At 42.7% G+C, this 114,117-nt stretch overlaps 3 protein-coding genes and 1 pseudogene across 7 annotated transcripts; all 4 read left to right on the forward strand.

The window, feature by feature from the left end:
• The first annotated feature begins 16,660 nt into the window (after positions 1-16,660).
• On the forward strand, positions 16,661-17,646 carry LOC100615939 (alpha-1,3-mannosyl-glycoprotein 4-beta-N-acetylglucosaminyltransferase-like protein MGAT4E; annotated as a pseudogene). Its single transcript, XR_010151068.1, has one exon. The product of XR_010151068.1 is annotated as an alpha-1,3-mannosyl-glycoprotein 4-beta-N-acetylglucosaminyltransferase-like protein MGAT4E (transcript).
• Positions 17,647-36,821: 19,175 nt separating this feature from the next.
• On the forward strand, positions 36,822-42,246 carry CYB5R1 (cytochrome b5 reductase 1). The gene is made up of 9 exons (XM_016936123.3): positions 36,822-36,920; positions 37,213-37,362; positions 37,511-37,583; positions 38,118-38,224; positions 38,618-38,747; positions 39,427-39,510; positions 40,396-40,481; positions 40,954-41,053; positions 41,420-42,246. The coding sequence occupies exons 1-9, from the start codon at positions 36,906-36,908 to the stop codon at positions 41,590-41,592; spliced, it is 918 nt and encodes a 305-aa protein (XP_016791612.2). The 5' UTR covers positions 36,822-36,905; the 3' UTR covers positions 41,593-42,246.
• Positions 42,247-45,691: 3,445 nt separating this feature from the next.
• ADIPOR1 (adiponectin receptor 1) lies at positions 45,692-63,282 on the forward strand. 3 transcript variants are annotated; one of them, XM_009440916.4, is made up of 9 exons: positions 45,728-45,939; positions 49,828-49,894; positions 52,946-53,180; positions 55,685-55,801; positions 57,499-57,670; positions 58,938-59,124; positions 60,162-60,349; positions 61,892-62,085; positions 62,409-63,282. In XM_009440916.4, the coding sequence occupies exons 3-9, from the start codon at positions 53,040-53,042 to the stop codon at positions 62,535-62,537; spliced, it is 1,128 nt and encodes a 375-aa protein (XP_009439191.1). In that variant the 5' UTR covers positions 45,728-45,939; positions 49,828-49,894; positions 52,946-53,039; the 3' UTR covers positions 62,538-63,282. The 3 variants fall into 3 exon arrangements, with proteins under 3 accessions (XP_514107.1, XP_009439191.1, XP_009439197.1); XM_514107.7 differs by lacking the exon at positions 49,828-49,894 and having other exon boundaries at positions 45,692-45,939; XM_009440922.5 differs by lacking the exon at positions 49,828-49,894 and having other exon boundaries at positions 45,821-46,216.
• A 12,214-nt stretch (positions 63,283-75,496) lies between these two features.
• Positions 75,497-112,914, forward strand: KLHL12 (kelch like family member 12). 2 transcript variants are annotated; one of them, XM_063793224.1, is made up of 12 exons: positions 75,497-75,580; positions 78,867-79,106; positions 84,174-84,327; positions 85,695-85,912; positions 92,885-93,034; positions 94,963-95,077; positions 107,063-107,169; positions 108,306-108,501; positions 109,280-109,438; positions 109,747-109,845; positions 110,604-110,790; positions 111,370-112,914. In XM_063793224.1, exons 1-12 carry the CDS (start codon positions 75,512-75,514, stop codon positions 111,494-111,496), a joined length of 1,821 nt encoding a protein of 606 aa, XP_063649294.1. In that variant the 5' UTR covers positions 75,497-75,511; the 3' UTR covers positions 111,497-112,914. The 2 variants fall into 2 exon arrangements, with proteins under 2 accessions (XP_063649294.1, XP_001151522.1); XM_001151522.8 differs by lacking the exon at positions 75,497-75,580 and adding an exon at positions 76,752-76,986.
• Positions 112,915-114,117: the final 1,203 nt, after the last annotated feature.

Here is a 114,117-nt window from a genome sequence, read left to right on the forward strand (position 1 = left end):
TCCTACTCTTTCATTCCACCTTTTATTAAAAAGCAACAATTTTTAATTAATAGCACTGTTAATCTCCAGACCAGAAGATACAAGTTCTTGCTAGGAAGACAAGTAAAAGTTACTAAAATTGTTATTATGTTTAAATGCAAGTGGCTTAACCTAGCTATTAGGAAGAAAGTGAAAGGAAAATGTTGTTTTCAAATATTTTCCTCAGAAAAGTGGGAAATTCAAGGACAGCAGATAAATATATACAGCATTCGAATGCTATATTTCTAGATTATGTCCACCCTACTTTTTTGGTATTAAGCTGTCCTTTAGACCCGGCACGGTGGCACACACCTGTACTCCCAGCACTTTGGGAGGCCGAGGCGGGTGCATTACAAGGGCAGGAGTTCAAGATCAGCCTGGCCAACATGGTAAAACCCCGTTTCTACTAAAAAACAAACAAACAAAAACAAAAATTAGCCGGGCATGGTGGCGGGCAACTGTAGTCCCAACTACTTGGGAGGCTGAGGCAGGAGAATAGCTTGAACCCAGGAGGCGAAGGTTGCAGTGAGCCGAGATCGCACCACTGCACTCCAGCCTGGGCAACAGAGCAAGACTCCATCTCAAAAAAAAAAAAAGTTGTTATTTATTTTGCACTAATAGTAAATGCTCACAGGAGGTGTTTGCTTTTTAAGGTTCCTTTATCTTGAAAACTTAAAGATGGCAAATCTATGTTGGTTGTCATAATTTTCTTTCAAATTTTAATAGCCTGTGAAACCCTAAAGCCTGGGAATCGTTGCTTTGGAGGTATTGGAAAAGTATCCCTTCGGTTTGAATAAATAAATACATGACAGTGGGATTTCCTACTGAAGGCAGTTTAGTATAAAAAAGCAATATTTTGAAAGTAGTCAAGAGTGCAGCTTGTGAAGTCAGACTTGCTTGCATTCAAAACTTCCCTCTGCCATTTATTATCTGTGTGACCTTGGAAAAGTTACTTAACCTCTCTGAACCTCAGTTTCCTTGCCTGTAAATTTCAGATAATAAAAACACCTGCTTCACTGGGTTGTTGAAATAATTAATTGAATTAACCCATAAAAAGCATTAAAAATAGCACATAGTAAGCCTCTCAGCTGTTATTATAGTGGTGAAAAAGTTGTGGTAGTTGTTATTTGAAAACATCTTAGGTGACTGATTCCTTTTTGCTTCTACTGCATGAGGACAGAATACATAGAGTCAGAAGGAAGGCAACCCATTCCAGTTTATTAAAATGCTAAGACTAGTTAGTACCTAACATACAAGTGGCAGGGTTAGAATTCAGACTATCTCCAAAGTTCATATATTAAAAAAACACTGTTCACTTTGGGAGGCCGAGGCAGGTGGATGACTTGAGGTCAGTAGTTCGAGACCACCCTGGCCAACATGGTAAAACCCCATCTCTACTAAAAGTACGGAAAAAAAAATTAGGCATGATGGGACATGTCTGTAGTCCCAGCCACTCGGGAGGCTGAGGCAGGAAAAAACACTGTCTTGGCCAGGTGCAGTGGCTCCCAGCACTTTGGGTGGTAGAGATGGGAGGATCACTTGATGCCAGGAGTTCGATACCAGCCTGGTCACCATAGTGAGACACCATCTCTGTTAAATAAATAAATAAGAATAAGAAATAAAAATAAAAACCACTGTCTTATATTGCCTCTAAGATTAAAAGAGTCATACTGAACTTTTGCCTTTGATTAATATTAGTAGTCTAAGTGTAAGTTCCTCTGAGCTGGCCGCACCATGGTCAAGCCATTGTGACATTCCCCCACCCTTGTGATAATGTACTTTGTGATATTCCCTATCCTTGTGAATGTGCTTTGTAACATTCCTCCCCGCCCTTGTGACAATACAGTCTCCCACTCCGCCTTGTGAACGTACTTTGTAACATTCCTCCCTGCCCTTGTGACAATGCGTCCTCTCTGCCCTTGTGAATGTACTTTGTAACATCCTCCCCGCCCTTGAGAATGTACTTTGTAACATCCATCCTTTGCCCACAAAAATTGCTCCTAACTCCACGGCCTATCCCAGACTTATAAGAACCAATGATAATCCCACCACACTTTGCTGACTCCTTTCTCGGACTCAGCCCACTTGCACCCAAGTGAATAAACAGCCTTGTTGCTCACACTAAGCCTGCTCAGGTGGTCTCTTATACAGATGCGTGTAACAGTTAGTACACGTGGAGTCAAACTAAGAGAAAACCTGTAACAGAAAACAAACTGAAAGTGTACTTAAACAATGAATTTCTATGATGTGCTAAAGCTGTGGAAAAGATCTGAGAAGAATCTGATTCATAAGAAGAATGCAGTGAGCCAAGATCGCGCCACTGCACTCCAGCCTGGTGACAGAGTGAGACTCCATCTCAAAAAAAAGAAAAAAAAAAAAAAGCTGTGGCACTAGAAAAACTGCATTTATTGCATTTATTAAATCTAGGGAAAATTGCTTGTGATTAACTTTACCCGCCTTATTTAAAATATAGTATATTGGTGCCGAGCGCGGTGGCTCACGCCTGTAATCCCGGCACTCTGGGAGGCCTAGGCCGGCAGATCACCTGAGGTCAGGAGTTCAAGACCGGCCTGGCCATCATGGTGAAACCCCGTCTCTACTAAAAATACAAAAATCAGCCAGGCATTATAGCGGGCATCTGTAGTCCCAGCCACTTGGGAGGCTGAGGCATGAGAATCACTTGAGCCCAGGAGATCACACCACTGCACCCCAGCCTGGGTGACAGACTGAGACTGTCTCAAAAGCAAAAAATAAAATACAATATAATATATGGCCAGGTGTGGTGGCTTACACCTGTAATCCCAATACTTTGGGAGGCCGAGGCAAGAGGATTGCTTGAGGCCAGGAATTTGAGACCAGCCTGGTCAACATAGTGAGACCCCATCTCTATTTTATAAAATAAATTTTAAAAATAAAATATAGTATATGATACAAATAGTTCAATTCACATAGTTCTCAGTGGTTTTCAGTTAAAAATAATAGTAACAAATAGAGTAGCCTAGCGATGGGAAGCTCAGGCTCTAGAGGCAGATGTTCTCAGTTTCAATCACTGTTCTTCTCTTAATAGCTACATAACCTTGAGCAGATTACTTAATCTCACAAAAATTCAGTTTCCTTATCTATAAGATGAGCTTCATAATGGTTCCCAATTCATAGAGTTGCTTTAAGGATTAAATGAGATAATACAATATATGGAAAGCTCTTAGCTCAGCACCTGGCACATAATAAGCACTCAATAAAGGTGGGCTGCACTTAAAACTAGAAGCATATTCATTTGAATCAGTAGCTCTCAGCCGTGACTGCACAATGGACTCCCTCCCTGGTGGTGGCATTTTATAAAGTACTAGTGACCTGGCCCTACACCCAAAGTTTCATATTCAATCAGTCTGAGGTGTAGCCTGGGCACTCACATTATTTTAAAACAATCCCTAGAGGGCCAGGCTGGTGGGCCACACCTGTAGTTCCAGCTACTCTGGAGGCTGAGGAGGGAGGACCCTTCAAGACCAGGAGTTATTCTCTTAAAAACAAAGCAAACAAAAATAATCCCCAGATAACTTTAATGTTCCGTCCAAATATTGAGAACACAGGTTTAGATCAAGGGCCAGCAAACCAGAGGCTGCAGGCCAAATCTGACCCCTACATATTTTTTGTAAATAAAGTTTTATTGAAATACTCCTACCTATTTATGTATTATCTGTGGCTACTTTTTTTCTTTTTTAACCAACTGATAATCACTTAAAGAAAATTGATTAATCCTGTGCAGAGGTGACTTCAACACCTGGCTCGATACTGATGAAAGTAATCAATTTAGCAATTCAGAAGTTCTGTGTCAGTCAGTGAGTCGCTTGTGGATTCTTATGGGGATTTATCTTGGATTCTTACAAGTCTTAAACAACCTTCACCACAGGAGTTTTTCCCTTAGTGATTCTTAGAATCTTGGTAGGGATCTAAAATGGTCCTTTCACTTTGAGATTATTTTCCTTTGCACTTTTGATCAAGTCAGCACACATCTTCGCCAGGGATGTTAGGTTGCAGCTAGTTAGGGTAATTTTATTTTCAGAGATAGGGTCTCGCTCTGTCGCCCAGGCTGGAGTTCAGTGGCGCGATATCAGCTCACTGCAGCCTCGACCTCCTGGGCTCAAGAGATCCTCCCACCTCAGCCCCCCAAGTAGCTGGGACCACAGGTGCGCACCACCACGCCCGAATAAATTTTGTATTTTTTGTAGAGAAAGAGTCTCTCTATATTGTCCAGGCTAGTCTTGAACATGGGCTCAAGTGATCCACCACCTGCCTTGGCCTTCCGAAATGCTGGGACTACAAACGTGAGCCACCGCGCCTGGCCGGTTAGGGTAATTCTAATTCAGTGAATTAACTTGTGGTTCCAGGGATGTCTTTCTCATGTTGTTAAAAGCTGCGTCTGTGGCATGATTTCCTCTGGAGAGTGAACAGCGGCGAGTCAGTTGCAGGAGCGGGTGGACCAGAGTTCCGGTACAGCTGGGACCAGGTCTTCCTCAAAGAGCTGTCTGTGGCTCCTTTCACTCTACAAGGCGTAATAATGACAAAGATCGAATGATCCTCAAAGTCTAAAATATTTGCCGTCTGGCCCTTTACAGCAAGTTTGCAGACTTCTAATTTAGAATAAAGTTTCTGGGCACTCTGCACCACAAGAGGGCAGTATAGCCTCAGTACGTGATAATTGAGTCTACAAAAATTTGCACATCAGGAATTACAGAAATGAACATTTTTTCCCACCTATAGGCTCCTTTCTCTAATTTACAAACATGCACAAGTCTACTCTGTCCTGAAAACCTCCATGACAAACACTGTTCCCTCCTCTATCTACCATGACTAATAAGAACAGCTTTTGCCCATTGTCTTTGTTTCTTCAGCACCTAGACAATTCTTGTGTCACCAGACTTGGGCTTCAAAATTCACCTGTCCATTGAAACTACTCTTAAGGTAGCCAGTGACCTCTTCATTGCATTTTCTACATTCTCTTTCTTATATTTCTATGAGATCTCATCCTTCTTGAAATCATCTTTACGATGATACTCCATTTTTTTAGCTCTCTTCATTATCTCTCTGGCTACTCTCACGGTGACAATGCTCTTTTTTCTCCTTCTGTAACCTGTGTTCCCTATTCCACTCTGTTTAAGATGGGCATCAGTCCAGATAAATGCTGTTTTTGCTTTTGCAAATTATTAGCCTTACAAAGTTTTGGGCCGGGTATGGTGGCTCATGCCTGTAATCCCAGCACTTTGGGAGTCCGAGGCGGGTGGATCACGAGGTCAGGGGTTTGAGACCAGCCTGACCAACACGGTGAAACCCCGTCTCTACTAAAAATACAAAAATTAGCTGGGCATGGTGGCGGGTGCCTGTAATCCCAGCTACTCAGGAGGCTGAGGCAGGAGAATCGCTTGAACCCGGGAGGAGGAGGTTGCAGTGAGCCGAGATCGCGCCACTGCACTCCAGCCTGGGCGACAGAGCGAGACTCGTCTCAAAAAACAAAAACAAAACAAAACAAAACAAAGTTTGGGAATCAGATTGCTAATTTATAAGGGGCATGGCCAGGACTTAGTATGCAATGGGGCCAGGTAAGAAGGAATTGCTATTAACTGAAGAGGTTTGTTAAAGTACCACGTCCCAAGGGCAGACCAGAATGAGTTGGAGGGTGAACACAATCTTCCTCAGCTTCATAATTCCACACTTCATGATCCAGTCAATTTTGGGGGCCAGACCCAAGTCTAATCCTTAGGATCTTTATACTGTTTCCTCTATCAGGGAATACCTGTTCCATTCCTTTCTCCTGGGTAACATAGGAGCTCCATAGGATTAAAAAAAAAATGGAGTTCCATGCTAGCTATAAACACTCTACTTGCAGTTACTATAATTAGCTGAGAGCTCTGGGAATTCTCGAGCTTCATTCACGCTGTATTATGAATCAGAACTTCATCTCTTTTTCTTGCTAAATAGTGTTCCATTTTATGTATGCACCACATTGGGTTTTTCCGTTCATCTGTTGAGGGACATTTGAGTTGCTAATGTGAATAATGCTGCTATAAATATGGGTCCACAAATATTATTTCAAGACCCTGCTTTCAATTCTTTTGGTATATATCCAGCAGTGGAATTACTGGATCATGTGGCAATTCTATTTCTAATTTTTTGAGGAACCACCATACAGTTTTCCACAGCAGCTGCACCATTTTACATTTCCACAAACAGTGCACAAGGATTTCAACTTTTGTTCATCCTAGCCAACACTTGTTATTTCCTGTTTCTTTTTAATAGTAGTCATCCTAATATGTGTGGGATGGAATCTCATTGTGGTTTTGATTTGCACTCCCCTGATGATCAGTGATATTGAGCATCTTTTCATGTGCTTATTGGCCATTTATATATCTTCTTTGGAGAAATGTCTATTCAACTCCTTTTGCCCATTTTTGAATCAGGTTTTTTTGTTGTTGTTGCTGCTGCTGAGTGTTTGGAGTTCTCTATATAAACTGGATACTAATCCCTTATAAGATACATGATTTGGGCTGGATGTGGGGGCTCATGCCAGTAATCCCAGCACTTTGGGAGACTGAGGCAAGAGGATTACTTGAGCCCAGGAGTTTGAGATCAGCCTGGACAACATAGCAAGACCCTGTCTTTACAAAAAATTTAAAAATTAACCAGATGTGGTGGTGCAGACCTGTGGTCCCAGCTACTCAGGAGGCTGAGGTGAGGATTACTTGAGCCCGGTAGGTTGAGGCTGCAGTGAGCTGTGATTGTGCCACTGCACTTCAGCCTGGGTGGCACAGAAAGATCCTGTCTCAAAAAAAAAAAAAAAAGATGTAGGATTTTCAAATATTTTTTCCAACTTTGTGGGTTGCCGTTTTACTCTGTTGATAGTGTTTTTGATGCACAAAAGCTTTTAATTTTCATAAAGTCTAAATTGTCTATTCTTTCTTTTGTTGCCAGTCCCTTTGGTGTCATATCCAAAAATTCATTGCCACATCCAATACTGTGAAGCTTTTGCCTATGTTTTCTTCTAAGAGTTTTATAGTTTTAGCTCTCAAGTTTGTCTTTCATCCATATCAATTTAATTTTTGTATGTGATGTAAGGTAAGGATCCAACTTCATTCTTATGTGTGTGCATATCCAGCTTTCAGAGCACCATTTGTTGAAAAGACTGTCCTTTTCCCATTGAATGGTCTTGGCTCCCTTATCAAAAATCATTTGACTGTATGTTAGAGTTTATTTCTGGGCTTCTTTTGCATTCCATTAGTCTATATGTCTTCCTTTATGCCAATACCACACGTTTTGATTACTGTAGCTTTGTAGTGAGTTTTGAAATAAGGAAGTGTGAGTCCTCCAACTTTGCTCTTCTTTTTCAAGACTGTTTTGCCTACTCAAGGCAAATTCCATATGAATTTTAGGAAGGATTTTTCTATTTCTGCAAAAGACATCATTGGGATTTTGATGGGTATTGCACTGAATCTGTAGATGACTTTGAAAGTATTAACATGTTAACAATATTAAGTGTTCCAATCAATGAACATAGGATGGCTTTCCATTTATTTATGCTTTCTTTAATTTCTTTGGCAATATTTTGTAGTTTTCATTGTACAAGTCACATCCTTGGCTAAGTGAATTCCTAAGGACTTTGTTCTCTTTGATGGTATTAGAAATAGATTTCTTTTTCATTAATTTCATTTTCAGAGTGTTTATTCTGTTTATTACTGCATAGAAATTCAACTGATGTTTTTGTGTTGATTTTGTATCCTGCTAATTTGCTGAATTAGTTTAATAGTTCTAACAGGTTTTTTTGGTAGAATCTTTAGGACTTTGTACATATAAGATCATATCATCTTCAAACAGAGAAAATTTTGCTCTTCTTTTCAAATTTGGAATTTTTTTCTATCTTTCTTTGTGCCTAATTGCTCTGGCTAGAATTTCCAGTACTATGTTGAGTAGAAGTAGCAAAAGCGGGCATCCTTGCCTTTTACCTGATCTTACAGGAAAAGTTTTTAGTCTTTTACTATTCAGTATGACGTTCACTGTGAATTCTTTATATATGATTTTATTATGTTCTGGTAATTTTCTTCTATTCCCAGGTTGTGGAATGTTTTTATAATGAAAGTGTGTTGAATTTTGTCAAATGCTTTTTCTGCATCAATTGAGATAATGACGTGGTTTTCTTCCCCTTCGTTATGTTAATGTGGTGTATTACATTGGTTTTCATATGTTAATCCATTATTACATCCAGGAATAAATCCCCCTTGATCACGGTATATAATCCTTAAGATGCTGCTTAATTCTTTTGGCTAGTATTTTATTGAGGATTTTTATATGAATGTTCAAAAGGGATATTGATCTGTAGTTTCCTTGTTGTATCTTTGCTAGCTTTGGTATCAGGGCAAAACCAGCCTCACAGGATGAACTAGGGAGTGTTTCCTCCTCTTAAATTTTTTGGAACAGCTTGAGGATTCATGTTAGCTCTTTAAATGTTTGGTAGAATTCACCACAGAAGCCATCAGATCCAGGGCTTTCTTTGTCAGGAGATTTTTTTTATTACCGATTAGATCTTACTAATTATGAGTCAACTCATAGTTTCTATTTTTTAACGATTCAGTCTTGGTAGGTTTTGTGTTTCTAGGAATTTGTCCGTTTAATCTGGGATATCCAATTTGTTGGCATACAATTGTTCATAATACTCTCTTATAATCCTTTTTATTTCTGTGAATCAATAGTAATGTCCCACTTTCTGATTTTAGTATTTTAGTCTTCTCTCCTTTTATTCTTACTCAGTCTAGCTAAAGATTTATCCATTTTGTTCGTCTCTTCAAAGAACAACTTTTGGATTAGTTTCTTTTCTTTTTCTTTGAGACAGAGTCTCGCTCTGTCACCCAGGCTGGAATGCAGTGGTGCAATCTCAGCTCACTGCAAACTCTGCCTCCCGGGTTCAAGTGATCCCCTCACCTCAGCCTCCCAAGTAGCTGGGATTACAGATGTGCACCACCACACCTAGCTAATTTTTGCATTTTTTGTGGAGACAGAGTTTCACCACATTGGCCAGGCTGGTCTTGACCTCCTGGCCTCAAGTGATCCACCCACCTCGGCCTCCCAAAGTGCTGGGATTACAGGTGTGAGTCATCGTATTTTCTTCATTATTTTTCTGTTCTCTATTTTGTTTATCTCTGCTTTTATCTTTATTAGTTCCTTCCTTCTGCTAGCTTTGAACTTTGTTATCTTTTTCTAGTTCTTGAAACTGTAAGTTAGGTTGTTGATTTGAGATCTTTCTTCTTTCTAAATATGAGAATTTATAGCTATAAATTAACCCCTCCACATGGCTTTTGTTGCATCCTCTAAGTTTTGGTATGTTGTATTTTAATTTTCATTTATCTCTAAGTATTTTCCAATTTCCCTCTGTGATTTCTTCTTCCTCTTCTAAAGGGAGGTCCTAGAATATAGTTCCTTGATAAGCTATGACAAAATTTTGGTATGTCGAGTGGGGTACCTCAGTAGTCACTCTCATAGAAATAGACTATAATAGGCCGGGCACAGTGGCTCACGCCTGTAATCCCAGCACTTTGGGAGGCCGAGGCGAGCGGATCACGAGGTCAGGAAATCGAGACCATCCTGGCTAGCACGGTGAAACCCCATCTCTACTAAAAATACAAAAAAATTAGCCGGGCGTGGTGGCGAGTGCCTGTAGTCCCAGCTACTCGGGAGGCTGAAGCAGGAGAATGGCGTGAACCTGGGAGGCGGAGCTTGCAGTGAGCCGAGATCACGCCACGGCACTCCAGCCTGGGGGACAGAGCGAGACTCCATCTCAAAAAAAAAAAAAAAGAAAAAAGAAAAGAAGTAGACTAGAATAGTGGTTACCACAGGATGGGGAGAGTAGTTGGGGAGCAAGCATCATGAGAGATTGTTCAGTGAGTACAAAGCTGTAGTTAGATAGGGGGAATAAGTTCTGGTGGTCTATTGTATACTAGGATGACTAGAGTTAACAATAATGTCTGTTTCAAAAGAGCTAGAGGAGAGGTTTGTTAATGTTATCCTCACAAATAAATAAATGTTCAAGGTGATGGGTATGCTAATTACCCTAATTTTGTCATTGCACAATTTATACAGGTATTGAAACATCACATTACACTCCATAAATATGTACAATTATTATGTGCTAGTCACAGAATTTTTTTAATGTACATAGGATAATGGTCCAATGATCAAGAATGTCAGGATAGCTAACAAATACTTTGAATAAAATATAATACAGTAGGATGATTAAAAAAAAAAAACTCGGGGTAAGAAAGAATATTTTGCCGGGCACAATGGCTCACACCTGTAATCTCAGCACTTTGGGAGGCCGAGGTGGGCAAATGGTTTGGACTCAGGAGTTCAAGACCAGCCTGAGCAACATGGCAAAAACCTGTCTCCACTAAAAATACAGAAAATTAGCTGGGTGTGGTGGTGCACACCTGTAGTCTCAGCTACTTGGGAGGCTGAGGCAGGAGGATTGCCTGAACCAGGGAAGTTGTCTGCAGTGAACCATGATTGCACCACTGCACTCCAGCCTGGGCAACAGGAGTAAAAAAACACTGCCTCAAAACAAAGAAGAAAGAATATTTGTAGAATATATAAACGTTCTCTAAAAGCATCAACAGTGGGTAATAGGAAAGAATCACTATTGTAATACTCAGAATTGTCAAGTTATAAAATGTAAAGGAAGGACAGCTGAATACGAGAAAACTATATTTTGAAAAATAACAATGTGGGCCAATTTTTAAATAAACCATATAAATACCAGGGCTATGTAGGAAAATCTCACACAGGTTTTGCTATTGTTTTGCTATATGCCTTATAACTCTGGTTCCTCGTTCCTGCATTACTGTCTTCTTTTGTGTTTAGCTGGGGTTTTTTGTAGTGTAATGTTTTACTTTTCTTCTCATTCCCTTTTGTGTATATTCTATAACCATTTTATTTAAGGTTGCCATGGGGATTACACTTCACATCCTGAAGTTATGACACTCTAATTTGAATTTATACCAACTTAACTTCAATAGATACAAAAACTCTGCTCCTATACTGCTGACTCCCCACCCCTTTCAGCTATTGATATCATAAAATATCTTTATACATTGTGTGTCCAAAAACATAGACTAATAGTTGTTTTTTAAAATGTATTCGTCTCTAAAATGATGTAGAAAACAAAATGCGGAGTCTCAAACTGAAGTTACAATAATACTAGCTCTTAGACTAATAATTGTATTTTATACCGGAAATTTTATGCTCATTTTTACTTCTACATAAATTTTTTTAAAGAAGCATTTTGGTTGAGAGAGAAGAAAGAAGATGAGGAAGCTTTTTTTAAAGACTAAGAAGAAAAAGTAGAAAGGGGTAGGAGAAGGAAAAGGAAAAAGATGCTTATTTAGTCTCAAGTGAGTCATGACCTATAGCATAATGCTATAGTTTTATACATGTGCCTTTAGCAAAATAATACTATCACTAAGTAAAGCTCATCTATAATTGTAGATGTTTTTAGATTTAAAAGTTGAATTTAGGATCTTTATGGAGTAATTAGAACTGGTATTAAATTCCTATTATAAACAACTAGAAAATTGGATAAAATATAAGAAAAAAAATGCCTTCGGACATTGAACAACAAGTAACCCAGGAGAGAAAGCACAGACACAAAGTAAGCCTTACAGTTTCCCTGGCTTTCTGCATTGAGGTAATTTCTGAACCACAGACATTACAGAGCAGAATTCCAGGAAGGAGAGAACTATGCAGGAAAAAGAGCTCCAGAAATCTGCATGGGAGTTTCCTCAAGTCAAGACTACTGGGCCATGCACACATACAGTAAAATTCCACAAGGCCAGGGGAAAAGTGGGATGATGTCAATGATAAAACTGAAGCAGAGCAGAGGAAGAATATGGAAATTTCTTGGGTCAAACATTAACATCAGGGGGTCTAGGAAAGAATAGAGGTTTAATGACCTATTTGTGGTAACTAACAGATCTACTTACCCATTGGGCCTGATCTTAGCCTGGAAAGGGGATGTGGAATGAGAGTAATGAAGAAAGACTCAACAGCTCACTGTAGCTCTTCTTTACAATTCTCCATGAGGGCTTTGTAAGTTGTTGAAGGTATTATTCAAAACCTGCCAATTTAATTCAAAGTGGTGGAATTGCATTCTGAATGATTTCTAAAATACTGGGTCAAATCAGGATAGCTAAGTTATGCTGTGGTAACAAACAACCCCAAATCTCAGTGGTTAAAGACAATAAAAGTTTATTTCTCCCCCAAATTATATGTCTCATCCAGGTGTTGACTCTGCTCCATATGGTCACTCAGGGAACTAGGCTGACAGATGCTCCATTGTCTTGCAGCTATGCCATCTGGAATGCATAGCCAACTTAGTCACCAGAGTAAGGGAAGAGAAAAAATGGAGAATTTCATGTTGGGTTTTTACTGTCTTACCCCAGAAAGGACACATACTAATTTCCACTCATTTTTCATTGGCTAGAGTTAGTATTGTGGCCTCACTTAACTGCAAGGGGGCCAGGAATAGAGGAGCAAATGGAATATTTAGAGAGACTTACTGTGTTTACCACAGCTAGAAAGCTGGTGTTAACATTTCTCACCACTCAAATCTAACCTTCACTTACAAGTGATGGGGGAGATGGTGAGCTGCCTGCTCCCCATTCAGAAAGAACAATGGTTGCTAGGTAGTGTCTCCTGAGAGTGTTGACCAGGCTTGGCTGGTCTTATAGGAGACATTCAGTGGCTTCAACCTACTCTGTGCAGTCAGAGCCCTGCCCTTCAGACACTAAGGCTGTTTTATTTTTAGTTTCAGAAAAAACCCTGCTTTCAGAGGAACTTCAAATTATATTTGTCTGTGTGTGATCCAAGAGCCAAAGACAGATTAAATGATTCCAGTGGACATACTGCTCTGATTATGGTAAGAATTTTCACATGGTTAGAAACTTCCAGTTAGTTTCCATTTTCCTTGCTACCTCAATATTTCCCTTGGAAATGTGGCACATGCAATGAAGGGCTTATATTCAAATATCGATTTTTTACTTGACTCTGAGGTAGAAACTCCTACAAAAATTCTACCGCCCCAACCAAACATGAGTTTGGAAGGGTAAGCCTTGAGGAATCAGTCAGCATAATGGCTGAGAGACAGGAGGGGGGAGGTTTAGTGGAGATGTGGGATTTGAAAGGATCATACTCGGACCCTTTACCTTCTATTTTGGTTTCCTTTCCTTGGTACAACACCTCTTCTGGTTGCATCCCTTCTCCAAGAGGGTTTTTCCCTTCTATTGCATGATCCTCCTAAGACGTATCCTTGGCTTAAGCAGGTGAATAAATGTATCTTTAGTTAACTTCCTGTCATAAAAAAACTAGAAAATAAGAATACATCTGAAAACCCATGAGGAAGGTACAGAATGTAAAGAATAAATAGAATCAAGCTCCTCGGCCTTTTAAAAGGCCATTTAGATGGCAATTTTTGCCGTTTTTAGATAGCAAAAATTTGGGGTGAGAGGTGTTAGTATGCAGAGGGAGAGAGCTCAGGAAAGAATAAGCCAGTGATACCTTGAAGTAGGAACAGAAAGGGAAAGGGTAAGAAAATGGCGCCTGTGTGCTCCTCTACGAGGAGGTACTTAAAATCCATGTGCTGCCCACATTTCTCTGCAGAGCTACATCCAACCCCTGGCAGCATGCATCATTGCCTTGGAAAATATGTCACAGCAATTATATCCTTATTCCTCCTGAGCTTCTTTCTCCGTGAGAAAATCCAAAATGCTGAATATAAACTTCTGTTGGTGAGTACCAGAACCTGATAGTGGAACCCGTTTTCAATTATTAAGTAGGAAAATAGCTAAATAAAAGTCAACATTTAGGCCCCATCTATGTGGGAAACTCTAGAATTGCTGTAAATGTTCTCAGAAAAGAGAAGTAAAGACAGAATACTTTTTTTAATAAACATAAAGGAAGTGAAATAATTTTGTTTTGTTTTTCTTAAGAAAAGATGGCTGGGCGCAGTTGCTCATGCCTGTAATTCCAGGAATTTGGGAGACCGAGGTAGTCAGATCAGGAGTTTGAGACCAGCCTGGCTAACATGGTGAAACCCCATCTCTACCAAAAATACAAAAAATTAGCCAGGCCTGGTGGTGCACACCTGTAGTCCCAGCTACTTGGGAGGCTGTGGTGGGAGGATGGCTTTAGCTCAGGAGGGAAAGGTTGCAGTGAGCCAAGATCACACCAGTGCACTCCAGCCTGGGCAACAGAGTGAAACCCTGTCTCAAAAAAAAAAAAAGGCAATTTACTTTCTGTAAATTGCTAACCCATGAAAGAAATACATGAGTAATTTGTTATAACCATCAATGGTGACAGTGGAGAAGTATAGATAAAGAAAACAGACATTTCCAGGGGAAAACAGAGTAGTACCAGACATAGGAGACAACTGACAATGAGATGCCTAATTTGTGGTTACTAGGAGACTTGCTTGCCAGAAGGGTATGGAATAGGAGTGATAGAGACTTCCTGTAGCTTTCCTTCAAAAACTCTGCAAAGGACTTGTGTATTATTGAAAAAATCATTCAAAACCAACACTACCAGCTTGATTCACAGTTACTTTCTAAATCCCTGAATTTAAAACAGCCACTTTCCACTATCCCTTCATATATCAGTGGGATTTGACTAGGAGCAAGGAGGAAGAAAGGGGACTCCAGGTGTGGAGAGGGCAGTGCACACCCACCTCTAAAGTACCAGGCTGACTGGCAGGACTAGCAGGCAATGAGGACCTGGGTGCTGGCCACTTCCCAATCAGGACCTAGCATGGAGATGTGATTTTTCCCATTTCTCACATGAAAGATTGGAAATAGCTTCCCTAAGTGGACAACATCTGCAAGTGAGAAGACCAAACCCCACACAGTTCCTGGCCAGGCTTTGAAATTCACATTTTTGCTAAAACATCTCAGACCAGCTGGAGCTAAGCACAGGGCAGGTGTGGGGAGTGGTTCAGAAATGTGTGCACGGTCAGATGTGAGCAAAAGAAAGGACTCTAGAATTGAGGCACTGGGGCCTATGTTCCTTGAGGACAGGGCCAGGCACTGGGTGCCAGCACATCTCACAGAACCTAGCCCAGGCCTAAGCCAAGGTAGACGACACTGGCCAGCCTGACAACGGTGAGGGCAGGCAAGTGCTTACTCCGCACAAGACTTAACCCTTCCCGCAGGCACTCCACACAAACCAGGGAGCCCCACTTCCCAACCTAGGACCCATGGCCTCTGCTGGAAAGCCCTGTGCGGTTTCATGATGAGGTGGGGAAAGCGGTTCCCTGAGCCCCACACTCGGCTTCCCTGGGCACAGGAAACTGAGGCTTGCCCAGCCTGTCCTCAAAGGCTGCTCCTCAATTGTCTCCAGAGAATCTGGGGGTGAACCTCAGGACTGACATATCTTATCCTCAGAAGGAAAAGGAGGACATAGCTTGGAAATAGCTGTCAAACAAATCAACTCTGAAAGCAAGAACCATCTGCGAACCTTCAAGGAGATGCAGAGAGACTCCCAACTTCTCCAGCAGGCTAGCTACCAATCCCTGGCTGGAGCCCGTCCCCAGGAAAAGAGTGAGTACCTGGGAGGGAGTGGCCTGACTGGGGGAAGATCAGCCAGGGTATTTTGGCCAGAAAAAGGAAGGAGGGTTGAAAAGGGAACTGACTGGCCAGTGGCGAGGAAAGAGTGTGTGTGCTCTGAGGCAGGGCCATGCTGTGGAATTTGATCCATGTTATGATCCTGAGTGTGTTTTCCTCCCACCTGGTCACCCCTTGAATGACCAACAGGACAGAAGGGCCATAGTGACCCTGGGAAGGAGCTGTCCCATAGTGAAGCTCAGTCATGGTTGGCCCCCAGGGAGGGGAAAACAGGAAGGGGGAGGAGCCGGAGGGAGCGCGGGAAAAGGCATTGGGTAGAGGGTAGGCAAAGAGGGCCATGGGGACTTCAGATCTCAGTGCAGTAGACTATTGGACCCTTGGGTTTACATAGATTTCCAGAGATCCTCTAATCCAGGTCTGGTTGACCTGTGGTAGCTGAGATAACTCTGAAGGTCAAGGCCAGGCTAAGATATTTTGCCAAGCCAGCAATTTGCCTTTGGTACCCGGCAGTCTTGCCCATGAGAGAGAGCCTTGCCCTTCATAAAGCTTCCCCAAGAGCCTTCCAAATATTGACCAAAATACTTTGACCAAAGAAAATCACATCACAATTTCTGATCAGATATTAACCTCCTATCTGGACTGCATGTCCCAGGAAAAGGAATGTGAATTGTCACTGGGATCAACCTAAGGAGAAGACCTGGGAGGAGAGTCCTAGGAATGCTTCACCATCCTGAAGTGCTCATGTGCCTCATGTCTCCCCCAGGACTGCTGACCGTGGGGATTGCCTCAATGCAGCATCCTCGTGGGAGCTACCTCTTGGACAACCTGCAGTCCATGTTCCAAGCTTCCTCATAACGTGAGCTGGAGTATATCGTGGTGCTGGTCCACCTGTCAGGTCCTGACCCTGAATGGCTTGGCCAAACAGCTGCCACTATTTCAGGTCTCTTCACACCACAGATTAGGGCCGGGAAGCTGCTGGTGATCAATCATAGCTCCCCTCTCCCAGGAGATCTGAGTGACATTAATCACTCATCACTCTGTGAAGCCCTCTATTCCAGACAGAAAGTAGATCATGCCCTCCTCATGAACTTTGCTAGCAACCTCTCTGATTACTTTCTTTTGTTGGAAGATCATATTCATTGCACCCCCAAATTCGCTGCTGCCATCTCTTCGGCCTTATCAGCCTTATCAACCTGGAAAGAACTACCTTGGGTGATCCTGGAGTTCTCCCACCTGAGCATCTCTGGGAAAGTTTTCTGCACCAGTGACCTCTCCCGCCTGAACACTTTTTTCCTCCTCTTCCATAAGGACACTCCTACTCACTTGCTTCTCTCTGAATTTCGTCTTCTCTTGGCCCAGAATGTTCCTATTCATTTCAGTCCCTCTGTCTTCCACCACACAGGCAACTATTCTGTGTTTGATGACATGTGCTTTTCTGTGGAGAAGGACAGGGTCTTTGGTGAACCAGACAACCCTGTTGCTACTGTCCTTACTGACATGGTATCAATGTTGGCTGTGATTCTACAATACACTTATACACTGAACAAGGAGGGCTACTCTACCTTAAATCCTTTAAAAGGAAACTACTTGACAGTGATTCTGGACAGGCCACAAAAGACACCCAGATAGCAGTGCTGACAGGCTCCGACAAAGACGGGAGGTACCGACTGCAGCAGGGGCAAGTGGAACTGGGCTATGACCCCCAGGAGGATCCCAAAAGCTGTGCTCGCTATGCCCTGCTAGGGCCACTGGTGGGAGGAAATTTGGACCAGGTAGTATTTTCTGAAGAAGAGTCTGTGGAACAGTTGAATTGTATCCGGCTGCTGGTGTTGGCATCTCAAGAGTCTTGACTCCTGATCAAGCAGATCAAAGTCTGGACTGAGCCTGAGGAAGAGGAGAGATAGAGGGCACAATGGGGATTCTCGAAGAAGTGGGTCTGAGAATGGAATCTACATGGTTGGGAAGAAATAAACCCAGGCACCGATCAAAGGCTACTCATTTTAGTAGAGAGGTCATACAATTTATTGCTCAAACTAGAACACTTTTTCTCTTTCTGTTTTTTTTTTTTTTTTTTTTTTGAGAAGAGTTTTGCTCTTGTTGCCCAGCTGGAGTGCAATGGCGCAATCTCGGCTCACCGCAACCTCCGCCTCCCAGGTTCAAGCGATTCTCCTGTCTCAGTCTCCTGAGTAGCTGGGATTACAGGCATGCACCACCACGCCTGGCTAATTTTTTTTGTATTTTCAGTAGAGATGGAGTTTCTCCATGTTTGTCAGGCTGGTCTCAAACTCCCGACCTCAGATGATCCACCCGCCTCGGCCTCCCAAAGGGCTGGGATTACAGGCGTGAACCACTGCGCCCAGCCCAAACTAGGACACTTTTGAAAGTGAAAGGAAAGGAAGCACTCTTAAAAACTGCACTAGAACAAGAGATATAAACCAGGACTGTCCCGGGCAAGATAAGATGTAATGTCCCCCTAATGATGAGTTTTAAGATAGATGACACAGTCTGATGAGGGGTGAAGCCAAGACAATATCCTTCTGGCTTCCAAGCACCAGGGAGAGGGAAGGTGTCACCATGAACTGCCTTGTTCTTGTCTATATACAGGTATAACGCCCTCGGATCTCTCTTTGAGGGAATTATTGCTCTATTTAGAGTAGGCAATAGTCTTAATAGTATATTCACGAGGGTGGAACTGACTTTAGTTCACATCTGTAGACCCAAACCTCCAATGTACCAAGGTTGAGACCTTTCCAGAGCAAAGTTTGCTGAGCTGGGTTTCAGATGGATGCTTCAAGTATCCGTTAATTTCCTAGAACTATGTGCAAAATTTGTTGTAGGCTCATATGTGCATTTTTTCTAAGGAGAAGATACTTTACTTTCATTCAAGCATTGATATGTTCCATATCTTCTCCTAAAAAGTTAAGAATAGGGCCGGGCGCGGTGGCTCACGCCTGTAATCCCAGCACTTTGGGAGGCAGAGGCGGGCGGATCATGAGATCAGGAGATCGAGACCATCCTGCCTAACACGGTGAAACCCTGTGTCTACTAAAAATACAAAAACATTAGCCAGGCATGGTGGCGGGCGCCTGTAGTCTCAGCTACTTGGGAGGCTGAGGCAGGAGAATGGTGTGAACCCAGGAGGCAGAGCTTGCAGTGAGCTGAGATCGCGCCACTGCACTCCAGCCTGGGTGACAGAGCGAGACTCTGTCTCAAAAAAAAAAAAAATGAGTTAAGAATAGCTAAACCAGCAGCTGTAACCTTCTTGAGGGAAGAAACAATATGTCACTTACAGCAGAATCTTTCTATTTCCACTGGAAAATAAGAAGTTAGGCTCACACATTCTTTCATGTATCTAATCAGCAAATATCTGGATGCATACATAGTGTTGGATGCTTTTAAAGATGTATGAATAATAAGATGAACCAAATATTGATGACAGCAGTAAGGGACTTAACAGCAAAAATCAGTAATCACACCTGTAATCCCAGCACTTTGGGAGGCCAAGGCTGGTGGATCACCTGAGATCAGGAGTTTGAGACCAGCCTGGCCAACATAGTGAAACCCCGTCTCTACTAAAAATACAAAAATTAGCCAGGCATGGTGGCATGTGCCTGTAATCCCAACTACCCAGGAGGTTTAGGCAGGAGAATCGCTGGAACTTGGGAGGCAGAAGCTGCAGTAAGCCAAGATCACGCCACTGCACTCCAGTCTGGGCCACAGAGCAAGACTCAAAAAAAAAAAAAAAAAAAAAGAAAAAAGAAAAAGAAAAGAAAAGAAAAGAAAGAAAAGAAATTAGTAAATGTTAAGGCCGGGCGTGGTCGCTCACACCTGTAATCTCAGCAGTTTGGGAGGCCGAGGTGGGTGGATCACAAGGTCAGGAGTTTGAGACCAGCCTGACCAACATGGTGAAACCCCATCTCTATAAAAAAAAATACAGAACTTAGCCGTGTGTGGTGGTGCGCACCTGCAATCCCAGCTACTCGGGAGGCTGAGGCAGGAGAATTGCTTGAACCCAGGAGGCGGAGGTTGCAGTGAGCAGAGATTGTGCCACTGCACTCCAGCCTGGGCGACAAAGTGAGACTCCATCTCAAAAAAAAAAAAAAAGAAAGAAAGAAATTAGTAAATGTTGGCTGGGCACGGTGGCTCATGTCTGTAATCCCAGCACTTCAGGAGGCCAAGGTGGGTGGATCACCTGAGGTCAGGAGTTCAAGACCAACCTGGCCAACATGGTGAAACCCCATCTCTACCGAAAATACAAAAATTAGCCAGGTGCCATGGCAGGCACCTGTAGTCCCAGCTACTCGGGAGGCTGAGGCAGGAGAATCGCTTGAACCAGGGAGACAGAGGATGGAACTGACTTGGCAGTGCCAAGATAGTGTCACTGAACTCCAGCCCGGGCAACAGAGTGAGACTCCCTCTCAAAAAAAAAAAAAAGGAAGAAAGAAAGAAAGAGAAAGAAAGAGAGAGAGAGAAAGAAAGAAAGAGAAATTAGTAAATGTACAGGGAGCTAAAATTGTTTTAACTTACACTGAAACAGTAATTTCTCATTTGTGTATAGATTTCTAAATATATAACTATATACTGAAGTGTTCGTTTTTAAATATATTTAATATGTGTGTATACATGTTTATATATTGAGAAAGAGGGATGCTAATCAGGGTTAAAGTATTCTAAGTTTCTAGTTCAACGGAAGAGTAATCATATTAACTATAAACATTAAGTAAAAACATTTGTGTTAAATTTTTAGGATAATTCCAAATGCTAGAAATAGTGTTTAATGCCCAAACTAGAGAGAAAAAGAAATGTAATGGGGAAAAAAAGAAAAACTCAACCAATCCCAATCTTTTTAGGCAATAAAAGAGGGAATAAAAATAAAAGTAAAAGGTATGTGCTGTGATATAAATCACATTGGAGATAAACAAATCCATAAATATAAATATAATCTATTAAAAACAGAAATTAACTACATTTTGGCATTAGCCAAAAACAGACTGTCTTACTCAGTTGGAAAACAAATACAGCTTTTCCTGTCAATAAGAGGCTCACCTGAATCTAATAACTTTAAAAAAGTTGGAGGTAACAGCATGGAAAATTATACAGGTATATCTTGCTTTACTGCGTTTCACTTTAAAATGTGCTTTGCAGATATTGTGTGTTTTACAAATTGAAGGTCTGTGGCAACCCTGCATTGAGCAAGACTATCAGTACCATTTCCCCAATAGCCTGTGTCACTTCATGTCTCTGTGTCACATTTTGGTAATTCTCAAAATATTTCAAACTTTTTCATCATTATTATTATATCTGTCATGGTGATCTGTGGTCAGTGATCTTTGATGTTACTAATGTTATTTGGGGGTGCCATGAACTAACCCTTAAAAGACAGCAAAGTTGATCAATAAATGTTGTGTGTGTTCTGACTGCTCCACCAATCAGCCAGCCACTCCCCATCCCTCTCCTTCTCCTTGGGCCTCTCTATTCCCTGAGACACAATGTTGAAATTATGCCAACTGGCCGGGCGCAGTGACTCACGTCTGTAATCCTAGCACTTTGGGAGGCCGAGGTGGGCAGATCACGTGAGGTCAGGGGTTTGAGACCAGCCTGGCCAACATAGTGAAACCCTGTCTCTACTAAAAATATAAAAATTAGCCAGGCACGGTGGCACATGCCTGTAATCCCAGCTACTCAGAAGGCTGAGGAGGGAGAATCATTTGAACCTGGGAGGCAGAGGTTGCAGTGAGCCGAGATCGTGTCACTGACTGCACTCCAGCCTGGGCAACAGAGCAAAACTCCATCTCAAAAAAAAAAAAAAAAAAAAAAAGAGGCCGAGCACAGTGGCTCACACCTATAATCCCAGCTCTTTGGGAGGCTGAGGCAGGCAGATCACCTGAGGTAAGGAGTTCGAGATCAGCCTGACCAACATGGAGAAACCCCATCTCTACTAAAAATACATAATTAGCCGGGCGTGGTGGCACATGCCTGTAATCCCAGCTACTCGAGAGGCTGAGGCAGGAGAATCACTTGCACCAGGGAGGCGGACGTTGTGGTGAGCCGAGATGGTGCCATTGCACTCCAGCCTGGGCAACAAGAGTGAAACTTGGTCTCAAAAAAAAAAAAAAAAGAGAAAGAAAGAAAAGAAATTATGCCAATTAATAACCCTACATTGGCCTCTAGGTGTTAAAGTAAAAAGAAGAATCACGTCTCTCTCTTTAAATCAAAAACCAGAAATGATGAAGCTTAGTGAGGACGGCATGTTGAAAACCAAGACAGGCTGAAAGCTAGGCCTCTTGTGTCAAACAGTTAGCTAAGCTGTGAATGTAGATAAAAAGTTTCTGAAGGAAATTTAAAGTGCTACTCCAGTGAACATACGAATGATAAGAAAGTGAAACAGACTTATTGTTGACAGGGAGAAAGTTTGAGTGGTCTGGTTAGATCAAACCAGCCAAAACATTCCCTTAAGCCAAAGCCTAATCCAGAGCAAGGCCCTAACTCTCTTCAATTCTATGAAGGCTAAGAGAGGTGAGGAAGCTGCAGAATACAAGTTTGAAGCTAGCAGAGATTGGTTCATAAGTTTAAGGAAAGAAGCCCTCCCCATAATATAAAAGTGCAAGGTAAAGCAGCAAGAGCTGAAGTGTAGCAAGTTATCCAGAAGATCTAGCTAAGATTATTAATGAAAGTGGCTACACTAAACAACAGATTGTCAATGTGAATGAAACAGTCTTCTAATGGAAGAAGATGCCATCTAGGACTTTCATAGCTAGAGAGGAGAAGTCAATGCCTGGCTTCAAAGCGTCAAAGGACAGGCTCACTCTCCTGTTTGGGGCTAATGCAGCTGGTTGCTTTAAGTTGAAGCCAATGCTCATTTACCATTCCAAAAATCCTAGGGCCCTAAAGAAATAGCTAAATCTACTCTACCTGTGCTCTAGAAATGGAATAACAAAGCCTGGATGACAGCACATCTGTTGATAGCATGGTTTGCTGAATATTTTAAGTCCACTGTTGAGAAGTATTGCTCAAAAAAAAAAGATTACTTTTAAAATATTATTGCTCATTGGCAATGTACCTGATCACCCAAGAACTCTGATGGAGATGTACAAGAAGATTAATATTGTTTTTATGCCTGCCAACACAACATCCTTTCTGCCATCTATGGATGGATCGAGGAGTAATTTTGACTTTCAAGTCTTATGATTTAAGAAATACTTTTAGTAAGGCTATAGTTTTTTTGGTTTTGTTTGTTTTTGAGACGGAGCTCGTTCTGTCACCCAGGCTGGAGTGCAGTGGCACAATCTTGGCTCACGCCACCTCCACCTTCCAGTTTCAAGTGATTCTCCTGCCTCTGCCTCCTCAGTAGCTAAAGCTACAGGCACCCGCCACCATGCATGGCTAATTTTTCTATTTTTAGTAGAGACGGGGTTTCACCATGTTGCCCAGGCAGGTCTGGAATTCCTGACCTCAAGTGATCTGCTGGCCTCAGTCTCCCAAAGTGCTGGGATTACAGGCATGAGCCACTGCACCCGGCCTAGTGAAGTGACAGTTGCATGATTCCTCTGATGGATCTGGGAAAAATAAGTTGAAAAACCTCTGAAAGCATTTACCATTTCAGATCCATTAAGAACATTTCTTATTCATGAGAGGAGTTCAAAATATCAACATTGACAAGAGTCTGGAAGAAGTCAATTCCAGCCTTCCTGAATGACTTTGAAGGGTTCAAGACTTCAGTGGAGGAAGTACCTGCAAAGGTGGTACTTCTGGTTCAAGAGAACTAGAATTAGAAATGAAGCCTGAAGATGTGACTGAATTGCTGCAATCTCATGATAAAACTTAAACCGGTAAGGAGTTACTTCTTATGGATGATCAAAGAAGAGGCTTTCTTGAAATGGAATCCACTGCTAGTGAAGATGCTATGAACATGGAAATGACAACAAATGATTTAGAATGTTATATAAACAATTGATGAAGCAGCAGCAGGATGTGAGAGGACTGACTTCAATTTTGAAAGAAGTTCTACTACGGGTAAAATGCTATCCAGCAGTGTCACCCGCCACAGAGAAATCTTTTGGGAAAGGAAAAGTCAGTCAATGTAGCAAACTTGATTGCCATGAAGGAAGGAAGCCAATAAATAAATCACTGGTAATTTATTTATAGGAGAATTGTATAGCAGTGTTCTTCATTAGAGGAAGAGAGATGAGATCCAGTGCTTGAGCAGAGGGAGTGATTTTAAATTAACTAATGGAAACAGGTGGAGAAGGCAGAGTATATGGGTGCTAAAGCTGGTGGCTGGGTAGATATGGTGGAGGGAGTCTGTAGAAGTTCTCTTCTGATTACTTTAATTTCTCAGTGAAAAAAAAAGAGGCAAAGTCATGAATTGAGAGTGAGGATGGAGAAAAGGTATGGGAGGCTTAGAGGACAGAGAAGGTGGGAAATTGTCTGTGAGATTATGAGAGAGAATGGATTAGGGAAGCATTACAGACAACATTAAGGGCCTACTCAAGGCTCTTGATTATGAATTCAACATGACGCCAGCCAGCACGGTTGTGTGTTTCCCCCAGCCATGGTGAGCTAAATAGGTGCAGGCTCAGAATAAATAAAGAAGATTGACCATTGGATTTAAACTGTGTTGTGGATTTTCCAATCTTATACAATGAATTCAGAAGCAAAGAAGTTAAAAATATATGCAAGGCAATGACTATAGGGATGCACCACTGAGTTAAATCTGTGTAAGCATGGGAGAAAAGATATCAGGGAGATGAGGTGTAGTAAGAGATGGAAGCAGTTCAATGTCTGGGTCAGTACTTGGTGTCAGTTGTATCTTATCAAGACATGAGGAGCCCTGATGACCTCTCATGCTTGTCAGAAACCTTGTCCCAGTACCTGAAGAAATCTCCCCACTGAAAACAATCCAGCGACTACAGATATTACTAAAGGCAAAACAAAACCAACAAAAATCTAACAAAGCATCCCCAACTTCCATAGGAACCTTGTTCAATGTCACTGGCATTTTCTAGAGTGACCATGTGGTAGATAAATATCATTGGCCTTAAGAATGAGGATTTGAAGGCAGAGTGCATGAATAAAAAACATAGCTCTGCCTCCTGAGCAAGTTCTTTTGATCCCTCTGGGCATTTTTCTCATCTCTAATACAGGAATAAAAATAGCTCCTACTAATGAGGTTGTGAAAATTAAATGATTTAATTAATGAAACACACTTAAAACAGTAGCAGGCATGTACTAAGGGCTTGTTTATATTAGCTAATACCATCAGTATCATCATTTAAAGGGTTAACTCCTAATTCTTCACAAGAATACCATCTAGCCACGGCCTACGTCTGCCAGCTCATTGCTACTGGCCACCCTACACTCTACTCACTTCCTGGAATACCATTTTTCCCTTTATTCTTTGACAAATTACAAGGCTCAAAGAGGCATGGAGAACTTGGACTTGATTCAGACCACGTCCTTAGCAAAGACTGATCAAGGCACAGCACCACTCACAATAAGGGGTAGTGGGCAGGAAAACAAAGATTAAAGAAACAATTAGAAAAAAGAAAGAAAGAAACAATCAATCTCAGTTATTTCCAGGGCTCTTTCTGTGCCCATGGAAGGCACTAATTCTCTCCAGATATTGGCTCCTCACCCCAGCCTCTACCATGGCAAGAAAGCAGATGCTGAAAAACAGATGCTGAAACTTGGGCTGTTTTAAACAACAAAGAGTGGCAAAGAACAGAGCAAAAGCAAAAATAAAATGAGACCATAAAGAAGTGTTTGAGTTGGCTTCCCCACTCCACTCTACCCTCGCCCTACATATACCTTCTTCCAAGCCTCCCTGCATTCCATTGTTCCAGGGTCCTTTTTTCAACCGTGGTTCTCAATCAGGAGCAATTTCCCCCCCGGGGGACATTTGGCAATGTCTGGAGATATTTTTGGTTGTCACAGCTAGAGGATACTATTGACATCTAGTGCAACAGCTGGGGATGCTGCTGTGAACAGAGAATAAATCTCAGGACCCCAAAATCACTAAGCCAAAGGGAAAAGTCAAGCGGGGAACTGTGTCAATCAGACAAACCTGTCTCCCTCCCTTTTTTTTTTTTTTTTTTTTTTTTGACCGAGTTTTTCCTCTTGTTGCCCAGGCTGGAGTGCAGTGGCACAATCTCGGCTCACTGCAACCTCTGCCCCCCAGGTTCAAGCAATTCTCCTGTTTCAGCCTCCCAGGTAGCTGGGATTACGGGTCCCCACCACCAGGCCCAGCTAATTTTTGTATTTTCAGTAGAGACAGAGTTTCACCATGTTGGCCAGGCTGGTCTTGAACCCCTGACCCCAGGCAATCCACCTGCCTCAGCCTCCCTAAGTGCTGGGACTATAGGCAGGAGCCACCGCGCCCAGCCCTGCCTCCCATTTTATTCCTAAATAAGATAGCTACAAAGATTTTTGTTTTTTAAAGCTACATACCTTCCTCACAATTTGCCTGCAAGGAAATTCCTTGTGGGCCTCAGGATCTTTACCCTAAAACAGTTCTGTTGAATTTCACCTTGGCAAAGTAAATTGATAGCTTCTCTTCACAGGTGCGGGACAAAGAACTCAAACTCATCCTGCTCACCTGAGACAAATGCGCATCTGATGGCTCCCTCTGCCTTCTTGTTTATGTAAAAATGCAGATTCATTGAGCCAAATTAAGGCATAAGTGATCCTCTACCCCCACCTCACATGTAAATTGCATATTCAGTGAAAAGCTGATCGAAGACTCAAAATAATGCAACCATTTGTCTCTTATCTACCTATGACTTGGAAGCCCCTGCTTCAAGTTGTCCTGCCTTTCCAGACCAAACCAAAGTACATCTTACATGTATTGATTGATGTCTCATGTCTCCCTAAAATGTATAAAACCAAGCTGTGTTCTGACCACCTTGGGACATGTAGTCAGGACCTCCTGAGGCTGTGTCACAGGTGCATCCCTAACCTTGGCAAAATAAACTTTCTAAGTTGATCGAGACCTGTCTTGGATACTTTTGGTTCATACTGCTAAGCAAACTATAATGGGCAGAACAGCCCTTGACAACAAAGAATTGACCAGCCCAAAATGTCAGTAGCACCAAGGTTGAGAAACCCTGCTCTTTGATAAATCAGCAACAGCTTTCGTGACAGGGTGAGACCACATTTAAACAATTGTACTACAAGCAGAGAGTGTTCAAATGATGCAAGGAGAGAATAGATTTTTCAAACAGCAGATAGGTCAAAAGAAATTATTTCTACCACAAAAGGCAAAACCACTAGTTCGACGAATAAGTCATGGTACATAAAACATGTCTGGAGAAATATCTATAAGGGACAGAATTCATGAATGTAAAGTCTTTACATTTAGATTTGTGTTTGGTCAATAATATAAGGTTTTACTTGGGATTTATAGTGTAAAAATAATCTGAATCCTTGAAAGGATTATACCTATATTTTATAAATCTATGAACTTCTCTCTTAGACTCCCTCCAACCAAGATTTTACCTCTACCACTCAACCAAACTTGTTCTTGTCACGATTTCTAATGACTTGCTGGTTGCACAATTTGCAATTTGTCACCATATAAAGCCATGAGATTAGCAAGGACGGAGCCCTGGATCATTTCAACATTAAGAGGTAGAGCAGATGAAGGGGGACCAAGAAAAGAGAGTGGGAAAGGGTAGATACAGAGGTAGGAGGAAAACCATTGAGTGTGCTGTGAAGACAGTGCTTCAAAAGCAGGTAATAATTAGCTGGATCAAAGGCTGCTGATCGGTCAGGTTCAGTGAGGCATGATCACAGATCACTGGAGATTAAAAAAAAAATAGCAACAAAAGGATTATAATGAAAAACTGCCTCAGCTGGGCACGGTGGCTCATGCCTGTAATCCCAGCACTTTGGGAGGCCGAGGCAGGCGGATCACCTGAGTTCGGGGGTTAGAGACCAGCCTGACCAGCATGGAGAAACCCTATCTCTACTAAAAATACAAAATTAGCCGGGCGTGGTGGCACATGCCTGTAATCCCAGCTACTCAGGAGGCTGAGGCAGGAGAATCGCTTGAACCTGGGAGGCGGAGGCTGCAGTGAGCCGACATCACGCCACTGCACTCCAGCCTGGGCGACAAGAGCGAAACTCTGTAGAAAGACAGAAAAGAAAGAAAGAAAGAAAAAAAAAAGGAAGGAAGGGAGGGAGAAAGGAAGAGAGAAAGAGAGAAAGGAAGGGAGGAAGGAAGGAAGGAGGGAGGGAGGGAAGGAAGGAAGGAAGGAAAGAGGAAAAGAGGGAAGGAGGGAAGGAGGGAAGGAAGGGAGGAAGGGAGGAAGGGAGGAAGGGGAGAGAAAGAGAAAAACAGCCCCACCTCCCTTGGCCCTAGTTCTGTTCCCTAAACATAACTATAAGGCTCTCTACTATTTCTTCTAGTGTTGCATCCATCTTTCTAAATAACATACTTAAACTGCCATTTTAAAATGTTTGTTTTATAGACAATTCCTTGTCATGTTAGGACATGTCCTTTTATCCAAGTCAACAAATATCCATTTATCTTTCTCCTATTCTTTCTTTTCTTTTCTTTTCTTTTTTTTTTTTTTTTTTTTTTTTTTTTTTTTTTTTTTTTTGAGACAGAGTTTCACTCTGTCACCCAGGCTGGAGGGCAGTGGCACAATCTCAGCTCACTGCAACCTCCACCTCCTGGGTTCAAGCGATTCTTGTGCCTCAGCCTCCCGAGTAGCTGGGATTACAGGCACCCACCACTATGCCTGGCTAATTTTTGTACTTTTAGTAGAGACGAGGTTTTACCATGTTGGCCAGGCTGGTCTCAAACTCCTGGCCTCAAGTGATCCACCTGCCTTGGCCTCCCAACGTGTTGGGATTACAGGTGTAAGCCACCTCACCCAGCCCCATTCTTTCAATATAGTTAAATCAATGATTACATTATGATGCTTTTGTAAAATATTCACTGCTGAACAAGTAGTTGTGGGACAATTCTCCAAAGAATTTGTACATCTCAGACTATCTTTTCCAGGATGTTTGGGCAGCAAACAGCCTTAGAAGCTAAAGGTAGTGTCTTCCTTTTGCAGAGGGCAGATTTGTTTATTAAGACAGTGACTCCCTCTGGGAGAAATTTAGAGGCATGGTCCTCCAGCCATATTAAGGAATACTAAGATCTCCCCACTTCTCCCTCCCCAGAGATTTCTTTGCTAACCAGAAAAATAAAGATAATGTCTCCCTGTGGGGCAAAGATTGGGTAGGCTTGCTAGTGGTCCCCTTATAAGACTGGGGGTTTCCTAAGCATAGCATTTCTCAACTATGAGACAGATCCACTGTGCGCTCAGCATCCACCCAGGCCCACTCAACATTGCTACCACTCACCAAGTTCCCTCTTGGAACTTTCAGGGAAAGGGGAACTGTTAAGCCCATGCTGCCTGCTGTGTCATGGTTGCTAAAGGGCCCACTGTTTCCTTACCGACTGGATTTATGGAGATGTGGCAAGTCAGTCTAGAAGCTTCACTGTGTTTGGGAATTGTTTGACCTCTTGATTAAGCAGTAGTGATCTGTGATTATATTTTATGTGTAATATTTTTCCTAGAGCAAATAAATGCCTCTTTTATTATTTGCATTATCCTAGCCACTTGAGGTTCATCGGTAAACAGACCAAGTTTGCAACCCTCATGGAGCTTACATACTAAAGCGGGAGACAGACAATGAAGATAAACAAGTGTGAAGCAGAAGAATTGCAGGGTTTCGAGTGAAGGGTTTGGCATGATCCGGCTGAAGTTATAAAAGTAATATTCTGCCTACTATGTAGAGACTAGATTACAGAGGAACAAGGATGGAAACAGGGCCAATGAGGATGCTTCTGCAGGAATCCAGGCAAGAAAAGATGATGGTTTAGACCAGAGTGGTGGCAATGGAAGTGGTGAAAACAGCCAAATGTTGAATATATTTTGAAGACGGAACCAAAAGAATTTTCCGAAAATTGGTTGTAAGCATTGAGAAAAGGAGTAAGGATAACTGCAAAGTTTTTGTCCAAACTACTGGAAGGATGGAGGTGCCATCCACTGAAATGGGAAGGCTTCTTTGTATGTCATTTAAGGAAATTTGATAATTTTCTCATAAGAGTTCTGTACCTCCTTTGTTATTTTTATTTCCTGGGTACTTTGTATTTTCTGTTGATATTAAACTATCAATGTATATTTAATAATTATGGTGAAATGGACTTCATTCTATTTTAGCTTCATCTTATATCTAGCAATTTTCTTCAAGTTTCTTATTGTTTATAACTAAATGTTGTGCCAAAACTTAAGTATAAGTCTAACAAAACATCTACAGAATGTGTATGTTGAAAATTATTAGATACTAATGAAAGAAATTTTAAAAGACCTAAAGAAATGGAAACATTACATTCATGGATCTGAAAGCTTAACATAATAAAGATCTCATTCTCTTCCATATTGATGTATAGATTTAACACAGTTCCAATTGAAATCCCAGCAGAATTCTTTTGGAATTGAGATTAGACAAGCTAATCTCAATTTATATAGAAAGGCAAAGAACCAGAATAGTTAAAACAATGTTGGAAAAGAAGAATAAAGTTGGAGTAATCACACTATCTAATTTCAAGACCTACTATAAAGCTACAGGAATCAAGACAGTATGGTATTCATGAAGGGACAGACACATAGTTCAATATAACAGAATACAGAAATCATAAATAGACCCACAAAAATATACCAACTGATTTTTGAGGAGAGTGCAAAAGCAGCTCAGTGGAGAAAGGATAGTCTTTTCTACAAAAGAAGCTGGAACAAAAGAACATCTGTATACAAAAATAAACAAACCATAACCTAAACCTTATACTTCATGCAAAATAAAATTTAAAATAGATCATGGATAGAAATGTAAACCACAAAGCTATACAACTTTTAGAAGAAAATATAGGATAAAATCTTTATAACTTGGGGTTAGGCAAAGTGTTCTCCGATGTGACGCTTTAAATGTGCAGCATGCTGCATTTAAAGAATTGATAGATTGGACCAGCCTGGCCAACATAGTGAAACCCTGTCTCTACTAAAAATACAAAAATTAGCTGGGCATAGTGGCGCATGCCTGTAGTCCCAGCTACTCGGGAGGCTGAGGAAGGAGAATCACTTGAACCCGGGAGGCGGAGGTTGCAGTGAGCCAAGATCGTGCCACTGCACTCCAGCTTGGGCAACAGAGAGAGACTTCCAGCTTGGGCAACAGAGAGAGACTTCATCTAAAAAAAAAAAAATTTTGATAAATTGGACTTCAACAAAACTGAAAACCTTCTCAGTGCAAAAGACACTTTAAGACAATGGAAAGACAAGCTACAGGCTGAAATAAAATATTTGCAATATCCAACAAGGAGTTTTGTATTCAGAATATATAAAGAACTCTCAGCCGGGCGTGGTGGCTCATGTCTATAATCCTGGCACTTTGGGAGGCCGAAGCGGGCGGATCACTTCGGGTCAGGAGTTTGAGACTGGCCTGGCCAGCATGGTGAAACCCCATCTCTACTAAAAATACAAAAATTAGCTGGGCATGGTGGCGGGCACCTGTAATTCCAGCTAACTTGGGAGGCTGAGGCCAGAGAATCACTTGAACCCTGGAGGCAGAGGTTGCAGCAAGCTGAGACTGTGCCATTGCACTCCAGCCTGGGCGACAAGAACGAAACTCCATCTCAAGAGAAAAAAAAAAGAGCTCTCACAACTCAAGTGGAAGAAAACAATCCAATTAAAACTGGGCAAAATACTTGAACAGACACTTCACCAAGGATAATATATAGATGGCAAATAAGAACATGTTTATTATTATCAACCATTAGATAAACGCAAATTAAAATCATAATGAGGATAGCATGGTGGCTCATGTCTGTAATCCCAACACTCTAGGAGGCCAAGGCGGGAGGATCACTTGAGCCCAGGAGTTCAAGATCAGCCTGGGCAATAAAGTGAAAGCTCGTATTTACAAAACTTTTTTAAAAATTAGCCAGGAGTGGTGGCACATGCTTGTGGTCTCAGCTACTCAGGGAGGTTCAGGTAGGAGAATCGCTGGAGCCTGGGAGGTTGAGGCTGCAGTGAGCTGTGAGCATACCACTGCACTCCAGCCTGGTGACAGAGGAGACTCTATCTCAAAAAAACAAAAAAAAAAGTAAAATCACAATGAGATACCTCTTCATGCCTATTAGAATGGCCAAAATCAAAAGTGCTGACAATACCAAGTGCTAATGAAAACGCCACAGCAATTGGAATTCTCATCCATTGCTAGTGGGAAGGCAAAATGGTATAATCACCTTGAAAAACAGTTTGGCAGCTTTTTATATAAAGTTAAATATACACCTTCCGTGTGATCCAGAAATCACACTTGTGGATATTTCAGAGAAATAAAAACTAGGTTCACATGGAAATCTGCACATGAATGTTTAAAGCAATTTCAGTCATCACCAAAAATTGGAAATAACTCAAATGTCCTTCAGCTGATGAATAGATAAACAAACTATGATACAGCCATACAACAGAATACTACTAGCAATAAAAAGAATGAACCATAAATACACATGATAACTTGGATGAATCTCAAACTATGCTGAGTGAAAGAAATCCACTCAAAAGCTTACATATTGTATAGACTTTATTTATGTGACATTCATAAAGAGGCAAAAGTGTATTGACAGGGAACACATCAGTGATAACCAGGAGTTAAAGGTAAGGGGAGGATGTGGCCATAAAGGGATAGCATATGGGAGTTTTGCAGGGTGATCAAACTGGTCTATGTCCTGATTATAGTGGTGACACAAATCTATACATATTCTAGAATTCACAGAACTGTATGCCCAAGAGTCTATTTTAATGTATGACAATTACAAATTTAAAAGGAGACAGCTGGGGCCAGGCGCAGTGGCTCATGCCTGTAATTCCAGCACTTTGGGAGGCCAAGGCGGGTAGATCACAATGTCAGGAGTTCAAGACCAGTCTGGCCAAGATGGTGAAACCCCGTCTCTACTAAAAATACAAAAATTAGCCAGGCGCCGTGGTGGGCGCTGTGGAAGTCACCTATAATCCCAGCTACTCAGGAGGCTGAGGCAGGAGAATCTCTTGAACCCGGGAGGCAGAGGTTCCAGTGAGCCGAGATTGCGCCACTGCACTCCAGCCTGGGTGACAGAGTGAGACTCCATCTCAAAAAAAAAAAAAAAAAGGCCGGGCACGGTGGCTCATCCCTGTAATCCCAGAACTTTGGGAGGCCGAGGAGGATGGATCACAAGGTCACGAGATTGAGACTATCCTGGCTAACACAGTGAAACCCCGTCTCTACTAAAAATACAAAAAATTAGCCAGGCGTGGTGGCGGGCGCCTGTAGTCCCAGCTACTCGGGAGGCTGAGGCAGGAGAATGGCGTGAACCTGGGAGGTGGAGCTGGTAGTGAGCCAAGATCATGCCACTGCACTCCAGCCTAGGCGACAGAGTGAAACTCCAACTCAAAAAAAAAAAAAAAAAAAAAGAGAGACAGCTGGAACTTTGAACACTGACTAGCTATCTGATGAAACTAAGTAATTGTTGTTAATTATTTTTACATGTGATAATGGTATTATGGCTATTTTTAAGTCCTTAGCTTTTAAAGATACACACTAAAATATTTAAGGACAAAGTTATAAAAAGTATGGGATTTGCTTAAAAATAATACTGGAGGAAGGAACGGACTGGGGAAGAAATGAAAGAAAGCTGACCATGATTTAATAATTGTTGAAGAGGGTGATGGGTACGTCGGGCTTTATTATACTGTTCTGTCTACTTTTGTATATGTTTGATAGTTTCCATACTAAAAAGTTCAGCCAGGCACGGTGGCTTATGCCTGTAATCCCAGCACTTTGGGAGGCTGAGGCAGGCGGATCACGAAGTTAGGAGTTTGAGACCAGCCTGGCCAACATGGTGAAACCCCGTCTCTACTAAAATTACAAAAATTAGCTGGGCGTGGTGGCGCATGCCTGTAATCCCAGCTACTCAGGAGGCTGAGGCAGAAGAATCACTTGAACCTGGGAGGCAGAGGTTGCAGTGAGTCGAGATTACGCCACTGCACTCCAGCCTGGGTGACAGAGCAAGACTCCGTCTCAAAAAAAAAAAAAAGTTCAAAAAGGGTGTGAGGTTGTTAGTTTTCAACATCAAGCTGCCTGGTATGCAGAGTTTGCCATTTAGTAGGTGATCTTGGGCAAGTGACTTACTTGTCCTAAACTTCAGTTTCCCCCCACTCCATAAAATGAGACTACTAATGATAATATCTATCTCACAGTTGTTGTCAGGATTAAATGGATGTTGTCAGAATACGTGAAAAGCAATTTACCTAGTTCTTGCTATATTGCACATGCTCAATAAATGTTAATTTTTTTGTCATTATTACATCTCCTGGTCTGATTCCTCCATGCCATCTCCTCTGTATGAGCAAGTCTTCCTCCAAGCTTCTTTCTGGATATCTTATCTAAAAAGGGCCACTGTGTTTTACATCCTAATTCAGAATTATAAAACACAGGTTTGAAATTCTACTTCCCCCTCACACTACATTATATTCTTTTTTTTTTTTTTTTTGAAACAGGGTCTTGCTCTATTGCCCAGGCTGGAGTGCAGTGGCGCAATCATGGCTCACTGCAGCGTTGATCTCCCAGGCTCAAGCGATCCCCCCACCTCAGCCTCCTTAGTATCTAGGACTACAGGCCAGCGCCATCGCACTTGGCTAATTTTTGTATTTTTGTAAAGACAGGATTTTGCCATGTTGCCCAGGCTGGTCTCAAACTCCTGGGCTCAAGTGATCCATCCAGCCTCCCAAAGTGATGGGATTACAGGCGTGAACCCAGCCTGTTCTATTCTTTATCGTATACCCAGGAGGAAATCCTAAACTTAAAAGATTGGGTTAAAGAAAAATTCAGAAATGCCTATCTTTTCCTCCAAACTAGGAGTAATGTAAGATTACCATGAGTCGTGGTGGAGTGGAGTTCAATTCACCACAGAATCTGAGACAGGAAGACCTGCCAGGCCATCAGCCCCTTCCCACCACTCCTGCAGCATTCATTTTCAGGAGCAAAAGAGCCTTCCCACAATTACTGAGTCCAACACTTAGTTTCCAGGATAAGCCCACACCCAACCATTCTGTCCTGTGGTTCCCAGTGATACACTCATACTTGTTAGAATGTGCCACTTTGGGGTTCAGAAAATGCAATCACTGAGAGAAGCCCGAGTTGTAGTTATGCTCTCCTTTGGTTCCATACTTCCCCCTCTCTTGCCACATCTATCCACTAGAGGGAGGAAGGCCTAGAACCTCTTTAGCCAGAGTGGAGCAGTGGCAAGGATCAGTAGTGTGGCTTCTTAACCAAGCCAGCAGTGGGGGTGTCAGAAGCACCGGAACATAATCGCCTCATTCTCTCGGAACAGAAAAGAGGAAGGGTCCCTTCCTTCCCCTTTTCAACCCTCTCTGCATGGATTGGCACGTCACCATGACCTGGTGCACTCACTTCCCTCAAGTCAGTGTGCAGGCTGCTTCAAAAATTCAGAGGAACATGTACTGGGGTCTTAGGAACATTTTCAGCCAGTGGAGAGGAAAAGGAAAACTAAGTATCTCTTGGATCACTCACAGAGTTCACCAAATACAACTGAAAACTGGGGGCTCCAATGTCCCTGCTGCCCTGATGGTATTAGTTTAAGATGTTGACACTGACATCTACAGAGATCTCATCCATCACTGTATATCAAAGAGCAAATGTCATTCTAGTTGAGAAACTCATGTATGAGAAAGAATGGTCATCTTGGGAAATCTGTAGCTCCAGGGGCTCCTGATGTTTTTTCCTGCCTCCTCCTGTCCCATGCTTGTGCCCCAGGCAGAGCTCATTCCTAAAACCGTAGCTGACCCTCTGTGCTGTCTTTTAAGTTATAATAGTAGCTGCCATCTGTTGAATATTTTGCTTTATGACAGGCACTACACTAAGCACGTTAACATATCTCATTGAAGCCTCACACCAAGGCTATGAACTAGATACAATCTATCTGTAGATAATAATATATATCCATCTGTAGATATCCATCTTATATCCATCTGTAGATGAAGAAACTCAGGTTGAGTAAGCTATCTAAGGTCACAGAGCCAATAAGTGCTAGAGGCAAGATTCTTATTCTGTACACTCTGCCTCCAAAGCCCACTTCTTTGACCCTAAGGGCACAAGAACCCAAATCAGGATGTGAAGCTTGGTCTTTGAAACCAAAGGAAGCTCCTGAATGATCCTCATAGGCTGACGGCTTGGCGCTGTAAACAAAATCAGTCTTTTGTCAAAAGGAAATGAAGTTGCCATGCCACTGTTCACTCCTGTAAGAGACTCCTCTGGGCTGTTCCATTCTCTTGCTGCAATTCAGCCGGTTGAAAAACTAAGGTGACTGCACAATGATTAACTTCAGGCCCTTCTGCTCTACTTTGAGCCTGTCTCTGGTTCATCGTTACACTCTCCGCTTAGCACCCGCAGACTCAAGAGATTTCCAATCCCCCAATTTAGCGTGGTTCTACTTTAGGCAGAACTCCCATCCAGTTCGGATATAAGCGGGTCGAAGTGGCAGGGACCACCTCGCTGGGAGGAGAGGCTGGAGCTGCGGTTTTAAAAGATCTTGGGGCCAGGCGCGATGGCTCACCCCTGTAATCCCAACACGTTGGGAGGCCGAAGCGGGTAGATTATTTGAGCCCTGGAGCTCGAGACCACCCTGACCAACACGGTGAAACCCAGTCTGTACTAAAAATATTAAAAAAAAATTAGCCGGGCGTGGTGGCGCACGCCAGTAGTCCCAGATACTCGGGAGGCGGAGCCAGGAGAACCACTTGAAACTGGGAGGCGGAGGTTGCAGTAACCGAGATCGCGCCACTGCACTCCAGCCTGGGCGACAGAGCGAGGCTCCGACTCAAAAAAAAAAAGTATTGAATAAGCACCGGAGACCCTGAGCCACCGAGTAGCGGAGGGAAAGTGTGGCGCGCAGAGGGGCCCAGCCCCGCCTCTGCCGGGCCCCGCCCCCAAAAGGCCCCGCCGCCGACGCCTCCTGCTAGGCCCCGCCCCCGACAGACAACCCCCCCCCCCGCCAGGCCCCGCCTCCTGCCCCCCCCAGCCGCGAGGTCCCGCCTCCTGCCAGGCCCCGCCCCCGGCCTGCCCCGCCCTCCGACCCGCCCCGCGGCGCATTGTGGGATCTGTCGGCTTGTCAGGTGGTGGAGGAAAAGGCGCTCCGTCATGGGGATCCAGACGGTAAGACCCTCATTCAGTATCCTCCACTGGGGGACCCCTCCCCATCTGGTTCTGGCCACTCAGCTCCGGACCAGGGGCTGTCGCTGCCGACCCCGCCCCGCAGGGCTCTGGGCCCACCGTGGATGCTGGGGTCCCGATCTCGCACATCCGGGCTCGGGACTCCGCCAGGTTACCCCTCTGCCCTTGGCATGCCTCCGCGCTGGAGCTCGGGATCGCCACCCCTGGGACGGTCACCACCCAAGCCCCGGGCTCTTACCCAGCCTGGCGGTCACGCTGCCTCCTCTACCCACAGAGCCCCGTCCTGCTGGCCTCCCTGGGGGTGGGGCTGGTCACTCTGCTCGGCCTGGCTGTGGGCTCCTACTTGGTTCGGAGGTCCCGCCGGCCTCAGGTCACTCTCCTGGACCCCAATGAAAAGTACCTGCTACGACTGCTAGACAAGACGGTAAGTTGGGGAAGAAAGGGCCAGGGTGAAGGAGGGGACCAGAGTGCTCCTGGCATGGAGGGTACAGCACCCACGGTGGTTGGGATGTCCAAGGGACGTGGCAGCGCCAGGCGCGCCTGGTGAAACACTTGTGTCCTCCACCCTCCAGACTGTGAGCCACAACACCAAGAGGTTCCGCTTTGCCCTGCCCACCGCCCACCACACTCTGGGGCTGCCTGTGGGTAAGGAAAGTGTGGAATGGGCTCCTTTCCCTGGTATCCTCAGAAGGTGACTCCCCTCCTGGGGTCTCATGAAACACGCTGCTTCAACCGGTTTGCTCCACACACCATTCCCCTTCCCCCACTTGGCTCTGCATCCTCCAAGCTGTGAGGTGCCACTGGGCCCCTCTAGGGTGTGGCTTCCATGACCCCCATCCAGCTTTAACACTCAACAGTCTTGCCTCTTCCCTGCAGGATTTGCTAATTACTCCCTCTGAGCAAGCACTACTAACTTTTTCCCATTGCCCAGACCCTTTTGACTCATCTGTCAAGGTCCTGGCAGTAACTGGCAGGAAACGCTGGAAATAAGTGTTTCCTCAACTGGGCGCTTATAAGAGATCCAACTGAGGGCTCAACGGGGCAAATCTTCCCTGCCTGGTAGCTCCTTGGGACCACAGCAGGAAGCAAGTCATCTTGTTCTCTCAAATCTCTTTGAGTATTTTGAGGGATGCAGCACATCACAGACAACCCTTATGTAGCTCTCTGCACGGTCCCCAGGCAAACATATCTACCTCTCCACCCGAATTGATGGCAGCCTGGTCATCAGGCCATACACTCCTGTCACCAGTGATGAGGATCAAGGCTACGTGGATCTTGTCATCAAGGTAAGGGGCTAGGAAGGGACCCAGGGGCTGCTTACCCATTCTTTCTGGGATTTGTAGAAATTTCTAAGATTTGCCTGACAGCAGGAAATGGTATGTACTCTGTGGATGTGAAGAAAGTATGAGCTACTCAGGAGACTGAGGCAGGAGACTCACTTGAACCCAGGAGGCGGAGGTTGCAGTGAGCCAAGATTGCGCCACTGCACTCAAGCCTGGGCAGCAAGAGCAAAACTCTGACTCAAAAAAAAAAAAAAAAAAAAAAAAAAAGAAAGTATGTAGACGGGGAAAAGATAGCACATATCTGATCCCTGCCCCAGCCTCAGGGAGGTTTAGTCAACATGGGGCTCAGAAACCAGTGACATTCCAAATAAGGTATTTTTCTCTCTGTCTTGTAAGGTCTACCTGAAGGGTGTGCACCCCAAATTTCCTGAGGGAGGGAAGATGTCTCAGTACCTGGATAGCCTGAAGGTTGGGGATGTGGTGGAGTTTCGGGGGCCAAGCGGGTTGCTCACTTACACTGGAAAAGGTAATGACCTGTCTTCTCCTTGAGCCTGTCTCCCACTTTATCAGTTCCCATAGTCCTCTTGGCACAGTATGGCTGTGTGTACACATGTGTATGCACGTGTGTAAGGGCCAGGGCCGCCCTTCCTTCTAAACATAGCACTGATACAATAGAAAGGCATGTTTCTCAGCCCCATTTGCCACAGGAAGCAGTTCCTCCTCCACTTGAATTCCCTAGCCATGGCAGCTGTGGAGATTACTAAAGCAAACATGTGCCCCTCTTCCCCACCTTCAAAAATTTGCCCCCCTGGGTGAGCTGTGGAGCGAGCCAGAGATAGCTTTCAGCCCTTCCCATGGGAACAGCTGGGTGCATTAGCAAGTCCCTGGAGCTGCTGTGTGCCACTTGGGAAAATAGATTCACACCTGGCTCTGTGCCTGTCTCCTTCACCAGGGAGTGACACTTTGCCAGAAGCAGCTGATACACTGTGTGGCGCTGAACTGACTCACAGATAGCCCTGGCCCCATTGTCCCTCAAGTATATTATTGTCAGGGCTGGCTCAACTCAAGCTTCCACCCAAGCTCCAGGATCAGATGTCATAGCAGCTGCTCAACTGGCCTCAGGCATATTTTCAACTCTGCATTTGTTTTCTAAGTTCGCTGTATTGACTTTATTCTTCCACTGCTCTCTTCACCTGACTTCTCAGGGCATTTTAATATTCAGCCCAACAAGAAATCTCCACCAGAACCCCGAGTGGCGAAGAAACTGGGAATGATTGCCGGCGGGACAGGTGCATTACACTGAGGGCCTTTCTCTCCCACCATTGTTGACTGTTGCCATGCAAATTCCTAGGTGACCCTCTGAAGACTGGTAATCATAGCCAAGCTGTTGTTCATCAGGGGATTTCCAGCAATGCTTAGAACTCCCTAGTATCTGAAAAACAAAATCATAAGCAGGTAGAAACCAAAAAAATATTTTAACTGATGGAATTAGAGAAACAAATTAAATGAGCTTTCCTCATTTTGAATGGATCTAATAGTTTTAGGTGAGAGAAGAGAGAAGCAGCTAGGAATGACTAGCTAGGAAGAAAGAAAATTAGCATTGGACACTACTGTGCATTAGACACTGTGTAGTCTAATACACTACTATATATTAGACACATAAATTAGACACATATATAGGTATCTATGAAGTAGGTACTAGCCTTTTCCTTTTACAGAGAGACAATGGGGTTCCAGAGAGGCTAAATGATTTCCACAGGGTTATTTCACTGGTAATGGCCTGGAGCAAAATTAGTATTTGGCTCTGCCTAGTGCCTAAGTACATGCACTTAACCTCTGCAAATACAGTGTTCTAGAACCCTCATCATTGAATCCGGAGGTACTTGTAGTCATTTGTGACTTTGGAGTCCTAGCCTCCAAAGGACTTTCAGAAGAGTCTTAGATTAGTTCCTAAGAAAGATTTCTACAATATGAACTTAGATGAATTTGAAGGGTGCCCGGAAATACAGATGTTGGAGAATATGCAGGAAGAGTTTAGAGGATGAGAATGCTAAAGGAAAATGGAGTGGAGTAGTGAATGAGCAGAATGAAGATGAAAGGGCTGGTCAGCTAAGGAGCCAGGACAGGGCAGAGAGTGTGGCCAGTACATTTCACTGTGGGGTATCTTCATGCAGGAATCACCCCAATGCTACAGCTGATCCGGGCCATCCTAAAAGTCCCAGAAGATCCAACCCAGTGCTTTCTGCTTTTTGCCAACCAGGTTGGTTTGTTTTCCTCCACCCTAAGACTTCAAAGTTGCTGTGTGGGTAGGGCTGAGAGACGTGGTATGGATGGGCAGAACTGGCCCAGTGCCCTGTTTTAGCCTCTGCCCAAGGTCCCCTCTGTAAGGCACAGGGTCCTCTTTCAATAAGGAGGAGAAAGGACAGAGCACTGAATCAAATTCCTTCCCTGGTCCCCAAGGAAAGAAGAAAACTTTTAAGGTATCTAGTCTGGAGCACAGAAACTTAGATCTTCTTGGTTAAATATTCATCTTTGTTCCTTCATAATGTGTAGATAAAGGCTGTTCCCCTCTTCTCCTCATCCTAACTCCCTAAAAGCACTGCAAGTCTTGCTTATTTCCTAGAACTTTTGCTTTCCCTTTCTTTTTCTTAGTTGGAAAGTTGTATAGCAGAAAACTTTTTATGTGGGCCTGAGAAGACTCCTAAAGACTTTCCTTCCCCTTTGCATTTCAGACAGAAAAGGATATCATCTTGCGGGAGGACTTAGAGGAACTGCAGGCCCGCTATCCCAATCGCTTTAAGCTCTGGTTCACTCTGGATCATCCCCCAAAAGGTATCCTTCCCATTTCTGGACATCCCACTATCCCCTCATCGTCAAAATCAAAGCCTTGCCCCTTTGTGAGTTCTGGCTTCATTGAAATCAACCTTGCCTCAGACTGCCAACTCGGAAGTCTGAGTGCACAGACACAGTGATCTCCTGGTCCCTTTCCTTTGGGTTCCTGTTTACCAGGTGGGTGACAGGGATGGCTGTGCTGCTAAGGCTCAGCTTGAGGCAGGCTGAGTATACCCATTCCCAGCTGCTGCTACCACTTGACACTTTCTCCAGAGCCTTTCAGGGCCCTCCCCAGTCTCACAGCACCACATCCCCTTGCCAGCATGTATCTGGAGTATTAAGTACTTTCTTCTCCCCATACTTCAGATTGGGCCTACAGCAAGGGCTTTGTGACTGCCGACATGGTCCGGGAACACCTGCCTGCTCCAGGGGATGATGTGCTGGTACTGCTTTGTGGGCCACCCCCAATGGTGCAGCTGGCCTGCCATCCCAACTTGGACAAACTGGGCTACTCACAAAAGATGCGATTCACCTACTGAGCATCCTCCAGCTTCCCTGGTGCTGTTCGCTGCAGTTGTTCCCCATCAGTACTCAAGCACTATAAGCCTTAGATTCCTTTCCTGAGAGTTTCAGGTTTTTTCAGTTACATCTAGAGCTGAAATCTGGATAGTACCTGCAGGAACAATATTCCTGTAGCCATGGAAGAGGGCCAAGGCTCAGTCACTCCTTGGATGGCCTCCTAAATCTCCCCGTGGCAACAGGTCCAGGAGAGGCCCATGGAGCAGTCTCTTCCATGGAGTAAGAAGGAAGGGAGCATGTACGCTTGGTCCAAGATTGGCTAGTTCCTTGATAGCATCTTATTCTCACCTTCTTTGTGTCTGTGATGAAAGGAACAGTCTGTGCAATGGGTTTTACTTAAACTTCACTGTTCAACCTATGAGCAAATCTGTATGTGTGAGTATAAGTTGAGCATAGCATACTTCCAGAGGTGGTCTTATGGAGATGGCAAGAAAGGAGGAAATGATTTCTTCAGATCTCAAAGGAGTCTGAAATATCATATTTCTGTGTGTGTCTCTCTCAGCCCCTGCCCAGGCTAGAGGGAAACAGCTACTGATAATCAAAAACTGCTGTTTGTGGCAGGAACCCCTGGCTGTGCAAATAAATGGGGCTGAGGCCCCTGTGTGATATTGAAAGGGTTGTTGTGTCTGGGGTCCTTGTTTCCAAATCCCCGAGGACCTAGGGAGGAAGGGTTTGCCACCATGGAACTCTCCCAGGTGTTCCAAAGAACCTTTGAGAAGTTGTACCATGTGCTGAAATGTGAGCTGCCAGCAGACTCAGTGATCATCTCAGCAGCTGTCTCAGCAGAGCCAGAGCTCCGCTTCTCCCTGGAGGCTCTCGAGGTGGGGGAAGGAGAACACACATTAGAGGGGACATTTTTGAGCCCAGCTGCCCCTCAGTGTTCCCTTGATAGGCCACTCTTCCCCTTCTTCCTTCTCTTGGCCTATCCTTCACCATATTTATCCTTCAGGGAACCTGGCACACAAATCAAAGTGTTGTCTTTCTGTTTGGAAGGGAAGCCTTCTTCTTTAAAAAGTAACCTGACATCACCAGCCCTGGCCGGAATTGTTGATGCCCAGATAGAGTTGGCCTCCCCCAGGCTCATCTGTCCTGAGTACCCTTCTCCTCTGCTGTGTAGCATGACCCAATCTACTCCCTTTCCCAGGGTAGGACTAGGGCAGCCTCTCCAGATTCTTCTTTGTTACTCCCATTTCAACAAAACAATGTGGTGGGCTCAGAATGAAGGTCGACATTGCTTTTCTGCTTTTCGGCAACTGTCTATTGCTGTTTCTGGGGCTTCTGAGAGAAAGATTTGTGGGACCCTCAGAATTCACTCCTCCCCAGGGCAGAACCTTCAGTAAATTCTGTTGGTGGTGTTCCATCCAGCATTTCTTGATCAGCTAATATGTGTATGGCACTGGGCTCTGTAACACAGTCTCAGCCACCTCACCTCCAGGAAGGAAAATCTTGCTTAGGAACGTTGGGCTCAGATAGTGAAGCAGGCTGTAAAGAGAATTTCCTGCGTGGAAGATCACCATTCCTTGTCTTGCATGGGTTTTTGTCTCATCCAGTCAACATACAAATGTTTATTAAGGATCTGGCATGTGCCAAGCACTATGCGAGGCCCTGAGGATAAAAGTGTGACCAACACTGGTCTTAGACCCCCAAAGAACTCACAGTCTAAGACAGACAAATGACTTTTTTTTTTTTTTTTTTTTTTTTTTGAGACGGAGGCTCGCTCCATCACCCAGGCTGGAGTGCAGTGGCGCAATCTTGGCTCACTGCAAGCTCCGCCTCCTGGGTTCACACCATTCTCCTGCCTCAGCCTCCCGAGTAGCTGGGACTACAGGCGCCTGCCACCATGCCCGACTAACTTTTTGTATTTTTAGTAGAGATGGGGTTTCACCGTGTTAGCCAGGATGGTCTCGATCTCCTGACCTCGTGATCCGCCCGCCTCAGCCTCCCAAAGTGCTGGGATTACAGGCGTGAGCCACTGCGCCCGGCCAACAAGTGACAAATAATTATAACAGTGTGACTAATACCATAGCAGAGGTATATACAAAGTGCAGCTGGGAAGAGGTTGAGAAAGATTCAGAAAGGGAGGAAGGGGGGAAAGAGAGGTAACATTTTTGACAGCCTGGGCAACATAGTGAGACCCTATCTCTACAAAAATAAAAAATTAACTGGGCATGGTGGCACGAATCTGTAGCCCAGCTACTTGGGAGGCTGAGTTGAGAGGATCCCGTGAAGCCCAGGAGTTCGAGGCTGCAGTGAGCTATGATCTTATGATCACACCACTGTACTCCAGCCTAGGTGACAGATTGAGAGCCTGTCCCTAAAAATACAAACAAAAATAGTTTTGAGTTAACAGCCATGTACCAGGTACTGTGCTAAGTACTCGATCTACATCACATAATTTAATCCTTATGATAATCATGTGAGCTGAAGATTAATAATTTACCAAAGGTCATACAGCTGGTCAGTGGCTGACAGAGCCTAAATGTGAATTTAGGATTGTCTGAGGCCAAAGTCAAACCTAGAAGTGGGCATTGTAAACTGCTGGCATCTTGCAGCAGACAATGAGAAGGGCAGTCCAACAGAAGGATCAGCATGTGCAACAGCCTGGAGGAATGAAAGAGAAGTTCACTTCAGAGAACTAGTTCACTAAGGCCCAACATGCTAGAGGGAAAATGGAGAATGATGAGGCCTTAGAAGTTAGAGCCAGCTCGCAAAGAGCCTCGAAACACTATGCTGAAGAAACCTGGACTCAATCCTGTGGACAGTGAAAAGTTTCTGAGGGTTTTATACAAATGGCAACACGGTAATAGCTAACATTTATAAAGCACTTACCATTGGCTAGGCCTCATAATAAGAGCCTGCATGAATTATCTCACTCAATCCTGACAAAGACCCAATGAAATAGTATTATTTTATTCCCACTTTTCAGATGAGGTAATTATCATTTGGAGGGGTTCAGTAATGTGCTCAAGATCATAGACTGGCCTGGGACAGAAGCTTGGCTCTATGTGACTCCAGAGCCCATGCTTTTAACTAGGACCAAGAGAATTAACCCCACGTCCCTGAAGCACCTATATCAGATTACAATGAGTCACTTTCTCTGCCTCTAGAATGGCACTAGTTGCACAGTGAGCTATGATATGATTGCACCACTGCATTCCAGCCTAGGTGACAGTGAGAACCTGTCCCTAAAAAAGAAAAATTAAAAAATTTTTTGAGTTAACAGCCATATTGAGGTACTGTGCCAAGTACTCTATCTACATCAGATAGTTTAATCCTTATGATAATCCTGTGAGTTAAAGGTTTGCTCACAAGAGGAAGATTGACATTGCTTTTCTGCTTTTCAGCAACTATGTATTGCTGTATCTGGGGCTCCAGAGCATGGGGCTCTAGAGTCACATAGAGCCAAGCTTCTGTCCCTGGCCAGTCTGTGACCTTGAGCATATTAGTGAACCCCTCCAAATGATAGTTACCTCATCTGAAAAGTGGGAATAAAATAATACTATTTCATTCTTGGGAGAAATGAGAAAATGGCCAGACCCTGAAATCCCCTTCTGTGTTGTGTGGTTCAGACAAGGGCTGCACTACCCTATGTCGTCTCGCGATCTGCACTCTAGGTGCCTGTGGGAGCAGGAACTGGGGCACGGGTTCACCAGCAAGAGTAGTTAGAAACAATTCTGCTCTCTGATAAGAAAATAACAGGAGGCAGACTGAGGTCTAGCCCAGGGCCTGGCACATGGTAGGGGCTCAATAAATAGTTTGTGGAAGGGAAGGAAGGACCATGCGGTTGAAGAAGAGATTAAGAAGTGTTTCAGAGGTGAAACGACTAGCCTTGGGGACAGAGGAGATGAGATAAGGTGTATGGTAGAAAATTCAGCATTCCCTCCCGACGTTCTGTCTCATTCTCTGAAATTTCTTCTCCATCACGCATTTCAGGCTGCGATAACGAGGTGGAGTGTAGAATCCGACGAACGTCCTCTACCCCGGGCCGGGTGGAGGTTACCTGGCTGCGGCGGGGAGGTGGGCAGGCGGCAGGGAAGGCGGGGCAGCAGGGCGGGGCCCGGGGCGGGAGGTGTGGCCGGCGGGCGCGGGCCTGTGATTGGGACTCCGCGAGAAGGCCTGGGATTGGAGGGCCCAGGCAGAGCCCGCGAGGAGGTGACGCGGCTGCGGAGGTGACGCGGAAGGTCGCGCGCCCCTTCCGGCGCGGGGAGGGCGCTGAAGATCGGGGCCGCTCGGCCGCAGGCCGCCTCCAGCGCCGCGGGATGTAGCGCGGGGGACCGCGGCCCCCAGCAGAGCCCGCCCGCCCGGCTGTAAGTCTCCCAGGGGCTGCGCGGTGGGCAGGGACTCGGCGGGAGCGCGGGGACCCCGGGGGCCCCGACCCAGGCCTGCGGAGGAGACAGCTGTTGGGGGAACCCGCTCCGACTTGCCAGGGGGCTCGGGCCCCAGCCAAGGAGCCGCCTGGCCTCCAGGCATCCAGCCGGTCGAGGTTGTAAACATTTCCGGCCCCTCCCACTGCGCGCCGCCTCCGAGGCGGCCTAGGTGCGGTGGGCGCTCGTCCCCGGCTGTCCCCCGACTCCCGGCAGTCCTGTGAGTGCTGCGCCTTTAGCCCCACGGGGTGGAGATGCATGGGTTCCCCAGATCGGGACCAGAGAGCCAGAGTTAAGCCTGGCCCCGAGGCCGCCGCGCGTGGGGAGGGAGGGCTGCGGGCCTAGGTCGCGAACCGCCTCTCAGCGGGGAACAGCCGCATTGGGTTGCCAGGAAGCCCTAAGGTTCCTCCACCAACAATCTTTGGCAGGTCAAGTCCTGACAGTGCCCTCACTTTGATGGGGTGGGAAGGGAGGTTGGTGATCGCTCTGCAGGGTTAAGGTAATCCTGAAGGCTGAAATGCGGGGCAGACTCGAAGGTACTTTGGGGGAAAATGAAATTTCATTACCTTAGGTATCTAGGATTGATGTATACTATCTTCCGTTTGAGAATTTTGGTCTTCAAGCCTTCGATTTTTAAGAAAATAGATAAGTGTTTTTTTTCCCTCAGTTTCTGGTGCTCTTTGGGAGAATGGGAAACTGACAAGGCCAATTTCAGTTTACACCGTTTCAGATGTCAAAGGAGCACTAGGAGGCCATGGTACTTTACTAGATTAACCATAGTACTTCCCTCAAGTGATTCAGAAGACGGGCTAGAAAATACAGCGGAGAATACATAGGCTGCCATCTACAAAACAAATGATTGTAATGGCTGGTTCTTTTCTGAAATGAAGTAATAGTGGGGTCGGTTCACTGCTTTTCTCTTTTCCTAGTAGTTGGGTAGGCTACGATGGTGCAACTTCGGTTTCTGAGGTTGTGTACTATCTGTATACTGCCAGGAATTTAGGGTGGTGCTAAACAGATTGCAATGTCAGGGTACCGGCTTGCAGCCACTAAATGTATTTACTCCAGGAATAACTTTTATGTACCCATATTGTGATTTGCACTTGGGAAATCAGTCATAAAAACTGATGTTACCTGTGAAGGCCCATGTTATGGTAGACCTCCGCAAAACTATACCTAATTGTAGAGTAGAATCTGAAAGCTTTCTATTCTCAATGGTCAAGACTTTGCCTGCAGGTAGGAGAGAATCTCAGAAAAATAACAGGGAGCAACATTAATCCACTGATCCCCATTGCTGATTTATAAAGTACACCACCTTAAGTAGGCTTTTAGGCTATTTTCAGTTTTTTAAGTCTGGCCTCATTTTACCTTTCCAGGACTCTATGGAAAAATGAATTGTTTACTGCCCTGGGGACTGTGTTCTTTCATGGCATGTTCACACCATATACCCTCCTGGAATGCCCTGTTTCCATCTCTATCAATCTCCTGTCATAAAATCTTCCACAAAACTTTTTCTGATCACTTCAACTAAAGTTGCACTTTTCTTTTGAATTCCTCCTGCACATAATGGCACTAAGCCTTGTAGTAATGATATTAGCAAAGTTATTTCCCCCATTTAGAGGCCAACAACCATTTCAACCCTCTGACTCCTCTTTGCCTTGTCTCTGTGGCCACAACACCATGCGTATTGTAAGTAATCAATCGGTATTCTCAGATTAATGAAGGTTAGAAATTGCCCTTCTTTCTAGGCCAGTGTATTTGTTCTCTATTCCCATAGGAAATTTCCTTTGACTTCTAATACAAAGCCAAACTGAAACCCTTTAACACTCCTGCTACATTATCCTGTCCCATCTACTTATTATCACACAGGTAAGATAAGCAGTCGTCTTTATATCTAGACGCTTTGTGAATTATGGTGAGTTTTTTTTCTTGGACCAGTACTCATCAACGTTGTTATGTCCATTTGTCCCTAATGTCACCTCCTGGACTTTGTTCCTCTCACCATGCTAAAAGTTGATTCCCTTTTTCCTGCTCAGAAATGTTGGGGGCATAGGCCGGGCACAGTGGCTCATGCCTCTAATCCCAGCACTTTGGGAGGCTGAGGCGAGTGGATCACCTGAGGTCAGGAGTTCGAGACCAACCTGGTCAACATGGCAAAACCCTGTCTCTACTAAAAATACAAAAATTATCCGGATGTGGTGGCAGGTGCCTGTAATCCCAGCTACTTGGGAGGCTGAGGCAAGAGAATTGCTTGAACCTGGGAGGTGGAGGTTGCAGTGAGCAGATCATGCCACTGCACTCCACCCTGGGGGATAGAGCGAGGCCCTTGTCTCCAAAAATAAAAGTGGGGGCTGGCATTGGCTGGGCACGGTGGCTCACACCTGTAATCCCAGCACTTTGGGAGGCTGATGCAGGAGAATTGCTTGAGTCCAGGAGTATAGGCTGCAGTAAGCTATGATTGTGCCACACACTCTAGCCTGGGCCTGGAACTGGCTGAACTTGGGAGCAAGACCCTGACTCCAAAAAGAAAAAATGGGCTGGCATTAAAATCCTTCATATGCCTGTATACTGTTCACTTTTTTTTTTTGTCATGACATTAGCAAAGTTTGCCTGTCTGTCAGGGCTCAAAAACACCTCTTCAGCCAGGCACAGTGGCTCATACCTGTAATCCCAGCACTTTGGGATGCCAAGGCTGGGCAACATAGTGAGACCTTGTCTCTACAAAAAATAAACAAAATTAGCTGGGCATGGTGGCACATGCCTGTAGTCCCAGTTACTAAGACTTGGGAAGCTAAGGTGGGAGGATCGCTTGAGTCTGGCACATTGAGGCTACAGTGAGCTGAGATCGCACCACTGCGCTCCAGCCTGAATGACAGAGCAAGACCCTTTAAAAAAAAAAAAAAAAAAAAAGACTTCTGTTGGGGAAGAGCTACAAAGGAAGTCAGACTGTTTTTCCACTTCAGAGTCTGGGACGCTTGGCATCGAGTAGGAGAGCTGAGGCCCTATATACTGTAGTTCGGTGATTTCAAACATGTGCCTTTGCTTTGATTCATATTTCTCCAACAAAGCTGTGAAATTATCCTGCCTAAGAGACAGTAGATAGGGGGAAAATGGCTGTATTCTTTATCTATACTGCTAGACTGGTCTTGCTTTAGAACAAGAATCAAGCTAGGTATGGATAGAGGCTACCCATAGACTCTCTAAAGGCCCGGGAACTAAACTCTTAGAAACTTTGTGTCTTTGCCTCCAGAAAAGGTGTGCTGTAGCCTGGAAAACTTGGGAATTGGTTCACAATATAAATGTCTCCAAAAACTATACGTGAAATAACTCTCCAGCTAACTGGCTGGTGATTAAAAATCAATCTTTTCCCCAAGTTTGGCACAGGATTATCTTATTTATAGGAGTACAAACAACCTCCCTGCTCCACAGCTTTACTCTCTAATATCCTAGGTTTACCCAGTTGGAAAGCTTAGTGGTAAAGGTTTATTAGCTTGAGTTGAAGAAATCCCATCAAAAATGCACTCAGTCGAGTTTGGCTCAAATATAATTTGCAATATTGGGTGTGGCAAGCTTGAGGGGAAAGGCATTTCCTCTAAAATACATAAGGACATAGAAAGCTGGCAGAAGGTTGGCTCACCTAGGATCGTTCTAACACCTTAGGGGTTTGTTCTGATTTTACACCATAGACTAAAACACACTTGTAATTCTCCATTGTTTGTGAGTGATCCACCCCATAGAAGTGGTATTTTCAGATCCTAGTATTATTTGCTCTTCTTTCTTGCCAGACGTCCGATCCCTATCTCTCCCTTTCCTGTCTCTGTGTTACTACAGTTTAGAAGACCAAACTGGACAATGGACTTTGCTCACTATGATGACATGATCTCCATTGACCTCCATTGTATGTACTTTAATGCATGATGATATATTTTGTATGATGAGTTGTAGCTGATGGCTGGTTTGTGAGTTAACTGGGGTCTCAGGTTTTGGTGGCTCTGGGTCTAGAAGATGTAGAGAGGTGGTATAGGAGCTAGTGATAGAGGAGCTAGAGGGAATCGGAAGAACTAATAGTAAATGATTTGGACTGAAAAGGGAAAAGACTTTGATGATAGCCAGAAGACTTGAGGGCATAAAAACTTTTCAGATCAAATGATGAAATTAGTAAGAATGCCAATCTGGATTCTGCACATGATCTTTGGACCCTAATTGCCCAACTTAAATTTTCTCTATATTATTCTCATTGCCTCTAGTAAAATAGTTACATAGCACTCAAAGTTACTAAATTTAGTGTGTGACCATTCTAGTTGAGGGGTTCTCTCCCTCCACTGCCCTCCTGGAGCAATCAAATTGTATCACTTATTTTTGTGCATATCACAAACTACCTATGTTATCTGGCTCTTTGAAAACAATACTATAACTTGTTCAACTTGTATTTTGCACAGTGTCTTAGAATGCCTTAGGGTGCTAGTCCTAAATACACTTGCTAAATATTCAATGAATGTGTTGACTTACTCTGGGGAAAGGGATAAGAGAAGCCACCACAAGCACAAGAAAATGCACATAAGCCCTTATCTAAGTGGCTAGAAGCTAAGTCATATGCTGGCAAGCTGGAATCTGCCCCATTCATTCATTCATTTTGAAATGGGTTCTAACTAAAATAAAGTATATTTATTATTTTATGATCCATGTATTGCATCTCAGAACCAGAATTTTGTTTTGTTTTGTTTTGTTTCTGCCCTGGTAGCCTGATCTAAGTTACTGCCAACAGTATCCCAAGCTAAGTGTGCCCCTCTTTTCAGATTTATCTAAGATGCCCAAAAATATTTATGTTTTTTGCTTGTGATATAAAGTTGTTTTTTGTTTTTTTTTTTTTTTTTTGCTTGCGATATAAAGTATTTTTTAGTAAAGCTGCTGATTCAGTAGTACTTCACTTTGAGGAAATATGTTTTGAGGTCAGCCTATTGAGAAAGATTTCCTTGTGTCCCTCTCACGCGGGTTGCCCATCCTCGAGGTTTTCATAGGCTTCCAGCTTCCTGTTCTCCTTAGCTCAATTGTTCACTATGACTGTGTGCTGGCATCTCGTCAGAGTCTTGCACATTTAAAGGAAGAGGAACTGTCTATGTGTTGACACCATATAAAGGTCTGCTGTATAGCAAGTTATTGTTTTTGTCTGTCTTGGACTAGATTGCTGGTTGCTTTCAACTGTGCTTGTGGGTTGAGCATAGCATGACTCATGACTGTTTAGAAGCTTGAGGATTGCCCTTACCTGATGTGTTAGTAAGTGTTCTCCAGAAAGCACCAATAGGATACATACATATGGATAGAGATGGGATTTATTCGGGGAATTGGCTCATGAGATTATGGAGGCTAAGTCCCACAGTATGCCATCTCAAGCTAGACAATGAGGAAAGTCCGTAACTGGTTCAGTTTAAGGCTGAAGGCCTGAGAACCCAAGGGGCTATTGGTGCACGTCCCGGAATCCCAAGGCAGGAGAACCTGGAGTTTCTGATGTCCAAGGGCAGGAAAAGAAGGGTGTCCCAGCTCCAGGAGGGAAGGAGGGGGAGAGACAGAGAGAGTTAGGGAGTCAGAGAAAGAGATTTATAATCCCTGAGAAGGAATTGTGATTACTCTTAGATAAAAAAGAACTGACAGAAGATATCAAAGATATTTGTATATAGTGAATAGCCATGGATGATATAGTGTCTCCCTCAGGAGCAAAGTTATGTTTACTGCCCAATATAAAAGATTGGGGCTCCCTAAGCTTAAGTTTCCTCTCCTGGAATGCAACCCACTCCATGTGCAGATGTTACCTGGCCCTCCCTGCATTGCAATGTGGTTATTTGGGTTTGGGTGGGGCTTGGGTAACCAATGCAAGAAAATGCTAATATTCTGGCTACTGCTATTGCTATAACTAATAAAGTCCTTTGTATGGGGGTAGAGGTGGGGAGAGAACTAATAATTTACAGCATAGTGGAAATCTTTGGAAACTTTCTCCCTCTTTCCCTCTTTTTTTATTTGCATTTCCCTGAGGCCTGATTAAAGACTACTGTGAAAATCCAACCCAGGAAAACCTAAAGTGTCTGAGATTTTTCCTAGAAAATGGAATTCTGGGTTTTTCTGATTTTGTGTGTGCCTGTCTCTAGTTTCTGAAATACTCATTTGAGTGGGGCTTAGATTATGGGTTGTGGTGGTTGAAACAAGTTATTGTGGAGCTGGTTATTAGGTATGTGTGTGGCAAAGGGTAAATTGGGGCTCCCTCCTTGTCTTCACCTTCCTGCTTCCAGGTAAGTTCTTGCTTGCTTGCAGGACAGATTGTGATGAAAGCTTGTTATCCCAGGGTTGAACTCAGGCTATAATCCTATAATAGAATTAGTAGACTTCGCAGAGAAATTAACCACTAGGCATCTGTCCCACAACCAAGTTCCTTTTGTATGTATGACACATTTATCAGAGCATTTGTAGATAAGGTCTAACTGAGTTCAGTTGGCATTTAATTCATTTCTAAGCCTGGATGATCTTGTAGTAATTGCAGCCAGATGTTGGCTTTATATTTTTGTTCCTCGGTCTCAGAGCTAGGCCTTTCTTGGGCAGAGTGAGCTTTGGGAGTGGTAGATGAGATTCTTCTCACTAAATGGTTCCATACCTGTGGGAGGGAGTTGAGGGTGGGTAGCTGTTTTTCTATGGTGACAGTTTGGTGCAGTAACCATAGATCATATGAAAGCAAGCAACTAGGTGTTACATTTTCAGCCTTACCTATAAGATTAGTGAGGTTCTGGGTAAAGGTTGACATTAAAGAGGGAGGACAGGAATAGATTTCATTTAAGCAATTAACTGGCCTTTAGAATTGGAGACAGGATATGAGTTGATTAGCTTCTTATTCAGTATTAGAGTATAGAAATGAAACTGTAAGAGGAATAAATTGTCAATCCTTCATGTTTGTGTTTGCTTTTAGTGTCTACCATCAGAGGGAGATCTCTGCCCCCTGGGGCTGAGAGACCCCAACCTTTCCCCAAGCTGAAGCTGCAGGGTATTGAGGTACCAGCCAGATGTCTTCCCACAAAGGATCTGTGGTGGCACAGGGGAATGGGGCTCCTGCCAGTAACAGGGAAGCTGACACGGTGGAACTGGCTGAACTGGGACCCCTGCTAGAAGAGAAGGGCAAACGGGTAATCGCCAACCCACCCAAAGTAAGTCATCTTCCCAGGAGTCATCCCCTTGTTCAGTTTCTCTCCTTAGAACTCTGTCATTTTCTCTTTTTTAAGAGCTCACCATCCAAAAGGAGGAACATTGCATCCTGGAAATGTCTCTATCCAAGTCCCTATGATACTGTTATAAACATCTTGTTGTCTGCTTTCCCCATTGTAAGCTTTTGGGAATGCACTCATCTTTGTAACACCAGTGCTTAGCACAAGGCCTGCAGTCCAATAAATAATCAGTAAATATCTGAATGAATGAAGGAAGCAGTCAATTAGGATTAGGTTTGACTTCATGTAACACACAAAAATCCTTACAGTTTTGACAGGACAGAAGTCTCTCAAGCAAAAGAATTTCAGAAGTAATGAATCCAGGGCTGACATGGAGGATCCACCACTGTCAGGCACCTGTGTTGCTCTCCCATCACTCTTAATATGTGCCCATCATACCCACATTCTACCCACCATGAAAGGGAAATGAGAAGAAAGGCCCTCTCTTTCCCTTTTATTTTTATTAAGATCTCGCCATGTTGCCTAGGCTGATCTTAAACTCCTAGGCTCAAGTGATCCTCCTGCCTCAGCCTCCCAAAGTGTTGGAATTACAGGTATGAGCCACTGTGCCCGGCCAACTCTTTGCCTTTTAAAGGGACTATCAGGGCCGGGCACGGTGGCTCACACCTGTAATCCCAACACTTTGAGAGGCCGAGGCAGGTGGATCACCTGAGATCAGGAGTTCGAGACCAGCCTGGCCAACATAGTGAAGCCCCCTCTCTACTAAAAACACAAAAATTAGCTGGGTGTGGTGGCAGTCGCCTGTAATCCCAGCTACTCGGGAGGCTGAGGCAGGAGAATCGCTTGAATCTGGGAGGCAGAGGTTGCAGAGAGCCGAGATCGTGCCATTGCACTCCAGCCTGGGCAACGAGTGAAACCCCCTCTCAGAAAAACAAAAATAAATAAAGGGACTATCAGGAAGTACCTCATAAGACTTCGGCCAGAACTTACTTACATAACTATATTCAGCTGCAGTGGAGGTTAGAAAGTGCAGCCTGAGTAAAATTGCAGTAACATTGCCACCCTGAACAAAACCGTGGGCTTTGTTACTTATGAAGAGAGAGAATGGACGTTGGGGTAGACTGGCTGGAAGCTGTAGCACAAAATCTAAGATGGACCATGTGTTTACTAGTGACCATCAGCAACAGGAGAGAAATAGCCCAGAAAAGGAGTTGAACTGCCAGGCTTTCTATAGCCATGATTCGGAGCCTTGGGATAGAGAGAGAGAAAGTTCTCTCCCTTTCACAGGCAAGTGCTCTCCTGGGTGTGCTTTTTTTTTTTTTTTTTTTTTTTTTTGAGACAGAGTCTCACTGTCGCCCTGGCTGGAGTGCAGTGGCGCGTTCTCGGCTCACTGCAGGCTCCGCCCTCCAGGGTTCACGCCATTCTCCTGCCTCAGCCTCCCGAGTAGCTGGGACTACAGGTGCCCGCCACCTCGCCCGGCTAATTTTTTGTATTTTTAGTAGAGACGGGGTTTCGCCGTGTTAGCCAGGATGGTCTCGATCTCCTGACCTCGTGATCCGCCCGCCTCGGCCTCCCAAAGTGCTGGGATTACAGGCGTGAGCCACCGCGCCCGGCCCTCTGGGTGCGCTTTTTTAGGCCCTGGGGTCAGTACCGCTGTTTTCCATGGAACCAGTTCTGACGCCCTGGTACTTCTGGGAGCTGCTGTAGATACAAAGTTTCAATCATGACAGCATCCCTAGAGTCAGTGAACAGGGAACTCTGAACAGAATTATTGTTATGGAACTCTCTGAGACTCTGTCTTTTTCATTGTTTTGAAAACGTAGGCTGGGCATGGTGGCTCAGCCTGTAATCCCAGCACTTTCGGAGGCCGAGGCAGGAGGATCACGTGAGGTCAGGAGATTGAGAACAGCCTGGCCAACATGGTGAAACCCCATCTCTACTAAAAATACAAAAATTAGTCAGGCATGGTGGTGGGCGCCTGTAATCCCAGCTACTTGGAGGCCGAGGCATGAGAATTGCTTGAACCTGGGAGGCGGAGGTTGCAGTGAACAGAGATCGCACCACTGTACTCCAGCCTGGGTGACAGAGGGATATTCCATTTCAAAAAAAAGAAAGAAAGAAAATGTAATGGCTTAGAAAAGAGAACTCTTTGGGAAACTGAGGAAAGTTAAGAACCACTATCCTAAAGAAAAGGATGTCATTCAGTACCTAGAGCTGGTGTATTCCCCCAATGCTAGTCTCTGTGACAGTCCTTCTTTTACGCACTGCATAGAATGTTCACTACAGCATTTACGAAGTATTAATAAATTTCTAACTAGTGTTGTAAACTCAGTATGTATGCTTTTGGAGAAGAGACCACAAGACCCTCTGTAGGAAAGAGGCTGGGCAGAAGGCATTAGGTTTGGGTTTTTCTGGGTCTCTCTGCTCTGGAATAGTACAATTTATGAGATGACTCCCTGGATTGTTGTGGGGTTTTTCTCCCATAGGCCGAAGAAGAGCAAACATGCCCAGTGCCCCAGGAAGAAGAGGAGGAGGTGCGGGTACTGACACTTCCCCTGCAAGCCCACCACGCCATGGAGAAGATGGAAGAGTTTGTGTACAAGGTATGGCCTATGAGCTTCTGTCCTGGAAGGGGAAGGGCAGCAGGCCTGTCTGGGATGTCCCCAGCCAGCAAGCTTGCACTGGGTCGAAGAGCTTTTACTCCTGGGAAGGAGTGGATTTGTTTTTTGGTTAAGATGAGGTAAATCAATGTGAAGACTGGCTAAATTTTTACTGCCTACTCTGTGAGGCATTGTTCAAAATATATTCTTAAACGGATTCTTTTCTATGCAAGGGGCGCCTTTGGAAGTCATCAAAATATTTCAATATGCCAGTAATATGAATGCCTTTGTTAACACATTAAATATACATGAATGATGAGCACTAATGTATTTTATTAAAATTTGTAATTTCTAAGTAATGATGAATAGAAACAGTATTTTGAGATACCTGCAGAACTAACGTGTGAGAGTATCTGATTTCTATTGGTGACAAAGCCACAAGTTCTACTAATACTGTGGTTTGTTGCTTATGCTTATAATTGAGGAAAATGCTCAATTTACTTAGAGGTAAATGGAAATACAATTTTTTCCATCTATTCCCTGGATCCTGTCCATAGTGCATGGATCCTAGATTAAGAACCCCTACTCTAAAAAGATGTGGTAAGAACTTAGAATCTAATTGGGGGAGGGATGAGACATGAGATAGAATCTCCTGGAGAGGGACAAAGGAGGGATCTGTACATTTTTTAAAACAACGTTTATAATTTTTTTGTTTTTATTCAGTATATCAATTTTGAAATTTCAAGTAGCCTAAAGGAGGTTGTACCATATATATATATTTTTTTTTTTGAGACAGAGTTTTGCTCTTGTCTCCCAGCTGCAGTGGCACGATCTCAGCTCACTGCAACCTCCGCCTCCCAGGTTCAAGCACTTCTCCTGCCTCAGCCTCCCGAGTAGCTGGGATTACAGGCATGTGCCACCACGCCTGGCTTATTTTTGTATTTTTAGTAGATACGGGGTTTCTCCATGTTGGTCAGGCTAGTCTCGAACTCCCGACCTCAGGTGATCCGCCCGCCTCAGCCTCCCAAAGTGCTGGGATTACAGGCGTGAACCACTGCGCCCAGCCTGGTTGGACCATATTTTCTTAAAAGGTTGAGAAACACTTACCTAAAACTTCTCCAGATAAACTAACATGAAACAAAGACAAAGAGATTTTTGTTTGTTTGTTTTTGTTTTTGTTTTTTTGTTTTTTTTGAATACAGAGTCTTGCTCGGTCGCCCAGGCTGGAGTGCAGTGGTGCAATCTCGGCTCACTGCAACCCCTGCCCGCCAGGTTCAAACCATTCTCCTGCCTCAGCCTCCTGAGTAGCTGGGATTACAGGTGCCCGCCACCATGCCCGGCCAATTTTTTGTATTTTTAGTAGAGACAGGGTTTCACCATGTTAGTCAGGCAGGTCTTGAACTCCTGACCTCAGGTGATCCACCTGCCTCAGCCTCCCAAAGTGCTAGGATTACAGGCATGAGCCGCTACACTCAGCCAGGATTTTTTTTTTTTTTTTAATGGTCAAAATATGAGTCAGGACTCTGCTAGCCCCATTCATGCTATGTCTTGGATATCCCCCAGTCCAGGCTGGTTCTCCACTATTACCTAGGACCATTCAGAGCCTGACTGACATCTTCCTAGACTAGTTCTCCATCACTGCTTGTCCTTAGGGAAGGTACTATCTAGTGCCCTACCCAGAGAAAGTGTATATGTTCTAGGTCTGGGAGGGACGTTGGAGGGTCATCCCATATGATGTGCTCCCTGACTGGCTAAAGGACAACGACTATCTGCTACATGGTCATAGACCTCCCATGCCTTCCTTTCGGGCTTGCTTCAAGAGCATCTTCCGCATCCATACAGAAACTGGCAACATCTGGACCCATCTGCTTGGTGAGTGATTTGGATGGGGAAAGGTGGAATTTGTTGTCTCCCTAACTGCGAAGGGATTATAGAGCCCAACAAAGTTGTTCAGATCGATTGGCAGCTGGGATTCTACCTTTAAACTACTAATGACTTTAAGCTAATAACCTTGGTTGACCCTTGATCACTGATCTTTAAGACTGAGAGTAAAAGGCCTAGAAACCAAAGAAATTGGGACTAGATATTTTTTTGTGATCCCTGGCAGAACTGTTCTAGGTGGAGACAATTCCTTGTACTTCGTAATTTCCGACTGTAAAAGTAAAATGCCAACATTTCAAAATATGGTCTTTTTGTCTGGGTTTCTGTGACCAGTGCCACTTTCTTTGAAACATTGGACTGCAATTACACAGCTAAACCTCATAGCTTTCTGATTTTTTTTTTATTTCAATAGCTCTTGGGTTACAAAAGGGTGGGGGGGGTTTGGTTACATGGATGAATTATATACTGGTGAATTCTGAGATTTTAATGCACCCATCACCTTAGTAGTGTACATTGTACCCAATATGTAGTTTTTCTGTCCCACACCCCTATCTCCCCCTCCCGCTTCTGAGTCTCCATAGTCCATTATATCATTCTATATGCCTTTGCGTACTCATAGCTTAGCTCCCACTTATAAGTGAGAACATATACAGTATTTGATTTTTCATTCCTAAGTTACTTCACTTAGAATAGTGGCCTTCAGCTTCATCCAGGTTGCTGCAAAAGACATTATTGCATTCCTTTTTATGGCTGAGTAGTATTCCATGGTGTACATACACCACATTTCCTTTATTCACTCATTGGTCAATGGACACTTAGGTTGGTTCCATATCTTTAGAGTTGTGAATTGTGCTACAATAAACATACATGTGCATGTGTCTTTTTCATATGACTGCTTTTCCTTTGGGTAGATACCTGGTAGTGGGATTGGTGGATCAAATAGTAGCTCTACTTTTAGTTCTTTAAGGAATCTCTATACCCTTTTCCACAGAGGTTATACTAATTTATAATTTACATTCCCACAAGGAGTGTATAAGCATTCCCCTTTTACCATATCCATGCCAACATCTGTTGTTTTTTGACTTTTTAATAATGGCCTTTCTTGCAGGAGTAAGGTGGTATTTCATTGTGCTTTTAATTTTTATTTCCCTGATGATTAGTGATGTTGCCTGTAGCTCTCTGATTCAAAAACATCAACCGTCAAAGTGTACACATTCCCTTTTTTCTTACAGGTTTTTTTTATTTTACCCTCCTGCAGGTTTCGTGCTGTTTCTCTTTTTGGGAATCTTGACCATGCTCAGACCAAATATGTACTTCATGGCCCCTCTACAGGAGAAGGTGGTTTTTGGGATGTTCTTTTTGGGTGCAGTGCTCTGCCTCAGCTTCTCCTGGCTCTTTCACACCGTCTATTGTCATTCAGAGAAAGTCTCTCGGACTTTTTCCAAGTGAGTTAAAAGAACACCATAGGAAAATACTGTGCACTGTTGTCACATCTTGAGATCCCAGTGCTTACTGGGTGATAGGAGCTCATATCACTCCTAAAGGTTTCTTGATATGCCAGAGGAAAGGCTCTCTGTTCTGTGGCGATAGTGGGGTGATGAAGCTTTTCTCTTAAACACTTCACGAACAGACTTACTGCATCCTCTTCAACAGATGGAGAGACCAATTGTGGCATATATTTTCTACCTGAAAAGTACTATCTTTTGTGAGGCTTAGAGTGCCAGTGCACTGGCTGCTTTCCAAGACCTTGTACAAGCGTAACTTACTATTAGCCCAAGCCAAAGTAGGGTGTGGTAAATAGTCTATGCTTCATTCTGCTGGTGCTCCTACCCAGCAGTCAAGTAAAGCTTATCTTTGCTGCCCATGCATTGCTGGAAGCTCCAGATGTCCATCATCGTGTGCTTTCTCTCTTGCCCAGCCGTGAGCCTGAGGTTCTATTTGTTTGCTTGTTTTTGTTGTTATTGTTGGTTTTGGTGGCGACAGTGGTGTATTATTTTGTTTTTTCTAACAACACCAGTAAGAAGGTACATTTTCCTCATTTAAAAAGTCAACTAAGATAGAAAAAGCTAGAGTATCCCTTAATACTACTCCCAATTTAAGAATTTTGTTTTTAGAACTCATTCTATCAGAATAGGAGAATTTTCAAAGCCTTTCCTGAGTGTGATGCTGGGAACCAGCTGGATTGTGATGGAATTTCTAAATTCAAGTGTCTACTACAGGAGATACGGCTGTTCACTAGTAAGGGAAAGGGATAGAGTTCTTTGAATGGGGATTCTTAGAGATTTTTCCATCGTAAAATAGAAGTGACCTTGTGGAATTTTAATCCAGAATACAGGATAGATTGTATGGGAATCTACAATACAGGATAGATTGAGGGAATGGTTAAATCTGGGAGCAGGTGGAGAACAGAAAGAGCTAGTTAAATGAGCCATACAAATTCATTTCCCCCACTGATTTGTTTCATTTTTGTGGTTCTTTTTAGACTGGACTATTCAGGGATTGCTCTTCTAATTATGGGGAGCTTTGTCCCCTGGCTCTATTATTCCTTCTACTGCTCCCCACAGCCACGGCTCATCTACCTCTCCATCGTCTGTGTCCTGGGCATTTCTGCCATCATTGTGGCTCAGTGGGACCGGTTTGCCACTCCTAAGCACCGGCAGACAAGAGCAGGTAGGTCGGAAGATGTACGTACACCTCAGAGGTATTTAGACCTTAGGCCTGATAGGCTCAAACCTATTTGAGCCTTAAGGTTTGCAGCTTGAGAACCCTACCCAAACCCTGATTTGTGTTTCAGAACTTTCAAAACAGCATCAATTTCAAAGCTCAGTTCTCAACCCCAAGTGTCATACTATTTCAGTAGAATGCCAATAGGACAGATCATTACCCAGCTGGTCAATTAACTGCAAGCACAGATGTAGCTACTCTTATACTTGGTTTGTGACAGTTTAAAAATGTAGCAAGCACAGTAATTTTAGTGACCCAAGTCCCAAGCTCAGACCAAGGGATTAAAATTAAAACACTCAGAGGCATTTTACTAAGGGAATGGAATACCTGGTTTGGTGAATGAAAATACCTTGAGCATAAACAGGTAACAAAGTAATAGCTACAAGCATAAACATCTTTGTGTTGTCTCATCTCATCTGGACTCTTATTTTAAGCTTTTATTACTTGCAGCAACACCACCAATTACCACTAGTCTTTAGTCCCTTTACAATTAATATCTGCTATGTTTTAACCTTCAGTTAAAATAATTAAGTATTGTCCGGGAGCAGTGGCTCACACCTGTAATCCCAGCACTTTGGGGGGCCGAGGCAGGTGGATCACTTGAAGTCAGGAGTTTGAGACCAGCCTGGCCGACATGGTAAAACCCTGTTTTTATTTAAAATATAAAAATTAGTCGGCGTTGTGGCAGGTGCCTGTAATTCCAGCTACTTGAGAGGCTGAGGCGGGAGAATCACTTGAACCTGGTCGGGGGCAGAGGTTGTAGTGAGCCAAGATCACGCCACTGCACTCCAGCCTGGGCAACAAAGCAAGACTCTATCTCAAAAAAAAAAAAAAAGAAAGAAAGAAAGAAAAGAAAAAAATAATAGCAATTAAATATTTATCAAGCACCAGCCACGTGCCATGCACTGTGCTTAAACAAAGGTATTTACAAAGATGGAGAGGTGGTCCCTGCCCTTCAGTTATGTGTAGTGTAATGATGAGACACGTACCCATTCTTCCCTTGCTCTTGCCTTACTTGTGTGTCCCAGCAGCTACAGGATAACTGCTAATCTGGGTATATCTGTCTACTCAGGAGGTCAGAGTTCTGGTTATGTAAGACTTTTATGATCTTAACAGGAAGCCTATCCTATGCTTCTCTGACTTGGGAGGCAACTGAAGCCTTGACATCTAAGTTCTGTACCCAAGTTAGCCATCAGAGAGTCTTGACATACCATTTTTACCTAAATTCCTTAACAGATAATGAAGAATATGAGATCTTTGTTCTTGGTGCTTAAAAGGTAGTAAGCACTTACACAGCTTCTTCCCATTCAGGACATAGAAGAAATATCTGTTGAGTGTTATCCATCTTGTAGCTAAGTTTCCTAAACATGTACTATTCATCCAAAAATAGCTAATTATCATAAACATTGAAATTCCAGAGTAAGATAGCAGTGCCTTCCATGCGGTGGCTGTTTCCTTGTTTGACAGTCTTATGTCTGTTCTGTTCAGGCGTGTTCCTGGGACTTGGCTTGAGTGGCGTCGTGCCCACCATGCACTTTACTATCGCTGAGGGCTTTGTCAAGGCCACCACAGTGGGCCAGATGGGCTGGTTCTTCCTCATGGCTGTGATGTACATCACTGGAGCTGGCCTTTATGCTGCTCGAATTCCTGAGCGCTTCTTTCCTGGAAAATTTGACATATGGGTAAGAAATGAATCTTCCAGCAGGTCCTATGATGGTGAGTGAACAGCCCAAAGTTAAAGGGCTGAGGAAAAGGTGGTAAGAGACTGGGATCATATAGTGTTTGGAGGTACATATATGTGCATTGAAGGAAAATCATCAATATTAACATTTTGGTGTATCTCTGACAAGGACTGTGTTTTTAAAACTTTCTAAATATACCACTTTAATGATATTAACAAATTTGTTTAATTAAGGAGAAACTAGAAGAAGCAAATGCTTTCTCCTACTTGTTTCTTATTCCTCCTTGCATTATCCTAAAGGCTCTTTTCTTTTTATTCCTACAGTTCCAGTCTCATCAGATTTTCCATGTCCTGGTGGTGGCAGCAGCCTTTGTCCACTTCTATGGAGTCTCCAACCTTCAGGAATTCCGTTATGGCCTAGAAGGCGGCTGTACTGATGACACCCTTCTCTGAGCCTTCCCACCTGCGGGGTGGAGGAGGAACTTCCCAAGTGCTTTTAAAAATAACTTCTTTGCTGAAGTGAGAGGAAGAGTCTGAGTTGTCTGTTTCTAGAAGAAACCTCTTAGAGAATTCAGTACCAACCAAGCTTCAGCCCACTTTCACACCCACTGGGCAATAAACTTTCCATTTCCATTCTCCTAGCTGGGGATGGGGCATGGTCAAACTTAGCCACCCTCTCCTCAGCAAGGCATCTACCGGCCCCTCACAGAGACAGTACTTTGAAACTCATGTTGAGATTTTACCCTCTCCTCCAACCATTTTGGGAAAATTATGGACTGGGACTCTTCAGAAATTCTGTCTTTTCTTCTGGAAGAAAATGTCCCTCCCTTACCCCCATCCTTAACTTTGTATCCTGGCTTATAACAGGCCATCCATTTTTGTAGCACACTTTTCAAAAACAATTATATACCCTGGTCCCATCTTTCTAGGGCCTGGATCTGCTTATAGAGCAGGAAGAATAAAGCCACCAACTTTTACCTAGCCCGCCTAATCATGGAAGTGTGTCCAGGCTTCAAGTAACTTGAGTTTTAATTTTTTTTTTTTTTTTCTTGGCAGAGTAATGTAAAATTTAAATGGGGAAAGATATTTAATATTTAATACTAAGCTTTAAAAAGAAACCTGCTATCATTGCTATGTATCTTGATGCAAAGACTATGATGTTAATAAAAGAAAGTACAGAAGACACTTGGCATTCAAAGATTTCACATGTATGGTCTTGATTATTTGCACACAACTCCAAAACATTAAGTAAGACCTGTGATAATTTCAGATTCTCCTGAGGCACAAATTTGAATCATAGGCATTGACAGGCTGGCACATGCAGGCCAATAAATGGACCTAATTGAATTCCTAGCATCCATTCCCCAATACAGCTTTACTTTTTTATGTAATTGTTGCATGGATTATCTTTTTACATTTAAAAAAATTTTTTTTTCATAGAGCCATTTGAAAAGAACAGACCATCTTGTTAGAGAAATCAGTATGCTATAGTAGTGTTCAATAATTAGGAGATTCTCAGGGCTGGGTGCAGTGGCTCACGCCTGTAATCCCAACGCTTTGGGAGTCTGAGGCGGGTGGATTGCTTGAGGCCAGGAGTTCAAGACCAGCCTGGCCAACATGGTGAAACCCCCATCTCTACTAAAAATACAAAAATTAGCCTTATGTGGTGGTGGGCGCCTGTAATCCCAGCTACTCGGGAGGGTAAGGCACGAGAATCACTTGAACCCGGGAGGTGGAGGTTGCAGTGAGCTGAGATCACACCACTGCACTCTGGCCTGGGCAACAGAGCAAGACTGTCTCAAAAAATAATAGACTGGATGCGGTGGCTCACGCCTTTAATCCAAGCACTTTGGGAGGCTGAGGTGGGTGGATCATGAGGTCAGGAGTTCAAGACCAGCCTGGCCAAGATGGTGAAACCCCATCTCTACTAAAAATATGAAAATTAGCCAGGCATGGTGGCGGGCACGTATAATCCCAGCTACTTGTTGCTTGAACCTGGGAGGCGGACGTTGCAGTGAGCCAAGATCATGCTGCTGCATTCCAGCCTGGGTGACAGAGCGATACTCCATCTCAAAAAAAAAAAAAAAAGTATAGTAATAATAATTAGAAGATTATCAAAAGTGTTGGAATACATCCCAAAGTTTAGGGATATATCCCATGTTGCCTAAGGTTGTCTCATCCAGGGGTCATTGCATGCTTTTCGGTGCTATTGTGAATTGTACTCAACCTGACATGAGTTCTGTTCATTATATAGCGCAAGATACCAGTAATCACTTCTCAGCTAATGCAGGCAGTTTAAGGGCAGTCTTTTTGAGTTAAAGTTGGGTTCATGTCAAGAGTCAAGTTTCTACAATGGAAGAACAAATTATCCTTTTAAAAAAATAATCCACCTACACCAACAGGAAAAGTTTCTCTGCCTCAAGTAACCAAGGAAATGTAAGTTAAAACCAAAATGATAACCTGTCTTACTCCAACCAGACTGAAACCAAATTAGAAGCCTAATATTGAGTGTTGGTGCAGATGTAGAGCAGACCAGATGCTGCTGGTGGAAGTATACATTGCAGGACCACTTCACGTGGACACACAAAGAGTGTATACATGTTGACAACATTCAAACATTTCGTGAAATGACACTATACAATATGAAATGCATCTGATATCTAACCTAGGTTACTTCACTTAAAAACAGTGCTGGCTGACCCACTAAATTGTTCTCATGACTCAGTAATGGGTCACTACTCACGCTTTGAAACACACCGCTCTTGAAAAACCTGGCTTGTACCAAAGGGTTCATTGCAGCTGTTTGTAGTAGCAAAATATTGCAAACAAGCCAAATGTCCAAAACTGTTGAATGGAAAACTATATCTTGGTGTATTCATATAACGAAACACTGCTGGTGAAAATGAATTACAGTGACAAGCAACAACATGGTTGAGCCTCAGAAATAAGATCGGCAGGAAGGGAGGGAAGCAACAGAATACATTTGCATAATTGCGTGTATGTAAAATTAAGAAACTTGCTAAATTAATGATAGGTTTAAGGATACAAATGTAAAAACTTTAAAGAGGGAACGTTAATTTAGAATAATGTTTACCTCTGAAGGACTAAGAATCTTTAAAGTTTATGTTATTTTAAGTTAGGTGGTGAGCACCTACGTGATCCTTTTGCCTAAGATCATGTGATACTCACTGCCTTTATGCAATGAGTGTTTTATATGTTTAATCCAAAACCATTTTAAGTCTTAAAAAATGCTTAAGGAACTGTTGGCAGAAGTCACAAACTGATGACCTGTACATCAAAAACATCCGTAGACATGTTTGGCCTTGCACAGTGAGAGCAATCAACTGCTGCTCAAAAGCAGCTATGTATGTCCTTTATAGAAGGCTGGTGCACTCCAGTTCATCATGGTCCCTACCTAGAGTGATGGTCTCAGTGCAGTCATCTGCTGGCCTCTGCAGGCATCTCAGTTTGCAGCCGCTAGTATAAGAAATGGAAGGAAACCTAGGGATCATATCTGATCCAACTCCATTTTCTAGATAAGGAAATGAGATCCACAGCTGTCGAGAAGGCCTAGTGTGTGGGGGAGGATTGCTTGAGTCCAGGAGTTGGAGGCTGCAGTGATCTATGATCACACCACTGCACTCCAGTCTGGGTGACAGAGCAAGAGCCTATCTCTTAAAAAAATAAAATAAAAAACAACCTAATGTGTGTTTCTTCATTTCTCCGTACTAGACAAGATCAGGGAAAGACGATCTAAGAGATAACATTATTGGGCACCTATTTGGTACTTTTGGTATGTCATTTTATATCGTTGACTCTGTGGAATACACAGTAAATGTAGTTAGAAAATAAGTTACTCTTTCCCCTAGTTCTTCATTCACTAATAGGAAAGGGATAGAATCAGATTCTCAGTTTTCATTCTTGGCCTCCTTTTTTTTTTTTTTTTTTTAATTGAGACAGAATCTCACTCTGTTGCCCAGGCTGGAGTGCCATGGAGCAATCTCGGCTCACTGCAACCTCCGCCTCTGGGTTTCAAGTGATTCTCCTGCCTCAGCCTCCCAAGTAGCTGGGATTACAGGCACATGCCACCATGCCCAGCTAATTTTTGTATTTTTAGTAGAGATGGGGTTTCACCATGTTGGCCAGGGCTCGTCTTGAACTCCTGACCTCAAGTGATCTGCCCGCCTCGGCCTTTCTTTAATCACGGTTCATCAGTGTTTGTCATTTACTTATTCCATAGTGCCTAGCACCTAACAGATTTGAGGACCACACTGGATTTCAGCTGCTATGAATCTGCTTATTGCCTCATCTAGAAAATGGATGGAGTTACATCAGGTGTGATCTCTAGGTTTCCTTCCAGTTCAATACTAGTGGCTGCAAATTCAGATCCCTCCAGGAAACTAATAATTTTTCCTAAGGTGATGGACAGGTTTGGAGCCAGTATCTGAATCCAGGTCATTCTCATTTAAAGCTCGTGTTCTAAAGACTCAAATCACTTAAAAATTCCTTTTGCTCCTGTTTTCAATATCTTCCCTTGCTTTTGTCAGAACTGCTAACTAGCAGCAAGTAACTATTACCTTCTTTCTCTAATTGCATACTTCTGGTTCATTCACTTACTTTCTAAATACTTGAGGACCTGTTATGTGCTAGGCATTACAGAACAAATGACAAAAACACTGATGAGCTTGGATTAAAGAAAGGCGAAGAATAAAAGCTAAGAATCTGATTTTACCCCTTTTCCTATCAGTAAATCAAAAAATAGGGGAGAGCCTAACTTATCTCTATAAGCCATCCATTTTCTTTTTAAAAAATATTTTCACAAAGGGCTAATATCCAGAATCTACAACGAACTCAAATAAATTTACAAGAAAAAAACAACCCCATCAAAAAGTGGGCGAAGGATATGAACAGACACTTCTCAAAAGAAGACATTTATGCAGCCAAAAAACACATCAAAAAATGCTCATCATCACTGGCCATCAGAGAAATGCAAATCAAAACCACAATGAGATACCATCTCACACCAGTTAGAATGGCGATCATTAAAAAGTCAGGAAACAACAGGTGCTGGAGAGGATGTGGAGAAATAGGAACACTTTTACACTGTTGGTGGGACTGTAAACTAGTTCAACCATTGTGGAAGTCAGTGTGACGATTCCTCAGGGATCTAGAACTAGAAATACCATTTGACCCAGCCATCCCATTACTGGGTATATACCCAAAGGATTATAAATCATGCTGCTATAAAGACACATGCACACGTATGTTCATTGCGGCACTATTCACAATAGCAAAGACTTGGAACCAACCCAAATGTCCAACAATGATAGACTGGATTAAGAAAATGTGGCACATATACACCATGGAATACTATGCAGCCATAAAAAATGATGAGTTCATGTCCTTTGTAGGGACGTGGATGAAACTGGAAACCATCATTCTCAGCAAACTATCGCAAGGACAAAAAATCAAACACCGCATGTTCTCACTCATAGGTGGGAATTGAACAATGAGAACACATGGACACAGGAAGGGGAACATCACACTTCGGGGACTGTTGTGGGATGGGGGGAGGGGGGAGGGATAGCATTAGGAGATATGCCTAATGCTAAATGACGAGTTAATGGGTACAGCACACCAACATGGCACATGTACACATATGTAACAAACCTGCACATTGTGCACATGTACCCTAAAACTTAAAGTATAATAATAATAAAATTTAAAAATATATATTTTCCTATTTTTTTTTTAATTTGGGGTGCGTGTGTGTGTCTGTGTGTGTGTTCTATAAGCCATCTGATATGGTTTGGCTGTGTCCTCACCCAAATCTCATCTTGAATTATAGTTCGCATAGTCCCAGTGTGTCCTGGGATGGATCCAGCGGGAGGTAATTTAATCATGGGGGTGGTTACACTCATGCTGTTCTCATGTGAGTGAATTCTCATGAGAGCTGATGGTTTTATAAGGGGTTTCCCCCCTTTTACTTGGCATTTCTTGCCATGTGAAGAAGGACATGTTTGCTTCCCCTTCCACCATGATTGTAAGTTTCCCTAGGCCTCCCCAGGCATGCTGAAATGTGAGCCAATTAAACCTCTTTCCTGGCTGGGCATGGTGGCTTATGCCTATAATCCCAGCACTTTGGGAGGCCGAGGCAGGCAGATCACTTGAGGTCAGGAGTTCAGTACCAGCCTGGCCAACATGCTGAAACCCCATCTCTACTAAAAACACAAAAAAATTAGCCGGGTGTGGTGGCAGAGACCTGTAATCCCAGCTACTCAGGAGAGTGAGTCACAAGAATCACTTGAACCTGGGAGTCAGAGGTTGCAGTGAGCCAAGATTACACCACTACACTCCAACCTGGGTGACAGAGTGAGACTCCGTCTCAAACAAACAAACAAAAACAAGCCAGGCATGGTGGCTCATGCCTGTAATCCCAGCTACTTGGGAGGATGAGGCAGGAGAATTGCTTGAACCTGGGAGGTGGAGGTTGCAGCAAGCAGAGATTGCACCACTGCACTCCAGCCTGGTCAACAGAGTAAGATTCCATCTCAAAAAAAAAAAAACAAAAAAAAACACCCCTTTTTCCTTTATAAATTATCCAGTCTGGGATATATCTTTGTTAGCAGTGAGAGAACAGACTAATACAACACCCATTTTCAATTTTTAAAAAATGCAACTTTGGGAACTTTAGTAAACTTGGATTATTGCAAATGAATAGGACCCAAAGAAATTCTCAGATGTCCTGTGTGTTAGTCTAGTTCTCAGGAAAGCACTTTCTAAGATGAAATTATATGTGCAAAGATTTTATTAGGGGAAATGCTTATATGTAAAGGAAAATAGATTTTAAGACAAAAACAAGAAGAGACAAAGAAGATCATTATATAGTGATAAACGGGACAATTCAGCAAGAGGATATAACGCTTGTAAACATATATGCATCTAACACTGAAGCACCCAGGTATATAAAGCAAATATTATTAGAGCTACAGGCAGAGATAGGCCCCAACACAATAATACCTGAAGACTTCAACACTCCGCTTTCAGCACTGGACAGATCTCCCAGACAGAATATCAACTATCAACAAAGAAACATTGCACTTAATCTGCACTATAGAATAAATTAACCTAATAGATATTTACAGAACATTTCATCCAGTGGCTGCAGAATACACATTCTTATCCTCAGCATATGGACCATTTTCAAGGACAGACTATATGTTAGGTCACAAAACAAGTCTTAAAAGATTCAAAAAAATTGAAATAATATGAAGCATCTTCTCAGACCACAATGGAATAAAACTAGAAATCAATAACAAGAGGAGTTTTGGAAACTATACAAACACATGGAAATCGAACAACATGCTCCTGAATGACCAGTGGGCCAATGAAGAAATCAAGAAGGAAATTGAAAAATTTCTTAAAACAAATGATAATGGAAGGACAACATGCCAAAACCTATAGGATATGGTGAAAGCAGTACTAAGAAGGAAATTTATAGCTAAAAGTGTCTACATCAAAAAAGAAGAAAAACTTCAAATAAAAAACCTAACGATGCATCTTAAAGAATTAGAAAAGCAAGAGCAAACAGAGCCCAAAATTAGTAGAAGAAACGAAATAATAAAGATCAGAGCAGAAATAAATGAATTTGAAATGAAGGAAACAATACAAAAGATCAACAAAACAAAAAAAAAATGGCTACTATGAGCAACTATATGCCAATAAATTGGAAAACCTAGAAGAAATGGATAAATTCCTAGACACATAAAACTTACCAAGATTGAACCATGAAGAAATTCAAAACCTGGACAGACCAGTAAGAAGTAACAAGATCAAATCTGTAATAAAAAATCTCTCAGTAAAGAAAAGCCTGGGACCTGATGGCTTCACTGCTGAATTCTACCAAACATTTATAATGAGAGTAATACCAAGCCTACTCAAACTGTTCCAAAAAATAGAGGAGAAGGGAATACTTCCAAACTCATTGTACAAGGCCAGTATTACCCTGATACCAAAACCAGACAAAGACACATCAAAAAAAAAAAAAAGAAAGAAAGAAAGAAAGAAAGAAAACTACAGGCCAACATATCTGATGAATATTGATGCAAACATTGTTAACAAAATACTTTCAAACCTAATTCAACAATACATTAAAAAGATCATTCATCATGACCAAGTGGGATTTTCCAAGGGATGCAAGGATGATTCAACATATGCAAATCAGTCAATGTGATACATCATGTCAACAGAATGAAATCATATGATCCTTCCAATTAATGCTGAAAAAGCATTTGATAAAGTTCAACATCCCTTCATGATAAAAACTGTCAAAAGACTAAGGATAGAAGGAACATACCTCAATATAATAAAAGCTGTATATGACAGACCTACAGCTTGTATCGAACTGAAAGCCTTTCCTCTTAGATCTGGAACCTGAAAAGATGCCCACTTTCACCACTGTTATTCAATATAGTACTGGAAGTCCTAGTTAGAGCAATCAGACAAGAAAAAGAAATAAAGCCATCCAAATTGGAAAGGAAAAAGTCAAATTATCTTTGTGTGCAGATGACATGATCTTACATTTGGAAAAACCTAAAGACTCCACCAAAAAACTATTAGAACTGATAAATTCAGTAAAGTCTCAGGATACAAAATCAACATACAAAAATCAGTAGCATTTCTATATGCCAACAGCAAGCAATCTGAAAAATAAATAAAAAGAAGTAATCCCATTTGCAATAACCACAAATTAAATACCAAGGAATTAACCAAAGAAATAAAAAATCTTGGCCAGGCACGGTGGCTCATGCCTGTAATCCCAGAACTTTGGGAGGCCGAGGCAGGTGGATCACAAGGTCAGGAGATTGAGACCACCCTGGCTAACACGGTGGTGGGCACCTGTAGTCCCAGCTACTTGGGAGGCTGAAGCAGGAGAATGGTGTGAACCCGGGAGGTGGAGCTTGTAGTCCGAGATCATGCCACTGCACTCCAGCCTGGGCAACAGAGTAAGACTCCATCTCAAAAAAAAAAAGAAAAAGAAAAAGAAATAAAAAATCTCTACAATGAAAGCTATAAAACACTGATGAAAGAAATTGAAGAAAACATCAAAAAATAAAAAGATATTCCATGTTCATGGATTGGGAGAATCAATATTGTTAAAATGTCCATATTACCCAAAGCAATCTACAGATTCAATGCAATCTCTAAAATACCAATAACATTCTTCACAGAAACATAAACAATCCTCAAATGTATATGAAAGCACAAAAGACCTAGAGTAGCCAAATCTATCCTGAGCAAAAAGAATAAAATGGGACGAATCACATTACTTGACTTCAAATTATACTACAGAGCTATAGTAACCAAAACAGCATGGCACTGTCATAAAAACACACAGAGAGAACAATGGAACACAACAGAGAATCCAAAAACAAATCCGCATACCTATGGTGAATTCATTTTTGACAAAGCTGCCAAAGAACATACACTGGGAAAAAGAGTCTCTTCAATAAATGGTATTGGGGGAACTGGATATCCACATGCAAAAGAATGAAACTAGACCCCTATCTCTCACCATATGCAAAAATCAAATCAACATGGATTAAAGACTTAAATCTAAGACCTCAAACTATGAAACCACTATAAGAAAACTTTGGGGAAAATCTCCAGGACATTGGTCTGGGCAAAAATTTCTTTATTTTTTTTTTAAAGATTCTTGTTCCCAGTGGGGTTGGAAAAAATTTCTTGAGTAATACTGCATGAATACAAGAAACCAAAGCAAAAATGGGCAAATGGGATCCCATCAAGTTAACAAGATTCTGCACAGCAAAGGAAACCATCAATAAAGTGAAGAGACAATCCACAGAATGGGAGAAAATATTTTCAAATTATCCATCTGACAAGGGATGAATAACTAGAATATATAAGGGGCTCAAACAACTCTATAGAAAAAAATCTAATAATCTGATTATATCTGGTTAAGGCCAGGTGCAGTGGCTCACACCTGTAATCCCAACTTTGGGAGGCTGAGGCAGGTGGATTGCTTAGTCCAGAGTTCCAGACCAGTCTGGGCAATATAGTGAGACCTCTTCTCATAAAAAATAATTTTTTTTTAATTAACAGAGCGTGGTGGCATGCATCCGCAATACTAGCTACTCAGGAGACTGAGGTGGGAGGATCGCTAGAGCCCAGCATAGAGGAGTAGCAGTTGCAGTGAGCCGAGATCGTACCACTGCACTCCAGTCTGGGTGACAGAATAACACCCTGTCTCAAAATAAATAAATAGATATTTAAAAAATAAAAGTGGGCAAAATATTTAGACATTTCTCAAAAAAAGACATAAAAATGGTAAACAGGCATAAGAAGAGGTGCTCAGCATAATTAATCAGAGAAATGCAAATCAAAATTACATGAGATATCATCTCATCCCAGTTAAAATGGCTTTTATGCAGAAGTCAGGCAATAACAAATGCTGGCAACAATGTGGAGAAAAGGGAACCCTTGTACACTATTGGTGGAAATGTAAATTAGTGCAACCACTATGGAGAACAGTTTGGAGGCTCCTCAAAAAACTAAACCTAGAACTACCATACAATCCAGCAATCCAACTACTGTGTATATACCCAAAAGAAAGTAAATCAACTGTGTGTGGTGGCTCATGCCTGTAATCCCAGCACTTTGGGAGGCTGAGGTGGGCAGATCATGAGGTCAGGAGTTCGAGACCAGCCTGGCCAATATGTGAAACCTTGTCTCTACCAAAAATACAAAAATTAGCCAGGCATGGTGGCCTGCACCTGTAGTCCCAGCTACTCGGGAGGCTGAGGCAGAAAAATTGCTTGAACCTGGGAGGCGGAGGTTACAGTGAGCCGAGATCACACCACTGCACTCCAGCATGGGCAACAGAGTGAGACTCTGTCTCAAAAAAATAAAAGAAAGTAAATCAGTGTATTGTAGAGATATCTGCACTCCCATGTTTGTTGCAGCAGTGTTCACAATAGCTAAGATTTGGAAGCAACCTAAGTGTCCATCAACAGATGAATGGATAAAGAAAATGTGGTACTTATTCATGATGGAGTACTATTCAGTCATTAAAAATAATGAGATTCTGTCATTTGCAGCAACATGAATCAAACTGAAGGTCATTATGTTAAGTGAAATAAACCAGGCACAGAAAGACAAACATCGCATGTTCTCACTGATTTGTGGGATCTAAAAACCAACCAATTGAACTCACGGAGATAGAGAGTAGAAGGATGATTACCAGAGGCTGGGAAGGACAGTGGGGGTTGGGGGAAGGTGGGGAGGGTAATGGGTACCGAAAAACTAGAAAGAATGAATAAGACCTAGTATTTGATAGAACAGGGTAAGTATAGTCAATAATAATTGAATTGTACATTTTAAAATAACTAAAAGTATACTTGGATTGTTTGTAACACAAAGGATAAACGCTTGAGGGGATGGATACCCAACTTTCTATGATGTGATTAGTACACATTATATGCCTGTATCAAAATCCCTCTGTACCCCCTAAATATATACACCTACTATGTACCCACAAATATTAACAAAAAAGAGGAAATAAAAGAAGAAAAAAGTCAGAAGTCTGAACTAGTTCCTTTGGTGTGATAATCTTGCTAACAACTTCTCCATCTTTTATTTTGTGAATAAAAGGAGTAGGAATACTCTAAACAAAGCCTCTTTTATTATTAAGTTCCTTCTCATATTTGGAAAAATCCTTAATTTAACAGTCAGGAATTAGGCAATATCATTAAAGTACTATTTTACATCCTGAAAACAAGGAATTATTTTTACTTTTTATTTAATTTAATTAATTAGTTTATTTATTTGAGATGGAGCCTTGCTCTGTTGCCCAGGCTGGAGTGCAGTGGCGTGATCTCAGCTCACTGCAACCTCTGCTCCCTGGGTTCAAGCGATTCTCCGGCCTCAGCCTCCTGAGTAGCTGGGATTTCAGGCGCACGCCACCATGACTGGCTAATTTTTTTATTTTTAGTAGTGACGGGGTTTTGCCATGTTGGCCAGGCCAGTCTGGAACTCCTGACCTCAGGTGATCCGCCCGCCTCGGCCTCTCAAAGTGTTAGGATTACAGGCGTGAGCCACTGTGCCCAGCCTATTTTTACTTTTTAAAAAATTGAACATATAAATATATTTTGAGGCATGCTCTTGCTACGTTGCCCAGGCTGGTCACGAACTTCGGGGCTCAAGCAATCTTCCTGCTTCAGTCTCCAAAGCAGATAGGACAACAGGTGTACACCACCGCACCAGGCTCTGAACATTATTTTTAATTCATATGATGCAAAATTCAAAAGGCAAAATAAATTACAAAGGGCAAAAATCTCCTTCCCACCCTGTCTCACAACCAAACAGTTCCTTTCCCCAAAGAAACCAAGGTTACCACTTTATTTTGTCCTTTCAAATACATGTTACACATACACAAGCAAATATGAATATATCTTCCACCTTTTTACACCAATAATAGAGTATATAAATTGTTCACAGCTTCATGGTATTGGATTTTATGGATGTACTATACCTTATTGAATCAGTTCCCTATTAATGGACATTTAAGGTTGTTGTCGATCTAATCTACAAACAATGCTGCAGTTAACAATCTTGTACATACATCGTTTTACATGTGCACGAGTATATGTGAAGGAAAATTTTATTAAAATCGACGAATATTTCCAAAATGCCCCCAATAATATACCAATCTTGCATTCTTCTCTACAATGTGTGAGTCAGGGACAGTTTTAGATCAGGAAGGTATGATATGGAAGATGGGGACACATTGTAAATTTAGAATGCTACCCACTTGGCTATGGTTTTAGTACCCTTAAGAATCAAAGGGCTAGGCGCTGTGGCTGACGCCTGTAATCCCAGCACTTTGGGAGGCCAAGGCGGGCGGATCACGAGGTCAGGAATTCGAGACCAGCCCGGCCAAGATGGCGAAACACCGTCTCTATTAAAAACACATAAATTAGTCGGGCGTGGTGGTGTGCACCTGTACTCCCAGCTACTCGGAGAGGCTGAGGCAGGAGAATTGCTTGAACTCGGGAGGCGGAGGTTGCAGAGATCGCGCCAGTGCACTCCAGCCTGGGCGACAGAGCAAGAGTCCGTCTCAAAAAAAAAAAGAATCAAAGGGCTCACAGAGGATAATAGTATTACCAAACACAATTTGTCTAGACATTCAGATAAGCTGAACTAATTACGCTTTTTGCCTTTTCAGTCACTAAGATAAGTGCACCAAAATAAATTAGAATTTCCTGAATCAATTAGAATTTCCTTAGAATCAATTCAGTGGTGATGACAGGGCCCATTATGATGCAGAGTATATACTGAGGTCTGTGGATCCTAAGGCTCAGAGGATTCTCGCCGCAGCGTTGTTCGGCCCGAAAAGGCCATTGTGGACAATGGACGTGAATAAATTTGAGTTCTCTGTGGGTTTTCTCTATGTCAAAAAGTTTCTCAGTACCTGGAAGGTAAAACATACTTGCTGCAATCAGATGCTTGGCATATTAAGCGTTGGAATTCTCTCTGCCTGCCCTGCCTAGTGAGCGGTAGGGAGGAACTCAAGCTCAGCCAATCGCCGAGCTGTAGATACATTCCCAGGCTCCCTGCCGGACCCCACAACATCCAGCCTTTTTTTTGTTTTTTCTTTTTTTTCTTTTTTCTTTTTTTTTTTTTTTTGAGACGGAGTCTTGCTCTGTCGCCCAGGCTGGAGTACAGAGGCGCGATCTCGGCTTACTGCAACCTCCGCCTCCCGGGTTCACGCCATTCTCCTGCCTCAGCTTCCCGAGTAGCTGGGACTACTGGCGCCCGCCACTACGCCCAGCTAATTTTTTTGTATTTTTAGTGGAGACGGGGTTTCACCGTGTTAGCCAGAATCGATCTCCTGACCTCGTGATCCGCCCGTCTCGGCCTCCCAAAGTGCTGGGATTACAGGCGTGAGCCACCTCGCCCGGCCTTTTTTTTTTTTTTTAAGAGACAGAGTCTCAGTCGGTCGCCCAGCCCGGAGTGCAATGGCGCGATCTCGGCTCAGCAACCTCCGCCTCCCAGGTTCTAGCGATTCTCCTGCATTAGCCTCCTGAGTAGTTGGGATTACAGGCGCGTGCCACAACGCCCGGCTACTTTTTTTGTATTTTCAGTAGAGATAGGGTTTCACCATGTTGGCCAGGCTGGTCTCGAACTCCTGACCTCAAGTCATACACCCGCCTCGGCCTCCCAAAGTGCCGGGATTACAGGCGTGAGCCACCACGCCCGGACATTTTTTTTTTTTTTTTTTTTTTTTTTTTTTTTTAACAGAGTCTCATTCTGTGGCGCAGGCCGGAGTGCAGTGGCGATCCTGGCTCACTGCAACCTCTGCTGCCTGGCTCAAGTGAACCTCCTGTCAGCCTCTCGAGTAGCTGGGACTACAGGCGCGGTGCGGGCTAATTTTTTTTTTTTTTTTTGTAGAAACGGGGTTTTGCCGTGATCCCCAGGCGGGTCTGGAACTCCGGAGCTCAGGTAATTCGCTCGCCTCGGCCTCCCAAAGTGCCGGGATTATAGGGGTGAGCCACCATTCCCTGCCCACCCGACCTTTTTGTAATTCGGCTTCCTAGCAGCGTACAGAAGCCCCGCGCTAGGGTACAGACAGGTCACGTGACACCACCTCCTCACGTGACGCAGACTCTGGAGCGGGAGGAGGGCGGTGCTCCAGCTGCATTGCGTCATCACGTCGCGCGGCCGCAGGAACCAGACCCGGACGGCTCCAGAGCCTCCAGAGCCTCCGGGTCTGGGCGGCGGTGGCGCTTCGGCTCCTCCTGAGCCGCCTGCTGGCCCCGCGCCCCACTCCATCCCCACAGGCTGGGGACGGGCCCGGTGCGGCTGTGTGGGTTCGGGAGCGGAGGTGAGTTGCGCGGAAGTGATGGCAGTCAGCCCTTCCCTTCCTGTCCGTCAACTCCGGGTTATGGCCCTACCCCCCATCCTTGGTCTCCCTGCAAGGCGGAATGGGAGACGTGCCCGACAGAGGAGGAAGGCTGGCAGTGGGGTGGGGCATCTGGCCTCGGTCGCCCTGTCAACTCTCCCCCTGAACTGCCCCTCTCCGATACCTCCACCTGGCGGTGGCGGCCGTATGCCTGGTGGTATTAGGAGGAAGGACTTCGTTTCCTTCTGTAGAATTTAGTATTTCCCGAGTTTACTACCCATTCCCTGCCCCGAATCTCCCGAAGTGGAATCCCTCTATTCAGATGTTAACGAAAGTTCTAGAAAATAGGTCACTTCAGAAGGGTGAGGATGAAGGATATGCTGAGACTTGGAGTGTTGAGGCAGGAATCCCCTAGAAGGAAGACCACTCTGCACCAGGGTACTGTCATTTTGACACGGAAACGATAAAACACCCCCCCGGGCTGTCTTCACAGTAAATGGACATTTGTTCCAGACCTTTTTACACCCCTAGAGTTGCAACTAAGTTGACTTAAGTCTTTTTGAAAAACATATGCTTTGATGAATCACCCGCTTTTCTGTAAAATGGGTCTTGCAGAGTTGTTGGAGGGATTATCTATAGTGCTTATAGAGTAAAATGCCAACTACAAACAGAAGTAGATGAGAATTTAGGATCTCATTTTTCCTGTTGAAAGATTAATTGTGACTTGTGGACTTTTGGAGACCACAGTTTGATTTCCTTCCCCCCGGATCATTTCAGAAAGTTTTGGATTCCAATATCGATTCTTTAACAGTAATGGACATTTACAGATGTAGAGTAGGAATACCCTCTTGTTGAAGAGCTTCAATATCTTAAGCAAGTGTAAGTCCCTCGATAACTTGCGTGGTTTCCATTATTCAGTGTAGGTAATGGGTCCTCAATTGAAGTTTCTTTTTTTTTTTTTTTTTTTTTTTTTGAGACAGAGTCTCGGTCTGTTGCCCAGGCTGGAGTGCAGTGGTGTGATCTCGGCTCACTGCAACCTCCACCTCCTGGGTTCAAGTGATTCTCGGGCCTCAGCCTTCTTGGTAGCTAGGATTATAGGCGCGCATCACCACGCCTGGCTATTTTTTGTATTTTTAGTAGAGACTAGGTTTCACCATGTTGGCCAGGCTGGTCTCAAACTCCTGACCTCAACTGATCACCCACCTCAGCCTCCTAAAGTGCTGGGATTACAGGAGTGAGCTGTTGGGCCCGGCCTGAAGTTTCATTTTAAGAAGAAATCCAGATATGTTTGGAAGTCATCAGACATATCATTTGGATACTTCTTTAGAAAAAAGTTTATTTTTACTGACTGGCCTTTCTTGCTCTAAGTTGAAGTTGAATACACACTTTTTCTTACATTAAATTCTAAACATTTATTGTGCAACTTCTAGGATAGAAAGCATACATATAAAGCAGGATCCTCTTTATATGTATGCTCTAAATACTTATCTACTTAAGGACATTAAATAGTAATGATATAACACCTTTAAGAAATTTTATATTTTCAGTTTATCATTTGAGACAAGAACCTTGTCAAGATTTACAAGACATATATTGTTTATCTCTACTTACATTTCAGCATTGATCATAATAAATGTCAAGTGGTAGGGACACTCCGTGATAGAGGAATTCAGAGGAAGAAGAGAGAGCTTTTACATGGACTAGATAGTGGTTGGTGGTGATGCCAGGCATAGGAGTGCCCTCAACTTGTGTATGTTTGGGTCTGGGGAAGCCTCTTAGGTTCTTAATTTGTAAAGCTAATTAAATATGTTCAGTTTCCCTAGTTCTTTGAATATGCTCATTGTTTTTTTTTCCTCTTGTAGTTGCAGAATCCAAGGACCCATTTTGTTCTTTCTCCGCACTGCTTTATGGGAGGCATTATGGCCCCCAAAGACATAATGACAAATACTCATGCTAAATCCATCCTCAATTCAATGAACTCCCTCAGGAAGAGCAATACCCTCTGTGATGTGACATTGAGAGTAGAGCAGAAAGACTTCCCTGCCCATCGGATTGTGCTGGCTGCCTGTAGTGATTACTTCTGTGCTATGTTCACTAGTGAGGTAAGTGTTAAATTAGCCCTACACAAATGAAACTCCCGTGGAACTCTAGTTGTCTAATTTCACTGAATAAAATAGTGGAAGTTTGATATAATTTTGAATTTTTACAGTGTGATGTTTTGGCAGATTCTGGATAAGATCTACCACTTAGATGACTATGCCTTAGTTTCCTCATCTTTAAATTAGGGATAATAGTAATATGTAACACATGGTTATTAAGGTTGTTGTGAAGATTATTTTATGAAATAACATACGAAGTGCTTAGAATAGTGTAATATGTAGTAAAACACACAAATGTCAGCTATTGGATTTTACTATTTCTTAAATTTGTCTTCCAATTTTTCTCCTTTTTTTGTTTCTAATTTTATTTATTTATTTGTAGAGACAGGGTCTCGCTATGTTGCCCACGCTGGTCTTGAACTCCTGGGCTCAAGCAATCCTCCTGCCTTGGCCTCCCAGAGTGGCCACACCTGGCATTACAGGTGTGAGCCACTGCATCCAGCCTTTTCTCCTTCTAAAGTTTAAAAATGTTTAAGTGAATACCAGAGGGATAAGGAGGAAGGAAGGAGAGAGGAGTAGGATTCAAACCGCATCCCACTCCTCCTAACAATATGTGAAGAAAATCAGTGTAAATTTTAGGATAACTTCAAATGAAAGGAAGAAGAGTTTTTAATGAATAGCTGTACAGGCGTAGAGCGTAGAACCTGAAAAAGGATGTTAACTCATAAGCACTTAACAAAGGGAATTAGGAAAAGGTTGGCTTGAGAGAATACAGGTAGTGCTCACAAAGTATTAAGAAACACTACTTAGTAATTGCCTGACAAAATACTTGAAATGTAGAGTAAGGCTGTTGAATATATTGTGTTGAATATTCTTAGAAAGCTGAACAGAAAATAACATTGCAAATCTTTGTTTTTCAAGATCCCAAGTCTCATTTTAAGAGCAGATTTAAATAAATTATCTTGATTTATTTTTTCAAAGCTCAGTTGTGGGTGCACCACTGTTTATTATATAATTTACACTTACATGTATGCCTGAAATATTTCATTATGAAAACACTGTTTTAAAAGTCTTTTTAAGCACAAGTTTTTTGTTTGTTTGTTTGTTTTTTGTTTTTTTAGTTAGTTCTATCGTCTTAGTGTAGATATTGCTGCTGGATCAGAATGGGAGAGGCATATTCTATGATGGTAATAACTACCTTTTATGGGCCAGGTACTGTGCTAGTAATTGTTGTGCATATCTGACTCACCCTAGGGGTAGGTATTACCATCTCATTTCACAAATGAAGGAATAGGGTTTCAGATATTAAATCACTTGCCCAAAGTCCCATGGCTTGTAAGTGCTAGAGGTGGGATTTCATTTTATATTTTCCAACTCTAAAGCCCGAACAGTTTGTAACTCTTGTGCCGCCTTAGCCTCCGAAGTATGAATTTTATATACTACAATCTAATTTTAAAACTGGTATAGTTAAAAATACTATGAGCCAATGCTCAGTCACATGGCTAGTAGGGAAAACAGGAACCTGACAGGTCATTCCAACTAATTCAGGCTAATTTTTAAATAAACTTGTGTGATATACCAAAGCAGATCCCTGTCCTATACTGTTCTCCATGAGATATACCCAAGATCATCAGAAGCATTTGGAATTTAACTGGGTAAAGAGAGTGTCACCCAGCAGCTGCTGAGCAAGAAATGAACTAGAACTGCTGATTGCTAATTATATATTGTGCATCCTGTTTTTTGTCAGCTTGAAAATAGTGTCTTTACTCTTTTGTTATTTGGAAATTAATTCTTTTTTTCTCATCAGTGATGATTTCTTTCTTTAAAAACTGACATTAGGCAAGGAAATGCTAGATGGTTTTGTCTTTATTTTTGAGAGTAATTGTTTAAAGGAGAGAGTCCAGAGATCTGGATTCTAGGCTTAGTTCTCTTAGCAATTCTGTATAAACCCTGGGAACCATCTAACTTCACTGGGTTGATCTGTAAAATAAAGTAGTTGAACTGGATGGTTTCCTTGTTCTCTTCAGCCATGAAATGCTCCTCAAATGTCATCTGATTGAAAGATCACAAGACTGAGGCAAGAGGACCTGGGTTTTGTCTCTCTCTCTCTTTTTTTTTTTCCTGAAATACTTTAATAAGAATGATATCTGTCTCTTACTAGCTAAGTGACTGGTTAAGTCTTGGATCTTCAGCCGGGCGTGGTGGCTCACGCCTGTAATCCCAGCACTTTGGGAGGCCGAAGCACGTGGATCACGAGGTCAGGAGATCAAGACCATCCTGGCTAACACGGTGAAACCCCGTCTCTACTAAAAATACAAAAAATTAGCCGTGCGTGGTGGCGGGCGCCTGTAGTCCCAGCCACTCGGGAGGCTGAGGCAGGAGAATGGCGTGAACCCGGGAGGCGGAGCTGGCAGTGAGCCCAGATCACGCCACTGCACTCCAGCCTGGGCGACAGAGCGAGACTCTGTCTCAAAAAAAAAAAAAAAGTCTTGGATCTTCTTTGATCTTTAGACCCTTTATCTCTCTCTCTCTTTTTTTTTTTTTCTTGACGCCTGGCTAATTTTTTGTATTTTTAGTGGAGACGGGGTTTCACCATGTTAGCCAGGATGGTCTCAATCCCCTGACCTTGTGATCCACCCACCTCGGCCTCCCAAAGTGCTGGGATTACAGGCTTGAGCCACGTGCCCGGCCCCCCTTTATCTCTTAAATAGTAATAATATCAGACCTAACTACCTTACCAGGTTGCTGTGAGAATCAGATGAAATAGTAGTAAATGAGAAGCATGCTGAAAAATTCTAAAGCAAAATATAAATGTAAAATGTATAATTGCTCTAAGTTCTTACAAAGTGAAATTGTTTCCATATTTAAACTATTTGATGGAAATGTAGTTTATTGAATGAGAAATTTCTGGAATACATGTACTTACATATTTCAGTATCATAATTATTAAATGCATTTAATGTGTTGGGATAGTAATTGTTTATGAATATTAGTACTGTATTAAATGTTAATAAAACCTAATATGTTTCTTCAAAATAATGTGCTAGTGACTTTTTTAGTGTTAGGGATTGATTTTGTTCTTGGCTTTGGTAGAGAGTGCTTTTTGGTTATTCTCTGGCCGATGGAGAAATAAAAAACGTTAAAGCCATTTAGTTAATAATGGAGATGCACCAGAGTTTTTTAAGTAAAATGAATTTCTAAACTAAGATTAAGATCTAGTAAAATTTTCATAAGGTATTTTCAGATAGTTTCCTGTAAAATTGAAGATTTCTTCTCTTAGCTAAACAGTTTTCTATGATTATCTGGCCTCATCAATACTCATAGCTTCAAGAAGATATACTACTAACAATTTAGACTAAATATACTGCTAACAATTCAGTTAGTCTAACCCAATATTTTGAAAAAGTAACAAATAGTTTATTTGTATTCAGATGATGTTACATAAGAAAGTCCCTTAGGATGACCTGCATGTTCTTTTTCATCATTACTAAATGCAGTCTAAGGGCCGGGCATGGTGGCTCACGCCTGTAATCCCAGCATTTTGAGAGGCTGAGGTGGGCGGATCACTTGAGGTCAGGAGTTCAAGACCAGCCTGGCCAACATGGTGAAACCCCATCTCTACTAAAAACACAAAAATTAGCCAGGCATGGTGGCATGTGCCTGTAGTCCCAGCTACTCAGGCGGCTGAGGCAGGAGAATCGCTTGAACCTGGGAGGTGGAGCTTGAAGTGAGCCAAGATTACGCCACTGCACTCCCGCCTGGGCAACAGAGCAAGAGTGTGTCAAAAAAAAAAAAAAAAAAAAAATAGCTGGTTGTGGTGGTGTAGTCCTGTAATCCCAGCTACTTGGGAGGCTGAGGCACGAGAAACACTTGAACCTGGGAGGCAGAGGTTGCAGTGAGCCGAGATCACACCACTGCACTCCAGCCTGGGGAACAGAGCAAGACCCTATCTCAAAAAAGGGGAAAAAAAGGTAGTCTAAGGACAGATGATAGGAACTAGGTAATCCTGGAGAGACTGGAGTTATAACCCACAGGGTCCTCTACAAACATGAAATTTCTTTGAAATTTTGTGTCTTATCTTAAAAGTTCACGGACCAGTGTTATGTTCATGGAACTTTTGCATTCTATTCTGAAAATACATCTGTATTTTAATATGAAATAGATTTTTAAAGTTATTCACTGGCAAAATTACTATTCCAGGAAGGTGTTACCTATTACTTATTCCTGGCGTATAGATAACTACCCACTTCATTTGGAAAGCTACAGATAATGTGCCATATTTGCTTTATTAAAATCCAACAAAATTGGCTGGGCGCAGTGGCTCACGCCTGTAATCCCAGCACTTTGGGAGGCTGAGGCAGGCGGATCACGAGGTGAGATTGAGACCATCCTGGCTAACATGGTGAAACCCCATCTCTACTAAAAGTACAAAAAATTAGCCAGGGGTGGTGGCGGGCGCCTGTAGTCCAAACTACTCGGGAGGCTGAGCCAGGAGAATGGCATGAACCCAGGAGGCAGAGCTTGCAGTGAGCCGAGATGGTGCCTCTGCGCTCCAGCCTGGGAAACAATGCAAGATTCCGTCTCAAAAAAAAAAAAAAAAAAAAAAAAATCCAACAAAATAGAGCATAATTTTATTTTTTTATTTTCTTACTTTTTTATTTTTTTTAAATGGAGTCTCACTCTGGTGCCCAGGCTGGAGTGCAGTGGCACAATCTTGGCTCTCTGCAACCTCCGCCTCCTGGGTTGAAGCAATTCTCCTGCCTCAGCCTCCTGAGTAGCTGGGACTACAGGCATGTGCCACCATGCCCGACTAATTTTTGTATTTCTAGTGGAGACGGGGTTTCACTGTGTTGGCCAGGCTGGTCTTGAATTCCTGACCTCAGGTGATTTGCCTGCCTTGGCCTCTCAAAGTGCTGGGATTACAAGCATGAGCCACCACGCCTGGCCTGTAATTTTTAAAAATAAATGTTCAATTAATATTATTAACATCTCTAAGCTCTTAGATATGAGATTCTGCCTTTATCTTGTGGAATTATAACCATCATTCTTTTATACCTTTTGAATTTTCAGCTCTCAGAGAAGGGGAAACCTTATGTTGACATCCAAGGTTTGACTGCCTCTACCATGGAAATTTTATTGGACTTTGTGTACACAGAAACAGTACATGTGACAGTGGAGAATGTACAAGAACTGCTTCCTGCAGCCTGTCTGCTTCAGTTGAAAGGTACAGACATTAAAACTTGCTACTGTTTATGTCAAAATAGCCCTGGAAAGGTTGAAAATTAATAGTGTAAACTTAATCATGAACATTTTGGAGACAAACTATGGATGTTCACGTTTACTGGCCATGGCTTTTGTCTTGTTGAGCAATAAGAGATAAGATGTCAATAGCACTATAAAGGAACTTCTCCAGATATGAGTATTTGGCTCTATAAAAGACAGCATTTGCACCTTTTCTGTTTTTAAAAAAAAATGGAGGAAGGAGAAATTATGTGTTTTCTTACATACATGTATGTAACACACCTACAAGGAAATATCATAAAAAAGTGATACTATACGTAGCCTACATGGATACTCTTTATCTATCTGGCCATTAAGTGGTAGTATTTCATTAAGATAAATGAAATTTAAATTGATGCACAAAATATTAAAGTATGATGTTTTCACAGGATTACAGGTGGTTTGTTTTCCCTTACAATTCCCAGGTTTTTTGTTTTGTTTTTGAGACAGAGTCTCACTCTGTCACCCAGATTAGAGCACAGTGGTGCAATCACAGCTCACTGTATCCTTGAATTCTTGGGCTCAAGCAATTCTCACACCTCAGCCTCCTGAGTAGCTGGGACCACAGGTGCATGCCACCACACCCAGCTAATTAAAACAAAATTTTTTGTGTGTGGAGATGAGTTCTCTCTATGTTGCTCAGGCTGGTCTCAAGCTCGTGGGCTCGAGTGATCCTCCCACCTTGCCTCCCAGATTGCTGGAATTATAGGCACGAGCCACCGTTCCTGGTCCCCAGTTTTTCTTTTTTAACATTCAGTTATGTTTTCAGTTTTTATATATACATAATTGATACACTTTTAGTTTTTAATACATGATTTAAACAGTGTGAAGCTTTTGCATTAGTGCATAGCCATAACATTAAAATACTCTGAACTTTTCAATTAGATAAATATGAGATTTGTTATTACTATCTTCTTCTTTTCTTTCACTCTAGTCTTTTAGTAAGTTTTCATGTAGAGTAGAAAATGGATACATTATGCTGAATTCGTAATTGGTTTTATAGTTTGATTCCCAAGAGTTTTATAGGCATTTTTGTTGAATTGTGCCAGGTCTCTGGATGTGATTCATCTTGAAATACTCATTTTAAAGATTAAGCAGAGACAGGTGTAAAGGTCTTGGTGAAAGTGGCACAGTACATAAGCCAGAAATAGAGTTTAAGTTCCTTAAGCATAGAATTTCTAATCTGTTTCTTAGGTGTTGAAACAAGGGTTCATCTGATAACATGTAGAGAAGATGCTGAGATACAAGAATATAGCCTAGATCACACCTGTCCAACTATTCTAAAGTGTTTGCTGCCTGTGTCTGTCCTAGGTGTGAAACAAGCCTGCTGTGAGTTCTTAGAAAGTCAGTTGGACCCTTCTAATTGCCTGGGTATTAGGGATTTTGCTGAAACCCACAATTGTGTTGACCTGATGCAAGCAGCTGAGGTTTTTAGCCAGAAGCATTTTCCTGAAGTGGTACAGCATGAAGAGTTCATTCTTCTGAGTCAAGGAGAGGTGGAAAAGCTAATCAAGTGTGATGAAATTCAGGTACGGATTTGTCTTGATGTTATGGTTTCTTCAAGATTGGGCAATTACAAAACTTGCAAATAGGATGCAGTTACTTACCATCAGGGCTTCATAATCAAGTTTGCATTTTGGCTCAAAGATTTCATTAACCCCTCCTGTACCAAATTTATTTGCATTTTTATGGAGAGGGAGTTTGCCACTTTCTTCAATTAGATATATGATCCCAGTGGGTAAGAATCACTATTAAACAGAGTATAGAATAAGCAGAAATTGGAAGTAAAGTAGGTATCTGTAGACCACTTCTCTATTACCCATTCACTCATTTCACAAACATTTGTTGAGAATATCTACTATGTAGCACTTACTATGCCAGGTGCTACAGATCCCCAAGTGGGTAAATATAGTTCTTGCTTTCAGAAAATTCACAACCTGCTAGTAGAGACAGAGATATAGACCAAAAAAATGTTATAAAGAGGATAATGAGAATAGTGAGCCTATACAAAGTAAGGACATTACATAGAAGAAAGAAGAATAAATCTTTGCTCAGGAGTGGATCAGAAATGAAGAGACAAAAGTTTGGAAGTGAGGATCTACAGAAGCAGGAGCCAAATCATAACTGTCTTGTGAGGATGCAGCGGATGAAAGGGAGGGACACATGAACTGGATGTTAAAGGAATAGTAGGCCAGGTGCAGTGGCCTATGCCTGTAATCCCAGCACTTTGGGAGGCTGAGGCAGGAGAACTGCTTGTGTCCAGGAGTTTGATACTAGCCTGGGCAACATGGCAAAACCCTGTCTCTACAAAAAAATAAAATTAACCTGGCATGGTGGTGAGCACCTGTGGTCCCAGCTACTTGAGAGGCTGAGGTGGGAGGATCTCTGGAGCCTGGGAGTTTGAGGCTGCAGTGAGCCATGATCGCACCACTGCACTCTAGCCTAGGCAACAGAGGGAGACCCTGTCTCTTGCGGGGGAAGAAGGAATAATACTTCACCTACCAGGGGGATACTGCCTGTGCCAGGCAGGCATTCAGTGACTTAACCTACACAGAAGAAAAGTCAATCCTAATTCTAAATCAGAGTACCAGTAGCAGAGTTTTTATTGCATATAGGTTTGTAGTTAGGCTAAGAATTGGAGTGAGAAGTCCAATATAGTTATTAGATGTCTTTGAAGCCCATAGTATTGATCTCCAGTGGCCCAATTCTTTAATTTTTTTTTTTTTCTTTTGAGATGGTCTCACTCTGTCACCCAGGCTGGAGTGCAGTGGTGCAATTATGGCTCACTGCAGCCTGGATGTCTGAGCTCAAGCAGCTGTCCCACCTCATCCTCCTGTGTACCTGGAACTGCATATCACCACACCGGGCTAATTTTTTAAAATTTTTGTTGAGATGGGGTCTCGCTGTGTTGCCCAGGCTGGTCTTGAACTGCTAGGCTCAAGCAATGCTAGGCTCAGGCAATACCATTTAAAGAAAGCCTCTAATATACTTCCATAAACTAAATGATTACTCTCTCCTGATTTATTTTGTTAAAACTAGGATATTTGGGTAATATAATAACATGTCTTAAGTATACTTCTTCCAGGCTGGAGTGCAGTGGTGTGATCTCAGCTCACTGTAACCTTCACCTTCTGGGTTCAAGTGATTCTCCTGCCTTGGCCTCCCAAGTAGCTGGGACTACAGGCGCCCACCACTACACCAGCTAATTTTTGTATTTTTAGCAGAGACGGAGTTTCACTATTGTGGCCAGGCTGCTCTGGAACTCCTGACATCAGGTGATCCACCCACTTCGGCCTCCTAAAATGCTGAGATTATAAGTGTGAGCCACTGCTCCTGGCCTTAAGTATATTTCTTATCAAATTTTAGCCAAGTGTTTCTTTACACCTTTCTCTAGTGACTGTTCTGAGGGAAAATGGATTAGACCACATTGGTCACATTGGTTCCAACTGTAGAGGAATTATTTTCCAGCCTGACATACTGGGCTCTGTATCAGCCCAGAGAAGCTGCTGTTGCAAATGCTATTGAGTCAAGAATTTGCTAAAATCTTAGTTCTCAGCCTCTTAGTGTGGGACATTGTATCCTTGTGCTGAAGTGGCAGGCATAGCCAAAAAACATATTCATCAGACTTGGAAACTGGCAATTCACTAGAATATCTTGATTTTTCTTGATTTGTACACATATTGGAAAATACAATGAATAGAATGAGCACTACAGATTTGACGTTCACTACATATAATAGCTAATACTTATTCAGCATTTACTGTTGGTTCACTTACTAAATACTTGTTGAACACTTACTGTGTGCCCAGAACATTTCCATGTGCTGCAGATCAAATTATGAACAAAACAAAAATCCCTGTCCACTGGAGCTTCCATTCTAGTGGCACCATTCTTGGTATTTTTATCTCATTTAATTCTCACATCTTCATTTTTCACAGGAGGAAAGTGAAGATTGGAGTTTAACCATCATACCACCACTAGTAAGTGGTAGAGCCAGGTTTCAAATTCGAGTAGTCTGGCTCCAGAGTCTCTTCTCTTAATCACTCAACTATGAGCTCGTCATGTTTTCAGTTTGTTTCTAATTGTCCAAATCAGGAAATAATCATAGAAGTCATTTCTTTTGGAACTATACAGGCTTTGGAATAAAACTGGATGGGGCAGAGAGAACAAATAACTAACCTTATTTAGAAGCTTAAATGAAAAACAGCTTGAGAACTCTTATGTATAGTTTTTTTTTAAGTGTGTGTCAAGACTGCCCTTTGCTTTTTTTCTGGAAAGAAAGCAAGTGACATATATTTTTCTGTTCCCTATACCAGCCAGAAATAGGAACCAGATGTCTGACTCCCAGTTGCTATTGCTCCCTCTTATTAAATAAAATAATAGTACTTAAAACAATGGGAATCAGGATGTCATATTGGTTAAAACAGCATGGGTTTTAGAGTCCAACTGGGATTTAGTCTTGGCTGGGTGGCATGTGTTACCTAACCACTAATTTTCAGTTTCCTCTTCTATAAAATGTAGATATTAGTGCTGAGTACACAGGACTGTTCTGAGCATAAAATAAGAACGCCAGTACCTAATACTCAAGAGAATTCTTTGTGAAAATCTATTGTGGAGAAAATCTATTTTTCTCTAGTGAGGCATTAATGTTTGGGTTTTTTCTTCCCTGTTAGCTGTTTTTCTGCAATTCTAATTTATTCTATCTTCTGCTCATGATTGTCTGCTCATGGCTGGTCTGAGGGCAGTGGTGTTTACAACTGTTGACCACAATCAGTTACAGATTTCTTTGTTCTTGCTCCACACCTGCTGCTTCATTTGATTAGTCTTTTTTTTTTTTTTTTAGACGGAGTTTCGCTCTTGTCGCCCAGGCTGGAGTGCAATGGCACGATCTCGGCTCACCGCAATCTCTGCCTCCTGGGTTCAAACGATTCTCCTGCCTCAGCCTCCCAAGTAGCTGGGACTACAGGCGTGCGCACCACACCCGGCTAATTTTTGTATTTTTAGTAGAGGCTGGGTTTCACCATCTTGGCCAGGCTCGTCTCAAACTCCTGACCTCGTGATCCACCCGCCTCGGCCTCCCAAAGTGCTGAGATTACAGGCGTGAGCCACCACGCCCAGCCCATTTGATTAGTCTTAAAAAAACAAACTAAAAAACCTCTGCTCATGATTGAAAAACTCCATCTTTAAATTGATATACCTAATTTAACCTAGAATGTGTCAGAGTCTAGCATGTATCTGCTTAAAACTATTTGCCAATCATATAAAAGTTTTAAGTTAAGATCAAGGGCATCTTCTGTACCCTCCCCTGCATCTTATCCAACAATTGCCTGGGTTAGTTTAACTTCCCAAGTATTTCTCCAGTGGCTCACCACTGCCACAACTATAGTCCAGTAAGCACCGTCACCTTTTGCCTAATGTACCAGAGCAGCATCTAACCTCTTCTAGCTCTTGGCCCTTTAAACTGTTCTACCCACAGTAGCCAGGATAATCTTTACAAAACATCAATATGATCATATCACTAGCCTGCTTGAAACCTTCGGATGATTTCAAGTTGCTCTGAGAGTCAAATCCAGTATTCTAATGCTCTCTGTTTCTGGCCCTTGCTTAACTCTCCAGCTTCATATTTTACTCCTCTATCACCCTCATTCACTCTGCTACACTAGCCTTCTAGTCATTTCCTCAAGCTGCCAGTTCTTTTTTGCTGTAGAACAGAGCTGTTCAATAGTACATTCTATGAAGATGGAAGTACTCTATAGTGTCTGGTTTGCTCCCGCTAGCCCCGTGTTGCTGTTGGGCACTTGAAATGTGGCTAATGCAACTGAGAAGCTGATTTTTAATTTAGTTTTAATTACGGTGAATGTAAATAGCCACGCGTGGGTAGTGTATTGGACAATGCATTTCTAGTGCTTTTGAGTGTGCTCTTCTGTCTGCCTCGGAGTACTCTCTTACTCCCCCTGGCTAACTGCTACTCATCCATCAGATTTCAATTTGTTGCTTCTTCAGGGAGGCCTTCCCTGCCTCACCAATCTAAACTAGGAAATCTCATGTTGTTCTGTCTCATAGCCCCAGTACCTTTCCTATGTAGTATGCAATAATAGTGAGATTGTTCATTTTTCTGATTTAGCAGTTTGACTCCCCATTTAAGAGCAAGGATCATATCTGATTTGTTCACCATATCTGATTTGTTCACCATTGTGTAATCAGTTTCCAGGACAGTGCCTGGCAGTTAAGAGTGGGGTTCAGTAACGCCCTCAAATGAATGAACTTTGTGAAACATCTGCATTTTTAGAGTATCACAGTTCTTAGGAAAAGTTTTTTTTATCTATTCACAGTGACACTCTGAAAGGTATCTCCCAGAATATGTACTCTGTAGGGGCTGGTAGAAGGGGCACAGGACCTGTATTCAGGTGTCTGTCTTTGGGAAGTCCTAGGTGTTATTATATACCTAGGTCCTTCCAGTGATGTAGTGTAGGTTTTTTTAGAGTGTATCTCACATTATCTAATTGGTCATATGTATCCTTAGACCTAAGTTCCCCAGATGATTAATTAGATATATCTTCTCAAATAGCATAGTGCCTAATACACAGTAGTTCCTTGAAGGCTAATTGATAATGCTTTTCTTTCTTGTTTTTTTTTTAAGACATTTATTCAGCATCACCGTCAGACTATTACATTTAGCAATCAACAGCATGGGTGCCAAAAAAAAAAAATCTGCATTAAAACCCTTTGTTGGAATGCCTTACGCTTTCCACAGAACAGAAACTAAAATAACCTGTTACACAATTAGTCACAAATACAGTCCTCGAGTTTTTTGCCCATACACATGAGTATTTGTCTAAAACATGTCTCCTTTGTAGCAGTTAGGCCCTGCCACCACTGTGCTTGGCTGAGTTCACAAATCTGTTGTAACCTGTAGCTTCCCTGTCACTTCTCTGGCTCTCCTCTCCAGCTAAGCTTTGTTTCCTAATTAAAATCTTCTGCCACTGCCATAGCTACTGCTGCTACTGAAACCACCATAGCCACCTTGGTTTCGTGGTTTGGCAGAGTGTTGGCCTCCACCACCATAGGGGCCCAGAGCTTCTGCCTCCAAAGTTTCCTCCCTTCATGGGTCCAAAATTTGAAGACTGATTATTGTAGTTGCCAAAATCACTGTAGCTTCCACCACCTCCAAAATCGCTTCAATCATTACCAAATCCATTATCGCCATCCTCACTGCCGCCATATCCACCACCACCACAGCTGTCATCCCAACCGAAACCACCTCCACGACCAAACCAAAGTTTCCAGAACCACTTCGACTTCTTTGGCTGGATGAAGCACTAGCCATCTCTTACTTTGACAGGGCTTTCCTAACTTCACAGTTATGGCCATTCGTAGGATGGTATTTCTGAATGGCAGTCTTATTCACAGAGTCATGGTCATCAAAGGTTACAAAGGCAAAGCCCCTTTTCTTGCCACTGCCTCAGTCAGTCATGATTTCAATCACTTCCATTTTTCCAAACTGTTCAAATTATCTCTTAGGTGATGTTCTTCAGTGTCTTCTTTAATGCTGCCAACAAATATCTTTTTCACAGTTAAGTGGGCACCTGGTCTTTGAGAATCTTCTCTTGAAACAGCTCTCTTTGGTTCTCCAACTCTTCCATCTACTTTGTGTGGCCTTGCATTCATGGCTGCATCCACCTCCTCCACAGTGGCATATGTGACAAACCCAAAGCCCCTAGAGCACTTGGTGTTTGGGTCTCTCATTACCACACAGTCCGTGAGCATTCCCTATTGCTCAAAATAGCTCCTCAGGCTTTCATTGGTTATTTCAAAACTCAACCCTCCAATGAAGAGCTTCCTCAGCTGTTTGGGCTCTTTAGGAGACTCTGACTTAGACATGACGACAGGGAGGAGAGAGACTTTAAAGATGCTTCTTCGGCGGCGTCCACGGGCAGAACGGTGATAATGCTTTTGAAAACTGCAACATAGTGATGTTAGAGAAGCTCCTGCTTCAGAGGCTTGGGTGAACAATTTGAGGGGTGAGCCTGGAGATCATTAGATAACAATTATGACTTAAAATTATTTCAAGAGCTGATTTCGAATAAGGCAACAGATTCCCCCACCTACCTTCCTTAAAGTTATAGAGAAGACCAGAAGCAATTCAGGAATGGGAAAAATTCTGAAACGAAGGCCAATATGTGACTGGTGATTTATTAGGTACTATCTATCTGAGAGAGAGAGAGAGAGAGATACATATATATATATATATATATATATGTAAGTATATATATATATATATATTTTTTTTTTTTAACCCAAATTGACTATAATTCTTTTCCTGGTCTGTTAGCTGTGTCTGAAAAAAATTGTTTTCCCAAGAGCCTAGCTATTTCTGGAAGATGGGAAATAATGGTGGTGGGCAATGGGAAGCAGGAAGGAGAAAGTGAACGTGGTTACGTTTTGAGATGGTGAGCTAATTGGAAAAGTAGGATCCACGGTGTGTAATTATACATTTACAGGTGGATTCTGAAGAGCCAGTCTTTGAGGCTGTCATCAACTGGGTGAAGCATGCCAAGAAAGAGCGGGAAGAATCCTTGCCTAACCTGCTACAGTATGTGCGGATGCCCCTACTAACCCCCAGGTATATCACAGATGTAATAGATGCTGAGGTAAGTAGTGCAACACTCTCAGGATCCAAAACCTTGACGGACTCTTACCTTAGTGTTATGTATTCAAAATTGAGTATTTTAATGTAGGCACAGAGTCTCCTGTTTTGCCTCTCTAGGAATGCCAGTGAGAGTGGTGCTGGGTAGTCCCCAAGCATATTTCTAAGAAAAGCGAATTTCTTGGCAAGTCAGGCTCTTGACACAAATGAAAATCTGTGGTTCAATTTTGTGTTTTGCTGTCTTTTTGTTTTACATGCCTCTGAGTGTTTTATATAAACACCTGATAGTAAACTTTGTCCCCTTCTCCATTAAACATAAATTGTTCCAAATTGCCCTTATGCCACACTTAGCAAGCCTCTTCATTTTTGACTTCTGGTAAAGCCAGCATGAAAGGAGTTTGATGCATTTTAGTGTCAACTTTAGTCATATCATGTTGAGTTTATTTATAAAAGTGTTTCTCCAACTTAAGTTATCTGTGATACTTTTTCATAATTTTTACCATATATACCACCTGTGTTGCCTGGACCATACTTCGAGGGAGCATTGATTTATAATATGTAGGTAACCCAGCAAGAAGAGTTCCTCTTGCTGACCCAGCCCTAGATCTCTTAGTTAACTACAAACAGTTTTTCAGTTGTTCACATTAGAAAAGTTGCAGCATGGTCAGTGTCACATCTCAAACTCTTTTTCTCCTGTTTGTGATTTCTGTCTTTCTTACAACCAATTCACATATCCCTTGTATCTAGTTCTTTACATTGTGTTTAGGAGCACAGACTCTGGAACCAGACTCGGGCCTGAAATCCCAAATTCACCACTTACTCTGTGAACTTAATATGTCTTAATATATTTGTGCCTTAGCTTTCTTATGTGTAAAACAGGGATGATAATAGTACCTTCCTCATAGGTTCTTGTTAGCATTGAGTAAGTTACTATGTGAAAACTTTTAAAACCAAGTCTTTGTACGTAAGTGTTTACTACTATTTATTGTTTGTTTTCCTTTCCAGTTCGACTAAGAACTTCTTGGGTCAGGTTAATAGAGGTTCCATTTAATTAGAGCTGTGTCCTTTAGGGTCCCAACAGGAAACAGATGCTATACTCAGGACAATTTTAGAAGAGTTTTTTTTAATAAAGAAGCTGTTTACAAAGGTGCAAGTTCAGAGAAACAACAAAAGACAGTGAAATAACCTGGATCTAGGACATAAGCTATTAACAGCCCCTAAGCCTGAAGGGACAAGGTTGAGGAGTGGTTACTAGAACCTTAAAGGAAAGAGAATCGTGTAGAGTCACTGCCTTGAGAGAAACCTTGACCTTTGGTTGGGCTGATCCCAACCAGAAGCTAGAAGGCATAGGAAGCCCTATTGACACAGTTGATATAGGCCAGTCTTCTGAGCCAGAGAGCAGAGTGGAAAAGGGTACAGAGTGAGTTGGGAGGCAAATGAAAGATGTCCAGTACAGAGCTGTCAGAAATAGACAATGGTAATTACAACAGGACTGTGAACCTTGGGAGAGATATTTCAGACAAAATATGATTCTTCCTGTCACCCAGAAAATAACAGAATCTTTTTGGTTTTCCCCTTAAAATTCTTATTAGTTATTATGTACTTGTGTTTGCATAATCCCTGGAAGGGCATCCAAACTATGTAAAAATAGTTAAATGTAAGCGCTGAGATAGATGGGAAATACTGCTCAACATATCTGTTTATGTCATTTGATTTTTGATCCATCTAGTATGTTATCTATTTTTCAAGTAAATTTTAAAAATCATTTCTGGAAACCCAGAGCATGGTTACTACCAGCAATACTCCTGCAATCACAGGGCTTTGCAAACTGGTTTTCTGTAGTCAGAAGTTAATTATTTGCATGTGCCCTTTGTACTCTTATAGTATTACAGGTATCCCCAGTGCCTAACTCTACTGTCTGCTGTATTTTAGCCTTTTATCCGCTGTAGTTTACAATGCAGGGATCTGGTTGATGAAGCAAAGAAGTTTCATCTGAGGCCTGAACTTCGGAGTCAGATGCAGGGACCCAGGACAAGGGCTCGCCTAGGTAAGCTGGTATCTCGGCAGAATGAGGGGATGCTTTTCAACTACTTCTTGCACGTGACAACGTAGTTGAAAATAACACCCTATAAGAAGTACAGACACCTCATTTCAGACCTTTTCTTCCATCATCTCAGACAAGTCACTCTACCACTCTAAGCTTTCTTTCCTATAAATCAAGGATGTCTTCTCTATCTACTTCACATAATTATTTGGAAATTAAATGAGATAAAATATAAAAGCACTTCATACATTGTCAGGCATTACATAATATGTTACAATTTTTTGTCAATATTATTTAGATTCTGTGAATTAGAGATAATTTTAGTGCCACATAGTGGCATGTAAGTAGTATATGCTTCCATCCACCTCTTCACTTCCCCTTATGTGGTTTTTCCATTCCGGAATGAAGAGAGGAAGAAAAGGAGCCCAGTGTGGTAGAAAGTACATGGGTTTTGGCAGTTACTGTTGGTGCAGGTACCAGTTTACCTCATACTAGATATAATAACTTGGGCAGGAACCTTAACCTCTGTGTGCTTCAGTTGCCTCATCTGTAAATGGAATCATCATAGAACCTGCCTGTAACATTGTTATGAAGAGTAAATAAAGTTATTTATGTAAAGCCTTAAAACACTTCTTGGCACATAATAACTATGTGTATTAGCTATTATCTTAGCAAATAGACCTAGGTTCAAGTCCAAGCCCCAGCAATGACTGGTTGGGCAAGGTATCAATTTATCTGAGCCTATACGTCTACCACTAAGATGAGAGTTAGTGTCTTATCTCAGTGTTGGGAGGATTGAATGAGATAATGTATATAAGATACCTAACACTATAGCTGGCACACACTAAATACTCAGATATCACCATACTTTCCATTTCCTATTCTCTTTGCTTCACTGTCCAAAAGCCTAGGTGTATAGTGTATAAAAACATTTTATAAGTTATGAATTACTCTATATGTATGGGGTGGTATTTTGTTTTATTGTTTCCTTTTATCTGACTGAGGACTCATGATGCGTGCTAAGGTGTTAGTTGATAAGCTGCTCACTGATGGGTTTAAGTAGAATGGTGATTTATCAGCTATATTTTATTTTTTTTAATAAAAATGAGGTCTCACTATGTTGCCCAGGGTGGAGTGCAGTGGCGTGATCTCAGTTCACTGCAGCATTAGCCTCCTGGACTCAAGCAGTCTTCCCACCTCAGCCTCCCAAGTAGCTGGGACCGCAGGCACGTGCCACCATGCCTGGCTAATTTTTGTATTTTTTTGTAGAGACAGAGCCTTCCTTTGTTGCCCAGGCTGGGTCTTGAACTCCTGGACTCAAGCAGTTCACCTGCCTTGGCCTCCCAAAGTGCTGGGATTACAGGCCTCATATATATATATATATATATATATATATATATATATATATATAATTTTTTTCCTTTTTTTTTTTTTTTTTTAAGACAGAGTCTTGCTCTGTCACCCAGACTGGAGTGCAGTGGTGCAATCTTGGCTCACTACAACCTCTCCCAGGTTCAAGCAATTCTTGTGCCTCAGACTCCCGAGTAGCTGGGACAACAGGCGACTGCCACCATCCCCGGCTAATTTTTGTATTTTTGGTAGAGACAGGGTTTCTCCATGTTGACCAGGCTGGTCTCTAACTCCTGGCTGCAATTGATCCACCCACCTTGGCCTCCCAAAGTGCTGGGATTACAGGCATGAGCCACCATGCCTGGCTACCTCTCCTATATTTTTTAATGGCATAAGTACTGTATGTTCAATGTAGAACTTTTAGAAATACAGAGAAGCAAAAAATAAATAAAAATCATCCATAATCTTACCACTCAAAGATACTGCATTTTTTAAAAAAGAGAACTTTTAGATAGGGCATTGTAGATGGTATTTTCTATTACTGCAAGATGACAAAATGTGATCTGTGTTTCATATGCTTTATACACAGATACATATCAACACAAGATAGATGGAAGGACTGAATGTTGAAAAACTATGAGAATATTAGAAGAAATTATAGGAAAATATTTGTATACCTTCTGGATGGAAGTCTTTTTTTTCTTTTTTGTAAAATATATGTAACAGGCCAGGCACGGTGTCTCACACCTGTAATCCCAGCACTTTGGGAGGCCAAGGTGGGCAGATCACTTGAGGTCAGTAGTTCGAGACCAGCCTGGCCAACATGGCGAAACCCCATCTCTACTAAAAATACAAAAATTAGCTGAGTGTGGTGGTGCATACCTGTAATCCCAGCTACTCTGGAGGCTGAGGCAGGAGAATCGCTTGAACCCGGGAGGCGGAGGTTGCAGTGAGCCAAGATTGTGCCATTGTACTCCAGCCTGGGCGACAGAGTGAGACTCCATCTCAAAAATAAATAAATTAATTAAATAAAATATATTTAGCATAAAATTTACCATCTTAACCATTTTTTACATGTACAGTTGACTTATGTTAAATACATTGTTATACAATCAATCTCTGTAACTCTTTTTGTCTTAACAAGACTGAAACTCTGTACCCATTAAACAATAAACTCCCAATTTTGCCTTTCCTCCCAGGGTAGGAACTTTTTTTTTTTTTTTTTTTTTTTTTTGAGACGAAGGGTTGCTCTTGTTGCCCAGGCTGGAGTGCAGTGGCATAATCTTCACTCACTGCAACCTCTGTCTCCTGGGTTTGAGTGATTCTCCTGCCTCAGCCTCCCAAGTAGCTGGCATTACAGGTGTGTGCCACCACGCCTGGCTAATTTTTTGTATTTTTTAGTAGAGACGGGGTTTCACCACGTTGGCCAGGCTGGTCTCGGACTGCTGACGTCAGGTGATCCGCCCACCTCAGCCTCCTAAAGTGCTGGGATTACGGGCATGAGCCACCATGCCTGGCCATTACTTTTGTTTTTTTAAAAAATAATTATTATTTTTAAAAATTGGGTTGGGTGGCCGGGTGCGGTGGCTCATGCCTGTAATCCCAGCACTTTGGGAGGCCGAGGCGGGTGGATCACGAGGTCAGGAGATCGAGACCATCCAGGCTAACACAGTGAAACCCCGTATCTACTAAAAATACAAAAAAAAAAAGAAAGCCAGGTGTGGTGGCGGGCACCTGTAGTTCAAGCTACTTGGGAGGCTGAGGCAGGAGAATGGCGTGAACCCAGGAGACGGAGCCTGCAGTAAGCTGAGATCACGCCACTGCACTCCAGCCTGGGTGACAGAGTGAGACTCTGTCTAAAAAAAAATCAGATTGGGTATCCCTAATCTGAAAATCTTGAAATTCAAAATGCTCCAAGATCTAAAACTTTGAGTGCCAACATAATGCTCAAAGGAAATGCTCATTGAAGCATTTTGGATTTGGGGTTTCTGAATTAGGGATGCGCAAATAGTTGTGCAAAGAAATAATGCAGATATTACAAAAATCCAAAAGTGTCTGAAATCTGAAGCACTTCTTGTCGTAAGCATTTCAGATAAGGGTTATTTAACCTATACCATGAAAGCCAGTGAAGTAGTGGAAAGAACCTGGCACTAGGAGATAAGACATTTTGCTTACTTTGATTTTTACTCCAATTTCCGACACTCACTCTAGTAACTTGCTGTTTGGACAAGTCCTTTAACTTCTCTGGGTTACCAGTTCTTTATATCAACAGAGTTAATGTTCAGTCACTAAGGTACTTTCCAACACAGAAAAATGTTTCCTTTTTGCATGATAGCACTCATTATTTGCTTATTAAATTGAACTAAAAGCTAATGAAAATTTTTGTGAATCAGTAAACCCAGAAGATTCTTTGGAGGTACATTTCTTGCATATCTCTGAACAGGCAGCAGAAGGGGCTCCTGCTTGGTTAGAGAACTTGCTTATTGCTCTGACCTTAAGGGATTAAACTATAAATCTATATATCTTCATAGTCTTGAGGTTATTTTTCAGAAGTTCTAGAAGGGAAATGCTGAAGCAGTTTCCAATAAGATTATTAGTATCGCTTTGTCAGTGCCTTAGAAGGTAGATTGTTCTTACCATCATGTCCTCTACCCATCTCTATGCATATTGGCTGCTAAACCAGCTACCAGGATAATGACTCTTCTGCATGCAGCAGAAGGAAATTAAATTGACAGCCAAGTTAAAATAGCCTGCCAAATAAGGGATTTTTAGTTATTAACCTTAGCCATTACTGTCTCAAAGAAGATATAGTGGAAATTACTTTTCTAATTTGTGGCTGTCTCCTTTTTTGAACTAAAGATCAGTGCAAATGGAAATGTGAGTCTCTGAACCCTGTTATTTTAGCAGTCCTGCATCTGCCTTATTTCTCTAACAACATATCACTGCACACACACACTCCCCTTCCCCTCCTTCTAAAAATAATGACCATGCCACTGCCAGGTTCTTCAGTTTTAGAAATGTGCTTTTTCACACTGTTCTTGTAAGATGTCCTAGGCAAGCTTTTCTCATTAAAAAGATAAAAATCTCACTTAACAAGTACTCCATCATTGGCAGAGAACAAACAGGCTTCTTTCAGGTTGACTCTTTCACTAGCTTTTTTTTACATGAGTCAGATTGTTTGAGTATTGGTCTCCAACTTAGGGTTAAAACATTAAAACCTTAGGAGTTCTTCTGGGGAAGAAGGACTTTCTAGGCACAAAATAGTGGAAGAAATGACAAAGAATAAAAATGTATTTGAATAAATAAAAAAATCATATACAAAATTATGATAAATTAGGAACATAGGTTTGGAACAACCCTTTAAAGGGTTAAAGGGTTGGCCTGGCGGGGTGGCTTACGCCTGTAATCCCAGCGCTTTGGGAGGCTGAGGCAGGTGGATCACCTGAGGTCGGGAGTTTGAGACCAGCCTGACCAACATGGAGAAATCCTGTCTCTACTAAAAATACAAAATTAGCCGGGCGTGGTGGCACATGCCTGTAATCCCAGCTACTTGGGAAATTGCTTGAACCTGGGAGGTGGAGATTGTGGTGAACCAAGATCGTGCCATTGCACTCCAGCCTGGGCAACAAGAGCAAAACTCCATCTCATAGATAGATAGATAGATAAAGGGTTAAAGGGTTAAAACCATTTGTGTGTAAAGAGCTCATAAGAATGCATGAGACAAGGCCAAGAGCAGTGGCTCACACCTGTAATCCCAGCACTTTGAGAGGCTGAGGCAGGCGATGGAGCCCAGGAATTCGAGACCAGCCTGGCCAACAGGATGAAACCCTGTCTCTACTAAAAGTATAAAAATTAGCCAGGCATGGTGACGCATGCCTGTAATCCCAGCTATTGGGGAGGTTGAGGCAGGAGAATCATTTTAGCCCAGGAGGCAGAGGTTGCAGTGAGCCAAGATCACACCACTGCACTCCAGCCTGGGCCACAGCGCAAGACGCCGTCTCAAAAAAAAAAAAAAAAAAAAGAAAAGAAAAAAATTAGTGGTCCCAGCTACTAGGGAAGCTGAAGTGGGAGGCTAGGAGGATGCTTGAGCCCAGGAGGTCGAGGCTGAGGCTGCAGTGAACCATAATTGCACCAGTGCACTCTAGCCTGGGCAACAGAGCAAGACCTTGTCTCAAAAAAGAAAAAAAAAAAAACAAGAATGCATGAGAGAAACAATAAAGATTTGAGTGTACAGTTCGCAGAAGGGCAAGTAAAGCTGGCTACTAGATACAAGGGAGGGAGTTCAACCTAATTAATAATAGGGTCTTATTAATAATAAAGAATTAAACATAATTTTTTGCCTACCAGAGTGTCAGAGATTTAAAAACTATCCAGTGCCTCAGAAAGTAGAATGAGTTGGCACCTTTATAGTGTTGGTGGGAGTATAATTGGTAACAGCTTCAAAAAGTCACCTTATGTCTCAAAGTAATTTTTTTTTTTTTTTTTGAGACAGGGTCTCACTCTGGCTCCTAGGCTAGAGTGCAGTGGCATGATCTTGGTTCACTGAAACTTCACTTTCTGGGCTCAAGCAATCCTCCCACCTCAGCCTCCTCAGTAGCTGGGACTACAGGCGTATGCCACCATGGTCATCTATTTTGTTTGTTTGTTTTGATACAAGGCCTCACTCTGTCACCATAGTGCAATGGCATGATTTTGGCTCACTGCAGCGTCCACTTCCTGGACTCAAGTGATCCTCCCACCTCAGCCTCCCAGGTAGCTGGGACTTGGGACTACAGGTGTGCACCACCAGACCTGGCTAATTTTTTGTATTTTTAGTAGAGACAGGGTTTTGCCATGCTGCTCAGGCTAGTCTTGATCTTCTGGGTTCATGTGATCTGCCTGCTTTGGCCTCCCAAAGTGCTAGGGTTACAGGTGTGAGCCACTATGCCTGGCTCAAAAAATTTTTTTCTAATTCAGGTTCATTACTCAGCATTCTTCCCATTTCTTTAAGAAAACAACCAGGAAAAGTTTCATATTCAGGATATTTATCACAGGGTTATTTATGTGATTGTTTATAACCCAAAATTATAAACCCTGAAATGCCTAAGAATATTATAACCATTACTAAAAGAGTTATTCACATATTTGGAAAATGAAAAACATCAGGATACAATATAATATGGTCACATTTGTAGGTTTTTTTGTTTGTTTGGTTTTGGGTTTTTTTTTTTTTTTGGACGGAGTCTTGCTCTGTTACCCAGGCTGGAGGGCAATGGTGTGATCTCGGCTCACTGCAGTCTCCGCTTCCCAAGTTCAAGCGATTCTCCTGCCTCAGCCTCCCGAGTAGCTGAGATTACAGGCATGTGCTACCATGTCTGGCTGATTTTTGTATTTTCACTAGAGATAGGGTTTCACCATGTTGGCCAGGCTGGTCTCGAACTCCTGACCTCGTGATCCACTCACCTCAGCCTCCCAAAGTGCTGGGATTACAGGCGCTAGCCACTGTGCCCGGCCCCCATTTGTGTTTTATAAATGTGCAGAAACAAGGCTGGAAGGAAATTATGTTACATTTTGGTGTGTCTTTGTATTGTGGAACTATGGGTAATTTTTTTTTCATAATACCTGTCTGTATTTTCCAAGTTTTTTTAGCAGTAAAAATGTATATTATATGTTTTATAATCACAAGGAAAATACTTTTCAATTCTTTTCAACAGGGAGGGGTAATACGTGAGTGGGGATGGTGATTATACTAGTCCTTGAGTTATTTTTAAATTTTCTAAAAGAAAATCATTTTTGTGCTAGAAAAAGCTGAACAGGCTAAATAAAGACTTCAGATTTAACTAAAATTATATCCATTCAGTGTGAAACACTGTTGCTCTCATAGTTATCAAAAGCTCTGTTGGCAGTTGCGAGGAAGTTAATTACTTAAACTCACTTTGGTAGACAGTCTGTCAAAACACGGGATCTGTTGGGAAAAATAATGAAGAGAGTCCTTCACAGCAAAGAAGTTTGGGAATCAGTGATCGAAGGATCCCAGCCATTTAGAGCCATAAAACCCCTGAGTGGCTGGTACAGTGGCTCTCATCTGTAATCCCAGCACTTTGGGAGGCCGAAGCAGAAGCATCGCTTGAGTTCAGGAGTTAGAGACCAGCCTGAGCAACATCGTGAGACCTCCTCTCTTTAAAAAATTAAAAAAAAAAAAAAAAAAAAAGTAGCTGGGTTAGGTGGCACACACTGGGCTCCCAGCTGCTCAGGAGGCTGAGGTAGGAGGATTGCTTGAGCCTGGGAGGTGGGAGGATTGCTTGAGCCTGGGAGGTCGATGCTGTGGTGAGCTGAGATTGTGCCACTGCACTCCAGCCTAGGTGACAGAGGAAGGCCTTGTCTTTTAAACAGAACAAAACAAACTCCTTTATACATCACACCAACACCTCTTACGAAGTTCCACTGTAGACATATAGTTACCAGAATGTTTATTGGGAAAATTTCAGCCAACAGGAAGTACTGTCAGTTCTCTGCGTTTTTAATATAATCTATTTCCTTTCTACTTCTTTTCTCCCACCCTTCGAAAGGTGCCGGAAGGCACCTTTTTATTTTTATTTTTGAGACAGTCTTGCTTTGTCACCCAGGCTGGAGTGTAGCGGCATGATCTCTGCTCACTGCAACCTCCGCCTCCCAGGTTCAAGTGATTCTCCTGCCTCAGCCTCCAGAGTAGCTGGGACTACAAACGCACACCACCACACCTGGCTAATTTTTGTGTTTGTATTTGTGTTTAATTTTTTTGAGACAGAGTCTTGCTCTGTCACCTAGGCTGGAGTGCAGTGGTGCAATCTCTGCTCACTGCAACCTGCATCTCCCAGGTTCAAGCGATTCTCGTGCCTCACCCTCCCAAGTAGCTGGGACTACAGGTGTGTACCACCACACCTGGCTAATTTTTGTATTTTTAGTAGAGATGGGGTTTCACCATGTTGGCCTGGCTGGCCTTGAACTCCTGACCTCAAGTGATCCACCCGCCTCGGCCTCCCAAAGTGCTGTGATTACAGGCGTGAGCCACCACGCCCAGCCTTCTTTATTTTAAGTTACTTTATTTTATTTTTTGAGACAAGTTCTCACTCTGTTCCCCAGGCTGGAGTGCAGGAACACAACCTTGTTCACTGCAGCCTTAACCTCCTGGACTTAAGTGATCCTCCCATGTCAGCCTCAGGAGTAGCTGGGACTACAGGCGTTTGCCATCACACCTGGCTTTTTTTTTTTTTTTTCTAGATATGGGAGTCTCACCATGTTACCCAAAGTGGCCTCGAACCCCTGGGTGCAAGCAATCTGCCCACTTTGGCCTCCCAAAGTGCTAGGATTATAGTCATGAGCCACTGTGCCTGACTTCTTTAGATATATATATTTATTTTTGGGGGGGTGGGGGGTGGGGCAGGGAGTTATATAAAGCAACAGAAATAAGAGCTGAAAAATCAATAGAAAACTTTAAAATTTGCATAGCACAGGAAGTACCTCTTGGTTGGTGTGGGAATTTTTATTCATACATACATCATCTGCTGGCATATTCATCTACATGGGAAATGTGTTTGGATAGAAGGATCACACTTACCTTGTCTTTTCAAGTCAGGAAGAAAAGAGGTGGAGTAAGAAAAAGGAATAGGTAGGGGAATAGTGTTCCCAAAGAAGAAACAAATAACTTGTGGTCCTAGCTTCTCCCAACTTGAAGTAATTTTAGGCAGACATAAAATTAGTTCAATCACTAAAGAACCCTTCATTCTTATGCTTTTATTTATTTATTTATTATTATTATTATTTGTTTGAGTTGGAGTCTTACTCTGTTGCCTAGTCTGGAGTGCAGTGGTGCAATCTCGGCTCACTGCAACCTCTTCCTCAGTTCAAGTGATTCTCCTGCCTCAGCCTCCCAAGTAGCTGAGACTACAGGTGCGCATCACCGCACCCGGCTAATTTTTGTATTTTTAGTAGAGACGGGGTTTTGCCATGTTAGACAGGCTGGTCTTGAATTCCTGACCTCAGATGATTTACCTGCTTTGGCCTCCCAAAGTGCTAGGATTACAGGCGTGAGCCACACCTGGCCATGCTTTGATTTTCGAAGGAGCTGACTCCTGAGACCTACTTGCTGGCTCACTTTGGAGAGGGTCCACTTTATTTGGCAAGTACATAAGACAAGTGCTCTCTTAGAAAAACTCCATGGTTTATGTGTGAGTGTATATGTTTTATTAAGAAAAATCTCAAACATAAAAATAGTAATATAATGATCCCCCATACCCATCACTCAATTTTAACAATTATCAACACATAGCTTTTTCTTTGAGATGGAGTTTTGCCTTATTGCCCAGGCTGGAGTGTAGTGGCGCTATCTCAGCTCACTACAACCTCCACTTCCTGGGTTCAAGCATTCTCATGCCTGAGCCACCTAAGTAGTTGGGATTTCAGGTGTGTGCCACCACACTCAGCTAATTTTTGTATTTTTAGTAGAGACGGGGTTTTGTCTTGTTGGCTAGGCTGGTCTTGAACTTCTTACCTCAAGTGATCTGCCAGCCTTGGCCTCCCAAAGTGTTGGGATTACAGGCATGAGCCACTGCACCCAGGCTATTTTGAAGCAAATTCCAGACTGGATATTATTCCATCCCTATGTGTCATACTTCCACGTGTGTCTCTAAAAGATAAGGAAAAAAAATTCGGACACATCTAGAATGCCATTATCACTGTTTAAAATCACACAATTCCTTATTCTCACGTGTTTGTGTAATTTTTTTCCATAATTTTTTGTCGTTTGTTTTTGAGTACTTATGTTGTTCAAATCAGAATCCAGACAAAGTCCACACGTTGCTCATGATTTCATGTCTCTTTTCAGTCTCGTTTTAATCCAAAAGTTTCCATCCTGTTTTGGTTTTTCCTAGCCAGTTTATTTCTTGAAGAAGCCAAGCTGTTCGACCTGTAGAATTTCCCACATTCTAGACTCTGCTGTTGCATCTTTGTAGTGTCATTTAACATGTTCTTCTCCCATGTATTGCCTGTAAACTAGTGGTTGGATTAGAGGCTTGTTAAGAGTCAGGCTCAGTTTTTTGGAAAAAAGACGAGGTGGTAGTGTGGTCCTTCCTATTCATCACCATTAGGAAGCACACAATGTCTCATAGTAATATATTGGCTTTTGAAATAATGATTCTAGCCCAGCAATTGATGATAATTGTCAAATCCATTACTTCATTAGGGGTTTATCTGTGTTTCCTGTCAGCTTCAAGGTACTACATTTGCTCTTTCAAGTCCAGGTTACTTATAAGATCACTTTGGTCTCCGAGATGCTTCCTAGTGATTGAATTTTCCAAAGCTCCAGCTAACTATTCTCTCCATGAGTTCTAATGGAGCACATGCACAGGGGATTTTCTCAAAGAGACTTTGCTCTTTGAAAAAAGCCAAGCCAGGTGCTGTGGCTCATACCTGTAATCCCAGCTACTTGGGAGGCTAAGGCAGGAGTATCACTTGAGGCCGGGAGTTTGAGACCAGCCTGGGCAATATAGCAAGACCCTGTCTCCAAGAGCCAAGGTAGGAAATATTTTATCAGAGTAAGGCGTTAGGGGAAGGGGAAGATATAAAGGCTGTCAGAATAGCTTCTTTGGGAAAATAGAGAAAAAGACTTTTCCTTTAAGACTCTAGTCTTTTGTTGCCTGGTGGTTTTGATGAATTGGCAGGGAATGTGATCATATAGTTGACTAAATTGGAGAAGGAAGTGTTCATGGAAAAGAGATTTTAGGCCAGGCACAGTGACTCATTCCTGTAATCCCAGCACTTTGGGAGGCTGAGGCAGGAGAATCCCTTTAGGCTAGGAGTTTGAGATCAGCCTGGGCAATATAGCGAGACCCTTTCTCAATTCAGAAAAAGAAAAAGAGATTTTAAATCCATCACTTGGATCCTAAGTTTCAACATGTAGCTTTTTTTGTGACAAGGTTAGGAGAGTTCTTGCCCCATTACAACAAAAAGCCTCCCAATTTGAGTTTTTCAGGCTAAATGCAGAGAATGCCTTCAGCCTCTCACCTGCACTTAAGACCTCAAGGATTATGTCAGCCAGTCATCTCAATAGGTTGAAATGGTGCAGTGTTGCCGGGCACAGTGACTCACACCTGTAATCCCAGCACTTTGGGAGGTCGAGGCTGGCGGATCACTTGAGGTTGGGAGTTCGGGACCAGCCTGACCAACCCCATCTCTACTAAAAATACAAAATTAGCTGGGCGTGGTGGCACAGCCTGTAATCCCAGCTACTCGGGAGGCTGAGGCAGGAGAATCACTTGAGCCCAGGAGGCAGAGGTTGTGGTGAGCCGAGATCATGCCATTGCACTCTAGCCTGGTCAACAAGAGCGAAACTCTGTCTCCAAAAAAAAAAAAAAAAAAAAGAAATGGTGCAGTGTCATGTTGAAGTTTGCTTTCTAGAGTTTTAATGTCCAGAAATTTAAGTTTCAGAGACTCGAGAGCTACAGCCTCAAGGAAAAATAACTCCCCATTCGTCAGCCTTATGATTATCTCCTATTTCGGATTGCATCCCTCAGCCACATAAAAGAAGACATCCTAGAACTGTTTCTGTTGACACTTCTCTGTGACTAGTTACCCATCCAGGGATGCTGAACTAACCCATCTTTTTTCTGCCTTTGTCTTCAGGAGCCAATGAAGTGCTTTTGGTGGTTGGGGGCTTCGGAAGCCAGCAGTCTCCCATTGATGTGGTAGAGAAATATGACCCCAAGACTCAGGAGTGGAGCTTTTTGCCAGTAAATAATGGTGAAACCATTCGTTGGGAGGGATGTTAAATGTCCTCAGTCTCTGCCTCCAGATCATAGCTAATCCAGCCTTAAGAGTAGAAAAGCCTAATAACAGGATGTTTCTTACAACAGTCTTGTGCGTATAGTAGGTACTTACTTAACAGTTTTTGACTGTTTAGATTAGAAGATTATGCCTTAGAAATGTCAGTGGCCCTGTGTCAAGGTAAACTCAGATGGCCACCACTAGTTAGGTGCCTTTCTAAGCTGTCTGTATAATTCCTAGCACATTTCATTGGTCGTGCTGTGTTAAACTGAACTGAATGTTAAATTGTGTTGAATTGAACCCAGTGTTTAGTTGAGCTCAGAAGTTTGGGCTGGGCGTGGTAGCTCACACCTATAATCCCAGCCCTTTGGGAGGCTGAGATGGGAGGATCTCTTGAGGCCAGGAGTTCAAGACCAGCCTGGGCAATATGGTGAGACTCTGTCTCTACAAAAAAGTAAACAAAAAAATTAGCCAGGCATGGTGGTGCACGCCTGTAGTCCTAGCTACTTGGGAGGCTGTGGCAGAAGATTGCTTGAGCCCAGGAGTTGGAGGTTGCAGTGAACTGTGATTGTGCCACTGCACTCCAGCCTGGGTGATAGTGAGATCCCAACTCAGAAAAAAAAAGTTTGTATCTGTCTCCCTCAGCATGTCTCTCAGTGCTGAATGAACAATAGTAATTTCTGAGAAAACATGGAAATCCAACCCTCCTATCTTTTAAGGTTCTTATAATAAATCCTCATCCTTTGATTAGCAATGTGGGAATACTTTTCTACTTTATGGAAGGATATCAGTCTCTTAGCCCAGTGCCTTACGGAAAAGAAAGGAGTCAGATACTGGATAACAGAAAGCTGTTACATCTTTTGGAAGCCTTGGAAAGAGGCAGAGATGCAGAAAGCTTGTATCTTTAAGAGCACCACAACAGGCATTTCGTTCAGTAGGTAGCTATTTGGGAGCCACTTGAGGATGAACCACTTAAGGAGGGTTCATGATGACAGGTGAAGAAGCAGAGAGGTGTGCACATAGAACAGGGAAGATAGCAAAAGGTAAGGCCCAAAACTTGCCTAACTGAAATGCTCTGTACCTCTTCTCTCCAAATCCATAGAGCATCACTCGTAAGAGACGTTATGTGGCCTCAGTGTCCCTTCATGACCGGATCTACGTCATTGGTGGCTATGATGGCCGTTCCCGCCTTAGTTCAGTGGAATGTCTAGACTACACAGCAGATGAGGATGGGGTCTGGTATTCTGTGGCCCCTATGAATGTCCGACGAGGTCTTGCTGGAGCCACCACCCTGGGAGGTAGGCTGGATGTGCAGGGCAATTATTTCCATCTTACTGTGGCTGGACCAGGGTTTTTAACCTCTCCTGTTGTCTGGCAGGAGCATGAAATACGGAGAAAAAATTAAGGTCAAATGTTATTATTATTATTATTTGAGACAGGGTCTCTCTCTGTTGCCCAGGCTGGAGTGCAGTGGTGTGATCACGGCTCACTGCAGCCTCAACTTCCCCAAGCTCAAGCGATCCTCCCACCTCAGCTTCCTGAGTAGCTGGGACTACAGGCATGCACCACCATGCCCAGCTATATTTTTGTATTTTTAGTAGAGACGGGGTTTCGCCATGTTGCCCAGGCTGATCTCTAACTCCTGAGCTCAAGTGATTCACCCGCCTCGGCCTCCCAAGGTGCTGGGATTACAGGTGTGAGCCACTGTGCCCAGCCGACAAATACTCCTTTTTGCTTTCAGAAATATCAGTGTAATAGAAGCTGTTCAATATTCATGGATGTTTCAGTATTGACTACAAAGTTGGCAAATCAAGTTCCAATGTGCTGGGTGGGGAACTGGCACTAGTTGTGTTTTTGAAAACTCCTAGGTGGTCTTTGAATGCTTTTAAGGATTTTATTTTACCCCATTCTTTTTAGATGTCTTCCTTGTCTATAAAACTTAATTGACTTATCTCATTAAAAAATACTTTGTTTTTGCTCTCAGACTTTTAAAGGACCCTTGGAAAATTTGTAGAGGAAAGAGTTCTTAGAAATCTCTCATTCTCTAATAGTCTGTAATTTGTTTATTCTGAGCAGATATGATCTATGTCTCTGGAGGCTTTGATGGAAGCAGGCGTCACACCAGTATGGAGCGGTATGATCCAAACATTGACCAGTGGAGCATGCTGGGAGATATGCAGACAGCCCGGGAAGGTGCCGGACTCGTAGTGGCCAGTGGAGTGATCTACTGTCTAGGTATTGAGTCTGGGATGCAGGAATGGGAGGGAACTCAATGGGTAATGGACTGTGGGTAAGGATTCCTTTTTACCAGAATGATGTTCATAGACTTCCCTTCAACTAAAACCCTGGTGTGTCTTAATATATTTTCCATTAATTGGGATTATCTTTTTCTTATAAGCGTAATGTCAGATTTCTCTTAGAGTTATTGGAACTCTTGTGGGAAAATTGAAACTAAAATAATTAGTTGAAGCACTCAGAAAAAAACCGACCCGGAATGGGCATGAGGATTTACCACTCTTTCTGGAATGGTCTCTGTCTTCCAGGAGGATATGACGGCTTGAATATCTTAAATTCAGTTGAGAAATATGACCCTCATACAGGACATTGGACTAATGTTACACCAATGGCCACCAAGCGTTCTGGTAAGACCAGATCTGAGGGAGGGGACAATAGGTGATGCTGTCAGACCTTTACATATATAATGGTGGTGCATGGGACAAACCGTAGATTAATGTAAAAATGAGATTCTGCTCTCCTCCTTGTCTCTGTTTTCTCTAAATATTAGGATAAAGACAGTTGATACTTACAACTAGATTATAAATTTGAAAGCAAAAGCCTTCATGTCTTTGTTCTCTCCCTACGTTTTAGAATATCTAGTACAATTTTGCCTGTGTAGTACATGTTAAATAAATGTCTGTTAAATAAAGTCTCTAATGCATAAGGACAAAAGAGTAGCTACTTACCTTCACCGAGAGCTTTTTGAAGTGGAGCAGGCTGGGATATAGAAAAGGAGAGAGCACTGTGCTGTTCTAGTTTACTTACTCTGGGTAAAAATTGCTTCAGAACCATAATCACAACTCCTTTCCCTCCATCTACCTTTATTGCCGCCTTTTTTTCACTTCCTCCCTTTCTCCTAATTAGAAGGGTTGGGCTCTGAGTTAATGAAAGTAAAGAAGAGAACCATTTTTATTATTTATCTTTTATAATTTCAAGTCCAAGCCAAAGGGTTTATAGATGGAATAACTTGTGCTGGACTAGATTATTCTAGGCCCGTGTGGGCCCAGTCCATATCCCTCATCTACTGTAGAACTCAGCTGGTCATTAGTGACCATAGTTTATTTCTATAATTCAGATTCTAGGCTTAGTACCATACATTTGCTAATGCCTTCATTTTCCCCAGGTGCAGGAGTAGCCCTGCTGAATGACCATATTTATGTGGTGGGGGGATTTGATGGTACAGCCCACCTTTCTTCCGTTGAAGCATACAACATTCGCACTGATTCCTGGACAACTGTCACCAGTATGACCACTCCACGATGCTATGTAGGGGCCACAGTGCTTCGGGGGAGACTCTATGCAATTGCAGGGTGAGGATTTAGAAATGAATCCAGACTCAATATGTAGCCAGAGCAAGAGTCTATGTGATCTGATCCTCATTTTTGGACGGAGACAAGACTTGGGTAGGGGTAGACATCTCCAGTGGCAACTTGATTTTTTTTATTAGATTTTTTTTATTTTTTAGAGACAGAGTCTTGCTCTGTCACCCAGGCTGGAGTCTGAGTAGAGTAGCTGGGACCACAGGTGCACGCCACTGTGCCAGACTAGTTTTTTATGTTGCCTAGGCTGGTCTCCAACTCCTGGGCTCAAGCAATCCTTCCACCTCAGTCTCCCAAAGTACTAGGATTACAGGTGAGAGTCACCATGCCTGGCCTCCAGTGGCAGCCTTAATAAAGGACTTGTGTGGAAAGGAATAGAAGGCAAATTTCTTTCTTTCTTTCTTTAAATTTTATTGAGACAGGGTCTCACCATGTTGCCCAGGCTGGTCTCAAATTCCCTCCTGGGCTTAAGCAGTCCTCTTACCTCAGCCTCCTGCATAGTTGGGATTACAGGCACGTGCCACTGCACGCAGCTGACTCATTTCTTTCTTTTGCTTCTTTCCCACTCAGATATGATGGTAATTCCCTGCTAAGTAGCATTGAATGTTATGACCCTATCATCGACAGCTGGGAAGTCGTGACATCCATGGGAACCCAGCGCTGTGATGCTGGTGTTTGTGTTCTCCGCGAGAAGTGACCATTGTTGGAGCACCATCCAGAGCTAGTGACCAGTCCAGTGGACAGTTAGTGGGAGAATCAAAAATCCTTTCCAGAATGTCTGTTTCTCACTACGTGCACCGAGTGATTACAGGCATCAGTGCAGTGATGATTGTACTTATTTGACACATACTCCCCGTCGTCCTGGTTCTTGTTCCTGAGAAGGGTGGGTAACAGATATTCCAGGAAAAAGAATGCACATTGAATGGATGTGAGGGACCACATTGCCTCTCCCACTGCTTTGGGGAGCACTTTCCTGTCATTTCTAACTTACCACATGCTTGGTGTACTATATGTATGTTGTGCCTCATATGTTGCAAAGAACTAAGGTGAGTATAGCCTACTAGATATGGGCAATATCCAGCCTAGATGATTGGAAAGATACCAGTTTAAGTAAACTTGGTAAAATCCAAGTCTTTTTTTTTTTTTTTTTTCCAGGAACAACTACATTTTCTCATCTACAGGTAGCTAGGGGCAACACAGTTCCATTCTAGAGGGAAACAAAAGGGAGAGCCCCACAAAACTTTGGGGACAAGGGAGAGAGAGACTCATCTGACACTTCTTTTGGAGGTCAGGATTTGTATATCAGAATTGAAGTTAGAATTAAGTGAATTAAACTGAATTTGATTGTGAGTGAACCTAGAACAGCACTGAAGTATTACATAACCTGGAAGACTGAGAAGGGTATATTATTTGAAGGATCTGTTTATTTCCCCGAGGTCTTTCGCACTGGAGACAGCATAAAAGAGTGAACAAATGTTGGGATGAGAGAAGATGACATCAATGTGGGAGTTCAGTATAACTGGGGATAAACTAGAAGTACCTGTGATTTTACAGTCATCTTATTACCTGCCAGGGCTCATCTAGCCATGGCAATGTTTGCCTTGAATGGGGGTGAAAGCCTTTCTTTGTTGGGTCAAATACTACTACACTATTACACTTCCACACTATTTATTTGGGGATGGGCTGGGAGTGACAGTAGCCTAGTAGTTCAGCTACCTGATTACTGCCCCATTCTTTTAGAAGCACATGTCTGCCAAGGAGTGGTTTGTACTGCTGTGTTTGGTACATTTAGTCTTTTTTCTGCTATAAGTTTTCCTTACCTGTCCTTTAGTGTAGATTTTATTCATCACAGGACAGGATAATCAAGGACAACCAAAATCCTTTTGTTAGTTTCAGTACCTCAGCTATCAACATTTCTGAGCTATCATTCAATGTTCCTCTGTGTCATGGAGTGAAATTCTTGTTTTGTGGGTATTAGGAGTGTGGGAATGTGATAACTTAAACAACCTTTGCTCTGAAATTCCATTTTTCCCTCTTTCCCTGAGTTGTATTGACCTACAGAGTTAATTTCCTTTGTATTTTTTTAAGAAAATATTAAAAATCAACGGTCTCAAATGCCGAGAGTTTGTGGCTAACCAACATTGCCTTTAGTAGATATTTGGGAGGGAAAGATGTAGGGATCAGCCGTAGCTCCTGTCTCTTCAAGTTGTTCATCTTGTGTGTTTGCCAACTAGTTCCGCTATTTCTCTGTTAGACACAGGTAAGAGGTAGCCACTTTACACTTTGGAGATTCTCATCAGTAAAATATTTACCTGATTTGCTATATTCATTAGCCCCTCTGACGCTTGGAGTTACTTGAAAAAGGAATACAGAAAAGACATCTTGAATTCACTTAGCACCCACTTGAATTTTAGGCTTTCAGTCACACCGGTCCTTTCTTCCATTTGCTTTGAATTGTGGCATGTGATATAAACAGCTATGCAGAAGGCCTGCAAAACTGAAACAATCCTGATGCTTCCAGAGCAAAAGGAAGGAGGAGCCACATGAGGAAGTTATTTTCCTTAAAAGATGCCTGCCAACTTCGGCAGATGGATTGCGCCTGCTAATTAAACCAAAGCCTATAAAACGTGACTTTTCCTATCTCAGGAAGAGATCCAGGGGAGGGTGAAGGACTGATGGCTCCTATGCTGTCTTCAGTGCTGACTAATGAGTTTCAGACCAACTTCACAAATAGTTCATACACTGAAGCCACAATGGTATGTTCTACAGAAAAATCAACATGTAAAACAGCTCCTTTTTCACTCTTCACAATCGTACACACTTTCATGTGCTCACATACATATACAGAGATACCCCTACTTTGGTGGTTCATCTTATTTTTTTAAGCTCCCATAACTGGCAACCAGCTACTTAGTTATCTAACCTGGGAAAACCAGCAGTTGCTTTGTGTCACCCCCATCACAATACAGACATCCAGCTAGTTTCTAAGTTCTGTACAATTTTAATTGTTCCAACTCCATTCCCATATCTTTGTTCCCTCTGCTAGCTTCAGGGCCTTTCTGAGCTAGACTGATGAGGTAATAGCTACCTGATACCTTACCTCTACTCTTTTTCCTCTCTTCAATCTAGCCCCTCTATTTATTCATAGGTTATCTTTCTGAAGCACAGGATCATTACAGTACTTAACATACAGCAGACAGTAAATATCAAACAGTTATTTCTGGCCTAAAATTCCACAGATTCCCATTGTTCATGTTATTAATGTTAAATTCCTTAGCATGACATTAAAGCCATGGAGCTCTGGGCCCACTCTGCCTT

This window comes from Pan troglodytes, chromosome 1 (genome assembly GCF_028858775.2).
Source record: "Pan troglodytes isolate AG18354 chromosome 1, NHGRI_mPanTro3-v2.0_pri, whole genome shotgun sequence".
Taxonomy (NCBI): Eukaryota; Metazoa; Chordata; class Mammalia; order Primates; family Hominidae; genus Pan; species Pan troglodytes.

What these genes read in the sequence shown, in the direction of transcription:
- ADIPOR1 (XM_514107.7), top strand. Translation starts at nt 53,040, where the DNA reads ATGTCTTCCCACAAAGGATCTGTGGTGGCACAGGGGAATGGGGCTCCT. An exon ending in TAATCGCCAACCCACCCAAA is followed by an intron (nt 53,181 to 55,684) that starts GTAAGTCATCTT and finishes TTTCTCCCATAG; the next exon opens with GCCGAAGAAGAGCAAACATG. An exon ending in CATCTGGACCCATCTGCTTG is followed by an intron (nt 57,671 to 58,937) that starts GTGAGTGATTTG and finishes ACCCTCCTGCAG; the next exon opens with GTTTCGTGCTGTTTCTCTTT.
- KLHL12 (XM_063793224.1), top strand. Translation starts at nt 75,512, where the DNA reads ATGGACGTGAATAAATTTGAGTTCTCTGTGGGTTTTCTCTATGTCAAA. An exon ending in AGTTTCTCAGTACCTGGAAG is followed by an intron (nt 75,581 to 78,866) that starts GTAAAACATACT and finishes TTCCTCTTGTAG; the next exon opens with TTGCAGAATCCAAGGACCCA. An exon ending in CAGGACAAGGGCTCGCCTAG is followed by an intron (nt 95,078 to 107,062) that starts GTAAGCTGGTAT and finishes CTTTGTCTTCAG; the next exon opens with GAGCCAATGAAGTGCTTTTG.
- CYB5R1 (XM_016936123.3), top strand. An exon ending in ACGTGGATCTTGTCATCAAG is followed by an intron (nt 38,225 to 38,617) that starts GTAAGGGGCTAG and finishes CTGTCTTGTAAG; the next exon opens with GTCTACCTGAAGGGTGTGCA. An exon ending in TTCTGCTTTTTGCCAACCAG is followed by an intron (nt 40,482 to 40,953) that starts GTTGGTTTGTTT and finishes TTTGCATTTCAG; the next exon opens with ACAGAAAAGGATATCATCTT.